Source organism: Mastigoproctus giganteus, chromosome 11 (genome assembly GCF_048544385.1).
Source record: "Mastigoproctus giganteus isolate SK-2022 chromosome 11, ASM4854438v1, whole genome shotgun sequence".
Taxonomy (NCBI): Eukaryota; Metazoa; Arthropoda; class Arachnida; order Uropygi; family Thelyphonidae; genus Mastigoproctus; species Mastigoproctus giganteus.
In genome coordinates this window covers 158,970,206-159,114,384 of record NC_143585.1, presented here as the reverse complement: position 1 = coordinate 159,114,384, position 144,179 = coordinate 158,970,206, and the positions used below count along the sequence as shown (strand labels likewise).

The 144,179-nt window shown below is 38.8% G+C and overlaps 1 protein-coding gene across 2 annotated transcripts; it reads right to left on the bottom strand.

The window, feature by feature from the left end:
* Positions 1–57,147: 57,147 nt before the first annotated feature.
* Positions 57,148–143,564, bottom strand: LOC150078536 (pseudouridylate synthase TRUB1-like). Of its 2 annotated transcripts, none has more exons than XM_090384817.1 (7): positions 143,184–143,564; positions 131,447–131,527; positions 115,015–115,070; positions 97,108–97,189; positions 84,062–84,274; positions 73,259–73,324; positions 57,148–57,341 (listed from the first exon to the last, which is right to left on the bottom strand). In XM_090384817.1, exons 1-7 carry the CDS (start codon positions 143,293–143,295, stop codon positions 57,148–57,150), a joined length of 804 nt encoding a protein of 267 aa, XP_090240943.1. In that variant the 5' UTR covers positions 143,296–143,564. The 2 variants fall into 2 exon arrangements, with proteins under 2 accessions (XP_090240943.1, XP_090240944.1); XM_090384818.1 differs by having other exon boundaries at positions 143,190–143,564.
* Between the last annotated feature and the right edge of the window lie 615 nt (positions 143,565–144,179).

The following is a 144,179-nucleotide window of genomic DNA, read 5'->3' as shown; positions in this document are numbered from 1 at the left end:
GATTTGGAAGTCAGTGGTGATGATGTCAACGAGCTGCCAGTCATTCTTAAGTATAGTGTGTGGCAGCATGCGAATGAGCTCCGATTAAAGTTACTAATTTGTCCGGTTATACTGTTTTGATTTTCGAGAAAGATGTTCTAAAGAATTCCTCTGGTGATGATCTGTCCGGTAATGATGCCAAATCGCCTGCATCTTCCTCAGGTAATGTTTTATTATATATTATTTCTTGACTGATTGTATCAATACGATACAGTACTTCCATTGCCCGACTGTAGAACAAAAGCAGTTGGCTATTGACAACCAGTGTTCGACGACTGTGAGTGCTTCCACCTCTTGGTATCTAGGTCATTGCCTCCGGCTGTTTTTTAAAGACTTCGCCTGAAATAAACTAGGGAGCTGTGCTACCACAAACACCTTGCCTAATCCCTTTATAGCAATTGGCAAAAAGTGTTCTGCTTCGCCTTCGTTTTCCGCCCTGGTAGGGTAACTACTAAAATTATTATTGTCGCTTTCCGTCATACTGCAATGCCGTCCAGGAACACCAAAAATCAACTAAAGACGACTACTGTCGTTTGCAGCCGCTGCAACAAAGAAGTCAGTGAAGCGGTCTCGTGAAAATTATGTTTCGCCTTGCTTTGCGAATCATGTTCGGGCCTAAAATCCCTACATAAATTAAATGTCCCGCGTCGCAAGAATTTCACGTGCGTTCCTTGCAAGAACAACCAGCCGAAAAAATTTAGGTCCTGCAAGCAGTTTACCAGTTGCACAGATAATCAACTCGGTGAAGCGATCGCAGTTCCATTAGCAGATGTTAATGATACATCACCCACTTCCAGCACCTCAGCTGCTGATACATTTTATCCAACTGACTGTTTCCCAGATATAAGGGCCGGATCCGTGGAACGGCTTATTTCCCATTGTGATATCACTAACGCCGCAACCTGTTCGGTTGACCCTGATGATGAAGACTCTAGCTTCTCTAACTTAACAGATGCAAAGGATAAGTCCCACCATCGCAGTGTCGCCACTGTAGCAACTCAAACAGAAGACTTCGCCAATATCCCGCATGCACAGCCAACAATGCATGCAGATCCCCAAAGAAGGAACTCCCCACCTTCTATCACGTTTACTAATGTGTCTACACAAACTGATTTTTCACTTGCTGAATCTTTGTTTCCTAGCCACTCCACGTGCCTCTTCAAGAACCGTAAATCACTTGAAATTATTATAACATCAATACTTGAAGATATCAAACATCGTATGCTCTGCACTACTAATAACTACGTATCCTCCATAGCTGATAACTTTTCTCAAGATCCAAGTTTGTGTAGATGTAATGATGGTGGTCTAGCTATTAAATGCGCTACGACTCAGACCTGCGCTGCTAATCAGGCTCACAATAACTTATCCTACAGCATTAATGTACTGAATTCAGGCCAAACACTAAATTGCCCCGAGATCCAGATAGCCGAAGAACTTCCTTGCCAGGAAAACCAGACCAGAAACCCTGCCAATCCTACGGAAGAATCAGCTAATCCAGATAAACCACTTAGTGTTCCACTCCACAAATTACAGAAGCCATCTACTACATTGCAATAGAAACCCAATCCTGAAACTATCGTCGAGCCTTACTCGTTCTCCAGCCGAGTGTATCAACCTACAATGCCGAAGAAACCTGAAATCCACAATTGCGGCCCGCCACTGCGCTAACATTACAACCATCCTGGGCGGAAGTTGTAGCTGCACCTCCTCCTACACTTGTGGCCCAGAGTTACTGCAGTAAGCCTCGCCACCCTGAAGAGGGTAAAATGGGAACCCCAAATGTACTAAAGAGAAGGCGATCATTTAAAATGGGCACCTCGGCCACCTCCAGGCTGCAGGCGATGAATCCGCCAACTAACTGTCCGTCTTCGACGAAGTCTATTCGTTTCCCGATTGGCCCCAAATACAACTCCAGATGATATCGAGTCATACATAATGCATGAGCTGCACTTTACTGTGTCCGTCACACTTCTTAAGAAAACACCCCTGCATACATCGTTCAAAGTTGAGTGCGATGCACAGAATTTCAGCTCCATATCAGCGACTGCTCTCTGGCCGTCTGGATCACTACTCAGGCCATACTATGAACCTAAATCCAATATCACCCCACGTCTAGCCATGGCTAATGTGCCATCCCACCAAGACTACTCCCAAGCGTGACGCCATGATAGACATTCCTATTCTCAGAAGCCCCAAAACAGGGTCACACGATGATGAGCCCTATACATACCTTGATGACAAAACCTCTGATCAATCTCTGCAATACCACACCTGCAATGAAATCCACCCTCAGCTGATACCAACTATTCTAACCAACCGTGCTAAAAAGCCAACAAAGAAAATAAATCCTGTCCTCAAATCAGCACTCCTGAAGGTCTCGTGTCACCTTACACTCAAGATTTTTTTATCAAAATGTTCGTAGTATTCGGAATAAGCTCGAGACACTTGAGCAGATGCTCCTGAACCAAATGGCTGATGTCATCTGCATGTCTGAAACCTGGCTGGAACCACAACAAGAATCAATTGCCTCCGCCCAAGCTGCTGGTTACAAATCTTTCTTCACCTCCCGATCTCATACTTGTGGTGGGGGGGGGGGCGTTGCTGTTATCATAAATGCCAGTAGACTTGAGTTCGTACATGTAGTCTCCAGCAAATCCAATCTATTCGAAGCATTGATAGTAACGGTCAAGATCAACTCCTGCTTATTAGATCTCGGTGCAATATATATACCCCCAACCCCCGATGCTCAGACAATCAATGATATTGCATCCTGGCTAATAAATACGCTCCACACATCTGCTATCCACCTCATCTGTGGAGATTTTAACTTACCACCAAATCTCCAACATCTTCATGAGTCACTTATGGCTAAGATTGCACCTAGTGGCTGCAGGATCATAAATGAAGACTCAACTAGAGGTCTTCATCGTCTGGTTCCTGTAGCGTCGACATTAAACCCAAAACTCACTTTGAATCCGATCATGAACCCATCGTAGTCCTATTGCAGCTCCCAACGCCCAACTTTAATGTCTCCCACTACGTCAAAAGGAAGATCATCATCTCTCCCACCTTCCTACAACCGAACAGATGCCTTTATGCAACAAGATTAATTCCCTGGAAAGTTCTCGAATCAGGAGATCCGGAACTGGCTCTAGACATATTAACTAGATGGTTGCACCTGTTACCATGTTCTCAGCAGCTAAAAAGGTCAGTATCTCCGCTAGAACTAATGCTTGGTGGTCTTCGGAGCTAAATTACAGTTTCAAGTGCAAACAGTCCCTCCATAAACAATGGAAACAGTCTGGTACAGCATATGACCGAATTCAGTACTCCAAAGCTAGAGCACTGTTTAACAGACTGAAATCGGAAGCCATTAAAGAATATACTGACAAGACGTTATCCAAAGGCAAAGTGCCATATACCCGTAACTCTGAACCAGGTTCCAATTTCAATCCAGTTGAATGGATCAACTATGTAGCCAGATTCCAAGACAACATCACACAACCATATGATTACCAACCAGACTCCATTTCTAGTCCAGAATGATGAGCTGTTTTCCATTCAAATCGATCGACAGCAGCTCCGTCAAGCCATCAACTCGCTGCGTCCGTCATGCACCGCTGGCGTCGATAAAGTCCCGCATTTCATCGTAAAGTGCCTCAGTCCATATATCCTTGATCCTCTGCTCTACTTGTTCAACTCCATCCTCTCTCATAGAGTGTTTCCTGCATCCTGGAGCAAATACGCTCTCGCCCCACTACCTAAAGTTCAACTACCAAGCCAGCCGAAGCACTATAGACCGATATGCACTGCATGCACGCTCCTAAAGTTACTGTAAAAAGTCCTTCTTCCGCATATAACACGCCATCTTCTTCCACAATCATCAAAACAACTCCATTATGTTCTCCCTAATAGATCAACTGTCTCCAACTTTCTGGCAGTCCAAACGGAAATTCTAAATGCATTTGAGGCCAGATCAGAAATGGCGGTTGTTTATGCCGATATCGAAGCTGCTTTTGATAGCCTCAACATCTCAGCCCTTCTGAATCTCCTAACCAATTTCTTTCGGATCAAAGGTGACGTTTTCGCTTTTCTGCACTCGCTCCTCTGGAATAGAACAGTGTGCCTCACTCATCGCAACCTCTGCTATATCCGATCCATCCATGCTGGTGTGCCGCAAGGTGGCGTTTTATCGGGGTTACTTTTTACCGCCCTCCTTATTCCGTTTGTGTGTAACAGAGATGATGTTATTACCTACGCCGACAATATAAAGTTCCTAACCGAAATACCACCATCAGCCGACAGGGGAGTGATCACATCCGAAATCTGTAATAAGATCTCAGCTTTCTCTAGCCATCTCAACCATTTCGGTCTTAAACTGAACCCCCAAAAATCCGTTATTATGGTTTTTTTTCTCTGAAGATGTGTCCCACATCCATACAACTCTCACTGCAGGGTGCAGCTATTCCAAGTGTAACTAAACACAAAGATCTCGGTGTAACCTTCGACCCAAACCTTAGGTTCAACTGTCACATCGAATGTGTTCTACGCAAGATCAGCCGAATGCGCTGGATTGCCCGTCAACATCTTCTTCATAACACAGACGCAAGAACCACAATCAGATACCTGGAAACCGTTGTGTATCCTACCTTTCTGTATGCCTCTGAAATATGGGCATCCGCAGTACCTTCTCTCATGAAGCCCATCTTCGCCAGTGAATACTGGATATTGAAGTGGGCAACCCACAAACATCGACTCCCCCCCCCTCAGCAGAGGACCACCAGCATGGCCGACCAACTCCAAATCCCGCGGCTGCCTCAAATAATCCGCATGAGGAGAACTGTGACCACAGTCAAAATGCTGGTTGGAAAAATCAACTCCCCTGACTTCTTGGATATATGCCAGTGGCATGTTCCACTTGCTTCCTTACGAGCCACCCCTCTTCTTCAGCTACAACGGAACAGGCTGAAGATCAGTGACAGATTCCTACCTGGCCAAGTACTTCTTACAGTACAAGCCCTGCTAATGATCGGAGTTGACCTCTAGAAATTCGCTTCTGATCGCAATTACAGGCGCTCGTTGGCCAAACTTGTTCCCCTTTTGTTTGGCCCCTGATGTCGACTCATACCGATACCTCCACCTGCTATCTGCCATGAGGCGCAGAACGGCACGTTCCAGGCAAATCGACGAACTGTTTCACAAGAAAATGCAATACCGAACATCAATTTAGCACTGTAAAATATTCTGACTTGTGTGAATATCCTGAAATACCGGCATGTGCTTTTTACATATGAACGTGAACTTACCTTGGTGTACTGTCTGCCTCACAACTATGTACATACTCATATCTATTGAATGGCTAATGCTACGTTTTTAATTGTTATGTTATCTTTTATACTGTACATATTTTTATATTACCCTATATCATTGTCAAGCCCCTGGCCTCCTGGCTGTGGCGGGCACATTATTGTATCTGTATCTTTACTGTACAATAAAGATTTTCTTCTTCTGTTGGATTCACATAGTCAGGAGCTGACAATGAATGAGCTCAGTGAAATGCGTGAGCAAAACGTCACTGAAGTATCCGACACTTCAGACCCAGTTCCACCAGAAAGCACACGACAATTGCAAGCTTGACAGAAGGTCTCAGCTCAATTGAAAAGGGCTTAAAAATTTTAGAAAACATAGACTCCAACGAAGAACGCGTTATAGCTACAAAGCAAGGAATACAAAAATTATTAGCTTGCTACGAAGAAATTCTGCGTGAAAAAAAGAAGGCGCTGTGTCGACAGACGAATTTGTTAGATTTTATGAAGCCATCGACATCGAAATAACTTTTTTACGTAAGTCATTTGTTTTTTAATACATATTTTGTATTAATATGTATAAAGAACTGCAATTTTATTAATATTTTTCTTCTAAACTAGTGTTTTTTTAGTCCTTGGTCCAAATTAAACAAAATTTATAAGTATTTATATGCAAAGTTTACCCCGATTTACGCGAATTCGACTTAAGCGATTTTCATCGAACCCACATATTGCGTAACTTTGGGGTATTACCTGAGGAAGATGCAGGCGATTTGGCATCATTACCGGACAGATCATCACCAGCGGAATTCTTTAGAACATCTTTCTCGAAAATCAAAACAGTAAGTTCAAGCTGTATAATTAAAATAGTTCCTTACGCAGAATGCGATGATTGCAAATACAAAAGTGTTTGTATATATGTAATAAAAATGTATGTAAATAAAAAATAATAACAAAAAAAATATACATTTTTATCAGATTTCTGTTCTGAACATGCAGCAAGTGCTGCTTGGCAATCCACCGTTTCCTATTGAATTTGGCACGGAGCTCATCTATATGAAGATGGAATTTTAGTTTTCGGTCAAAGATCACACCCAGATCTCTTTGCTTTTCAACGCGGGGGGATCAAAACTCCTTCAATCGTCGACTGAATTATTGTTGGTGTGGGTTTCAGTGAGAAGACCACGATGACCGATTTTACAGGGTTTATTTGCAAGTTAAATCTCGTGAGGTACTGCTGTATTGCTGATAAGGTCTTGTTGATGGTTGCTGTAGTGTCTATTGTTTCGTCGGTCCACCGTCTTCCCTCTCACCCTTGTTAGAGATGTCTTTACAATACTAAATGTGAGTCATTTCACAACAGAAACATTTTACATAATGAAAACCGAACCCACCAACTTAGATTAAAGGAACTGACTCAATCGGTAATATATTTTAGGACACGACACCACCAGATCCACCCTGGACAAATGACTTTTTCAAATATCTGTGCAATATATGATGTTTTCAACCTTGGGGAAAGAACACCCTGTATAATATCATGGAGAATATGTTACAAAAAAGTACGAAAAAGTGTCACTGAAAGTTTTAAATGATCCAATTTTAGTTTTTTTGGCAATTAGAAATTTTAATTCCGAATATTCTTCTGATATTTTAGAAATAACGTCACTTTCGTTATTTGCAATAAATCGTCAATATTTTTTTGCAAGGCTTTGGAAAACATTAAGTTTCCCAAAGCCAAAATGATTGCTTTCATTTGTGATAATCACAGTGTTGCCAATTTAGCGGTTTCCACTAGATTTAGCGAATTGCTTCAGGTTTGGCGGATTAAAATATGTAATAACGAATAGCAGTTTTTTTAGCTAAATGAGTTTAAATGTAAAAATTTTAAATATGTTTAGCATTGTATATATTTTGCCAATGTAACATTTAAATTAAGAAATATTTATTTAACGATATAAATATTTCATATTTGAAATGTTTTATTTCTGTACATCGTAAACATAGTAGGGATATCTTATTTAATAGTTTTTTTTTTATAAAGCCGATTTATAAATCGGTTTTATATTATTCAGAGATCCCCTAAAGGGAACCACAATTTCAATACGTAGTTACACTCGCGGTCAAAAGATATGACCGTTGGTTCATAGCTTGAATAAATCTTAACATGTGGAAGAAATTCTAATGAATTAGCCCCACCTTTTTTTGAACCCGCGAAGGAATGCCATTGCATCATTTTTTTTCGTCGTACTTGAATCATCTGGAAAAACAAAATTATAGCGATGAATAACCTCATCATGGGTATAAATAATGTCTATGCAGGCCATCCATCCTGATGATTATTGTACCTGACAATATTCTCTTTCTTATAATTGATAACAGAGTTGTTCTATCTCTATTTTCTATCGGAACTAAAAAAACATCGTTTTGTAATTGTTTCGAATGCACCAAAAATCCATTGTGTTCCTCTTAGTCGTCCTCTATTATTTATTAGCAATACGGTGCAAGGAATCCTAAGGCTGCACCAGCCGAAAAAAAAAAAATTCTGAATTATTGAGAGAGAGAAGTAGAAGGGAATCACCAAGAAAGAGAAGCTCTTCGTTTTACGGCAAGGTTTCTTACAACCCCATCTAAACATCAGTTTTACATTTACTTTTTGTTACCGCATTTCAAATTTGCAAACTTCACCAAAACCTGTACTTTGTAAAATGTGATTTTTCGCCAACCAAGAAATCAAGTGATAAATTAATATTGCCACCGCATAAATTCATCAACTCCATTAAACGGTTATTTTTCACTTCTTCCTCAGAAGTTTGATATGCAATTTGGAGGTTTTTATCTGGACATAATGTAGGGTCTTAAAAATTTTTATGGCACCCATTAATAGTAATAAATATGTAATAGTATATGTATAAAGCATATGTAATAAATTGAATAATAAATAAATAGGATTTAACCCAAATGAAAATTTAAAAAGTTGGCGGGTTAAGTGTTAAAAATAGCGGAATTTGAGCATGCGGCTAGCGGGAAGTACCACAGTTGGTGTGCTCAATGGAAGAATGCGGCTAGCGGGAAGTACCACTTAAAACTTAAAAAGTGCAATCAACAGCCTCCCAAATAAAGCAACAATTGGGCCAGATAATTTCCCACTATTTATGATCAAAATCTGTAGCTGTTACATCATCGATGTACTACTACACATATTCCAGAGAATTTTGATGGAGGAGAACTTCCCGAAGCTGTGGAAAAGCTATTTTGTAAAACCTATCCCCAAAATAAAAAACCCAAAATCTGCAAAAGACTTCAGACCAATCGCTATCGGATGCTCATTGCAAAAAATCTTTGAAAAAACAATCCTGCACACCATCATCGAGCATTGCTTTAAGCACAGGCCAGAATACCTGCACTCAGTACTTCCGCAGAGATCGACCATCACCAACCTCATGGGGACACTGCTAAGGATCCAGCAAGCACTAAACAGTAAGCAGCAGGTGGACGTAGTCTATTTAGATGTGGCATCCGCGTATGATAACATATCCATCCCAGCTCTCATAGTCATTCTGCGGGACTACTTCCACATTACAGGAAATGCCCTCCATTTATTAAAGAGCACTCTTTGGCGCAGACAAATTGCGGTGACAAACGAAAACATGTGCGCAACGTATGAGGTTGATAAAGGTGTCCCGCAAGGCGGAGTATTGTCTGCCACACTTTTTGCCATAGCCCTCGAACCCTTCTTAGCCCAGAACAAGAAGCACTTCATCACATACACCGATGATATAAAATTTTTTACCTCAGGAGATCAGAAATCAGCTGAATACCACAACCAAGTGGCTAATACTAAAATAAAAGAACTTCAAGAGTATCTAGATTGTATCGGGCTGCAGTTGAACGAAAAAAAGACGGCACAAATGACTTTCACAAATAAAATAAAGCCAAACAAAATGGCAATATTTGTGAACGGCATCCTCGTCCAAAAGGCACAGTCACACATTGATCTTGGTCTCAAGTGGGACGAAGGCCTGACCTTCCGCCCGCACTTCGCATACATCCGTAACAAAACATACGCGGCGCTTTGGGCAACCAGGCAGGAGCTCACCGGTATTAGAGACCCCGGTCTGATGAAGCAATACATCAACAGATGTGTTACTCCTATTCCCCTATACGCGGCACAAATCTGGTCTTCAGCTCCCGAATGCAGTATCAAAGCCTTTCTCGGACTCGAATACTGGCTCTTGAGATGGCTGAACAGAATTTCAGCTAAACCTTTTACCATCTCAAGAGCTATACTATACTCCAATTTAGAGGTCACACCCTGGAGACAAACAATAACGTCAAGGAACATAATGACCCTCGCTCAGCTTTTAACGGGACGACTGGACGCACCGAAAGCCCGAGAGTGGATAAAAATACCCGGCGAAAAACCAAGAAGAGTTGCAGAAAAGAAACCACAACTGAAATCGGCATTTACGCAGTTAGATAGCCTCGGAAGATTCTTTCCAGCAAACACCATCCAGCTATTCAACAACCTAAATATCAATCCTGAAAAGCTCTGCAATTGCAAATCCTACAGAAAGGAAGTTCTCAGAAACTCTTACTTGCAAATACAGATGTAATTAAGGATACAGTTCCAGCACCTTGTTCGGCCAGACACAAGCCACTGGGATTTAGGAAACCCGACCTCATCAAGAAATAGATGTCAGGATTGACCTACCTACACAACTCTAATCCCACAGAAGAAGACGACTGCTGGAAATTTGAACTTTCAATTTTTTTTTTTTTTTTTTTTTTTACTGTATCGCAGTCATTCCTGTGGTTACAAATGCTGTACGTTGTTTGGCTGTAAATATTTGTGTTTGTGTAAATACGGTGAAACTATCACTTGTGTCTGTTTAAGCAAAAGGTATGCTTCAATTGTCATGGTATTAAGTTCTTACCAGTTTACGGTAGTAAGTAATTAATAACTGAAATATTCTATATTCCAGATAATTATAAATCACATATTATGTGTTTCATGTATTTCATAACTGTAACATAGATGTATGTTTTGTAACATAGTTGTATATGTATGTTCACCCTCTAGCCTGTGGCTGTAACCGGGTGTTCTCATAAGAGAAATAAATTGATGATAATAATAATAATAATAATAATAATAATGTGTGCTGGTCGCATTGGTCAAGTAATTTTACTGTTTCGTAGACGTAGCCATTAGCCTAAGGCAGCCATTACTTAAGAAAATGCGGAACAAGCTAAACGAATTCTGCGAATGCGAGAAATTTTCCGGGGCTCACCACCATGCGGGACCAACTATCGAAATCCGGGACTGTCCCGCCTAATCCGTGACGATTGGCTGCTTTACTAAACTGGCTACGGCTGACATCTACTAAACATTTACGCCGATGAACCCTGCCGGATGAGACGCCATTTACGCCGATGAAAAGTGCGAGCGTGCTTTTGTAGTCAACTCTTCAACTGTGCTGCGCATGTTCACCACGTGACACATCGCTATATTTAGTTATCGCTATATTTATTTATAATAAATTTATAATAAGATTTAGTTATCGCTATATTTATTTATAATAAATATAGCGATAATTAAATTCGCATGACTTAGGTATGCGCGTGCGCATATTCATTTAAGTATGTGCCTGAGAATGTCTAATTTAATCTCATTCCAATTACGAGGCCTCCCGTATACGCGCGTGCGCATACTCATTTAGGTATACGCGCGCGCAGATTCATCCTGAAGGATCAATTTTTGAAACCTTGGGATGCGATATTTGCCCGGAAGACTGCGAGCACTCTGAAGGGGGTTTCGCTAGAAAGAGGAGCAATCATAGCCCGGATGAAAGGCAGGAAGAGAACCGTAAAGAATATGTCTCGCGTACGGAATTAAAGGATATCCTTGCACACTGCATCAGCCCCTTTTCGATGCAGGCTGTGGAATACGCTGAAAACCTCGCGAGCAATTTCATCCCTGTACATAAAATGCTACAGGAACTGCAGGAAGAGAATTTTCTTCTCAAAGAACAAAACAGTAAAATATTGCACACCCTTAAACGACTGGAGGAAAAGCTAGGATGCTTTGAATCCGTCCTCGTTGCACAAGGTGGCTCAACGGCTCCCGTAACCGACGAAACTTGCTATGCGAGGCAGAGCTACCCAAAGAAAAGTAGAAGTGATATGCATGGATTGTACAGGAGGACAGAAAGCATTGAAAATCACAAACAGAAGACAAGAAAAGAATTGAATTCGGGGGAAAACATATCAGAAAGAATTGCAAAACTACAAGACAGCCAAATAATATGTGAATCTCAAGCCCAGCCGCGAACTGTCTCTTTGCAGCAGGACCTCGCAAGCAATAGCACCAAACCCAGTGAAACTTTAGGGGCAGCACAAGGAAATGGCTCCACACATTCCACTAGGAAAAGTCGAAACCAAAATAAAGAAGCCTCAGAAATATTAGGACAACAGGAATCAACTGAAATGATTGGAGCATGCATGTATTCCAAGAGTACGAACTCCAGAGTTACATCTTCCCCCTCAAATCATGTTCCTGCAAACCCACTCACTTATGCGCACATCACTATGCTACCTAAAAAGCATAACACTTTTGAGGGTAGAAAAACCCGCCCATCCCAAAATTTCATGCCTACTCTCGCCGAGGACAGCCGACGACGTAATCCAGTTCACAGAGAAAGTATTAACGTGTCTTCCTGTAACACACCTGAAACAAACAAACGGTTTTCTGAAATGTACAACATTACTTCCGTTGCAACCAGAGAGCAAATTTTTGTATCAAGGCTGGGACCCACAACACAGCCCAGAAACATTAAAGCCATGTGTGAGGGCGAACATGGGATAACTGCGGAAGTAAAGCAGGTGAAAACACGACACCCAGCTTACTCCTCCTTTAAAATCTCTTGTCCACCAGATAAAGCAACTCGCCTACAAGACGTATGCGCCTGGCCAGTAGGTACCTTAGTCAAGCCCTACAGAGACAGATGGGCCAGACCACTGGTTAAAAATGATGCAAGGAATCGGGCTCAATAGCAATCAAGAAAACTACCCCCAGCTGGGAATGCAGAACATCACATCCACCTGTTTGTACAAAACGTGAGGAGCATCTCAAATAAGCTCCACACCCTACAAACGATGATGATGTACGAGGACCTGGATTTCATTTGCCTAATCGAAACCTGGTTGGGAAATGGAAAACAGTTAGATCGGCTAACTGCGGCAGCAAACTGCAAATGTGTGGGAACCGGAAGAACAGATAGGCGAGGAGGGGGAGTTATAATTTGCTATCAAAATAAATACCAGCCTATAAGAGAACGAAAAACCAATTCAAATAATTTTGAAGGGATTTGCGTTACCTTTTCAAAAGAGCACGTGAAAATACAGTTATGCATCATATACCTCCCACCTGAGCACACAAAGGAGACAAGAAACGAACTCTACGCTTGGCTTGCTGCAAATCTAAAGCCATCAGTCGACACAATAATAGCGGGAGATTTTAATTTGCCTTTTCCGAAACACAGGGAGGCCAAGAAAGAGCTGGATGCGACTTTGGGGGCATTGCACTTAACGCAGCTTCCGACACCAGTGACAAGGGGAATGCAGCAACTTGACCTGTTGTATCATAGTTCCTTAGACATAAGGCTAACGCAAAACTGCATAAAATTTAAGTCGGACCACAATCCCATTGAAATAGAAGCAGCACTGAAGATACAAAAATACATGCAGGGTAACCACACGAACTGGGAAAAGCAAAGGAAGTATCTTTTCTCCGTGAAGTATATTAATGCAGAGGTCATTCTCAGTCACCTGACTAGTTACAACTGGAATGACCTGCAAGAAAAGCCAGTAGACGAAGCTTTAGAAATGATCACTAAAAAGCTATACCAAACAGCATTGGAAGGAGCAGCAAAAGAAATCAAAATATCTGAGAGAACAAAAGAATGGTTTAACCCACAACTGAAAGCAAGTTTCCTCAGGAAGCAAAAACTGTATAGAAAATGGCAAAGAACGGGTCATCCTGCCGATCATATTCGTTATAAGAAAGAAAGAGCACATTTCATCAAAGCAAAACGACAGGCACACTGCAGTGTTGTTCATAATAAACTAAAAAGAGCAAAAAGAATTACTAGCAATAGAAATAGCACAGAGAATATGACCGAATGCATTTTCAAGGAATGGGCTAATAACACTTTTAGTAACCTGCATGGACTCAATCAAATTGAGAACACTGATAATGGTAACAAAATTTTTGAATTCCTGAAAGATTTAAACAAGCGAAACCATTCGGCAATAGAGGAACCAACAAGACCTCCTTTGAGTGAAATACAAATCACCAAAGAGAGCGTAATGAAAGCAATCAACGATCTGCCCAATAAGGCCACTGTTGGACCAGACAAATTTCCAATGTTCATCCTTAAGATAAGTAGCCCATTTATAATAGATCTATTACTGCACATCTATCAGGAAATCATTAGGTCAGGAGCTTTCCCGCAAGCCTGGAAAAATTACATTGTAACCCCAATACCAAAGATTAAACACCCAAAATTGGCTAAGGATTACAGACCAATTTCTGTCAGTTGCACCCTACAGAAGGTATTCGAAAAAGCACTGCTTCCCACCATCAATCAACACTGCTTCAGCCATAGACCACCACATTTGCACTCAGTTATTTCCGGTAGATCAACAATAACAAACTTACTGGAAACCCTTTTTCGCGTGCAGAAAGCACTAAATGAGAAAAAGCAAATCGATATTATTTTTTTGGATATCTCCGCAGCCTACGACAACGTCTCAATTCCAGCGCTCATTGCGATTTTAAAGAATTATTTTAATGTAAGAGGAAATTTGTTAACTATAATAACCAGCCTGCTAGAACATAGAAAACTTATTGTTAAGCACCAAAAGCTACAATCTTGCTTTACCATCTCGCAAGGAGTGCCTCAAGGGGGAGTTCTTTCGGCTACTCTCTTCGCGGCCGCCCTGGAGCCGTTTCTTGCACGGTACTACAATTTTATAACATATGCTGACGATGTAAAATTCTTCATCACTTCCAAAGACCATGAATCAGCAGAAGGTATTTGTCAGATGGCAAATAGCACAATCAGAGAATTTGAGAGCTACCTGGATTGCATCGGGCTCCGTATTAATGCGCAGAAGTCTGCCCAAATGACCATAACTTGCAAGCAGAATAAAAATGACATCTCGATCTCTGTGAACGGTTCTAATGTGGTAAAAGTGCACTCTCACCTGGACCTGGGTCTTAAGTGGGATGACAGACTCACCTTTGCTCAACACTTCGCCCATATGAAGACAAAAATATTCGCCGCTTTATGGGCTACCAGACAGGAACTGGTAGGAATTAGGGATCGTCAGCTAGCGACCAAGTACATTTTAATGTGTGTGTCCTGCCAATTGCAATGTATGCCTCGCAAATCTGGTCTTCAGCTCCAGATTCACATTATAAGTCCGTCCTTGGGATCGAGTACTGGTTCTTGCGATGGCTTAACAGAGTTGCTGGCCACCCTTTTACTATCTCAAGGGCCATTCTCTACTCAAACCTTAACATCACACCCTGGATGCAGCGGACAATTAACAGGAACATACACACTCTCGCACAAATGCTCACAGGCAGAGTGGATGCTCCAGTCCTGGATAATATTCTAGTCAAACCGCGTGCCACTGCTAGACGTTGCGGAGAAGTAAATAATCCACTGCGCTCAGTCGTGAACAATCTTAGTAACCTGCAAAGATTCTTCCCATCAAATGCAGCGAAAATATTTAACTCACTACACATAGATGCCGAAAAACTGTGTGAGGATGCAGCATACCGGAAAGAGATCTTCCACGATTCGTACAGACTTACCAAAATATGAATCGGCTGCAAAGTACCAAAGAATTTAGAGTAAAAGAGAAACTTTCTGCTTTCAGAACAATAATAATTTGTTGACTGTAAAAATATACCTTCTGTAACAGTTATGTTAATATGTAATTTATAGATGGAATTATTAGTGAATTGTAAATATATCAGTTGTATAATGTATGTACAGAATCATCAATGTGTAAATACTGTATATATTAAACATAAAATGTGTATATAATATTTCGGGACGAGACTACGTGTTCAGTATATGTAACCCACTGCACGTAGTATCTCGTACCCTGATATGTACTTAGTACCCACCTGGCACTTTGCCGTCCCGGGGTGGTTTCCTTATAGAAATAAACGGATAATAATAATAAAAAATAAATTTGCGGGCGCGCAGGCTCATTTACGTATGCGCGTGCGCAGGTTCATTTCGTATGCGCGTGCGCATGTCTATTTAGGGATGCGCATGCACATACTAATTTAGGTATGCGCGTGCGCAGGTTCATTTACGTATGCGCGTGCGCATGCCGAATTACGTATGCGCGTGCGCATAATCATTTAGGTATGCACATGCGCAGGTTCATTTACGTATGCGCGTGCGCATGCCTAATTACGTATGCGCATACTAATTTAGGTATGCGCGTGCGCAGGTCCATTTAGATATGCGCGTGCGCAGGTTCATTTACGTATGCGCGTGCCTATTTACGTATGCGCGTGCGCAGGTTCATTTGCGGGCTCAAGACTGCATGAATCTGCCAGGAATAAATAAATCTTTATTTGTCCTACCAAAATTAAAATATAGGTTTACATTGGTAAGACAGAAAATGACAGAAAATGTGAATAAAATACTCATTTACGTATGAGATGACTCATACGCGTATGCGTTATCATGTCATCATCTCATAGCCCATGGAGACAGCTCTATGACAGTATATGGAGTTGACTAACCATGACAATATTCAAGGCCTTAAAAAAAAAGTTAAACATATAATGATAATAATCATGAAAATGCAAGTTATCATTATCATTATGTATTATTATTATATACATTATATCATTTCACAGGTGATTGCGGTAGTTCAAGATTGCGGTAGCCTTGAGCATTGCGGTTTGAGCAAGTTATCATTATCATTATTAGCTGCACCAGGCAAAAAAAAAATTCCGAGTAACCCTGAGAGAGAGAGAGAGAAAAAAGGAAATCACCAAGAAAGAGAAGAATATTAATATTCAGCTCAGTACACTGGGTGTGCCAAGTGCACTGAGCTGGATACCCACCAGATGTATACCACTGGGGTTGCTAATGGGATTCTGCCTCTTGCCCAGATTAATTGTCTGATGGGAAATAAATTAAAATTGAGGAAAGACAGTTATAGAATAGATGTGCATTTAGTCAGCATGTAGATTTTTGGAACAAACTTCCATCTGTTGTTGTAGAAGTTGACAGCTTAATTAAATTCAAGGCAGAACTACGCAAACATTTGGAGAGGATGGATGGGTGAAATGGTCCAGCTGAGCCTTAAATTTGTTTAGGCTATCAACTTCCACAACACATGGAAGTCTGTTCCACCAATCAACTACCCACTGGCTAAAGGAAAATTTCTGCAAGTCCATTCAACAACTGTCTTTCCTCAATGGTTTGAGGAAAGACAGTTGTTGAATCTATGTCCGTTCAGGTTCTTAATCTGAGCAAGAGGAAGAATCCCATCAGCATGCACAAACCTATCCAAGGCCTAATAGATCTCAATCAGATCACCTCGCATGTGCCTATTCTCCAGTCACTGAAATTTACAGAACTTAGGAAAGTTTTTGGATAACAGCACCCCTTTATTCCCCTCACCAATCTTGTTGCCCTTCTTTGTACTCATTCTAGCAACTCTACATAGTTCCTAAAATGAGGCCTCCAGACCTGTACACAGTCTGAGTTGTACTAGGTTGCCTTGTATAACCTTGTACAACCGAATAATCATCTCCCTGTCCCTGCTAGCAGAATTCCTATATATCATTCACAAGACTCCACGACCTGCCCTGGCTCAGCGAACTTCATATCTGACTGCACAATTACCCCCAGATCTTTTCACTTTCCACTTCCCTGCGTGTAATACCACACAGTTGGTACATCTCTCTTGGGTCATATGCTTTTGCATTTATCAATATTAAACTTCAGTTGCCACTTCTCATCCCATTTGCCCAACTTATCTAGATCCAGTTGGAGTAACATCCTGTCTTTACGGTAGTAAAGATATCCCAACTTACCCTTAATGCCATACCTCTCCAATTTGTATAGAAGCCTTCCATGTGCAACAGTATCAAAAGCTTTTCCGAAATCCAAGAAAATTGTGAAATCCAAGAAAATTGAATGCCAAAATTGTTTTTGGCATTCAGTTCCTTTGTGACCACCACATCAAAGTATCCAATCAATCTGGTCAGACAAGACCTCCCTTTAACAAACCCATGCTGTGTCTTAACTATTACTGCCATCTTGTCTGGATGATTCTGCAATCACTTTAACCAGTGATTCCATTATTTTCCCCAGAACACAATTTAAACTAACACAGAAACTAATTGATGATAAATTAGACACAGTCCTAACTCAACTACTTGTGCATTTAACGGAAAAATCGGACGAAATATTCCGATACTCGAAAACCCACAGGCTTGCCCAGCTGGCACCTCAAAAGTTGCAAGAGGGAAACCGATGGAGAACCCGCACATTAAATCACAACAGACGACTACCCTCAAAGGTAGGGCAGAGTTGCAAGATGCTGAGCCCTGCAAAGAGCAGTCACCCCCTCAAACCTTTGATAATTCAAAAAACCAATCCTCCAATAAAAGGTATGCACAGGTCGGAAAACGGTCCAGCGACCGCTATCCCCAGCTCTACTTCTTCTGAAAACCAAGATCGCAATAAAAAGAAATCAACTCCTCCATCAGAGCCAAACATGAATCAGAAACCTTCTTTTGCTCAGGTTGTTTCTCTGCCGACAAAATCGGCCCCTCAAAATTCCACTAAAAAGGACCCCCCTCACCTAAATGCCCATCGGCAACAACATGCCATACGGACAAATGGCGATCCTACTGATCATCCTCCAACATCCCAGCCATCTGATTATCACCCTTGTCTTGCAGAAAGATACAGCATCACCTCAGTTCAAACAAGAGGAAAGCTATTTGTTTCGCGGATTGAACCCAGTATCAACACCGAGCGTCATTAAAGAAATGTGCGTAGAGGGGATGAGTATTGACGTAGAAGTACGACAAGTACAAACAAGACATCCAGCATATTCCTCCTTCACTATCTCATGCCCTATCAATTGCGAAGCACGATTACTAGACAAAACTATTTGGCCCACTGGCACCCTGGTTAAACGCTTCAGAGAACGTGCTTCGAGGCCCTCAACTAGGGTAGCGCAGTAGCAATTAAGGAATTCCTCATCAGACTGGAAAGAAAATATGCGAGTCTCTCTTTACCTTCAAAATGTGCGCAGCATAGCCAATAAACTTCACACTTTGCAGAACCTTCTATTAAGCAAGGAATATGAATTCATCTGCCTGACAGAAACCTGGATTCAAAATAATAGACAGCTAGATGCTCTGGCTGACAATTTCAGTTTTAAATGCGTTACAAGAGCAAGAGAAAACAAAAGGGGAGGAGGAGTAATGATACTCTATAAGAATAATTTCTCTGTAATTAAAAACCAAGAGTCACTAACTCGGAAAATTTTGAAGCCGTCTCAGCAACCTTCAAAGAAGGTACAAATTTGTATCGTATACCTTCCACCCAACCATGACAGCGAAGCCAGAAATGAACTCCTTACTTGGCTTATCGCAAACTTGAACCCAAATGTAGAATCTATCGTGATGGGAGATTTGAACATGCCTCTTCCTAAGCACAAAGATGCAAAGAGCGAATTGGATGATACTATGGAAACCCTCTCACCAGGTCAAGGCACACAGCGCCTTGACCTGGTGTACTATAATGCTCTAGACATCACATTAACTGACAGTACGACTCGCTTCGCTTCTGATCACACCCCTCTCTCAATCCAAGCCAACCTGAGAAGTCAAGCTTGCAGACAAAAAGAGAACTGGAGGTGGGAAAACAACGCTGATGTTATCTTCTCAACCAAGTACATAAAACCAGACGTAATTTTGAAACGGCTCGTGAATTTCAACTGGCAAAATCTCTTCCAACTCCCCGTAGACGATGCCTTAGAAGCACTTTCGGATACACTTCACTTTATAGCTCTTGAGGGGGCATCAAAACACATTAAAATTTCCGATCGAGCAAATTCCTGGTTAAGTCCACAAGTAAAATATGCTTTCAGGAACAAGCAAAAATTCTTCAGAAAATGGAAAAAAACTGAACACCCACCTGATTATATTCGATATAAAGAAGCTAGAGCGCGGTTCATTCGATTGAAACGTCAAGCTCACTTTGACATGGTGCAATCACATTTAAAGAAAGGAGCCAGGATATATAACAAGAAAAGGCGTACGAATATAATGCCCGTGGACATCTTCTCAGAATGGACCCAAGCCACCTTTGGAACTCCTCTGGCAGAAAACCAAGTTGAAAGTGAAGTCAACACAGAGAAAATTCGTGAAGCAATTAGCAAACTGAAGACAGAAGTCTATGCTGAACTGTCTCAAATCAGTATCGCTAGAGATGACATTAAAGCTGCTGTGAATAGTCTCAGGAATAAAGCCACAACTGGGCCTGATAAATTCCCGCTCTTCGTGATTAAGATCAGCAGTGCATACATCATAGATCTGCTCCTTCACATTTTCCACAAAATTTTAAGCGAAAACCACTTTCCGAAGATATGGAATACGTACTTCGTTAAACCTGTTCCCAAAAATAACAATCTTAAATCCGCCAAAGACTACAGGCCTATTGCAATTGGATGTTTGTTTCAAAAAATATTTGAGAAATCCATTTTAAATACCATCAACCATCACTGCTTCGGGCATAGACCGGAGTATCTTCATTCAGTGATCCCACAAAGATCTACTACCACCAATCTCATATTTCGAATCCAACACGCCCTTAACTTCAGACAGCAATTAGATATTGTCTTCTAAGACGTTGCATCCGCTTTCGACAGTACATCCCTCTCGGCTATTACTATCATGTTGGAGGAATACTGGGCACGTATTAGCTATAATAACGAGTTCTTTGAGGGAGAGACACATCACTGCCATAAATGGAATTTACAAAGAGACCTTCCAAGTCAACAGGGAAGTCCCACATGGTGCTGTCCTCTCTGCTACTCTCTTTGCAACAGCACTGCATCCTTCCTGACCCAAAATCAAAAACAATTTGTCGTATATGCAGACGACTTGAAATTTTTCGTCACCTCGAATGATCAAAACACATCCTTACAACGCAACAACGAAGCAAACTCCAAAATCGCCGAGTTGCAAGAATATCTTAATTGCATGGGGCTCCGACTAAATGAACACAAGACAGCACAAATGGTTTTCACCAACAAGGTAATAAAGAACCACATATCAATACGCGTAAATAGCAGCGTGGTCAAAAAAGTCAGGACACATATTGATCTTGGTCTGAAATGGGACGAAAACCTAAACTTCACACCCCATTTCGGACATGTAAAGAAGAAAACTTACGCAGCGCTATGGACCTCCAGACAAGAACTGGTAGGTATGAGGAACCCTGACCTTGTTAAACAATATATTTTAAGATGCGTCATCCCCATCCCTCTCTACGCATCTCAGATTTGGTCTTCTGCCCCAGATGCTACCATCAAGGCTTTCCTGGGTTTAGAGTACTGGATACTGAGATGGTTAAACAGGATCACTACGCAGCCATTTACAATCTCAAGAACCATTTTATATGCCAACTTGGATGTCATGCCTTGGTCTCACATAATTGTCACCAAGAACATTCTCACGCTTGCAAAACTGCTGACCGGGAGACTCGACTCGCCGAAAACTGACTACCTGCTGACTCGGCCCCGAATGACGCAAAGGTGGGCGAATAGAACACCATCTCCTCCAATCAGTAGCGCGCTCACGTAGCTGGAAAGCCTTCGGCGATTTTTTCCTTTGAACACCATTAAGATGTTCAACGATCTTCAAGCAGACCCAGAAAATCTTTGCATAGTGAAGAGGTACAGGACTGAAATGTTTCAAAATGCATTATTCCACCTATAAATGTTGAGTGATGCCCACAGATGAAAACAAAAGAGAATGCAGGAAATGAAGAATGAACTCGTCGGGACTGTTTTTGCTCCGCACTGCTGCTCCTGTTATGTTTATATTGGACGTCTTGTCTTTCTTTTATCTCGCTGTAAATAGTGCTGTAGATGTGAACATTCTCTAATTCCTTGTAAAATTGCAAATTATGCTTATGCTCTCTTTCTATCTGCCTGTCATGTAAAATAAGGTAATGATACGCATAATATAATTAATTAGACAATGTATAATTTAGAAAATATATAATTTGTATAATTTATAAAGACGATGATTTGTATAAATTATAAATGGATAATTATGTATATAACTTATATTTGTATATATGAATGTTCACCCCCCTGGTTAACAGCTGTAAGCGGGTGTCTCTTAGGAGAAAATAAAGATAATAATAATCAACTTTTTAGTAGAAACATAGCTCACTCAGGATGTTAAGGACAGTGAATTGGTCCCAGCGGGCTTTGTTCTTATTCGTAGGGATAGATTGGATAAGAGAGGTGTGCTCATGGTCGTTTGCCAAAAAGAGATTCCTATCTGAAAAACCAAAGTCTTGGTTAACTTAATTGAAGGTATTTTTCTCCAACTAGGCAGTGGCTCTTATACCTGCTATGTTATGCTTCTCTACCTTCCACCACCTGTAGACAACTCTCTTATGATGGAATTTGAGAACACTATCGACCAAATTCTTGATCAACATCTGAGAATAGACCATTTAATTGTTTTATTTTAGGAGACTTTAATATACCACATGCCTACGATGCCAATCCAACTGTTTGGACACTGAAATCTACCTTTAGGTAGATTTCAGAAAATTTTCATCTCTTTAAATATGAATCAGATCTGTGAATTTCCAACTAGAAATGAAAACTACTTGGATTTAGTTTTCACCAACTTTCCTTTGGTGGTCTTTCAGCCAACTAATCTTTTCAAATCAGATCACATTTCCGTGGCTTTTTCCATCAAAAAGGGATCAGTTAAAGATACGGATTTAGAACGAAAACGGAAGCGCAATTTCAATCAAGTGAAATGACCTGATATGAGTTATGCATTTAAAAACTGTAATTGGGAATTACTATTAAGAATCAATGATCCTCAAGAAGCACGGGACTGCTTTTACCAAATCATTAACGAAATTACAAACAACCTTGTTCCATGCTATAATGCTCCTGATCCCAATTACCCACACTAGTTCTCTAAGCAACTAAAATCCCTACTGGCAAAAAAACGAAAAATGCATAGCATTAGTTTAAGATAAATAAGGAAATATGTCTTTACAATAAATATTCTTCCTTAAGAAGACAGGATAAGATGGCATTAAAACATGATTTCAACAAATACTTGGGCTTTGTCGAAAGAAGAGTCTTTGAGGCAAAAGATATGAAGCCTATCAGTGTTTTTTTTTTGTAAGAAAAAAGGTGCCGGAACTCACATCTTGTTAATCTTTTATTAAAAAAATTATATATTCAGTTCTTAACATAAATTTAATTTATTGTATTTAAGGCAAATGTTCATAGTAAATGTCAAAGTTTTGTCCAATTCTCATCCGACAAATCTTCTCGACTCTTTGCTGTTAGTTGGAAGTTAGTATCTATGGCCGAATGTCGTCCTCTGAGTAACCAGAGATCGACGTACTTTGAAGGATCGGAAAGTCTGAGAGGTGGTCCGACAAGTTTGATGAACAAAAGTGCTGAAATTGTCTTAGTCTTCAACGAAGCTCTTGTTGGGGTGGCAATTAGATTCATCTGCGAAAACCCGCGTTCACATTCACTTGAAGAAATAGGAATGGTATTCCGAGTCCGTATCAAATGCAACAGTTTTTGTGGATATGACTTTTCGAGAATATATTCACGGAATCCACGAATCATTTCTCTTTCATTTAGTTGCAGTCTGATTGACAAGTTTCTAATTTTCACTTCTCTAAATGTCAGTTGAGTATTAACATCTTCAGACCAATGTTTTTGATCAAGTACGCGAGACCAATACGCCAACTCATCGTCTTTGCTATCAAGCAATCTTTTTTCGACTGACTTTCAATTTTGTATAAAATGTACTTGGGTCAATGGGAGGATCCTTTCTTTAATCAGTAAAACTCCAAGAAAGCGAAGATCACGTAGAGCAGCAACAGCGCATTTATAATAGGGCCCAAAGTTCTGTCTTCTTTCTTCAAAAACTTGTACCAGTATTTTTATTTTCTTATTTGCCTTGTACGGGTCCATGTTGCGGTCCTGTAGGTCCAAACTTAATTCTTGGAGAGCGTCACACATCAATCCTAGGTCCAATAAAAATTCTGTAGATGCGATTTTTCCTTTCAAGCCATCATAAGTGCATTTATCATTTTTATCTCTTGTAGGATCATGCATTGCTTCTTCAAAATGATACACAAGGGATTCAAAATTATTCCACACAGCCAAAACTGTACGCAAATTAGATGACACCCATCGGGTACTTAAAATTCTTCCAATTTTCAGCAGCTCAGCTCCCAGTAATTTTGCACATAAATGCAACTTTCCACTATTCTTTACCGAAGCATGGTATATGACGTAAAGTTTATCAATAAATGATTTGAATCTATTTATTCCTGAAGTTTCCTTGACAGCAGTATCACCTACTGATAATTCTAGTCTGTGATTAGCACAATGCTAAACTATAATAGAAGATAAACGTTCTGACAGCAATTTTTTTAGTCCACTTTTACACCTTAACATCACAGCAGCGCCGTTGCACGCCAGAGAAACTAAATATTTTTTAAAATAATCTTCTGTCTTCCCTTAAGAGTGAAGACATTGGAGTAAGGAATCAAATACTCCTTCTGCCGTTACTTTTTCAAGTTCTACCAAGTCCAAAAACAAATTTATCGGTGAATTCATTCTAACACCTTCGCTACAGCATCGAACATATACTGTGAGGGTAGTTTTTTTTGCTTATTGTGGTTGATTCATCAATTATCAATGAAATTTTATTATTGGATTGAACAATTTCTTTAACCACAGTTTTCCTCATTTCTTGACTTGTACGATTAACAATGTTAATACACGCATTTGTAGAATGAAGAATACGACCCATTTCAACTCCGTGCAGTTCTTGCAGATCAATTTCAGTTTCAAAATGATTTTTCTTTGCTACTTTATATGCAGTTCGAAAAATTTTTGCAGTTATTATTTTTTCGTGAGATAATGACGTTAAAAAAACATTCTGAACGGTAATTTTTTCGCTTTCAGCAATTATTTTTAATGCCGCTTTATGTGCAGCAGATTGTCTGTGATCAAAAATCTTTTTTTCAAAGTGAGCTCAACTGTTGCTTCCTATCTTTGCCAGAATAGGTTATCTCATTGTTGGTCCATTCTTTGGAAAGTTTCATTCCCATTTTCGTTTCAACTTCAAGAGTTACAACTTTTCTACAAGGCGTACAACCAAGTTTCATTTTTCAAACACAGAGCCATTCATTTTTCAAGCAAAAATCATTTTTTTTTTTTATCATAGGTCCAGCAGTCCGGCCAGTCATTTGTAGTTTGGCTTTGCTTCTCAAGATCAGATTGAGAAATATCAACAGGCGTCGTTATTTTCGTGTGTTCTGTCGTTGTGTCTGTGAATATTCTGGCCTTTTTATTAGCAGGACCGGTGGTTGAGAAGTAATCAGAATTTTTTTTTATTTTTAAATTTGGGCTCACACTTTTACACTAAAAATTAAAAAAAAGATTTTCAATTCACCAACGATTTTTTTTTTAAAATAAAGAAATTATTTTCCTTTCGCACGTAGTCAATCACTGTATACCCACCCACACAGGTCAGTTGTGTAACAGTCGCCGCCCGCAGTAAGCACTCAGTGCGCGACCACACGACCAATCACAAGCCGAGCAGTGGCATCACAACCAGGGCGGACGAAGTACGCATGCATCGGACTCGACACAGAAGCAGCCCGCATGCACCGTTTCAATGATTTTGCCGCCGACCTGCTATGCTCGACAGGGCGATTCAAGTCCACGTGGACCAAACATCAAATTTTCAAAAGTTACTTTTAAAACTTGGAAAATCCGTCGAAAAAAGGTGCCGGAATGCCGTTCCGGTGCGTTCTATGACAAAAAAAGCACTGAAGCCTATATCCAGCTATTTCAAGGCAAAAAATCAAAATGCGGCTGTAAGCATGCTAGGTATTCCCAATGATTTGTCATCTTTGTCTGAGGCACACTACCTTGCTAGAAGCTTTGAAGAAATTTACAAAACAGATACAGCAGATGACGAGATGGAAGGTAACGAAAATTTTCCTTTCAACTATATTGATACAGTAACAGTATTTGAAATCAACGAAGCAGAATTGTTCAGCACAATCCACAGTATGAAAAAGGACCTCACACGAGGCCCGGACGGTAATCCCTACTGTTTTATGGAGAAAATGTGGAACCACACTTGTAAAGCCTTCACTTCATAAAATTGTTCTTTGAGAGTGGAATTTATCCAGCTCAACTGAAAAAGGCCTTTGTTCCCCCCCCTCTTTACAAAAAAAGGAGACCCCATCCTCACCCAATAACTACAGACCAGTTTGTCAATTAAATACACTCTCAAAGATAATTGAATCCATTGTAATGAACAGCTATTTAACTTTATGAAACTTAATTTATCAGATTATTCTCACGGATTTATCAAGGGTCATTCCACCTGCACAGATTCGTTTCTCTCGAATATATCCCAGACGCTTGACGAAAGAAAACAAGTCGACTCCATCTTCCTTGACTTAAGCAAAGCCTTCGACATCAGAGACTAATTAATAAACTGGATCATTATTAGTGGTCTCAGAGGACAGGCACTAAACTGGATTGAAAACTACTTGGAAGGTTAAATGTCCGTGATATTTAAAGGTAAAATCTCATATCCTTTCAAGCCTGAAATTGGTGTCCCACATGGTTCATCCTTAGGCCCGCTATTATTTCTTATCTACATCAACGACCTGCCAAGCACTTGGAGACTACCAAATCAAAATCAACATATTTGGAAACGACATAAAAATTTATAAAGCAATTCGCAATACCAGTGACTGCATCATCCTAAACGAAGCTCTTCATCGAGTTATTCAGTGGCTGAAGGAGAACAAAATGGTAGTCAATGAAAACAAGTGTGAGCTGATGAGCTTTGCTAATACACACAAGAAAAACAAACTTAATTTTTCTTATTGTATCAACAACAAGGCAATCAAAAAAGTCAGTACAGCCAAAAATTTAGGTATCTTTATTAAAGAATCATTTTCCTTTGATGTCCATATTTCTAACATTGTGAAGGCAGCTAGGAAAAAACTAGGTTTCCTGAAAAGAATTAATCGAGACTTCAATCAGTTGGCACTTTTCATCTTTCTTTACATAATATATGTTAGGCCAGCCATAGAATTTGCCTCACAGGTCTGGTCCCCACATGTTGCTTACCAAAAATTAGAAATTGAAAATATTCAAAAAAGAGCAATACAGTACGTCTGCTTTAAAAGTCGTGTTGAATACAATGAGAAATCCTACCAAGAGTGGCGTGTATTCTTGGGACTCGAAACGCTGGAAGAAAGAAGATAAAGCAGACTTACTCCTTTTTAACCAACTGTTAAATGGTACTATAAACTGCCCTCATCTGGTCTCACAAATAAACTGCAAGATCAACCAATAAAGCAAATGTGGAAATATTTGACACCCCTGGACACTTCAAGAGGCAACTGAAATTGCTGACCTCATCCGTTACCTGAACCTTAAAATTGACTCTTCTTGCAAGTTCTAAGACTCTGATTGTGTGTGAAGAAATACCAGTGCTCTACCTTATTTATTTATTTAATTTTATTTTTATCTGTAGATTTCAATTACTATTATTTTTATGTACATTTACTTTTCGCTTTACTTTGGAAGTGTATACTCCAAGCTTCTGCTTTGAAGCTGTGTAATAGCTTTATAGTTGCCCCCTCAGGCACGTTTGATTGCCGTTAACAACAACAATAATAATAATAATCAATATTTAACAGTCAGGGGCTTCGCTCGGAGCACGTCCACTCAGAGCGTGTGACCACTCCAGCCCATTTAAGTTTGCGCGTGAGCATGTGCATTTCAGTATCATTTATTATGAATCATAAGTTTATCAAGTGGAAATCTGGTGTATACCAATGGAAATAGTGAAGGAGCGAAGGTGGAGTTGGCTTTCTGGTCCATAAAGACAAAAAATGACATTTTGGAATTCAAAAGTACATCACCAAGGGTGTCAAGACTAATACTCATTTCTAAGAGGTAAAAGCTAAAGATTATAATGATTTATGCACCAACATCGAGCCATGATGATGAAGAGGTTGAAGAAATGTACACCGAAACATGGGCGTCCACAGAGGGGGGCGGGCAAATGGGGAACTTGCCCCTCCCTCGGATCGAGTAAAATTCTACAAATTATAATCGTAAAGGTGATTGAGATATGTAACCTTACACCCTCGACCATGGGACGCTTTGTCTGCCTTAAAATTTTATTACCGGTTAGCCGGTTTCGGCACTCGGAGGGGATACCATAGAACACGTGTTTCATCTTTTGCAGCAATAAAACACGTGTTCCTGTTTTTGGTTCATCGACTGATATTCCCCAAACTTTTACCAGATGTTTCGGAACATTGCGACTATTTCCCTTCTATTAATTCGGCAATAACTATTGGTATGATATTACCTGTTACGACTTGTCCTGTGCAAAGGAAGAAACTAGAAGAGGAAGCAGTAAAGAAAAAATTTATTGAAATTGTCATCAAGAGGTTTGCAAGCGATAGACGGAGAATTCAATTCTTATACGATACGTGATTATTGAAATTATCTATCTATATATATATATATATATATATATATATATATATATATATATATATATATATATATATATATTATTGTTTCGTTTATATTGTAAATTTATATACATTATGTATGTGTTTTTGTTTTGATGCAATACTGTATTCTATAATCTACTTATTTAATGAAATAATTAAATAAATTTACTGATGTAATTATTTGTCTCCAAGCTTTGCCCCCACCTGGAAAATTTTATGTGGACGCCCATCAGTAAGATGTGCAGAAAACCCACTACACTACCATTATGGGGGACTTCAATGCTAAGGTTGGAAAAAGACAAATTTTGGAATTGGTGAAAGACTTGTGGAATTTGCAGAATCGCGAGGATTATCAGTAATGAACACTTTTTTTTCAAGAAAAGTGTGAACAGTAAGTGGACATGGAATGAATTAACAACTAATGAAATCGACTTCATCCTCACTAACAGAAGATGTATCGTGAATGATGTTACCGTCCTGAACAAGATAGTGATCACAGAATGATAAGATGCACACTTGATATAGATATAAGAAAAGAAAGAAAAAAAGCTGAGTCGAGTAAATAATACGAAGGTCTTTGAGATAACAGGAAGAGGAGAAAAAGCAGTATGTACTGGAACTTAAAGAACAAGTTTCAGCTTCTGCAGACTGCTCAGGAACAAGAAACTCCTCTGACCGTTTGGTCGTCCCGGAGTATAAACAGAAAATTTATTTATTTATTTTATATCGATGAGGAATATTACAACTTTCTGAAAGTGATAAAGTCCAAGAAACGGAATTCCTCAGTTTATGCCGACGGAATTCCTCAAGTTTATGCTGAAATGCCTCAGTACATTTGTTGTTGATCCTATCCTGTCGTTATTTAACAAGATCCTTAATCAAATATGTTTTCCTCCTATGTGGCATGTCTATCTAGTAAGACCACTGCCAAAAACACGCTCTGCTTCTTAGCCCAGTCACTTCCGTCCAATTACCTCTGCCTATTAAAGCTCTTTGAGAAATCTCTTCTGAGAACATTAACCATCCAAATTATGCCACAACAGCTACCGCAGTTCCACTATGCTACCCGATCAAGATTCACCGGTACAAATCTAGTCACCACCACTACCAAGATTCTCGAGGAATTTTAGCACCGTTCGGAAATCACCGTTACGTATATCGACGTCCAGGCAGCATTTGATTCAATATCCGTTTGAGCGTTGGCAAGGCTACTACGTGAGTATTACCTAATTGGTGGAGACGTGCTCTGGTTTATTCAGACAATGCTTGAGAACAGCACCATTATTGTTCGCGATGGCAATCTGCGCTACACCAGGACTATTACACCTGGAGTCCCACAAGGCGGGGTTCTGTCCGGAATCTTGTTCTCAGCCGTTCTCGTGCCATTCGTGACAGGCAGAACTGATATCATCCCCTTTCCCGATGACATAAAACTGTTTACTCCCAATCAGCCCTGGAGACACTGCTGAATACATCAATACCTTAATCCTTCAGAAAATCCGGAACCTTCAGGCCTTTCTCTCCGGTTTCGGTCTTCAAATCAATCCAGAGAAGTCAAAACAGTTGATTTTGTCTCTCAAACGGAGCCCAACAATAGTGCAACTCATTTTAAGAGGATCACCGATTTCTGCCGTAAGTACAAATCTGTGCGTTATTTTTGATCAAAAGCTCTCCTTTCTACCTCACATAAACCACTTGCAAATAAAGTTCTGTCGACTCCAGTGGATGATTAAACAACAACTTATGCACGTCCATTACCAGGCTGTTGGGTGCAGATATATTAAGACGTGTTTATTCGGTCATATTCTAGGGCGCCGACGTCTGGACTTCAAATGCTACGACCCATCTTAGACGGATTTTCGCGGGGGAATTCTGGCTACTGACGTGGGCCATATGGAAATTTCGGCTTCCCCCAGCACCAAGGGCCACCCAGATGGCGGCAGCTTTCAACATCAGACGTCTTCCTGGATAGCATTCAGGAAATATAGTCACATACTGAAGAGCAATATCCCAGTTTGTCTGAAACGTAAAATGATGAACCAATGTATACTCACAACAATGACTTATGGAAGTGAAACTTGGGCACTCACCAAAAGAATGGAAGAGAAGCTGAGAACTACACAGCGAAGAATGGAACGAATTATATTGGGAATCAGACTGTGAGATAAGAAGAGAAACAAGTGGATTAGGCAGCGAACTTAAGTAAAGGACATGCTAATCAAAACTAAAGAACTAAAATGGGCTTGGGCAGGACACATATCTCGAAGACATGATGACAGATGGACTAAGAAAATAACAGAATGGTACTAAAGAGGAGCTAGAAGAAAACCTGGAAAACAACGGTGGAGATGAACAGATGAAATTCATGAGTTTGTGGGTAGTAAATGGATGGCCATTGTACAAAACAGAAGGAAATTGAAAGCTGCTGGAAAGGTCTTCATCCTGTAGTGGATTGAAAATAGCTGATGTTGATGATGATGAATAGTTTTTTTGAAGCTGTGTAATAGCTTTGAAGCTGCACCCTCAGGCGCATTTGTTTGCTGTTTTATAGCTGTTAATAATAATAGTAATCATTATTTAACAGTCACGGGACTGAGCACGCCCACTCACAGCGTGTGACTACTCCGGTATATTTACATATGCGCTTGAGCAAGTGCATTTACGCATGTGCATGTAAGTATGCGCGTGTGCAATTAAATATTCTTGATAATAATAATAATAATCAATATTTAACAGTGAGCATCAACATTTAACTCTGAGCTTGTCCACTCAGAGTGTGTGACCATTCACGTCGGGCACATCCAGCTTATTTACGTATGCGCATGTTAATTAACGTATGCGCGTGCACATATCCATTTACGTATGAGCGTGCGCATGTTCATTTTCTTATACGCATGCACGCGCGCATGCTCAATTACGTATTGGCGTGCGTATGCGCATTTCGGTGTGTGTGCCGCTAGTTGGGGGAGATGACAACAGTGTTATTATCGTGCTCCGTATTTTTTTGGTGTTTTCAGTTTAATTATGAGTCTCGAGTCATCAGTCAGCCATATTTAGTATTAATCGAAAGTTCCGAAGTGCCTCTATCTAAATATTCCAACGAAGGAAGATATACACAGTCAGGTCAATTATGATCATTGTTTTTGGCCTCATGCATGAACTTTGCTATATGATGTGGTACAGCCATAGATAAGTTTTCTTGTCGGCGGAAAGTTCAACTACAGTACTCAGCTTTCCCCATCCATAATTCTCCCTCAAGGTCACTCCTTATATTAAGGGCACCAATTTAACCTAACTGGGTGTGGAGTGTATAGTCTTCCCACTATCGCATCTTTCAATGTAACATAAGTGAAATATCTGGCCAACGCTCGAGAATTAAGTGAAACATAAGTAACGCTTCTACGGTCTCAATCCTTATAAATACGGAAAAGAAACCATCTGATATGGCGGAACAAGTGCGCAGCATATGTAAATGCTCGCGATGTGGCGGCGTCATTGGGAGCTGCTGTTCCCAAGTTGACATCGTGCGCTTAAATCAAAGCAGACGAAAGAAGTTCCTCTGCTCGAAATTTATCTGAAGAGAACCGGCAGCTTCGTGTACAGAACAATGACACGAAACCAGAAATAGGTCTCCTAGCCAATCAAGCGCATCAACTAGCAACCTTATTTATGCCCAATGAAAACAGTATACCCAAAACGCCGCACTCAATGTGGCTCAGGGAAATTCGGAAAACAAGCCACAAGAAGTAGAATTGATACGTGATTCCAACCTTCAAAGGAATTATATTCCCCAAATTATGTGTAATGCAATGCCTTGTGGGAATTTTGCTTTCTTTTCTTTACTTGGCTTGACAATTGTGGGGGTTTTGTTTTTGCTTTGCTGATTTACTTTGCCAATATTATAGAGGAAAAGAGGGACTGCGTTGTTCGGAAAGAAGTTCTTCAGACAGCACAGGTTGGATAGTGTAGGATGGAACGGTAAGTAGGGATTGTCATTACTGCGTCCAACACGTGGAGTAGCGATAACTCCGTGAAGACTGGAGGACGTCGATCACACCAATTAGCATCTGAGACAGAAGAATATTCCTGGATGCAATGTGAACTCTCCAGGGAGTGATATTTAAGTTGGTATATAAAACAGCCCTGGAGATGGTGAATGCGTTGCCCGTGACTCTGTACATCCATCGCATTACCCAGTAAAGTGAAGTGTAAAGTGTGTTTAGGGTCAAGCGGCACCAGGGTTTCCCCCATCTCCGCGTAGTTTACATTGTGGGTGAACCAGTTGACTGGAAAAGCCAGAGATTTAAAAGTGTATGGACTTTGTATGTATTTGATGCCTTGTACCGTTGTTCATCTGGTCATTTAGCCGCCAGACCCCTACTGAGGCTCGACGTTGTCCCACTTTAGCCCCGTGGAGGCAGACCAAGTACTCACTAGTATATAGTTCACTCTGGCAGGTCCTGCCACCTAATTTCCTAAGATTTCAGTGGCTAGGACCTTAAAAAAAAAAAATAAAAATAAAAAAAATAATAAATAAATCGCGTACGCATCGCGGGGAGCGCTAGAAGTCCAAAATGTTGGGCAAAATTAATTTAGATTGGTGATTTTAGGTAGTGTGGGGCGTGTTCACATTGCTATCATTACCCAGTACTCGACTGCCAGGAATCTGTTTATGTACGAGGTCGGTGCAGAAGACCAGATTGGTGATGCATATAGTGCGATTGGTTGTAGGCACCGCTGGACGTATCTGCCAACTACATCGACGTGGAGTAACCCCATCAGCTCTTGTCGAATTGCCCACATCGCCGAAAAAGTCTTAGCTTTTCATGGTCGAAAAATGGCTTTGAAAAGTGTGGCCCTCGTCCCAAGTCAAGCCGAGGTCGGTGTGAGACTTCACTTTCCTTATCTGCACTCCGTTGTGATAGACTGTGATGTCATTTTTTATTCTCCTTTTTGTAAATGTGATTTGGGCTGATTTAGATATGTTTAGCTCCAGACCTATCTGCAGTAGATAAGTTACAAGGCTACTGATCAGGACGGCGGCTCGCTGATTTATCACGTGGGTTTGTTCAGGGTCATTTGATTTTATATATAATTTGAGGTCATCTGCATATGATGAGAAATCAGTGTACCTTGCGAGGAAAGGTTCAAGGGCCGCGGCGAACCATAAACCGGACAGGACACCTCCATGCGGTACTCCGCGCGTTATAACACGCTCCTGTTTGAAGGATTTATGGCTGATGAGTTGTCTTGGCGTAAGGATGAGGTTGATGGCTTTTAACAGGCTTCCTGTAATGCCAAAGTATTTTTCCAGAATGCAGATGAGAGCGGGAATTGAGAGCTTATCATAAGCAGATGAAATATCAAGGAAGATGACGTCCAGCTGAGATTTACTGTTGAGAGCAGTTTGAATTTTAAACAGGGTGTCTAGTAAGTTTGTATATGTAGATCTTTTGGGGATCACGGTGTGCAGATGTTTGGGTCTATGAGAGAAGCATTGGTCGATCAGTGCTGATAAGATAGTTTTCTCAAACACTTTTAATAGAGTGCAGCCCACCGAGATCGGTCTGAAGTCCTTAGGTTCCTTAGGGTTTCTTCTTTTGGGTAAGCGTTGTTATATTGTAAACTCTACTGACTTGGTTGTCATGCCGGAGTATAAATAGAAAATTTAATTTAATTTAATTTTTAAAAATAAAAAATAATAATTAAAAAAAATAATAAAAAAATAATATAAAAAAACGCAGATTTTTTTTTTTTTTTTTTAAAGAACGTAACAGCTAACAATACTAGGTTAATGGGATGGGAAAAGAAAACCCGCCTCAGCAGTCCTGGCATGTGGGCTAGCAGCAGCAAAAAACAACGAAACTGTTTACCTGCAGGATGGAAGACGACAAACTCAGGATGACCCAATGTTAATTTTTCGACTCTTACGGTAATTAAAAAGATGTTAAAGTAAAAACATGAACAATTTATAAATATTTCCAAGTTTCACTTTTCTTTAACTCAGGATGACACGACGTAACAAGCGAACATAACCAGCAAGCGAATGCGACTACAAAACGATACGAATTTGCATTTACCGCTTCAATGACTGCGTGTCACGTGACGACCGCCTGAAACGAAGAGGGGGGGGACGCAGTCAACCGGTCAATCACCGCTTTCCCCCGCTTCTCGTTGCCATTTTGAAGGATGTACCGCTCTCTGGACTATAACCAGGTTTTCATTTACTTTCCACGTTGTGATAGAAGTGAAAATGCACACAATTAGAACTACTGCTTAGGTTGTACAAGTTGGAAAGTGAGAATAATTATGCTTAAAATTATTCAGCAGAGAAAGGCTATACTAGTTTATTATTCTGTCTAAAATTTGTTCTCATCTATTGACATAAGCATTTTCCTAAGAGAGGCTAAAGGGAAATCCATTCAAGTTGCCTATTATGCAGAAGAGCGGTGTAAGTTGAAAGATTATTTCGTCTATTCCTACAAGTAGGATTCAGGCACTCGAGGAAGGTACTCTGAACATATACTACGAATTACCCAAAGTCTTAATGCTGTTCTTATGGCTATTGCTTCTCGAACATTACTGTTCAAAGGTAGCGCACACGACAAAAAAAAAAAAAAAAAAAAAAAAAAGAAAGAAAAAAAAACGGAAGGCCCTTCATTGCTAAGCTCAGAAAAATGGTGTTAACCAGTGTTTATTACAGTCGCTCAAAAATCACTGAGAAGAATTAAAATGGACTAACTGTTAAAACGCTAGACTGCCATCTCTATCGTAATCCTCTAATATTTCAGCTTAAACCTGATGAGGAAAATAAAAATTGCACGGTTATTATGGAAACTGCGGGGCTGGGAGCAGAGTGTAGAGCGTGTTTAGTGCCAAATGCACCAGGGGATTTTCCGCAACTCCTCATAATATATATTGTGGGTGTGAAACAGAACACTGTCAATGCCAGAGGTTTAAAGATGTACTGTATATGGATTATGTACATGTGTAGGTGTCATGTACGGTGCTCCTCAGGCACCTCCGTAGCCAGGTGGGTAGGAGCAGCAGTGCGTAGCACACGCTTCTTGATTAGACCGGGATTCGAGCCCGTCACCACCAAATACGGAGGATGCGGAAAGGTCAGGGAATGACCACCGCATATCTCGGAGCAATATGGCTTTAGTTACTAATGATCTTAAAAACAAAATAACAAACAAACCGTGCTCCTCTGGTCATTTAGCCGCTGGGCCCCTAGAGTGTAGAGTGTGTTTAGTATTAAACGGCACCAGGGATTTCCCCCATCTCCGCGTAGTATACATTGTGCGTGTGTGAAACAGAACACTGTCAATGCCAGAGGTTTAAAAGTGTATGGATTTTGTACATGTGTAGTGTCGTGTACCGTTGTTCCTCTGGTCATTTAGCCGCTGGGCTCCTAATGGGACCCAACGTTGTCCACACTCCGCCTCGTGGAGGCAGACCAGGTACACCACTATTATAGTTATTTACTCTGGCAGATCCTGCCACCTAATTTCCTGAGATTTCAGTGGCTAGGATCTAAAAATAATAATAATAAAAAAAAATAAAAAAAAAAATTAAAAAAAAAAAAAACCGTTATAGATAGGGGTCAGCCAAAAAGGAGTACTATTTATACGAATTTATGTTAAGTTTTTGGATGTAGGGCTCAAGCAATTTAGAGATGATTCGGACATTAGTCATTATAAGTTAGAGAGAGGGATGGGGAGACTGAAGGCTGGGGGGAAAAGACAGAGATAAGGAGTCCATAGAGAAGATGACCCCCAAATCAGTGGAGCAGGGCCATGCCCCACCAGAGGGAAAAGAAGGGCGGCGAGGGGGGGAGGCCAGGATGCACCTCTCCCCTCCTGCCGGGGAGTGGAGGCAAAGGACCACGCAAGGGAGCGTGGCTAGGAAGGTCTAGTGGCAGCATCTGAGCTGTGCTGGTGGTTGTGTCACTCCTGGGACAAATCAAGGAAGTTGTGTGGCACTATTCCTGCGGAGATTTACGGTTGAGGTAAAGTTCGTTGCCTGTTAAAAAGGTCTTGGACAAACTTGGAAAAGGCGCGGTAGTGTTGCTCGTGTTCCAGAAGATGGTCTTCTTGATCCTACGGAAGGTAATGAATCTATGTAATGAGAATGCGTCGAAGGTCTTCGTAAAGCGGGCAGTGGTACATAAGGTGGTCCCAGGTTTCCTGGGATCCACAGTTACACAGAGGGTTGTCTGTTATATGGAAATAAGTCAGTTTTGCACGAATGGAACCGTGTGAGAAGGAAGGTGGTTTGTAGGCCCAACGTTGGGACCCAACGTTGCCCACACTCCACCTCGTGGAGGCAGACCAGGTACATCAGTATTATGGTTATTTACTCTGGAAGGTCCTGCCACCTAATTTTCTGAGATTTCAGTGGCAAAGACCTAAAAAAAAAAAAAAAAAACGGTATAGAAAGGAGTCAGCCAAAAGGAGTACTAGTTATGCGATTTGAGGTTAAGTTTTTGTGTGCAGGGATCAAATAATTTAGAGATGATTCGGACGCTAGTTGTAAGTTAGAGAGGGGGAGACTGAATGCTGGTGGGGGGGGGAAGAGAGCAATGAAAATCCACAACTCTTTTTTTTTTTTTTTTTTATTAATACTTTTAGATCACCAAAGAGTAGAGCATTGTGTGCCGTTCTACGTCGCAAATGATGGACCTAATTGTTTCGTGAACACAACTGACAGAAACGTATATGGGAATTTAATACACGAGCTTATTACGCCTGCTGGACAGTGATGATAACAAATATTTTCGTGATCGTCTCATGCATCAGAATTTGTGGATCCCGAAATTAACGTCGCCTGATTATTTGTAGTTCTTGTTAAAATTGAAGTATAAAAATAATCCCACATATTGGAGGGAGGGTCTACGATACATGTACTCAAGAAGGAGGAGATACAAGAAGGCACTCATTACAGTTATTATAAATACTTGATTGCATAATCTGAGAATAAAAGAATTCATAAATTTTAATTACTTGCTTTGGTGAATTTTGAAACAACCTACATTAACCTTGAATGAATTAAAATGGACTTACCTGTTGTCATAGTCCCAGAGAGCAAAATAAGCAGGCAACGACTTCCTTCGGGAACTTCAGATTTGCATTCGTGTGCCATATTCTCAGCAACAGTTACGTTGCACATTCAAACTGGGGAGTCACACCCCGAAAAAATTCACTAAATAATTCTACATATTTCACTAGACTATAGTTTCTGTGTACGCATTGCACTAGAAAAATCCACTAAACAATTGCAAAGTTCCGAAGTAACATATTCTTCGTCACAATCTTACAAATCTTCGTCACAAATTTTACAAAAATACAGCGACCACTATAATATCACAATAAACCGTTCAAACGAAACACAGACTTCTCTGCAAGCTACGAGAACACTGCAGACTCAAATCTAAAACGCATGTGCGCACTGGTCAATAAATAATCGTATTTTAAACCGCTACTCAGCCGACAAAAAAAAAAAAAAATGTACATATACGTTCTTTACCTCCAAGCTATCGATTTGAAGCAGATTTTTTAAACGAATTTCACAATTTCAACCACATTGACAAATGCAATTAAAAAATGCAAGCCGCCGTTTAAAAATGAACTACTTCACCGCTATTCACTTACTACCAAGTATTCTGTGGTGTGTAACTCAGAATAGTTACGATGAAAGACACCTTAAGAAACAATTCCCCTCTGAATTTTCACATTCGTTAGAAAAAAAAAAAAAAAAAAATTGTAAACCCGCAATGCTTAGTCGTGGATGTTTCTAAGATATAAAGTCACGTAACACATAAAGCACGAAAACCGCGTTCTTCAGTCAAGCACTGTCAGATAGCCTGCTGCTTTCGGAACAAGTAACTCCTTCAAAACCCTATGCAATTCGCACTAAGCACCATTTGAAGAATGATTGATAAAGTTATACCCCGAAGTAGCCAAAGGGAGGGCTCGCGATATTATTATTATTTTTTTTTATTTATTAAAGAAAGGTCCCAGTCGGCTTTCCTGGCAACCCCACTACCTATTGCAATACTGTACAGGTAATTTCCAACAAAAAATAACGTATCACTAGCTGGTTACCATTCCTGGCACATAGAGACAGCCACGGATCGTTTGTCAGCATACTGATTGACATCATAAATAGCATAATAATCCCAATGTAGAAGATACATCGATGAAACAGTTATTTCGCACTAAAGCTAATCAAGAGTCTGCTGGTCTTGATTAAGTAGTGGCCCGTTATACCTTCATGGCACTCAAGCAAAATGGGATTTTGTGGGGTCCCATCTCATGTCACAATAAATTCATGGGCACAAAGCAATGTGGAATTTGGGAGACCCATGTAAAGAAAAAACTAATGAAGAACGTTTTCAATTTCATTTTATTGTGACAACAAAACAAATAAATTATATGACATAAGAACTAAATATAAAATTTCATCAAAATCGGTAAAACCGTTTTTTTAAAAAAACGTAATTTTAAAATTAATCTTCAAGTGAAATTTATTGACCTTGGCAGGTAGAAAGTTCATTTTCCGATAAAAATCACTTAAAAATGAGTAAAAAACAGTAATGAGTTTTTGAAATAGTGATTTTGGGCCCCCCTCTGATCAGGGCTCTAGGCAGATGTCTTTTTTGCCTATAGGCTAACGCGCCACTGAGGAAGAAATATTTAGCTCTTTCATTTCACCACAGAAAGTCGACTTTGCTCTACACACATAAAATCATAATCAGGATAAGTCAAGGACTTCGAAACTACAACATATGAAGTTGATAGGAAGCAAAAGCCCAAACGTCAACTTCCAAACACAGCGTCTGTTAAACTGCAATATGGGTACTGAATTGACATCGAAAACTAACAGCGCCCTCTCAAAAATATAAAATGAGAAATTTCAGTACTTAAATATAAAATAAACATACAGTATTCCAAATAGTGTAAGGTTTTTTAAGGACATTAGCGACTAGTTCCATATTGCTCCGTATTGTGTAGCACAGGTGGTAGGAACGCCGTCCTCCCCACACTGGGTGGAAAACACCTGAATTCGAATCCTGTCGATGACAGCAGGAATTTTTGTGGGTCTTTTTCACAACGTGGCTGAGTTAGTCTGTCTCAAGCGAGGGTAGCATGATTTTTTTCCCCAGAAACTCGAGTTTTTCATCCAGAAAAACAGGCAAATCGACCTCAGAACACACGCAATTTACAGATAATATTCACAGAGCAGCACGGCCTTATTTATTGCTCCTAAAACCCGACAACAGCTCCGTATACACTGTTTGTAAATTGTTTGTGCTCTGTGATCGATTTTCTGTTTGTTGGACGAAAAACCGAGTTTCTCCGAGAAAAAGCCATACTGAAAAAACAACGCAATTAAAATGGAAGTGTACATGTCACATATCATGATGACAGATGAAGCAAACAAATTTTGGAATGGCTCTAAATGTCCAAGAAAAGAACTAAAGATGACGGCTGGATCGATAAAATTGTGAAATTTGCTGATGTGTAATGGCAACAGTAAGCACAATACTGCAGTTGCTGGAAATGTGCTGATGAGGCCTTCATCCTGCAGTGGATTGAAAATGACTGAAGTTGATGATATGTAGGTTTTGTGTTGCTTTTAACGGGTATTAATGCGTCAAATCATTGTGATAAATTCTAGCCATCTTAATGTTACTCTCTCTCTTACTACACCTTCCAAACTGAACATTTAAAGCCTGTGGCATAAATGGACTCAATTTGATAATTTGCTGGCATGCTGTTCATTTCCGGAAATTTGCTTGCTTTCTTGCATCACCTGTCACTAACATTAATCCATTTTGAAACAAAGTATAACTAAATTGAATATTTTTTTCTTGGTTGTTTTTTTTTTATTTTTTTTTATTTTCAATATTGACTTCACAGATCATAGTATCAATACTTTTGTTGTTTACCTTTTTTGATTTTTTTTATGTCTTGGTAGGTATGGATTTATTCATTCAGGTGATTTGTTCATTCACCGATGAGCCAATACATTATGACCAGCGAGTCGTTATGCAAATCGAAACAACTGCAAGTGAACTGCGGCGTGTGCATGGGTAGGGACATTGTATAAAAAACACCTGGTACTGAGCTCTGTTAATCGGTGGTACTCTTGTTCTTCAGATGGGAAAGGCAGCGGACTTAAGCGAGTTTGACAAAGGCCAAATTGCAGTGGCCAGACGACTGGGTCAGAGCATATCCGAAACGGCACAGCTGGTGGGATGCTCACTGTCAGCCATGGTTAGTACACTATTTCTAAAGGTTACAACAACAAAATCTTTACTTAAGGTACTCTTTACTGATGAGAGTAGATTCAGTCTCAGCAGCGATTCTGGACGTCAGCTAATCTGGCACACGGCATCACCCTGAAAACATCACTGAAAGGGATCGATATGTATGGTGGTCGAGGTGTTCTCTGGGGAGGCGTTATTTGGATAGACGTACACAACTCTAGATACTGGAAGGTGGTACTGTAACCGGTGCAAGCTACTGTACTGAGGTAATCCCTCAGTACAGTAGCATGCACTGTTCGTCTGTTCTGAGGTTGTTGGCCATGAATTCGTGTTTATGGAAGACAATGCCACACCCCATCGTACTGCAGCTGTTGATATGCTTTTGGAAAGTGAATCGGCCTGCCCGTTTCCTTCAATCTAAATCCCATTGAACACATATGGGATGCTCTGGGGAGATGCCTAGCAGAATGTCCACACCCACCAGAAAATTTTCACCAGCTCAAGATGGTGCTGACAGAGGAATAGAGGACGCTACCGCAAGAACTTATCAACAACAACATTGTTCTAAGTATGGACAGGCGGTGCAAAGCCTGCATCGACATTAGGGATGGCCATATTTCCTACTGAGGACCACCCTTTGTTCCATCTTTGGCAGTGATGCATGTGTATCATGGCAGCCAGTTATGTTGCCATTTTTGAATAAAGTCCCTCTGTACCGTTTTGTTTCCCTTGTTGTGTCAATTTTGTTTCCTTCATCATTTTTATACCTCACGAGGTTCCTTTGGTATGCTTTTCCCATAAACAGGCCACTCCTATGAGAAGCTACAGGTGAAAACCTGACAGGTCCTTAAATTTTGCACGTGTACCTACCGAAAGTGGTCCGAGGGAAAACCCGTGAACCACTAGCAAGGTGTTGGACAACCACGGTTCATTGATTCTCTAGGCAGAGGCGGATTTAACGGCGGGCGCGCGCCCTGGGCCCCGACTTCTGAAGGGCCCCTCAAAACCCCAACTTTACACTTTTTTCTAATGACACCAAGTTTGGTTTCATATGTGCAATTTTAATTAGTACAAGTTTTCAATCGGCGGTAAAACCTGATAGTATGTTTATATTCGCTTATTTTCATTATTTCATTACTACCCTGCATACTATTGCACATACTACGCTGCATAAGCCCCGCGCGGCTGCGCTACCGCTCATCAGAGGAATAGAATCGTATTTGCTCCTTTGTACTTAAAAGGTTCTCCTGCAGTGCAGACTTATGATATACGCAAATACGCGTATATCGTATATTCTTGAAATTATATTAAGATAAAATTAATTCCTGTTGTTATATCAGCGCCTGGATTTTCGTAGTTTATGAATAATTTTTGAATTTTAATTCATCATTAATTTATTGCACTATAACGAAAAATCTCTTCTCTAGTATTCTAATCATTCAGTCTATTAAATTTTATATTTTTCTTTTCATTGATAGGCAATGGTAGCTAGAAAAATGAAACGACATCTATCAGGGGCTGAAAAAAGACGCGAATATAATATAATACATATATTATATTCAAATTTTATTGGAAATAAAACATGAATGGTACATAATATTTTTTTATTTATTTAAAAAAATGGTTAACATGTATTTTTATTTTCCCTATCTCTCTTTTTTTTAAGGGGCCCAATATTTTCTTCTGCACCGGGTGCCTCAACCAACCTTAATCCTCTTCTGGCTCTAGGTGAGTGAAGGCTCTCCCAGATGGTACGTGGCAAGGCTGAGAAGGGCGACTGTGTCACAACTCACTGATAATTTGAATGCTGGTGATAGGAGTAATGTGACACAACACACAGTACATTGAACCCTTCTGAAAATAGGGATTCTGCAATTCTGCCCAGGCATGATAGGAGGGATTAAATGCGGATAGCCTTATGAATTAACTCAACAATTGAAGGACTCTGCAAGGCTTTTGAGGACAAATTTCTATCAGCACGGCCCGCACTTGTATGTAGAAGGAATCTGTTTTGTAGAGACGGGATACATTTAAACAAAGGTGGCTGGAAATTAGTAACAGTTTTTGCCAGTATCATTGAGGATACCTTAAAGGTTCAGGGAAATTGCTGGTTTGGGGGGGGGGACAAGGTAATATAGACACACGATTACCTGATAGTACTGGTCAAATTAACGCTTGCACATACCTCACGAGTTCTTGTTACTACAATAGAACATAGTAGCAAGATGTTCTGAGAGAAGTAACATTTCAAATGAGTGGGCAAGTGATACCAGGGAAGTGAGTTAAATAACTTTAAGGGGTGTGTCACGGTAGTTAACTATACAAGAACACTAAGTCTTATTGTTTGTACAGTAAGGTCAGAAGTGTCATCAATAAAATGAGTGAATTCGAACTGCTCGTTAGGACAAGTAACGCTGACATAATAGAGCTTACGGAAACGTGGTGCCACCTGGAGATAGGGGATGATGAGTTTCAGTTCAGTGTGTATAATGTACTTAGGAAGGATAGGGGAAGGTTCTACCTTAGAAGGGCTGCTGGGGTCATGCTTATCAGAAGCAGCGTGGGTGCTACGAATGGCTTCCCAAATTCAGACGCTTCGCAAGCTAATATAGAATCTGTAGGGTGTGAGATAGTTGGAAGCAAAGGTATAATGAGAGTTGGTATAATCTACTGGGCAGGTGATTGTAAAGTTTATGATAAGTCTCTCTACATGCAAATGGAATGGGCAAGTAAGCGTGAATGTCTTATTACGGGCGATTTCAATTTGCCTCAAATTGATTGGAGCAAATGGGAGGGGAAACTTCATATGGGTACAAGTTTTAAATCAACTAGATTGCTATTTGAATCAACATATCAGGTAAAGTACTAGGGAAAACAATACTCTAGATCTCATAATCACCCGTGAACCAGATAACATAATAGGGCTGACAGTACAGGAACCAGTAGCAGGAAGTGAACACGGAGTTCTACGGTGAATGATGAAGAGAGATGTAGCAGTAGTTAAAGGCAAAGGAATGGGTTGACTTCAGGAAAGGAAATTATGATGGCTTAAAGTACTACATGGCCTCTATTAACTGGGTAGATATCTGACAGAGGGCAAATACAATTGAACTATGGGTTTTTTTTTTTTTTTTATGAAAATTCCAAACACGAGAGGTATTAGAACCTATAGTACTTATTACGGTTGGAGGTTAAGAGGACAAAAGAAGATATTTGTTAACATTAGACTTGAACTTCTGTAGACTGTAATTTTCAAGAAATACTTTTTAGTATTAAATCAGCTCACACCAACCATAAGAATAAGCATTTACTGTAACTAGAATATTTATTTACATATTAAAATAAAATAAATATTTACAAAAAACTGCTATTATATTAAATATACATGTAAAAACATTAAAACTGTGATAAAATCCTTGAGATAAAATACACTAAAATAAACCGGATTAAAAGCGATAAAAACGATAAAAATCTCTGGAGCTTTCGGAAGCTTGCGCTCCCTTCCTCAGCAGTAACAAAACTTCCTGCAGCACGTCCATATATAACAGGCTCACGGTACCTATACACGTGGTGCAGTCGGCGCATGGTCTGAACTGGAAGCGGAAATAGCTCGGGAACGTGTTAAGCAAAACCGTTCATCCGTACTTAGGATAATAGTTTCAAACAGAGGATGCATACGCATACCTCTGTCCCTATTCATAATATTGTGGTCGGATGAACAGATTCGTAGACTCTCGAGCCATTTACGGTTCCAGAACCCATGCGCTCGATCCATGATAACCGCATCCTCTGGGGAAATTTGATGCTGCTTCTCCCAAAAATGTTCGGCCACAGCAGATTTATTGTAATCAGCGGTTTTTATGGCATTTGCATGCTCCCCCAGACGATCCTTGAGCCGTCGTTTTGTCTCGCCCACATAACATTCCCCACAATCCGGGCATTCTATCCTGTATACTACTTCACTACTCAGGTCCTTTGCTATTGGGTCTTTTACCTGAGACAACACAGTGTGCAACCTCCGCCCGGGAAGCTGCACACATCGTGTTTTATAGCCCCGCAAAATTCTAGCGAGATGCTCAGTAACGCCCGGATAGTAAGGAATGTATGCGGTAGCGACAGGAACAAACGGTTCCTGACGGTTAGACTCTATTCCTCTACTAAATCTGTCTATGATCCTCTGGGGGTATCCGCATTTTCTAAGGTCTGCTGTGACCCGTCTAATTTCACATTCTTTGTCCTCAGAGGTGGTGCAGTGTGACCCTGCTCTATCTAGTAGAGCTTTCACTACACTATTCTTATGCTGCCCAGCTTGTGCTGAACTATAATGGGTGTACTGGCCTCTGCACATAGGTTTTTTAAACACAGAAGTTTTTAGCCTAGCGCCTACCCTAGAGACCAGTACATCCAAGAAAGGAAGGGTACCTCCTGTTTCCACCTCTGAGGTGAATTGTATAAATTGGGAGAAGCTATTAAGCCAATGGAGTGCATCATCCTCTCTCCCCTTCTGGACCACGGTAAAGGTATCATCAACATACCTTTTCCATTTCTTTATGGGAAACTGACATCCACTAAAAACCCTCTCCTCTAACTCCTCCATGGCCAGATTGGCCACGATGGCGCTAATAGGAGATCCCATGGCTGTACCGTGAACCTGTTTGTACATAACACCTTGGTACACCATAGTGGTGCTGGCCAGACAAAGTTCCACACCCGAACAAATATCCTCTACGTTTAAAAGCGATCTACTACCCAAAGAGACATCATTACTCAAAGATCTTCTAACACAATATATTCCATGTTTAATTGGAATGCATGTGAATAGTGACACCACATCAAAAGAAATCATGCTCTCGTTTTCATTTACAGTCAAATCTTTCACAAAATTCACAAATTCTTTACTGTCTTTTATGACATAGTTGGACTGGCCCACTATAGGCGAAATCAATTTAGCCAAATACCCTGACAAAGCATATGTGGGGCTTCCTATAAATGATACAATAGGTCTGAGTGGGACTTCTGTCTTATGAGTTTTTGGAAGTCCATAAAACCTCGGGAGTTGACATCCAGTAGCATGTAAGAACCAAAAGGTCTCCCTGGAAATCTTCTCTGCCTTTAACCAATCCTGTACCAGTTTATTAACTCGCCGCTCTAGGCCAACCAACGGGTTTCTCTGAGTAACTTTATACGTATTATTGTTCTGTAAAAGGTCCATTGCTTTTTTGTGATAGTCTTCTTTGTTTAGGACAACCGTCGATCTGCCCTTGTCCGCAGGTAAAACCACAATTCCATCGTCTCTTCTCAGTTCATTCAAGGCCTTTCTTTGACTAAAGTTAAGATTCGGAGATACTTTCTTTACCTGGCTCAAAATAACGGCAGATTTAACCCGGATCTCATTAGCTAGGGCCTCCGGTAGCTTGCTGATGGCCCGTTCAATACCCATTGCTATCTCCGCAATGGGAGGTTTGGGAGGTACAAGCGTAAACTTAGGACCTAAATTTAAAACTCCCTCTTGCTCTTCCGTAAGTTGCCTATTACTCAAGTTGTAAACAAAATTAGTACTTCTATCTGTACGTTGTACTGTACCTTCTCCCAACAACCTATTAAACTTCATAATCTGCCTCTGTCTATAGGTGTCTGCTATCCTAATAACTTTATCCAAAACTAATCTTCTAACGAGAGCCAAATGTCTAGAAGATACACTACTACTAATAACATCCAAGTACATACCTATATGCCTCCTAGTATCTCTTAACTCCTCATGTAACTTACGGATCCAAATATTCATGATCTTCTTTTGATAACACAAAGTAACCCACTTTAGTCGGTCATCCTGAAATGGTGTTTTGACTCTAAAGCCATATGGTATAAGTCCATGCGTTTTGCATCGATGCGCAAACCTTAGATGCTGCTTCTGTCTGGCCTCTTTTATACAATACTTTTGATATTGTCGGACGTGTTGCACTACAAATTGGCCATAGCTGCTAACAATATCCTGAAAAAGGCCTCTGAGGTTGGGAAAATTCATATTTTAGTATTAAATCAGCTCACACCAACCATAAGAATAAGCATTTACTGTAACTAGAATATTTATTTACATATTAAAATAAAATAAATATTTACAAAAAACTGCTATTATATTAAATATACATGTAAAAACATTAAAACTGTGATAAAATCCTTGAGATAAAATACACTAAAATAAACCGGATTAAAAGCGATAAAAACGATAAAAATCTCTGGAGCTTTCGGAAGCTTGCGCTCCCTTCCTCAGCAGTAACAAAACTTCCTGCAGCACGTCCATATATAACAGGCTCACGGTACCTATACACGTGGTGCAGTCGGCGCATGGTCTGAACTGGAAGCGGAAATAGCTCGGGAACGTGTTAAGCAAAACCGTTCATCCGTACTTAGGATAATAGTTTCAAACAGAGGATGCATACGCATACCTCTGTCCCTATTCATAATATTGTGGTCGGATGAACAGATTCGTAGACTCTCGAGCCATTTACGGTTCCAGAACCCATGCGCTCGATCCATGATAACCGCATCCTCTGGGGAAATTTGATGCTGCTTCTCCCAAAAATGTTCGGCCACAGCAGATTTATTGTAATCAGCGGTTTTTATAGCATTTGCATGCTCCCCCAGACGATCCTTGAGCCGTCGTTTTGTCTCGCCCAGCATCTAAGGTTTGCGCATCGATGCAAAACGCATGGACTTATACCATATGGCTTTAGAGTCAAAACACCATTTCAGGATGACCGACTAAAGTGGGTTACTTTGTGTTATCAAAAGAAGATCATGAATATTTGGATCCGTAAGTTACATGAGGAGTTAAGAGATACTAGGAGGCATATAGGTATGTACTTGGATGTTATTAGTAGTAGTGTATCTTCTAGACATTTGGCTCTCGTTAGAAGATTAGTTTTGGATAAAGTTATTAGGATAGCAGACACCTATAGACAGAGGCAGATTATGAAGTTTAATAGGTTGTTGGGAGAAGGTACAGTACAACGTACAGATAGAAGTACTAATTTTGTTTACAACTTGAGTAATAGGCAACTTACGGAAGAGCAAGAGGGAGTTTTAAATTTAGGTCCTAAGTTTACGCTTGTACCTCCCAAACCTCCCATTGCGGAGATAGCAATGGGTATTGAACGGGCCATCAGCAAGCTACCGGAGGCCCTAGCTAATGAGATCCGGGTTAAATCTGCCGTTATTTTGAGCCAGGTAAAGAAAGTATCTCCGAATCTTAACTTTAGTCAAAGAAAGGCCTTGAATGAACTGAGAAGAGACGATGGAATTGTGGTTTTACCTGCGGACAAGGGCAGATCGACGGTTGTCCTAAACAAAGAAGACTATCACAAAAAAGCAATGGACCTTTTACAGAACAATAATACGTATAAAGTTACTCAGAGAAACCCGTTGGTTGGCCTAGAGCGGCGAGTTAATAAACTGGTACAGGATTGGTTAAAGGCAGAGAAGATTTCCAGGGAGACCTTTTGGTTCTTACATGCTACTGGATGTCAACTCCCGAGGTTTTATGGACTTCCAAAAACTCATAAGACAGAAGTCCCACTCAGACCTATTGTATCATTTATAGGAAGCCCCACATATGCTTTGTCAGGGTATTTGGCTAAATTGATTTCGCCTATAGTGGGCCAGTCCAACTATGTCATAAAAGACAGTAAAGAATTTGTGAATTTTGTGAAAGATTTGACTGTAAATGAAAACGAGAGCATGATTTCTTTTGATGTGGTGTCACTATTCCCATGCATTCCAATTAAACATGGAATATATTGTGTTAGAAGATCTTTGAGTAATGATGTCTCTTTGGGTAGTAGATCGCTTTTAAACGTAGAGGATATTTGTTCGGGTGTGGAACTTTGTCTGGCCAGCACCACTATGGTGTACCAAGGTGTTATGTACAAACAGGTTCACGGTACAGCCATGGGATCTCCTATTAGCGCCATCGTGGCCAATCTGGCCATGGAGGAGTTAGAGGAGAGGGTTTTTAGTGGATGTCAGTTTCCCATAAAGAAATGGAAAAGGTATGTTGATGATACCTTTACCGCGGTCCAGAAGGGGAGAGAGGATGATGCACTCCATTGGCTTAATAGCTTCTCCCAATTTATACAATTCACCTCAGAGGTGGAAACAGGAGGTACCCTTCCTTTCTTGGATGTACTGGTCTCTAGGGTAGGCGCTAGGCTAAAAACTTCTGTGTTTAAAAAACCTATGTGCAGAGGCCAGTACACCCATTATAGTTCAGCACAAGCTGGGCAGCATAAGAATAGTGTAGTGAAAGCTCTACTAGATAGAGCAGGGTCACACTGCACCACCTCTGAGGACAAAGAATGTGAAATTAGACGGGTCACAGCAGACCTTAGAAAATGCGGATACCCCCAGAGGATCATAGACAGATTTAGTAGAGGAATAGAGTCTAACCGTCAGGAACCGTTTGTTCCTGTCGCTACCGCATACATTCCTTACTATCCGGGCGTTACTGAGCATCTCGCTAGAATTTTGCGGGGCTATAAAACACGATGTGTGCAGCTTCCCGGGCGGAGGTTGCACACTGTGTTGTCTCAGGTAAAAGACCCAATAGCAAAGGACCTGAGTAGTGAAGTAGTATACAGGATAGAATGCCCGGATTGTGGGGAATGTTATGTGGGCGAGACAAAACGACGGCTCAAGGATCGTCTGGGGGAGCATGCAAATGCTATAAAAACCGCTGATTACAATAAATCTGCTGTGGCCGAACATTTTTGGGAGAAGCAGCATCAAATTTCCCCAGAGGATGCGGTTATCATGGATCGAGCGCATGGGTTCTGGAACCGTAAATGGCTCGAGAGTCTACGAATCTGTTCATCCGACCACAATATTATGAATAGGGACAGAGGTATGCGTATGCATCCTCTGTTTGAAACTATTATCCTAAGTACGGATGAACGGTTTTGCTTAACACGTTCCCGAGCTATTTCCGCTTCCAGTTCAGACCATGCGCCGACTGCACCACGTGTATAGGTACCGTGAGCCTGTTATATATGGACGTGCTGCAGGAAGTTTTGTTACTGCTGAGGAAGGGAGCGCAAGCTTCCGAAAGCTCCAGAGATTTTTATCGTTTTTATCGCTTTTAATCCGGTTTATTTTAGTGTATTTTATCTCAAGGATTTTATCACAGTTTTAATGTTTTTACATGTATATTTAATATAATAGCAGTTTTTTGTAAATATTTATTTTATTTTAATATGTAAATAAATATTCTAGTTACAGTAAATGCTTATTCTTATGGTTGGTGTGAGCTGATTTAATACTAAAATATGAATTTTCCCAACCTCAGAGGCCTTTTTCAGGATATTGTTAGCAGCTATGGCCAATTTGTAGTGCAACACGTCCGACAATATCAAAAGTATTGTATAAAAGAGGCCAGACAGAAGCAGCATCTAAGGTTTGCGCATCGATGCAAAACGCATGGACTTATACCATATGGCTTTAGAGTCAAAACACCATTTCAGGATGACCGACTAAAGTGGGTTACTTTGTGTTATCAAAAGAAGATCATGAATATTTGGATCCGTAAGTTACATGAGGAGTTAAGAGATACTAGGAGGCATATAGGTATGTACTTGGATGTTATTAGTAGTAGTGTATCTTCTAGACATTTGGCTCTCGTTAGAAGATTAGTTTTGGATAAAGTTATTAGGATAGCAGACACCTATAGACAGAGGCAGATTATGAAGTTTAATAGGTTGCTGGGAGAAGGTACAGTACAACGTACAGATAGAAGTACTAATTTTGTTTACAACTTGAGTAATAGGCAACTTACGGAAGAGCAAGAGGGAGTTTTAAATTTAGGTCCTAAGTTTACGCTTGTACCTCCCAAACCTCCCATTGCGGAGATAGCAATGGGTATTGAACGGGCCATCAGCAAGCTACCGGAGGCCCTAGCTAATGAGATCCGGGTTAAATCTGCCGTTATTTTGAGCCAGGTAAAGAAAGTATCTCCGAATCTTAACTTTAGTCAAAGAAAGGCCTTGAATGAACTGAGAAGAGACGATGGAATTGTGGTTTTACCTGCGGACAAGGGCAGATCGACGGTTGTCCTAAACAAAGAAGACTATCACAAAAAAGCAATGGACCTTTTACAGAACAATAATACGTATAAAGTTACTCAGAGAAACCCGTTGGTTGGCCTAGAGCGGCGAGTTAATAAACTGGTACAGGATTGGTTAAAGGCAGAGAAGATTTCCAGGGAGACCTTTTGGTTCTTACATGCTACTGGATGTCAACTCCCGAGGTTTTATGGACTTCCAAAAACTCATAAGACAGAAGTCCCACTCAGACCTATTGTATCATTTATAGGAAGCCCCACATATGCTTTGTCAGGGTATTTGGCTAAATTGATTTCGCCTATAGTGGGCCAGTCCAACTATGTCATAAAAGACAGTAAAGAATTTGTGAATTTTGTGAAAGATTTGACTGTAAATGAAAACGAGAGCATGATTTCTTTTGATGTGGTGTCACTATTCACATGCATTCCAATTAAACATGGAATATATTGTGTTAGAAGATCTTTGAGTAATGATGTCTCTTTGGGTAGTAGATCGCTTTTAAACGTAGAGGATATTTGTTCGGGTGTGGAACTTTGTCTGGCCAGCACCACTATGGTGTACCAAGGTGTTATGTACAAACAGGTTCACGGTACAGCCATGGGATCTCCTATTAGCGCCATCGTGGCCAATCTGGCCATGGAGGAGTTAGAGGAGAGGGTTTTTAGTGGATGTCAGTTTCCCATAAAGAAATGGAAAAGGTATGTTGATGATACCTTTACCGTGGTCCAGAAGGGGAGAGAGGATGATGCACTCCATTGGCTTAATAGCTTCTCCCAATTTATACAATTTACCTCAGAGGTGGAAACAGGAGGTACCCTTCCTTTCTTGGATGTACTGGTCTCTAGGGTAGGCGCTAGGCTAAAAACTTCTGTGTTTAAAAAACCTATGTGCAGAGGCCAGTACACCCATTATAGTTCAGCACAAGCTGGGCAGCATAAGAAGTGTAGTGAAAGCTCTACTAGATAGAGCAGGGTCACACTGCACCACCTCTGAGGACAAAGAATGTGAAATTAGACGGGTCACAGCAGACCTTAGAAAATGCGGATACCCCCAGAGGATCATAGACAGATTTAGTAGAGGAATAGAGTCTAACCGTCAGGAACCGTTTGTTCCTGTCGCTACCGCATACATTCCTTACTATCCGGGCGTTACTGAGCATCTCGCTAGAATTTTGCGGGGCTATAAAACACGATGTGTGCAGCTTCCCGGGCGGAGGTTGCACACTGTGTTGTCTCAGGTAAAAGACCCAATAGCAAAGGACCTGAGTAGTGGAGTAGTATACAGGATAGAATGCCCGGATTGTGGGGAATGTTATGTGGGCGAGACAAAACGACGGCTCAAGGATTGTCTGGGGGAGCATGCAAATGCTATAAAAACCGCTGATTACAATAAATCTGCTGTGGCCGAACATTTTTGGGAGAAGCAGCATCAAATTTCCCCAGAGGATGCGGTTATCATGGATCGAGCGCATGGGTTCTGGAACCGTAAATGGCTCGAGAGTCTACGAATCTGTTCATCCGACCACAATATTATGAATAGGGACAGAGGTATGCGTATGCATCCTCTGTTTGAAACTATTATCCTAAGTACGGATGAACGGTTTTGCTTAACACGTTCCCGAGCTATTTCCGCTTCCAGTTCAGACCATGCGCCGACTGCACCACGTGTATAGGTACCGTGAGCCTGTTATATATGGACGTGCTGCAGGAAGTTTTGTTACTGCTGAGGAAGGGAGCGCAAGCTTCCGAAAGCTCCAGAGATTTTTATCGTTTTTATCGCTTTTAATCCGGTTTATTTTAGTGTATTTTATCTCAAGGATTTTATCACAGTTTTAATGTTTTTACATGTATATTTAATATAATAGCAGTTTTTTGTATATATTTATTTTATTTTAATATGTAAATAAATATTCTAGTTACAGTAAATGCTTATTCTTATGGTTGGTGTGAGCTGATTTAATACTAAAATATGAATTTTCCCAACCTCAGAGGCCTTTTTCAGGATATTCAAGAAATACGTATGAAGTTTGTTCCAGAAAATGGCAATTGAATGAATAAACGAGGAAGGTGAAAAGTTGGTTATGTGAGTGTGAAGTTGGACAGTAATAATAGTAATCGTAAGCAACCATATGAGCTTATGCAGCATCAGCCAAAAATAAATAAAAAAATAAAAATAAATAAAATAAAAAAATTCACACAACCATTCCATCTAAACGTTTGTCCAGTTCTTCCTTAAATTTATTTAACCTATCAACTTCCATGACAGTTGAAAGTTTGTTCCAGCAATTAACCACCCACTGCTAAAGGCAAATTTCCACACATCTATTCTACAGCTGTCTTTCCTCAAATTGAATTTATGCCTCCTTAGGTTCGTAATCTGAACAAGTGGAAGAATCCCAACAGAATTCAGCGTGCTCCACCCATTCAAGGCCTTACACACCTCACATGTGTCTAGTCTCCAGCCGCTTCATTTGCAGAACTTAAGCCTCTCTTGGTAAGAGATCCCTCCATTCCCCTCACCAATCTTGTTGCCCTTCTCTATACATGCTCAAGCAAATCTACATCCTTCCTACAATGAGGCCTCTAGATCTGTAAGCAGTACTGAAGGCATGGCCTGACCATTGCCTTATACAGAGGGACAATCACCTTTTCCCTGCTAGCAAAATTCCTGTGTATCATTGACAAAACCCCATGACTTGCTCTGGCAGCCTGTCTGCATTGTTCAGAAAACTTCATATCTGACTGCACAATTACTCCCATGTCCTTTCTATTTTCTACCACCTTAAGTGTAGTACCACACAGTACGTTTCTCTGGGGTTATTTCTACGCATATATACAGTACTTTTCATTTATCAATGTTAAACTTCAGTTGCTACTTCTCAGCCCATCTTCCCAAATTTTGTAGATCCTGTTGCAGTAGCATACCGCCATTACTGTCATTAACAACCCTGCCAACCTTTGTATCATCTGCAAACTTCGACACTAAGCCTGATATCCCTTCGTCAATATCACTGATAAATATACAAACCAGTGGACCAACACTGAACCCTGTGGGACTCCACTAATATTAATCCACGAAGAGCAGCACCCATTGATTACCACCTTCTGTCTTCTCCCACTCAACCATCCTTTTATAAATTGTAGCAACTTACCCTTAATACCATTCTGCTCCAATTGGTAGAATGGTCTTCCATGCGCAAGTGTCAAAAGCTTTCCTGATATCCAAGTATATAATATCAAAAATTATTTTTTGCATCCAGTTCCTCTGTAACTACATCATAATATCCTATCAAATTTTCCAAAAAGACTTTCCCTTAACAAACCCATGCTATGTCTGAAATATTGCTGCAGTCTTGTCTAGATGATCCTGCAATGCATCTTTAACCAGCGACTCCATTATTTTACCCGGAATAGATGTTAAAATAACTGGACTAATTATTCGTGTCACAATTCGATCCCTCTTTGTGAATTGGGGATACATTTGCACGTCTCCAGTCCGTGGGAACCTCTCTTCAGTTTAAGAATAATCTTATAATTATGGCTAAGAATTTGCTTACTTACTTTGCCACCTCCTTTAATATAACTGGATAGATTCCATCTACCCCAGATGCATTTCTTATGTGTAACTTCAACAATTTCTCCTCCACTTTGTTCTCAGTTATTAGAAAACAATTAAGCACCCTGCTATAATTTGATAACCTTCTGGCATTTTCAAAACTTAACTCATGTGAGAATGTAGATGCAAAATACTCATTCAGTTTGTTTGCTATCTGAGCAGGATCATTAACAGTTGAATCATCTATATCAAGTGGGCCAATCTGATTTATCCCCTTCCTTTTAGAGTTTATGTGAGTAAAGAAATCCTTGCTGTTTTTCTTAGCAGCCAACATGCAGCAAATGGATGTTGGCTGGTGGCGTCACGCGGTCGGACTGTTTTGAAAGAGAGAACGGGAATTATAGAAGCCAATTCAGAAAAACAGTGCTCATGGAAGTATCTGTAGAAAAGGCATGCAGCAGAAACAGTACGTCTATGAGACATCGAGCGGAGAGATGAGTCATTAATTAATCTAACTGCCCTCTTCTGAATGGAATCAAGAAGCCTGAGAGAGGTTTTGGAGGCAAATGTGGGAACAATATTCACTCCCCAAATGTGGGAACAATATTCACTGGTAGGGCAGACTTGTGATTTGTACAGAGTGAACAGCTGTTTGGAAGAAAAGTAACACTGACAGCGAAAGAGAAAACCAAGTTTTTTAGATACAGAGGAAGCAATATTTGTAATGTGCATGTGCGAAGAGAGATTAGAAGTCAGGGTAATCAAGAAAAGAGATATATCAACTTGCCTAGAAATCATAGTGTCACCAAAGATAAGCATTGGAGCAGAAGAATCCTTTTGCAATATATAAAACAAGACTGAGTTTTAGGATTGAAATCAACTAAGTTGTCTTTGCCCCACTGGAGAATTACCTAAAGATTGGCATTTAAGGAATGGTAGCAGATTTTCGAGAAGTTGAAGCTGATTGAGCAAGGTTTCTCTAAATGGAAAGTAGAATGCAATGTGCTATCATCAGCAAAACTAAGGATAGGATTTCCAGTCAATGGAAGAAGGTCGTTAATATACAAGAGGAAAAGAGTGGGGGGTTTGGCAGAGTGCAAGTGGAAATGGACATCGTTGAGGAAATGGTATACCTTTAAAAAATTAATCACAGAAGTCTGGAATGCTTATATACCATTAAAAAAAAATACTCCACGAGTATTCCAAGTTGGATGAATAATGAAGTTTCCAGATTATTTGAGCAGGAAAAGACGGCATGAAAAAGTTACAGAGCAATAAAAAGTACAGAAGCATATAACAGCTAGAAATTGATCTGTAATAGTGCCACAGAAGAGGTTAGGTTGGCAAAGGCAGATTATGAGAAATCGCTGGTGAAGAGGGGAGGGGGATAAGGAATTCTTCGCATATATAAATTCAAAGAAGAGAAGAACAAACCAGATTAAACTCTTATGTAACGGACTTGGAATGGTATTAGATACCCCAGCTGAAGTCAACAGTTACTTTGTATCGATATTTACAGAATAAAAACCCTTTTTTGTCAATGTGAAATTCTGGGAGTGGAGTTGAAATAATGTAATTAATGACATTGTAATTTCATGTTTATTTAATAAAAAAACTTTCGAGCCTACAGCCCAGTAAGGCTCCTGAGGTTGATGGCATATCCATATAATCTTAAAGGAGGTGGCAAATGAGTGCATTGAGGCTAATTATGCAAGCATCACTGGACTTGGGAGTGATTCCTTTGGATTGGAAAAGTGCCAATGTGTCTCCAATACATAAGGGCGGTTCTAAGATTGAAGTGGGAAATTACTGGCCGGTTAGTCTAACTTCTGTAGTAGAGAAAAATCATGGAGACAATGATCAAAGTTGGAATTCAGAATCATTTAGATATAAATGGAATTCTGAAGGATATTCAGCATGGTTTTTCGAAGGGAAAATCATATTTAACTAATCTGGTTAGCTATTTTGACAGGGTCACTGAAGAGTTGGACTTTGGGAATAATTTAGACATTGTTTATTTGGATTTCAGCAAAGCATTTGACTCAGTTCCCACATGAGGGTTACTTTATGAGCTGGAACAGGCTGGAATCACAGGGAAAATCCTTAGATAGATAGCACGGTGGCTTCAGGGCAGGAGGCAGAGGATTGTGATAAATGGTTATTCCTCAGATTTTAAGGCTCTGTGAGGCATAAGCAAAATGAATGAGGATGAAATTTTCATGGTTATAAATGATTCTAGAACTAGCGGCCATAATTTCAAGTTACGGGGGAGAGATGTTTAGACTGGATTGCAGGAAGTTTTATTTTAGCCAGCGAGTTATAAATGACTGGAATAAGTTACCTACATGGGTGGTAGAGGCTGACAGTTTGGGGAAATTCAAAGGTCGGCTGGATATGGGAAAAGGGAAACACTCAGGTTGTCCATTTCCTTTTCTGTTATTAATTATTATTTTTTAAAAATTTTCTTCTTAGTATTGCTATTCATTTTTTTTGTTATTTTATTATCATTATTTATTTTTTTATTATTATTATTATTATTTTTTTTTTTTGCTGGTGCAGCATAAGCCATAGGTTTCCTTGCACCATGTGGCCATTGCTAATACTAATACTAATATAACATACTGTTAGATCACTGAGAAAGGAGATGAAGTCTGGTGGTTGAAAGTATGTTAAGGAAGTTAAGGCTGTCATATAAGTCACAAAGGTAGACCTACTACACATTAGGCCTTGAATTAAAAGGCCATTTATGCAATTACCTATGTGTCCAAATACTTTTAATTAATATATTCTATAAAGAATGAAAAATGGATATTGTATTTGACAGAAAAAAATTATATGCAATCACAGCAAATCAAGAAAAGTTTCCAACTAGAATGTGTTTAGTATCTTTTGCTCTTCTGTGGATGACTTAAACATTTAATATATAATGAAACCACTGATTATTTTAAAAATTCATCTTTTTTCATTTTTAGTAATTCTCTGTTAATATGTTCAGTACATTTGAGCTCTGACTTAAGAATGGCTTCTTTTATAACTGGCCAAGACCACATATACTTTGGGATAGCATCATCAAGGGTGAATGGTCCATGCTGTATCCGTTCCAATGTAATAATTCGGGTGGTAGTAGAGAGAGCTAGATAAAATAAAGTGAATACAAACATCAATCAAAAATATATAATTTATTATTTATAATTCAATAAATAAATTAATAATAAATTTATTAAATAAACAAAAATATCTATAGAAAAGGCATGCAGCAGAGGGTATATATTTGTACGAGACACAGTGGAGAGTTTGCTGAAAGTTTGTATGCTTGTTTAACAGTACAAGGGCTATTATAACTAAGATGTGCCTATTCAGAGATCACTTCAGGCCAGTTCATGTACAAAGCATTATGAAATTTATGATATAAATGAATATGATTTAAATAATTAAAGTAGCTCAGTAAGGTTTGCATCATTTCCTATTAAATGTTTCAGTGTCACCTGCTCCTGTAACTTTGTTAGAGACTGCAGAGCTACTGTAATGGAAGAATGTCTGTGATAGGCCTTGGTGACTGACAAAGCATAAAGAAAAAATACAACTGCATATTCTAGTGGAAAATGGGAAATGGCCTCAGGAAATAATTTGAAAGCTGTTCTGTAAGAGTTTTAAATTATATGCTTTGTACCCTTATGCAAAAGAGTTTTTTCCTAATCAAATAAAATTCATACGCTTTATTATACAGTGGATTCTGGTTATTTTTGGGCCACCGTTTAATAGGGGCTGCCGTTTATTTGGGGAAAATCTTAAAAAACAGAACCCAATACAGCCAGGGTTTAATTTGCTTAATTGGGACAACATGCTGTTTAATCGGGGGAGGAGATCGCAGCACTGGATATTACCCTACAACTGTCTCCAACCGAACCATGTGGTACGGTCGGATTTCTGGAGATCACAACCATAAAACAATAAAAACAATTAGCAGTCACATGTTTACTGGGCTTTTCTGTTAGTGCAATCTATCACAAACGGATAGAAAACTTGATCTTATTGAATTTGCGATGATACCGACAGCTGGAATTGTGTGGGTTATTATGATGAAATGCGTTTACACATTTCACCATAATAACCCACTTCCATGAAATTTTCAATCATATAAAAAACTTAATTTTCAGAATCTTCTCTTCCTTCCTATTTTTAAAGCTTCGTAATTTGTTAGTTGGTTCTCACTTGCACATATCGTGTTACTTGCAATTTGTGTGTGCCGTGTTCTTTGTTATTGATTGCTTATCATTTTACTGTTTTAAATTTTAACCCCACCCACAAATGTCAGTGAACAGAAATGTCAACTAGCTAGTATGTACATATTACAGTACGTATTAATTATTCCGATTATCACATATATTCTTCCGATTTTCACGTATCATTTAATTTTTTAATTGGTAAGGTAATAAAGGGTAAATCTGTGGTGAATATATCTTTACTTTTATAGCCTGTGGATAATATTCCTCCTATTTTTGCTAATTAGAATCGCTGTTTAATAGAATTAAAATTCAATTCACAAATGCGATCACAACGACCAGTGCTTACTACACATCGTATAGTGAACGGTACTTTACTATGGTGAGTCCATCGTAATGTGATTTGATTGTACAATGAACCAATTGTAAAGCAGGGGTTCCATTGTATTTTTAACTATTTACGTGAAACTTTGGATAATTGGGGCAGCCGCTTAATTGGGCCAAAATGCACTAGTCCTGATGTGTCCCAAATAACCAGAATCGACTGTATTTGGTTTCTATCATGGGTATCATGATAGAATGCTCTGCTTCCACTGAAAACCAAGGCCAAGTATTAAGGCCTTACTTTATATTCAACTTTTTATCGAACAATTGCTAGTAGAGATAAGGTCTCATAATCCCATTATATAAGGCTATTGTTATACCACACTTGAAATACTGTGTTCAAGAATGGAGACTGCAGCTAAAGAAAGACATTGTGTTGAAGAGTCCAAAGACGGGTAATTTGCCTGGTGAGATCGGCAAAAGGGGATCCATATAAGGAAAGACTTCGAATATGTGGGTTGCAGAGCTTGGAAACTAGGCACCTTAGAGGAAACTTGATTGAGGTGTTTAAGGCTCTGAGAGGCATAAACAAAATGAGTGAGGATGAAATTTTCATGGTTATATATAATTCAGGGAGCAATAATTTCAAGTTATGGGGGAGATGTTTAGGCTGCATTGAAAGAGGTTTTATTTTAGCCAGCAAGTTATATATTACTGGAATAAGTTACCTACATGGGTGGTAGAGGCTGACAGTTTGGGGAAATTCAAAGGTCAGCTGGATAATTACCTATTAGAGGAGAGAAATTCATAGGTTGTCTATTTCCTTTTCTCTTATTAATTATTATTATTCTTTTTTTTTGCTGGTGCAGCAAAGCCATAGGCTTCCTTGCATGTGGCCATTGCTAATACTAATACTTGGAGACGAATACCATTATCCATGGTTCTTCTTAATAAATCTTTTTAAATTTTATTGTATCACATTGAGAATGTAAGTCTGCATTAAAAAAAATAAGAATGTAAGGTGGATTTGCCTTTTTAGGTAATACTATACAGAAATATTAGCAAGAATTTCGAAAGATATTAGCAATTAAACAGAATCATGAATAATGGTCTCAAAGTAGAGCAAAGCCTTAATACTGATACTCAGCTTCGGTCTTTGATGGAGCAGAATCATCCCCAAGATTAAAACTGAACATAATAAAGTATACAAAATTTATTTGATTTCCATCACAAGTATTGAAGTATGCCATACATTCCATATAATATTTGTAATTTTTTGGTTTTTCTCCTACATTCTGCACTGAGAGAAGTTAAGCCACTGGTTTAGAATCAAACTGTCAGCTTCTCAACAAAGTCAAAAAGTCAAACTATTTTTTACACGAAACAGAAATGCTAAACAGATAATAAAATATTTTCCCCTCTACTTCCAGTTAATTAAGTCAGCCTCATAAAGAAGTTTATGAGGCTGACTACAATCTAATATGGACTCTATATATTTAGCAGACTACAGTTCTGAGGGTGATGTAATGATTCTATTAATTTTCTCCTTTTACGTGTTTAAGAGGATCCCTAAAATGGATGGTGGTCATTAAAATCACGAAATAAACAGCAGATTATGTCCTCCAGACATGCTCTACCTCCACACTTGATCATTTTATGCAAAAGACTTTAAAGTCACTCACTGATCCATAGAACTTGTTTCCACATTCTGTGGTCCAAGAATATGGCTACCCATCACCATAAATGATGTCTGGAATATACTAGTAAGATGCCATGAAAACCTACAATATGCAATTTCTTAAGGACCATTTATGCATTTATTATTGTTGGATATCTGTAGTTCCAATGTAATGTTTACCATGCTTGGTTTGCTTTCACTACTTTCTTAGGAAATGGTGATTACCATCTGTCAGTTTTTTTGGCATAGTAATCATTTGTGCATACTTATTTATACTTGTTCTTATATATTTTCATTACAGCAGCTACAGCTGAATTTGCAAAGTTCAGGATGCAGCTGTTGACAAACTGCTGATGGTAATTACCAATTCCTGTTTCTGCTTTGCACAGATCTCATCTACACTGTGTGCTAAATTAGGAAGAGTATCTGAATGCTTTTGGTAATTAGCATAGATAATACTGATTTCTTTTAGTGTACTTATTTATTGCTTTTTTTTTTTGAATTTGTGATTTCATTTAAGGAAGTTAGAATCCATTTCATATTTATCATAAAAGGAGATAACGACAATTAAGGTGCTACATTGCCTCTATCAATTGGAGAGATAGCTCAAAGTGTGAATACATTAAAATTATGGTAAAAAAAGCAAACGTTATGGTCAAGAAGACTTTGAAGCATATATACCATTGAAAATAAATAGCACAAGAAGGATGGATTCTGAGATGAATGAATAATGTACTACTAACCAGTTTAACAGAACAGAACCGAAAAAACTGTCGTGGAAAAGTTACAGAGCAATACAAAGTATCAAACCTTTTAACAGCTACAAACTGATCTGTAACAATATTACAGAAAAGGTTAAGGTTTGGCTAGCAAAGAATGGATGCGGGAAAGCTATAGATAACTTTGAATTGATACTTACAGAAGACCCTTCATGGTGAGGAGAAACTGCACAAGTGAAGCTGGAAAGCATGAAATTGGTGATACTGAAAGTTCATATTATTTATTACAAAAACTTTCAAGACTAAAAGTGAGTAAACCTCCTGGAGCTGATAGCATGTATACAGTAATTCTAAGGACAGCAGCAAGAGAGTGCATCGAACCCACTGAGGTTAATTATGAGGAGGGAAACACATATGCAGTCATACCTTTTAACGAACTTCCATATAGCGAAATTTTCTATGTAACAAACTTTTTTGATTTCCACCCTTGTTAATACATTGAAAATAGTTTCTGTATAACGAAGAAAATTTCCATATAACAAACTGATTTTGAGAGACCTGGGTATGCATTGTTCCCACCTCTGGCCTTTAGGCAATAAAGCACAAATTAAGAGCTAAAAGGATTAAACATTAATCCCTTTAGCTTTCAATAGTTAAAGGCTTTAAAATTCCACAAATTATGAGCTAAAACATTTTACAATTTAATGGTGCCTGTAAAACCCTGCAGGAGGAAACTAGCCAATCACGGTGCAGGATAGAAAAAGATGGAAGTTTGGAAGAAGCCTTTGCCCAGCAGTGGGTCAGCAATTGCTAAAAAGAAGTAAAACCTATACAACTTATATGCTACTATGCCGAGAAGTCCCATTGGTCAGCTGTCAACTGTAAGCTTGTAAGCTGTCAGTTGTGAGCTTGGCAAAGATTAAGGCAGATTCCCGATGCAGGCATTGGCTCTGGTCAACCTATTTTCTACCATAAGCATCCTATTAGAGAATTAGGAAAGAGTGATTTCCCTTTATCTTAGAAATTATAAATCAGAGAGTCTTATAATGGAGGGTTTTAATTTCTCAGATATTGACTGGAAATTGTGGGTTGGTCACTCACACACTAGCAAGGCTTTTGTGGATTTATTGGATGATTGTTTTCTACATCAGCATGTTCGGGAGGCAACTAGAGGGAGTAATACTCTTGATCTGATTATCAGTAGTGATTCTTCATCCATTAAGAATCTGCAAATAAAGGAACCACTAGTTGGCAGTGATCACAGTCTTCTGAAGTGGGATTTACTCAAAGAGGTAACTACCATCAGGGGTAAAGGGAAGGGTTTTTGCTTTCATAAAGGTGGCTACGGTGGTCTGAGACACTGAGACAGTATTTAAATTCTATATGGTGGGACCAACTGATGATGTTACCAAAATTATCTTGGAAGCTACCAACTAAGAAATATTGTTCAAGATTTAGGCCTAAATGGATGTCAGATGAATTAATGAAACATATGGCAGAGAATAAAAATGCATGGGATACATATAAATTAATGGATGACATGGAAGCCTATGATAGATATAAGCTGGTCTGTAACCAAGTCACAAAGGAGATTAGGCAGGCAAAGGCAGATTATGAGAAATATTTGGCAAAAGATACAAAGAAAAACAGCAAAGAGTTCTTTACCTATGTAAATTCTAGAAGGAAAGGGATGAATCAGATTGGTCCACTGGATATTGATAGTTCAACTGTTGATGATCCTGCTGAATTAAACTTTGGCAGTGAGCTAGATGATTTTGTAATAACTGAGAGGAAAGTGGAGGAGAAATTGTTGAAGATAAACATAAAAAAGGCACCCGGGGTGGATAGGATCTATCCAGTTATATTAAAGTGGAACGTTACGGTCACGTGCAGTGGCGGTGCAAGAATTTGCTCATGTTAAATCTTTCAGTTTTTATGCTTAAGTATGAGTAACCCAACAACACCTTATACTCTTGGATTGCCAGAAGGGGGCCCTCTCCAATTGTGATGTCCTTTTTCATTTCGCTCTTTCAGGTAAAGCATCTTTTTACATTATTAATATCGCATATTGCTTGCCTTTGGCTCGTTGCATATAGTTCTTGAACAACCACTGTTAAGATAATTCTCGTACAAGGCCAAGGATGGCCCAGGGCATCAGAAAGAGCTTCTGTAAATAACACAATAATCAGCATCTGTTGATATTTACAACCCACCCCCCAACAGAGCTAACTAAGAGTGAGCATTGTGTTTCCTTCTCCCCCATAGTGACAATGGCTGAAGTTATCAGCGTGCCTATTGAAAAAATTTGTAGCGTATGTCTAAAAGTTGAGATTCTTACAATTAAATGTATTATTTGTGACCAGTTTTTTGGAGGCTGCTGCACCTTCCTGAATATTAAAAAGCTTAGCAAAGCAAAGAAACAAAATTTTATTTGACTTTCGTGTGCAAAACAACAAGACAGTTCGAAAGAATCAACTGATCTGATAAATGCGGTTGAAGACATTCAAACTACAGAGCAAATTTTGTCTGAAGTAACGGAAACATCCCTCTCTTTCTGCAAGGCTGCAGACCAAAACAACGCCTCCATACTTGAAGACTCAATTCTAGATATTCTTGGATGTGATGCTTGCCCAGAAAATTGCGGGCATGGAATACTAACGTCTCACACAAGGCAGCAAGCTGAAACATCACCTCTAGTTACAGTTGCTAAAAATAAGCTTACAAAGATGCTCAGCGAGTCCATGGAATCTATCTTACAGCAGTTTAGTGCTGAGATCTCTGCAAACTTCTCCGACAAATTACTTTCCATCTATAAACTCATATCCGCCCTGCAAGAAGAAAACAACCAGCTTAAAGAGCAAAATCTCAAAATCCTACACAGTGTAAAGTGACTGGTGGAGAAGATGGATAGCCTGGAAAATCACACCCGCATGAAGAATAAGGCTACAGGCCCCCCTTCTTCCCCTCAGTCATCCAGTGATCAACCAGGTGTAAATATTAGCAAAGCAGCTGATTGCTCTCGGCATCGTGAGGTCAACTACACTCCCCCCACACATAACAAAGCCAGTTGTCAGTCCAGCGGTTTGGCAAGTGCCACTCGGAATATACAAGAAGATGGAGCAAACTGCCACAGCTCGGCTGCCTCAGAGGCTCCATCCCTCTCACGTCCCATCATCATATCCTCCTCAACCTGCTTTCAGTTCAATCACTGCTGAACAAATCATCAGCGAAAACTTAAAAGAAAAAAACAGGACAGGAGAAGTATCCTACAGACTGCACGACCCCAGTTCCAATAGTATTACGCATTTGCCTTTGCCAGAAACAAGTGGCAACACCACGAATGGGACCCACACTACTGGTAATAATGTCTGGCAGTGCACAACACCTTGCTTTTCTATTGGCAAGAGTTGCAGTACTGATGTTCGTAGCACATCCAACCGAGATTTGAATAGGCTGGCCAAATATAATATTACAGCTGTTCCTACACAAGAGAAGATTTTTATCACCAGATTAGGCCCTGCAATGCAGCCCAGTAACATTAAAGATGTGTGTAAAACTGAGTTTGGATTAACAGTGGAAGTTAAACAATTAAAGACGAGGCATCCTGTTTACGCCTCATTTGTTGTCACGTGCCCAATGGAACAGTCCTCGTTGCTACTGAATTTTCAGAACTGGCCAGCAAGTTCACTGGTCAAACCATACAGGGATAGATGGATAAGATCAAATAGCCCTTCTGAAACGTCACAGTAGCAACCAAATCCTCCCCATTCTCTGAGACAGGGGACTGGCAGCCTGCGGTGTTTATTCCAGAATGTTCGAAGCATTTCCAACAAGCTTCCCGCGCTACAAACCTGCATGATGATGGCTGACTTTGACTACATTTGCCTTGTGGAAATGTGGTTATGCAATAACAGACAACTTAACAATCTCACTAATCCGCTTGGATACAAATGTATTGGTACTGGAAGAACTGATAAACAGGGAACCATGATCCATGAAAAACAGGAACCATGATCCTGTACAAAGATGAATATCAGTCTTCAAAGGAACACCTCTCCAAATCAGATAATTTAAGCCACCTGTGCTACCTTTTTCAATGGGAAAATAAAATTACAAATCTGCCTTATATATCTGCCTCCTGAGCACACCAGAGATTCAAGAAATGAACTCCTTGCATGGCTTACCATTAACCTCAATCCAGCTGTAGATACGATTCTTTTAGGAGATATTGACATGCCAATTCCAAAACATACCGACGCAAAAAGAAATCTTGACTCTATTCTTGCACAACTAAATCTGAAACAGCTGGTTACTCCAGCAACTAGAGCGAATCAGCGGTTAGATGTTGTCTATTACAATACACTCAGCATTAGATTAGCAGATAACTTGTTTCGCTTTAAGTCAGACCACAATCCCATAGCTGTAGAGACCACACTTAATGTTGCTGGAACCAATCAGATAGACGGCGGAAATTTTTACGGCATGCACAGAATGACCTTTTCTTTAAAATACATCAAGCCAAACATCATTCTCAAAGAACATTGAGAATACAAATGGCAAGAACTAAGCACGAAGCCGGCAGAGGAAGCTCTCCAGCTACTGGCCCTAAAGCTCACAAAAATTGCCTATGAAGGAGCATCGAAGGTCATAAGGATAACCGGGAAATCCAAAAACTGGTTTAATCCATAGTTAAAATATGTCTTTCGTAAAAAGCAAAGACTTTACAGGAAGTGGCTAAAGACAGGACATCCTAATGACCGCATTCTGTACAAAAACGAGAGTGCTCACTTTATAAAGCTGAAAAGACAAGCACATTACGCAGATGTACTATCAGAGCTCAAACAAGGAAAAAGGATCATTCGGTATAACAGAAAAAAGGGTCTCATGACTGCTGAGGTATTTACCGAATGGTCCAAGAAGGCATTTGGACAATCTCCTGTGCCCAACCAATTAGCAACAGAAGAAAACAGGAAGAGAATAACTGATCTCCTTCACCGAATCGTAGAAAAAGAAGAATCTGTTTCAAACATACTAAAAAAGACACCTGTAACAACCATCACAATTACCAAAGAAAACCTCATGAAAGCCATAAATGAACTTCCTAATAAAGCAACTGTTGGTCCTGATAACTTCCCTCTTTTCATAGCAAAAATCAGCAGCCCTTACATTATTGAGGTGTTGCATCACACTTTCAATAAAATCATTCAAAAAAAGTACTCTCCCTGTATATGGAACAGCTACATAGTCAGGCCCGTTCCCAAAATAAAGAAACCAAAAAATGCCAAAGCCTATAGACCCATAGCCATAAGTTGCACCATCTTGAAAATTTTTGAGAAGACCCTTCTCTCAGCCCTCACCCAACACTGCTTCGGGCATCGTCCTCTGCACCTATACTCTGTCTTATCTGGAAGATCAACCGTCATAAATCTCCTTGAGATCCTTTTCCGGATGCAGAAAGCTCTGAACAATAAGGAACAGCTCGATATTATCTTCCTAGACATATCCGCAGCTTTTGACAATATCTCGATAATGGCTTTGGAACAAATTTTATCTTTCTACTTCAAAATACAAGGCAATCTCCTGAAGATTTTATGTAGCATTCTAAAGGAAAGATGCCTCATAATCTATAATGACGATTTTATTGCCCATTATTTCATTTCGCAGGGAGGCTTTCTCTCCTCACTGTTATCTGCTGCAGCTCTGGAACCATTTTTTGCATCCCATAAAGACAACTTTATTACGTATGCTGATGACCTGAAATTCTTCGTCAAATCTAAAGATCTACAACAAATTAAGCAATCAAATCAATGAGCCAATAACACAATAAATGAACTGGAGCACTATCTCGATTGTATTGGAGTACGTATAAACCCAAGCAAATCTGCCCAGATGACAATTACAAAGAAAAAGAGCAGGAACAATATATCTATGCTGGTAAGCGGATGCGAAGTTCCAAAGTTTAAATCACACGCAGACCTTGGCCTAAAATGGGATGAGGGACTAACATTCTCCGAGCACTTTGATTACATCAAAGCTAAAACATATGCAGTGCTCTGGGCTGCCAAACAGGAATTAATTGGCATTAGAAACCCAGATCTTGTCAAAAAGTATATCTTGAAATGTATACTTCCCATCCAACTGTATGCATCACAGATTTCGTCCTCTGCCCCACCTAGCAACCTGAAAGCATTCCCTTAGTATTGAATACTGGCTCTTGAGATGGCTGAACAGAATCTCGAATCACCCATTTACTATCTCTACAGCCACCCTACTTTTCGATCTGAGCATTCCTCCCTGGAAACAGACAATCAACACAAGAAACGTTTTCACATTAGCCCAACTGCTAACAGAAAGATTAAACGCTCCCAGTATTGACGGCTTGTTTCACTCTCGTCGAGAAGCCACCAGAATTGCTGAAACAAGACATCCTTTTCAAAGCAAATTAAAAAATCTGGACAGTCTAAGTCGCTTTTTAGCAAACACAATTTAATGGAGGCACTGGCTAAAGAAGCACTGCAGGATCATCTAGACAAGACTCCAGTTATAGCTCTTCAATGAACTAAGAATTGAACCGGAAAAGATCTGTAACAAAAAAGCCTACAGATTGCAAGTCTTTGCCGACTCCTATCATCTCCTTTAACTAGTGCACAGCCACTCGGCTCAAAAAACTATATATTCTCGGTATTCTAAATGCCAACCTAAGATGATGTCAAATATTAAATATTCTATGTTCAAAGATGGCAAAAATGTAAATATTCTATGATGTTCAAAGATGCCAAAAATGTAAATATTCTATGATGTTTAAAGATGGCAAAAATGTAAATATTCTATTATAAAATCATAATTACTCATGTATTCCAAAATTCTGTATTCAACCTTTCAGGGTGAACGTCCCACGAACTTTCTAACCTTTTGCTCATGGGTCCGTTTCACACCTCAGAATGTAACTTTCACCCTTCTAGCCAATGGCTGTCCCAGGGGTGTTTCTTTAACAGAGAAATAAATTGATAATAATAATAATAAAGGAGGCAGCAAAGGAAATAAGCAAACCCTTAGCCATAATTATGAGCGCTTCTTTGGACTCGGGAGGTACCCATGGACTGGAGATGTGCAAATGTGACCCCAATTCACAAAGGTGGATCAAAGAACAACACAAGTAATTATAGACCTGTTAGTTTAACTTCTGTTGCAGGAAAATTAATGGAGGCACTGGCTAAAGAAGCACTGTAGGATCATCTAGACAAGACTTCGGTTATAGCACGGACACAGCATAGTTTTGTTAAGGGAAAGTCCTGCCTGATCAATTTGATTGGATACTATGATGTAGACTATGGCCCCTAAAAATAATAAGTAAAAATAATTTTATAATAAAATTTTTGTAGACTATTCCAAATTTTTATTAAGTTTTCATCCGACACCCTGTGCCGACTTCTGTTTCTCTGTTTATCTGTTTCATCCGACACCCTGTGCCGACTTCTGTTTCTCTGTTTTTATCTGTTTCCTCCCCAGTCTTCAATCTCCCCCCTCTCTCTCACTAAATCGACCGAGTACACCCCTTAACAATGCCGCCAAATTATAACCAACGTCTAAATTCTACCGGTTTTTTGTGTCGACTTCTTTGTGTGTGTCGGTTGCTGAATGACGTTTCCGAAGCAACCACGAATCGACATATTTTGCTGGATCGAAGCTGGTCAGCGGTCCATTGTTGTTTTCTGTATTTATAAATGATATTGATGATGGTATATCAGGCTTAATGTCCAAGTTTGCAGACGATACGAAGGTTAGCAGGGTTGTTAATGACAGTACACTGCTGCAACACGATCTAGAAAAGTTGAGCAGATGGGCTGAGAGGTGGCAAATGAAGTTTAACATTGACAAATGTAAAGTACTACATATGGGAAGTAGTAATCCCAGAGTAATGTATCAACTCTGTGGTACCACACTGACAGTGGTAGAGAATGAAAAGGACCCTGGGGGTAATTGTGTAGGCAGATATTGAAGTTTTCAATAATATATAGCAATTTTTCTAGCAGGGATAAGGAGGTGATTATCCTCTTGTATAAGGCAATGGTCAGGCCACACCTTGAGTACTGGAGGCCTCATTTTAAGAAGGATGTAGAGCTGTTGGAACGAGTACAGAGAAGAGCAACAAGATTAGTGAATGGAACAAAGGATTGCTCTTACGAAGAAAGGCTTAAGTTTTGCAAATTACAGTGTCTGGAGACACTGTAATTTGCAAGCACAGTCAGATCACCTGCGAGGTGATCTGACTGTGTATAAAGCCTTGAATGGTTTGAGCATGCTCACTGCTGATGGGATTCTTCCTCTTGCTCAGAATAATCACTTGAGAGGTCATAAATTCAAATTGCCATCTATTCAAATTGGATAGATGTGTGGAAGTTTGCCTTTAGCCAGAGGGTAGTTGGTTGGTGGAACGAACAGACTTCCATTCTTTGTTGTGGAAGTCGATAGTCTAAATAAATTTAAGGCTGACCTGGACAGGTATTTGGAATGAACGGAGGGATGAAATGGGATCAGGTTTTTTTTTTTTTTTGGCTGATGCTGCATGAGCTTGCTTTCTTGCATCATATGCCTCTACTGATGCTAGTGCTAAATTCATCTGTTGTTTCAAAGAAATGAGTCATCCACAACTTTCACTAAATTTCAGCTATCTCTGTTTACATGGTAACTACAAGTGGTCCCTAATTTCAGCTTTGTTTTAACTGCTGTGCAAGTAACCTTATAGTGTCTAAGAAGAAATCCTTGAGTGTAGTGTGAAAAAGTGGAAGTGCTTAATAGTGTAGATCGCAGCATTAAAAAAAAAGAAATCGCTTTAAAATTTGATATCCCTGCCAATAGTGTGTCAACCATTCTGAAAAACACTGTTCGATTCTCAAACTGTTTGAGGAAACGTGACCCATTTGGAAGTGTGTGAAATTATGCCTTTGGAAAGATGTAAATGAAGCAGTTTTTAAGTGAATGAAGTTGATTCGAGACCAAAACGTGCCAATATCAATGCTATTAATAAAAAAAAAGGCTATGGGGTAAGCATCTTTTCTGGAGCACAAAACATTCCAAGCCAGTTCTGGTTGGCTGGACAAATTTAAAGAGCGTCATGGCTTGCTCAAAAAAGTTATTTCTGATGAAAGTGGAGTTGCAAACAAAGAAGACTATACCCATTGGAAAGAAACAGTCTTGAAAAAAATTATGGAGGACTACGAGTTCAAAGACACATTCAACGTGTCTATTTTTTAAATGAAACATGTCTATTTTTTAAATGTTTACCAAACAAGACACCGATTTTTAAAAGCGATAAATGTTTGGGCGGTAAAAATAGTAAGGAGAGAATTACATTCTTGGTTGCAAATATGGCTGGTAATGAAAAACTGAAAGCTTTTAGTAATAGGCAAAAGTAAATAACCACAATGTTTCAAAGGAGTAAAGTCATTAGAGTTGGATTACAACTACAACAAAAAACCTTGAACGACAAGCAAAATTTTTGAGCAATGGATTTTAAATTTCGATAGAAAGATGAAAGAAAACAGAAAAATCGACTTGACTGTCGACAACTGCCCTGCCCACCTTTACTCAGTAATTTCGAAACTTACAAGTGTAAAGCTTGTTTTCTTCCTTCTGAATAATTCATCTTAACTGCAGCCAATGGACCAAGGCATTATCAAGAATTTGAAAATGCACTACCAAAGGTGCATACTGAAAAAAATTATAGAGATTAGAAACTAACCAACCTACAGATTTTGTTATAGATTTGTGGATGTGCATAGCAGAGTTGACGAAAGTGTGGAGTCAAGATGTGATGGAAACAAAAATTAAGAATTGTTTCACATAAGCAGGTTTTGCTAAAACGCTAATTAACAGAGATGAGAGGGATGAACTACTAAAAGACATCGAGCAATCGTGGGAAGAGTTCCAAGCGAGGTTTGATCAGTGGAGAAATTATTCTTGACGAATTTTTAGGAGTTGATAACGATGTCACAGTAGCTGAAAATCTGAATGACTCCTAACGTTTTGGAGCATATTTAAAGAACTAGTGACAATATCGATGATGAATTGGATGAAAATGAGAGCAACATTAAACCTTCCAAACAAATATTGGCAGCATTTGAAAATTTGCATTGAGGCCTTCGGTGGAAAGAAAATGTAACAGAAAATATATCTGAGTGTTTAAAGTTTAAACAAATATGAACATTTTTATGAACATCATACAGTAGAATCCAGTGTACAACAAAAAATAACCAAATATTTTATGACATAATTCTTAAAAGTGTACTAATAAATAGTGGGCATTATGTATGTATGTATGTAGTCATTTCTTAATATGTTTGCATTAATAAATTGTTTTAAAATGTTAGAAAATTTATTCTTTCCCATCTTTTATTATATTTCTGAATTTATGGTATTTTTCATTGTTGAAAAGGTCATATTTTGTTTATAATGAAATTTCTGTTTAACGAATTTTTTCAATGGAACAATCGATTTCAATATATAGAGGTCTGACTGTATATGGTTTTGTAAAGGGAAAATCATGTTTAACGAAATGCAATTTTCCTCTTACAAAAAAGCTAGTTAGAGGTATTTTGACAGAGCTGCTCATGGGATAGACACTGAAAACAATTTCAGCATTGATTAGACAGATTTCAGAAAAGCACTTGATTTATTTCTACATGACAGGTTATTGCATAAGCTGGAACATGTTGGAATCACAGAAAAAATCCTTATATGGACTGCAAAATGGCCCCAGGGCAGAAGGCAGATGGTTTCGTTAACAATTATTCTTCAGAATGGCTAATGTAAGAAGTGGAGTTCTCCAAGGATTGGTACTGGGGAAGCTCATGTTTTTTTATATTTTCTTAAATGACATTGAAAAAGGGATAGAGGATATGATATCAAAATTTGGAAATAACAAGTTCAATAGAGTAATTAATGATCACCCCCAAGCACAGAGAATTCAGAAATGATCAGAGAAGTGGCAACTATCTTTTAATGCAGCAAAATGCAAGGAATGGCAATCCAAATATGACTTTCACACTTGGAGGGGTTGAATTAAAAACAGTAGAGGAAGAAAGAGATTTGAGAATACATATGTACACATGAAGCATTTTAGACACTCATATCAAACTTTCAACTTTTGTAGTTGATGACATGTTTGATGACATCAAACATGTCATCTCCAGTTTCAATGAGTTTATTACATTTTTATTTTATTCCTTTGTTAAAGCCGACTTACCCATTCCGTGACGTTCTCTGAGCAGTGTAGATAGCCAGCGAGGAGGACCCATACTGTCATATTAGTGATTAAATAGAAAGGTCGCAACACCACTGTATAAGACAACTGTCACACTATGTTGGAATAATGTGTCCCAATATGGAGACCGCAACTGAAAAAGATGCAAAGCATCTTGAAAGGTTCCAAAATGCCTGGTGATGTTAGCAAAAGGGGTGTCCATGTGAAGAAAGACAACATTTGTGGGTTGCAGAGCTTAGAAACTAGACACCTTAGAGGAGATTTGATTGAGGTGTATAAGGCTTGAAGAGGTGAAAGTGCAAGGGTGAAATTTTCACTATTATAAATAATTCCAAAACTAGAGGCCATAAATTCAAATTACTTGATTGTTGCAGAATGTTTTATTTTAACAAGTGTGTTGTTAATTATTGAACTAAGTTGCCTCCATGGGTGGCAACTTTGAATTTATCCAGGCTATCAGCCTTAAGGCTGATAGCCTGGGTAAATTCAAAGCTCAGCAGGATGGCTACTAATGAGAGGAGGAAGTCAAGTAAGTGATTTATTATTATATATATTTTTTTGGCAAGTGCAGCAAAAGCTCAGAGTTTCCTTGCACCACACAGCTAGTGCTAACAGTAACACAGTATAAATCAGAATAAGCCATAATGTTTTAATCAAAATTAATTTAATTAGCATTATTTTTATTTATTTATGTTACTTTTTTTTTTTTTTTTTTTTTTTTGGCTGATGCTGCATAAGCTTGCTTTCTTGCATCAAATGCCTCTACTAATGCTAATGCTAATGCTAATGCTAAAAATCTGATTTTAGCTTAAATTTCTCTCAAAAGGTGTATTAAATATTTACCTGATCCCAAACTGTTTATAAAGAGTTTAATGAACTTAGTTTCATAACCTCCTGAACAGGAAAAATCTGGAAAAGGAAAAATAAAAAAAAGCATATAAAATGGAACTTTCACCAAAAAATCTTGACTTATTTAAAATAAGTCTGATGCTTAAAGTAAAGTTCAAAAAATCTAAAAGAATTTTATATTTAATTGCTGTATATATTAGCATATAAGTTAACCACTGAATCACTAAAAAACTGCCTAAAATTTTAAGATTGACTCATATGTTGAATATAAAAACTTACGCTTGATTTAAAGGCACATATATATATATATATATATATATATATATATAATTTTATACAAATATACACTGTTGCTCACCTTTTAAAATTTTACATAAATATAAACTGTTGCTCACCTTTTAAACATGGACAAAATTCCATGAACTGTTAAAACAGTTCATGGAACTTTGTCAAGAGTTGTGTTGTTGGGGTTTGCTTTTGGAAATTGTCAATTTGTAATAGTTAACTTGCTTCCATACCAATGCATTGTTTACAGAGCACTACAATACTAAACAAACAATGAGGAATGTATCAGCTACATCAAAGCCTACATGTACACATGAAGCATTTTAGACTCACTCATATCAAACTTTTAACTTTTGTAGACATGTCATCTCCAGTTTCAATGAGTTCATTACATTTTTATTTTATTCCTTTGTTAAAACTGACTTACCCATTCCATATGTTATTATTATCTCTTTATTTACGTAAGCCTCTCTACTGGAGTATTATTGCCCTTACTTTATTGCAGGGATTCTTAACCTTCTTAGTTCCACGGACCCCTTTGCCAGTCAGGTGAATGCCACGGACTTCTCAGAATAATGTTTTTAAATGCATAAAATAAAATTACAAAAAAAAAAAGTTTAATGAAATAGTTACCAAAATTTAAAAAAAAAACATTATACAGTAATATATGTGTTTCTTTCTTAACACATTGAATAATAATACAATACATTTAAATTATAGGAAAGTTGAAGTTAAATTTTATTTTTAAGGACATATCAGTGTGAAGACTGTTGTTTATCTTGAATAAGAACATTAAACTGTGGTGTGGTATTTGACAAGGCAACACACATGTCATGTTGGACATCTTTAAAAGTTCTGTAATGTTTCCAAGTGTTCGCAGATATCTCTTTTCAAAAAAATTGAGAGAGAAGTTTGCATTTCAACTACATCTTGGTAAAGCACTTCCTGCAACAGTGGAAAGTTTGCAAGAATGTCGGTCTCTACTCTCTTCTTCCATATTGATAACTTAGCCAAGAAAGCTTGTAATATTTCAGTTGCATCCATAATGGTGACCTCAAGACCTTGAATGGAAAGATTTATCTCATTCATATGGTGAAAAATATCTGCCAGGTAAGCCAACCCATGGATAAAATCCTTCCTTTCAAAATGTTCCAAGAGTGGGTTTTCTCTTTCTTCCAGAAAAAGTGAAACTTCTGCCCTTAGTTCAAACAAGCGCTTCAAGACTTGTCCTCTTGAAAGCCAGCGCACTTCTGTGTGGTAGAGAAGCACTTCATATTCTGCTCACATTTCTTGACAAAATCTTTTAAAAATACGATGATTCAGAGAACTACTTTTGCTAAAGTTGATAACTTTTATGGCTGTTGACAATACTTCTTTCAGGGTTGTTGGAAGAGTCTTTGTTGCCAGTGCATGTCTGTGTAAAGAGCAATAAGTGACGACAACTTGAAGAGCTTCTTTTTTTCACTAAAGTAGCAAAACCAGATGTATTAACAAGCATAGCAGGAGCTCCATCAGTGCACAGACAATGAAATTTTCCTTTCCATTCAAAGTTTCGTTTGTAAAAAAACTTTTTACCATTTCGAAAACGTCAACGGACTTTGTAGTTTCCGAAAGAGACTCACAAAATAAGAATTCTTTTTTGATGGCATCAGCATGCACATAGCGAACAAAAACAAGGAGCTGGCTACATTGAGAAATGTCTGTAGTTTAATTCAATTGCATACTGAAGGGGAATGGCGAGAAGGCTGCCATTTTCTCGATGACCTCGATGGCAACCTAATTTCTCAGGAAATTAGGTGGCAGGACCTGCCAGAGTGAACTATATACTAGTGAGTACCCGGTCTGCCTCCACGGGGTGAAAGTGGGACAACGTCGGGCTTCAGTAGAGGTCTGGCGGCTAAATGACCAGTTGAACAACGGTACAAGGCATCACACATATACAAAGTCCATACACTTTTAAATCTCTGGCTTTTCCAGTTAACTAGTTCACCCACAATGTAAACTACGGGAGATGGGGGGAACCCCTGGTGCCGCTTGACCCTAAACACACTTTACACTTTACTTTCTCAATGACCTGCTTCAAAATATTAAAAGACATATCAACTATTCTAGAATGTATTACATCATTTGACAAGGGAACAGCTTCCAGTTTTTTTCTCTGTTCCAGTCCACAGACCAGTTCGACCATTTCCAGTGCACATGGCTTTACTAAAGTCTCTCCAATAGTGAGGTGCTTCTTTTGCTTGGCAATCCGGTAAGCAACTTTATAGGATGCTTCAAGAAAAGGTTTTCGTGAAATGGCAAATACAAGTTTTGGAAGTGTCCCTGCTTTTTCGAATTGAGATTTTTTCACACGAAAAAAACCAGCATCTTTAGATGCATTTTCAGCATGGACAGACTTGAGATAGTCTTTCAGTTTTACTGACTTCATACTTCCGTTCGCAAGAATTTTTCCGCACAAAAATCATTGCGGTATTTGAGTCCCGTCAAGTTCATTAATGCGAGTGAAACCAAATAATACATAGTTTTCATCATACTTCCTTTTCTTCAACATTTCAACTTAAATTTGGTCTGTAACAAATGTTAAATAATTAATGCAATATTAGCAACTAAGAAAGACATATACGAAGACTGTATGCATCGACAGACATGCAGTGGGCATGCATACATACCTGTAGCACTGCAGGAGCCTCCACCGTTGGACCGGTATACACGCACGTTGCAGCGAAAAGGTTAAATTACACACTTCAACTGTTATCTAAACCGTAGGACATGTTTGAACATACATGGTTTACCCTCGTAGCCAGTGTGTCTATTCGTGTTAAAAGTGGCCTACTAGGCACTGATTTGCCGATTGTTTGCCAACTACATGTAGAATGTATTACATCATTTGGCAAGGGAACAGTTTCCAGTTTTTTTTCTCTGTTTAGTCTGTCCACAGCAGGACTGCAATCAAGTGCGATCTAGCGGCAGGTATAATAACTGCCGTAATTTCAAAGTAACGATGAGCGTAAGTGATTTTTCGAGATATGCAATAACTATAATATGATATGAAAATATCTATTATTTCTATTGGTGACTACAGAGACAGCTAATACAACTGTAATTTATTACATACATTCATAAGTGAAGGAAATTAACGAACTTAATTTAATTGATTTTTTTCCCATCCAAGCTCACGGACCCCTCGGGGGTCCGTGAGCTTCGAAAAAGCAGGGACACTTCCAAAACTTGGATTTGCCATTTCACGAAAACCTTTTCTTGAAGCATCCTATAAAGTTGCTTACCGGATAGGCAAGCAAAAGAAGCACCTCACTATTGGAGAGACTTTAGTAAAGCCATGTGCATTGGAAATGGTCGAACTGGTCTGTGGACTGGAACAGAGAAAAAAAAACTGGAAGCTGTTCCCTTGTCAAATGATGTAATACATTCTAGAATAGTTGATATGTCTTTTAATATTTTAATATTTGTCATCGGAATAGTTTTCTCTTGATAGGCATCGAATAACATAGCTAATGTAATTTTTAAATTTTTAGCTCTGTTAGCGACGGAAATAGACAGGGGGAAAAGAAAATTACATTTTCTGTCTGGTGAAGCCATTTTTAATTTTAAAATTATATTTTAAACATACTCGTTGAGCTCTTTCCAATGGTGTAGCTATAGGTTGTCAACAACATTTTTATGCCCCCACATTTTAACCCCCCTCTTTTTCTCAGACAAATTTTGGTCAACAATGATCAATATGGCGTTATGTTGGCCCACTTGATGTGTAAACCCATGCAAAATTTCTAGTCAATAGGTTGAGTGGTTCCAGAGATACAATGCTGTGACAGATGGATGGACAGAAAGACAACCGAGTGACATTTTAAGAGTCCTTCGTTAGACTATGGCCCCTAAAAATAATAAGTAAAAATAAATAACATAAGTAAAAATAATTTTATAATAAAATTTTTGTAGACTATTCCAAATTTTTATTAAGTTTTCATCTGACACCCTGTGCCGACTTCTTTGTGTGTGTCAGTTGCTGAATGACGTTTCCGAAGCAACCACGAATCGACATATTTTGCTGGATCGAAGCGGGTCAGCGGTCCATTGTTGTTTTCTGTATTTATAAATGATATTGATGATGGTATATCAGGCTTAATGTCCAAGTTTGCAGACGATACGAAGGTTAGCAGGGTTGTTAATGACAGTACACTGCTGCAACACAATCTAGAAAAGTTGAGCAGATGGGCTGAGAGGTGGCAAATGAAGTTTAACATTGACAAATGTAAAGTACTACATATGGGAAGTGGTAATCCCAGAGTAACGTATCAACTCTGTGGTACCACACTGACAGTGGTAGAGAATGAAAAGGACCCTGGGGGTAATTGTGTAGGCAGATATTGAAGTTTTCTGAGCAGTGCAGACGGTCTGCAAGAGTAGCTCATAGTGTCTTGTCAATGATATACAGGAATTTTTCTAGCAGGGATAAGGAGGTGATTATCCCCTTGTATAAGGCAATGGTCAGGCCACACCTTGAGTACTGGAGGCCTCATTTTAAGAAGGATGTAGAGCTGTTGGAACGAGTACAGAGAAGGGCAACAAGATTAGTGAATGGAACAAAGGATTGCTCTTATGAAGAAAAGCTTAAGTTTTGCAAATTACAGTGTCTGGAGACTAGGCACTAGCGAGGTGATCTGATTGAGGTGTATAAAGCCTTGAATGGTTTGAGCATGCTCAATGCTGATGGAATTCTTCCTCTTGCTCAGAATAATTGCGTGAGAGGGCATAAATTCGAAAGACTGTTGTAGGATAGATGTGTGGAAGTTTGCCTTTAGCCAGCGGGTGGTTGATTGCTGGAACAAACTTCCATCTGTCGTTGTAGAAGTTGTAGAAGCTTAAATAGATTCAAGGCAGAACTTGAGAAACATTTGAAGCGAGTGGGTGGGTAAAATAAGGGTTTTTTTTTTTTTGGCTGATGCTATATAGGCTTGCTTTCTTGCATCATGTGCCTTTGCTAATGCTACTACTAAATATACACACCTACTGATCCTTTCCCTATTTAGAAGTTTCCCCTGTTAATAATGTGTTCCACCCTTACATCAATTCCAGACATTTGACTTAACATATGCCTTTTCACTTATTTTTAATGTGCTCTTTAACCACCAATAATTATTTGCTAACTGCACATGCAGAACATACTGGTTGTGGTTCACAGCAATATAATTCGTCACATTTCAAATAAAGTTTGACTTCATTTAATATTTTTTTACAACAGTAATGTATCTCAACTTTATGCAATTTCAAATTTTGCACTGAATATTTCCCCCGCCATCCTATAATACTGTATTGCACAGTCAGGTTCTAGGGAAAATGCAAACGTACCATACATTTTATTTTTATTTTAATTTAGATAAACAGTTTTTGTAGATATACGTAATACTTAATAACCGTTATTTCGTTCGAATCTTGCAGCCATTGTTTTTGTATATAGTGGTAGGGAATTCAAGTTTTTAATTGAAGTAGTTAGGTAGTTCTAACGTATAATTTATAGAGTATTATACTTCACTGTTTCTATTAGATAGTGTAGTATTGACATTTAATTAATTTAATTTATTAATTTTATTAATTTAAAGTATCATGACTGAAACTAGAGCAGCAAAGCAACGGGCTCAAAGTGGCAGGAGTGCTGTGATTCTGGGGAGAACTGAGGGGGGGCGATTCTCCAATGCATCACAGCCTAAAAAAATGTGCAACTTGTGAAATGTTTGCTGAATTCTCTGGAACGGAACATGACATTGCTATGGGGGATGTCATTGTGTGTGCGCGATGTAAGGAAATCAGGTGACAACTCAGCATTGTTATGGGGCCTATATGAGAGTTTGAAGGACAGGGAGGATGCCCTCGAAAGATCTAAATTGAGGGGAACATCAGGCTCTCAGCTGCCCACATCAACGCCAGAGCTTGCACTTGGTCATCACGCAACGCAGCGGCAACCCCCAAGACAGAATGTGCTGGTCCATCAGGAAGTAGTAGTTGTTGGAGACTCTATTGTCAGGGAAACGGGAAACATGCTTTGTAAAAAGGATAGGTGGAAGAGGACCAGGGTATGTCTGCCAGGGGTAAAGGTTGATGACGTTGAAGAGCGGATATCATCTTTTAAGGGCACAAAAGGTGATATAGTTGTACACGTTGGCACTAATGACATTAGGAGTAGGAGACCGGCAGAATTACTTAACAAGTACAGGTCACTGTTGAACAAAAGCCGAGAATTAGGGTTGAATTTGAAAGTGTCTGCAATTCGGCCCTGGAAAGAATGTGCAAGAATCAAGGGGTAGAATTTTTTTCAGCCTGGACGGTACTTGTTAACAGTAGAGACTGCTTCTATAGGGATGGGATACACTTAAATAGAAAGGGTGCAAGAATATTTGCTGATGCTATCGAGGCAGTGTTAGGTGGGTCGGAAAACTGCTAGATTGGGGGGATACAAGGACTAGTTTAACAGTAGCCGTAGGCAGAGGTGAAGGTGATTTTTGCACAACTTCTATTAGAATAAGTAGCGACCTGGAGCGTGGGGTGTTGGGGGTTTCAGGGACGGATGGCAGTCATCCTGAAATAGGTGGGTATATGGGATGTGTTAGGGTAACTAAGAATAGGAGTAGGAGCATGTATACCAATGCTAGAAGTATAGTAAATAAATTTGATGAATTTGAAGTGTTGGTCAAGACATCAAAGGCAGATATTGTTGGGATAACAGAGACGTGGCGTCACAAAGATATAAGAAATGCTGAACTGGAATTTGGGGAGTACAATGTGTACAGAAAGGACAGACAGGATAGAAAGGCAAGCTATGCTGTGTTATGCTGTTAATTAAGAAAAACATAAAATCAAAAGAAGTGCATCCAGCTGATATAGATGAACAGTGCACTGTTGAGTCAGTTTGGTGTGACATAAGCACTGTGAAAGCAAAAATAAGAGTAGGAGTGTGTTATAGGCCTAATGACTCGAATGAGTACAATGAACAATTGTACAGAGAAATATAGTGGGCCAGTAAATCGGAATGTCTTATAATGGGTGATTTTAACTTCCCAGATATTGACTGGAACTTGTGGGTTGGTCACTCACACACTAGTCAGACTTTTGTGGATTTATTGGATGATTGTTTTCTGCAGCAGCATGTTCGAGAGGCAACCAGAGAAAGTAATACTCTTGATCTGGTTATCAGCAGTGATCATTCGTGTATTAAGAATTTGCAGATAAAGGAACCACTAGGTGGCAGTGATCACAGTGTTCTGATGTGGGATTTACTTAAAGATTTAATTACCATCAGGGGTACAGGAAAGGGTTTTTGCTTCCGTAAAGGTGAGTACAGTGGTCTATGACAGTTTTTAAATTCTGTACAGTGGAATAAACTGACGATGTTACCAACAGTAAATTCTAAGTGGGAAGCATTCAAGGAATTAATTGTGGAAGCTACTAAAAGTTTCATACCTATTAAGAAATATTGTTCAAGGTTTAGGCCTAAATGGTTATCTAATGAACTAATGAGACTCATAATAGAGAAGAAAAATGCATGGGATGCATATAAATTATCAAGTGACTCAGAAGTGTATGGCAGATATAAGCTAATCTGTAATCATGTGACAAAGGAGGTTAGGCAGGCGAAGGCAGATTACGAGAAATCCTTGGCAAAAGATGTTAAGAAAAACAGCAAGGATTTCTTTACTTATATAAACTCTAAAAGGAAGGGGATGAATCTGATTGGTCCACTTGACATCGATGGTTCGACTGTTGATGATCCTGCTCAGATAGCAAACAAACTGAATGAGTATTTTACATCTACATTCACACATGAGGAGTTATTAAGGTTTGAAAATGGCAGAAGTTTATCAAATTGTAGCAGGATACTTAATGATTTTGTAATAACTGAAAGCAAAGTGGAGGAGAAATTGTTGAAGTTAAACATAAGAAAAGCACCTGGGGTGGATGGGATCTATCCAGTTATATTAAAGGAGGCGGCAAAGCAACTAAGCAAACCCTTAGCCATAATTATGAGAGCGTCCTTGGACCCAGGGGAGGTTCCCACGGACTGGAGATGTGCAAATGTATCCTCAATTCACAAGGGGGGATCGAGGGGTGACACGAGTAATTACAGACCAGTTAGTTTAACTTCTGTACCGGGTAAAATAATGGAGTCACTGGTTAAAGATGCATTGCAGGATCATCTAGACATGACTGCAGCAATAATTCAGACACAGCATGGGTTTGTTAAGGGAAAGTCTTATCTGACAAATTTGATAGGATATTATGATGTAGTTACAAAGGAACTGGATGCAAAAAATAATTTTGATATCATATATTTGGATTATAGGAAAGCTTTTGACACTGTTGCGTATGGAAGACTATTGGAGAAATTGGAGCAGAATGGTATTAAGTGTAAGTTGCTACAATGAATAAAAGGATGGTTAAATGGGAGAAGACAGAGGGTGGTAATCAATGGGTGCTGCTCTTCTTGGACTAATGTTATTAGTGGAGTCCCACAGGGTTCGGTGTTAGGTCCGCTGTTGTTTTGTATATTTATCAATGATATTGGTGAAGGTATATCAGGCTTAATGTCGAAGTTTGCAGATGATACAAAGGTTGGCAGGGTTGTTAATGTCAGTAATAGCAGTGTTTTACTGCAACAGGATTTAGATAATTTTGTTCAGATGGGCTAAGAAGTGGCAACTGAAGTTTAACCTTGACAAATGCAAAGTACTGCATATGGGTAGAAGTAACCCCAGAGAAATGTACCAACTGTGTGGTACTATACTTATGGTGGTAGAAAATGAAAAAGACCTGGGAGTAATTGTGCAGTCAGATATGAAGTTTTCTGAGCAATGCAGACAGGCTGCCAGGGCAGGTCATGGGGTTTTGTCAATGATATATGGGAATTTTCTAGCAGGGAAAAGGAGGTGATTATCCCTCTGCATAAGGCAATGGTCAGGCCACGCCTTGAGTACTGCGTACAGGTCTGGAGGCCTCATTTTAGGAAGGATGTAGATTTACTTGAGTGTGTACAGAGAAGGGCAACAAGATTGGTGAGGGGAATGAATTGATCCTCTTACCAAGAGAGGCTTAAGTTCTGCAAATTGCAGTGGCTGGAGACTAGGCACCTGTGCGGTGATCTGATTGAGGTATATAAGGCCTTGAATGGGTTGAGCACGCTGAATTCTGATGGGATCCTTCCACTTGTTCAGATTACGAACCTAAGGGGACATAAATTCAAATTAAGAAAAGACAGATGTAGAATAGATGTGCGGAAATTTGCCTTTAGCCAGCGGGTGGTTAATTGCTGGAACAAACTTCTGTCTGTCGTTGTGGAAGTTGATTGGTTGAATAAATTTAAGGAGGAACTGGACAGGCATTTGGAGGGAATGGTGTGATTTTTTTTTTTTTTTGGCTGATGCTGCATAAGCTCATACACTTGCTTTTTAGCATCACATACCACTGCTACTACTACTACTACATCACTTGGCTGTTCAATTAAAAAAATACAATGTTAACATTGTTCAACATATGTTCGCTAAGAGAGGCCAGCAAGCATCAAAGTATCTTGGCAGCATTTCAAATTTTTAAATGTATATTGAATTCACCTATTTAGGTGGTGCTATACAATTTAAAAAGAAATTAGGAAATTAGGCTGAAACCATGGATAATGGTATTTGTCTCTAAGTTGGACATAAGACCAATCTTTAATGCACAGTTCTTGGTGTCAATCTTTGGAGAGGGCAAAATGATCCCATGATAATATCTAAATACAGTAATGCAAACCAACTTTGATTTAAACTTCTGTATCGAAATATCTCCCTGCAACCTTATAATAAAGTTATGCTTTTATATGTAACAATTAATTTATAGCAATAGCTTAATTTTCCAGTACTTGTAGCGAGATGGGTGAAATTAGATTTTTTTTGGCTGCTGCTATATAAGCTTGCTTTCTTGCATCATGTGCCTTTACTAATGCTAATACTCACCTCTTATAGATATATAGTAATTTTATAGATGACAACGGGAAAAATGTAGTGCACTTCTTCCCCTGGGCATTGTCTTAATTTTTTAATGTAGTTAAACTTTCACTTTTATCTTTCGTAATGAACTGCAAGTTATAAATACTGATTAAGAGGTGAGTACTGGACAATTAAGCTATTGCTATAAATTAATTGTAAGAAAATAGACAATACTTTAAGTTCTAACTATAAAAATCTTCAAGCTTTTATTTGTGTAAACTTTGTTCAATCTTTGATGACAAGACAGAGCCCAAGAAACATTACATTTTAACTTCAATTTTTCAGTTTTGCCATTTCTTTTATCAGTACTCTTTCATAATGCTCTCAAAATATTAGTATGCAGGTTTCCAAAGTAAGTTTAACTCTATCAAGTATATCAGAAAACTTTAAGAAACATTTTCTAAACTTGTGGCACTGCCTTAAAATCAATATATATATATTATTGAATTTGTAATGTGTATTGCTAGAAGAATAGACTTACTTAAAAAAACATATGGAGGCCTGTAGTCATCACAACTTATTTCATGGCAAAAGACATATGATGCATCAGGAATCACACTGTCAGGTATCATTTCAGCAAGCCACTTGTAGTTGCATCTAATGAGGTCTTTCCTTGAAGGGCATCTGTTTAAAATTATAACTATATCCTTCCACCTTTGTAGTTCCTGTTTGAGTGATAATTCATTTATCTGATCTGCAATAAAATATATGTTGTACAAAAACAGAGAGAGCGAGAGAGGTGAACTTATACAGGATTGTTAAAATTAAAGTATCCCTATATAGAGGACTCTGGAGCGAGTTCTAAGACTCGTACTGAAGAGAAATTTGGACAACAGGTACAATAAAGAACGCGCTTGCCACTTATTGGAAAGAAAAAAAAAGAAATTAGTTACAAAATTTGTCACTGTATGGTGCATAACTATAATAATCGTAAGTTATTGCCATAGTGCCACTACTCAGCTCTACTGTACTTATAAAAGCAAAGCAGTCTCTCCAAAATCATACAGTAGATGTTTGCCTGCACTACAGCAACAATGCCAACAACGTTGCAGGAAAAGGCTTCTCCTTATTAGTGAAGCAGTACTATCAGAACAGCAACAATGCAGCTGTGGCTATCAGAGATTTCCAGTGTCGGAAGCGCATAAGGCATGGACCTATGACTGTTTGTGCTGTCCACAAAATGACTGTGAAATTTGAAGCAACAGGACATCTTGGTGTTCAACCAGGTAGAGGTCAAAAACAAGTGGACTCCTCTCGTGTTGAAGATGTGGCTATGGCTGTTGCGGATTTATAAAGTCAATGTCTATGTGGTAGCATGAGTGTACCAGTTGTTAGCATTAGCAGAGGCATATGATGCAAGAAAGCAAGCTTATGCAGCATCGGCCAAAAAAAAAAAAAAAAAAAAAAACCACACTCCCACTTCACCCCTCCGTTCGTTCCAAATACCTGTCCAGCTCAGTCTTAAATTTATTTAGGCTATCAACTTCCACAACAAAAGATAGAAGTCTGTTCCACCAACCAACTACCCTCTGGCTAAAGGCAAACTTCCGCACATCTATCCTACATCTGTCTTTCTTCAATTTGAATTTATGCCCTCTCAGGTGATTATTCTGAGCAAGAGGAAGAATCCCATCAGCAGTGAGCATGCTCAAACCATTCAAGGTTTCATACACCTCAATCAGATCACCTCACAGGTGCCTAGTCTCCAGAAACTGTAATTTGCCTTTCTTCGTAAGAGTAATCCTTTGTTCTATTCACTAATCTTGTTGCCCTTCTCTGTACTCATTCCAACAGCTCTACATCCTTCTTAATATGAGGCCGCCAGACCTGTATACAGTTCTTAAGGTGAGGCCTGACCATTGCCTTATACATGCTAGAAAAATTCCTGTATATCATTGACAAGACACCATGAGCTACTCTTGCAGAGTGTCTGCACTGCTCAGAAAACTTCATATCTGCCTGCACAATTACCCCAGGTCGTATTCATTCTCTACCATTATCGGTGTAGTACCATGATAGGTTACTCTGGGGGTTACTGCTTCCATATGTAGTACTTTACATTTGTCATTGTTAAACTTCAGTTGACACCTCTCAGTCCATCTGCTCAACTTTTCTAGATCCTGTTACAGCAGCATACTGTCATCAGTGTCCTTAAAAACCCCGCCAACCTTCGTATCGTCTGCAAACTTGGACATTAATCCTGATATAGCATCATCAATATAATTTATAAATACAGAAAACAACAATGGACCCAACAGTGAACCCCGAGGGACTCCACTAATAAAATTAGTCCACGAAGAGCAGTGTCCACTGATTACTACTCTGTCTTCTCCCACTCAACCATCCCTTTATACGTAGCAGCAATTTGTCCCCAATGCCACACTGCTCGAATTTGTGCAGCAGCCTTCCATGTGCAACAGTATCAAAAGCCTTTCTAAGATCCAAATATATAATATCAAAGTTATTCCCTGCATCCAGTTCCTTTGTGACCACATCATAGTATCCAATCAAATTGGTCAGACAAGACTTTCCCTTAACAAACCCATGCTGTGTCCGAGCTATAACTGAAGTCTTGTCTAGATGATCCTGCAGTGCTTCTTTAACCAGTGTCTCCATTAATTTTCCTGTAAAAGACGTTAAACTAACAGGTCTATAATTACTTGTGTCACCCTTTGATCCTACTTTGTGAATTGGGGTCACATTTGCACAACTCCACTCCATGGGTACCTCCTCTGAGTCTAAGGAAGCTCTCATAATTATGGCTAAGGTTTGCTTACTTCCTTTGCTGCCTCCTTTAATATAACTGGATAGATCCCATCCACCCTGGGTGATTTTTTTATTTTTATCTTCACCAATTTCTCCTCCACTTTCCTCTCAGTTATTACAAAATCATCTAGCTCACTGCTAGAATTTAATTCACCTCTGGCATTCCCCTCCCTGAATAACTCAGGAGTTCACATCTGGTGAGTATGGGCTTCCCTTCTACTTCTGACTCTTGTTCTCTCTCTCTCTGGATAACTCAATTTTTTTTTTTTTTTTTTGGCCGGTGCGGCATAAGTCTCAGGCTTCCTTGCACCATACAGCTAATAATAATAAAATAACTCCTCATGTGTGAAAGTAGATGCAAAATACTCATTTACTTTGTTAGCCACCTGAGCAGGATCATAAACGGTTGAACCATCAATATCCAGTGGACCAATCTGATTCATCCCTTTCCTTCTAGAGTTTACATAGGTAAAGAACTTTTTGCTGTTTTTCTTTGAATCCTTTGCCAAAGATTTCTCAAAATCTGCCTTTGCCTGCCTAATCTCCTTTGTGACTTGGTTACAGACCAGCTTATATCTATCACAGGCTTCCATGTCACCCATTAATTTATATGTATCCCATGCATTTTTCTTCTCTGCCACATGTCTCATTAGTTCATCTGACATCCATTTAGGCCTAAACACTGAACAATATTTCTTGTTTGCTATGTAAAGCCTAGTAGCATCCAAGTGAATTCTTTGAATGCCCCCCCATTTTGAATTTGCTGTTGGTAACATCATCAGTTGGTCCCACTGTATAGAATTTAAATACTGTCTCAGACCACCGTAGTGCCTTTATGAAAGCAAAAACCCTTCCCTTTACCCCTGATGGTAGTTACCTCTTTGAGTAAATCCCACTTCAGCACACTGTGATCACTGCCACGTAGTGGTTCCTTTATCTGCAGATTCTTAATGGATGAAGAATCACTACTGATAATCAGATCAAGAGTATTACCCCCTCTAGTTGCCTCCCAAACATGCTTATGTAGAAAACAATCATCCAATAAATCCACAAAAGCCTTGCTAGTGTGTGTGTGTGACCAACTCACAAATTCCAGGCAATATCCAGGAAATTAAAATTCCCCATTAAGACTCTGATTTATTGGCCCACGCTATTTCCCTATACAGTTTCTTATTACACTCATCAGAGTCATTAGGCCTATAACACACTCATACTCTCAATTTTGATCTCCCAGTGCTTATGTCACACCAAACTGACTTGACACTGCACTGTCCAGCGATGTTGACTGGCTGCACTTCCTTGGATTTTATGTATTTCTTAACTAATAGCATAACCCCTCCTCCCTTCCTATCCTTCCTGTATACATTGTACTCCCCAAATTCCAGGTCTGCATTCCTTATATCTGTGTGACACCACATCTTTGATATCCCAACAATATCTGCCTTTGATGTTTTGAGCAACACCTCAAATTCATCAAATTTATTTACCAAACTCCTAGCATCGGTGTATATGCAAATATACATGCACCTGTTCCTATTCTTAGCTACCCTAACACAACACGTATGTTTACTTGTACTGCAATGACTCCCAGCAGTTTTTCATGAAGTGGACATGCCATATTCCACTATAAGGCTAGTAATGCATCAGGTGTTGCGGTACTATCCTTACAAGATGCACAGCATAACACCTCCTCCCTTTCTATCCTGTCTATCCTTTCTGTACACATTGTACTCCCCAAATTCCAGATCAGCATTCCTTATATCTGTGTGATATAAGGAATGCTACAGCAGCTAAAACATGGTGATGCAGAAATTCGTTTCATATATGAGCACTTCAGTTTCTGGCGTGAATGACAGTGGATATCACTTGGCCATGGAACGTCTTTGGTGTGATGAAGCCTACTTCTTCTTAAATGGACAAATGAATACGCACAACTGTAGCATTTGGGCAACAGAAAATGCCCCCGAGTTATCCCAGAGGTCCTGTTGTATTCTCCAGAAGTGACAGTGTAGTGTGGATTTATGGCCACATTCATGATTGGGCCATATTTTTTTTGAACAGGTAACACTGACTGGTCCCCGCACCTGTTCCGTCACTTGACAGCGATATTATGAAATGTTGGCATGTTGGCAAATTTTGCCATACCAGAGCTGCAACGATGTGGGTGCCTTCAGGATACCATATTCATGCAAGATGGTGCACCACCCAACATCCACCGTGGTGTCCAAAGATTGCTAATGCAACACTGTACAGACGAACAGGTCATCAGCTGCTGTTTCTAGACATCTTGGCCACCCCAATCACCAGACCTCACCCCATGCGACTTCTGGTTGTGGAGTTTTTTGAAGAACCTGGTGTATCGGGAAGGATCTCAAACTCTGGCAGATATGAAGAACAACATTAGACGTCATGTGCTGGCTATTCCAGTTGACATGTTACGTTCTGCTGTAGAAAATGCTGTTCTTTGAATGGAAACTGTTGTTGTCCCCTCCAAAATGGAGGAGACACTGAACAACTGCAGTGCTGTTCAAGTGATTTGTATTGCCATAGTGCCATATAGTGACAAATTTGTAACTCTTTTTTTTTTTTTTTTTTCCCAATAAATGGCGAGCGCATTCTTTATTGTACCTGTTATCCAAATTTCTCTTCAGTATGAACCTTAGAACTTGCTGCAGAGCCCTCTACATAGGAATACTTTAATTTTAACAACCTGTATTTTGTATAAAATAGAATGACAAGAATAAAAAAAAATTACAAGTGTTTAATAGCAATTTTTTAGCATGATACAAGGAACAAATATAAATCTAAAACAGAAATAAGTAACTGTGATACTTATCATTACAGATTTTGGCACTGGGTGTAAGTAATACCACATGTTAAAATACAGGTAGTTTTTAATACTTCTCAGTGATTTTTTCTTTTTTTGGTCAATGCAACAATGATCAATAATTAGTGAGGAGTGTGGGCAATGTTTGGGTCTCATTAGGGACCCAGCAGCTAAATGACCACAGGAACAATGGTACACAGCACTACACATATACAAAATACATGCAGCTTTAAACCTCTGGCATTGTGTTCTGTTTCACACCCACAATGTATTCTACACAGAGATGGGAGGGAACCCCAGGTGCTGTTTGACACTAAACACACACTCTACTGTAGAGTGTAGACTGATCAATAATTAAGAGGATTAGAGTGATGTTTCTTGGTTTTTGGAAAGGCCAGAGTAATACAGTCATCGAGAACTGAGATAGACATTCTCATTGAATATTTGTTACAGAAGGTTAGTAATAAATGTAAGGCAGTATCATCTAAGTGTTTCAACATTATATAATATATACATAAAGACCTGCTGCACATTTACTCTACTGATTTTCTTTGTAACTTGCTCTATTTATTGATTCTCATAATTCAGATATTGTAGGAGATTAGTTATAAAGGAAAGACCTTAGTGTTAAAAATCACTTTATTTTTTTCTTGTAATAGAAAAAAGATAAAGTAACTTTTAGCACTAAGCTAGCTTTCAATTTTCAATTTTTTTTAAATCTGTTTAAAATTTTTTGTAAGTCTTGATCACATTTAGTTGTAGCTGATATTTGGTAACCAGCTTCTCCAAGAGCATTTGCAATATAATAAATAAATATCTATTTATCTGTAAATGAACAAATTTACAGTACATTCAGCCATACATATTCTGGACAGCAAAGGCCAGAAGCTCTTAGCTACCTCAGTTTCCAGAACTAAAGACAGAGGGTTGTTCAGTTTTAACTCTAAATAGTTTGTTTCTTTTGGAACGCTTCACAAAGCTGGGAATTCCACCACTGTTTGAAAATTTTGAGGTTGCATTGTTTGCAATATAAGCAAGCTATGACAAAAGAAGGGAAATGGCACGGTCAATGGGACAGAGTTGAGAAGATGCCAAGGAAAGATTTCAAAAGTTCAAGAGCAAAATTAACATTAAGAATTTTAGGGGAAATACCTACCTAGTTACGATTACTTCCTTATTACAAAAGAGAAAAGATGATTGAATTTTTGTTATCTTAAACCTGAAGATATTAATAATTTCAGGAGAAGACGGAGTTAAAAGTCATGGTACCATACTCAGCAGTATTAGTAAAAATGAGGGCTAGAATTTGGTCACATGTAGGAAAACCAACAATATGGACCATCCTTAAGATATGTAGTACTAGTAGTAGTAGTGGCATGCAATGCAAGAAAGCAAGTGTATGAGCTTATGCAGCATCAGCCAAAAAAAAAAAAAAAAAAAAAAATCACACCATTCCATCCAAATGCCTGTCCAGTTCCTCCTTAAATTTATTTAACCTATCAACTTCCACGACAGATGGAAGTTTGTTCCATCAATTTACCACCCGCTGGCTAAAGGCAAATTTCCGCACATCTATTCCACATCTATCTTTTCTTAATTTGAATTTATGCCCCCTTAGGTTCGAAATCTGAACAAGTGGAAGGATCCCATCAAAATTCAGCGTGCTCAACCCATTCAAGGCCTAATACACCTCAATCAGATCACTGCGCAGGCGCCTAGTCTCCAGCCACTGCAATTTGCAGAACTTAAGCCTCTCTTCATAAGAGGATCCCATCCCTTCATTCCGCTCACCAATCTTGTTGCCCTTCTCTATAAACGCTCAAGCAAATCTACATCCTTCCTAAAATGAGGCCTCCAGACCTGTATGCAGTATTCAAGGCGTGGCCTGACCATTGCCTTATACAGAGGGACAATCACCTCCTTTTCCCTGCTAGCAAAATTCCTATATATCATTGACAAAACCCCATGACCTGCCCTGGCAAGCTGTCTGCATTGCTCAGAAAACTTCATATCTGACTGCACAATTACTCCCAGGTCTTTTTCATTTTCTACCACCTTAAGTGTAGTACCACACAGTTGGTACGTTTCTTTGGAAGTAACCCCTACCCATATGCAGCACTTACTTTGCATTTGTCAAGGTTAAACTTCAGTTGCCACTTCTTAGCCCATCTACCCAAATTATCTAGATCCTGTTGCAGTAGCACACTGCCATTACTGTCATTAACAACCCTGACAACCTTTGTATCATCTGCAAACTTCGACACTAAGCCTGACACACCATCAATATCATTGATAAACATACAAAACAGCAGAGGACCCAACACCGAACCATGTGGGACTCCACTAATAACATTAGTTCACGAAGAGCAGCACCCATTAATTACCACCCTCTGTCTTCTGCCACTCAACCATCCTTTTATCCATTGTAGCACCTTACCCTTAATACCATTCTGCTCCAATTTGACAATAGTCTTCCATGCGCAACAGTGTCAAAAGCTTTCCTGAAATTCAAATACAGTGAAACTTCTCCTAACGGACACTTCTCATTAACGGACATCTCTCTACAACGGACATTTTCAAATTCCCCAACTCACCTGTATTGGTTTTAATGTGTTTTCAGCTTCTGTCTAGCGGACATTCCCTGTAACGGACGCGGACAGGCAATCTGCACTGTTTCGTTTAGATTAGCACTTAATTTGATCTCCCCATAACGGACTGCGGGAGAGCTCAGGGCCCTTTTTCTAGGAACTTTTCTTCCACGTATTGCCTCAATCGTGTGTTTATTTTCTATTTCCGATTCTCTGAATTTTATCAAGGTTTACGTCGCGGTTCTAAACCCTTTTTCAAGAATTTTAAGGCACGTGTAAAACTTCTGATGAATTCGGTGTGCAGGGGGGGAATTTTGTCAGCGTTTCGTCTTTTGAGTTTCAGTTTTCAGTTCTGTTCAGTGTTGTGTGACGTGCACAATGTCTTCTCGTAAACATTTAACTTTAAAAGATAAAGTCAAACTCATTAATGCGTATGATTGGCAAAAAAATAGTGTTCGCAATCTCGCTGCAAAATTCAAAATCGGGAAGACGCAGGTAAGCGACATCCTAAAGAAAAAAAATGAACTGCTCAAATAATTTTTGCAACACGGAAATGATGAGGTTCAAAAATCATTCCCAAAAACTGTTGGACTTCAAATTGACAATGTTACGTATGAGTGGTTTTGTCACGAACGTGCTAAAAAAATTCCCATTAATGGGCCTATTATTAGAGAAAAGGCTTTGGAGGTTGCAAAATCTATGGGAGTAAATGAGTTCAAAGCTTCTGTGGGATGGCTAGGCAAGTTCAAAACTCGGCATAAAATTTCTTGGAAAACCGTAAGTGGTGAAGGTGGATCTGTTGATACTGGGGTTGTAACAGAGTGGACCGTCAAATTGGAAGATTTATGTTGTGATTTTGAAGCTAAGGATATTTTTACTTTTTTTTAATTTTTTTTTTATGAAAACCCCAAACACGAAAGGTATCAAAACCTATAGTACTTAGTACCGTGCATGGGTTGACGGAGAAGTATTGGGGGGGGGGATGCCAGAAACTTTGCTCTAGAGACTAAACATGGGTTTCACCACTTCAAGCCTCCAATAAGCAAAGTGGTGGTATTTCACCGGTTGATGAAAGTCATCTACCATTTACAACTGTGACGAAACAGGGTTGTTTTTTAAAGCTCTTTCTGAAAAAACAATGAGTCTAAAAAACGAAAAGTGCTAGGGCGGAAAAATTTCTAAGGAGCACTTGACTGTACTATTGTGTACAAATATGCTGGGAGACTTTGAATAACCTCTTGTTATAGGAAAACCACAAAATCCTCGTTGTTTCAAGGGCATAAAGTTGAATCTTTTGAATGTTGACTGGAAGTCTAATAAAAAAGCGTGGATGACACGAGATATCATGAGCGAATGGATAAGTCACTTTAACCAAAAAATGATTCGTCAAAACAGAAAAATTATTCTTTTTATGGATAATGCTGCATCTCACCCACACATTGAATTGTCCAACATTCAAATCGTTTTTCTGCCACCAAACACATCTGCTGAGTGTCAGCCCTTGGATCAAGGGATAATAAAAAATTTTAAACTTCACTACAGAAAACGTGTTTTAAGACATCTCATTGCAAACATGAACGATGTAACATGTGCGAGTGACCTTGCAAATAAAATCAGCATCCTAGATGCGATTCAATGGATTTCCTCTTCAGTAAAAGCAAATTAGAAAACAAACTGTCGTGAACTGTTTTGTAAAGTCTGGCTTCTCAAACGCAAAAATTGAAGTTGTGAACAGCAATGTGGAGCACCAAGAAGAACAAGAACTTCAACATCTATTGATAATGTACGACATTTCAGCTACAAGTGACCCTGGCTACAAAGATATAGACTCGAACCTCACTACAGAAGATGGCGCTATAGATATCAACGACATTATCATCGATATTTTTCAAGAAGTTCCTCATGAGGATGAAGAAATAGAAGGAGGTCATTCTGTCGAAGAACATATTAACGACGAACCACCGATGAAAATAGAAGAAGCGCTCATACAAATCAATCGTTTAAAAATGTTTTTCGCCGCTGAAGAAGATACTGAAGGACTTTTGATGGTTTCTTCACTCCAAACAAATGTCGAGAACAAAATTATCAGCCGGAAGAAGGTGCAGAAGAAAATAAGTGATTACTGTATGTATTTTTCTTAAGATAAAGTCATAATATGCATAGCACAACTGTATGTATATTATTTACAAAAATATTGTTCGAAATCTGTATATATTTTAATTTAATTTTACTTTAAACGTTTAACGATTTTTCTTTCTTTTTTTTTTTTTCTCCCTCAGACTTCTTGTTAGCGGACACTTCTCTCTAACGGACACATTTTCCTTCCCCATGGCTGTCCGTTAAAAGGAAGTTTCACTGTATATGATATCAAAATTATATTTTGCATCCAGTTCCTTTGTAACTGCATAATATCCTATCAAATTTGTCAGACAAGACTTTCCCTTAACAAACCCATGCTGTGGCTGAATTATTGCTGCAATCTTGTCTAGATGATCCTGCAATGCATCTTTAACCAGTGACTCCATTATTTTACCCGGAACAGAAGTTAAACTAACTGGTCTGTAATTACTCATGTCACTCTTCGATCCCCCTTTGTGAATTGCGGATACATTTGCACATCTCCAGTCCGTGGGGACCTACCCTGAGTACAAGGATGCTCTCATAATTATGGCTAAGGGTTTGCTTAGTTGCTTTGCAGTCTCCTTTAATATAACTGGATAGATCCCATCCACCCCAGGTGCCTTTCTTATGTTTAACTTCAACAATTTCTCCTCCACTTTGCTCTCAGTTATTACAAAATCATTAAGCACCCTGCTACAATTTGATAACCTTCTGCCATTTTCAAACCTTAATAACTCCTCATGTGTGAATGTAGATGCAAAATACTCATTCAGTTTGTTTGCTATCTGAGCAGGATCATCAACAGTCGAACCATCAATATCAAGTGGACCAATCAGATTCATCCCCTTCCTTTTAGAGTTTATATAAGTAAAGAAATCCTTGCTGTTTTTCTTAGCATCTTTTTCCAAAGATTTCTTGTAATCTGCCTTCGCCTACCTAACCTCCTTTGTAACCTGATTACAGAATAGCTTATACCTGCCTTAGACTTCTGAGTCGCTTGATAATTTATATGCATCCCATGCATTTTTCTTCTCTGTCATGAGTCTCATTAGTTCATTTGATAACCATTTAGGCCTAAACCTTGAACAATATTTCTTAATAGGTATGAAACTTTTAGTAGCATACACGGTTAATTCCTTGAATGCTTCTCACTTAGAATTTACTGTTGGCAACATCGTCAGTTGATCCCACTGTACAGAATTTAAAAGCTGTCTGCGACCACTGTACGGAAGCAAAAATCCTTTCCTTTACCCCTGATGGTAATTATATCTTTAAGTAAATCCCACATCAGTACATTGTGATCACTGTCACCTAGTGTTCAATAAAGGTTCCTTTATTTGCAAATTCTTAATACACGAATGATCACTGCTGATAACCAGATCAAGAGTATTAGCCTTTCTGGTTGCCTCTCAAACATGCTGCTGCAGAAAACAATCATCCAATAAATTCACAAAATCTTACTAGTGTGTGAGTGACCAACCGACAAGTTCCAGTCAATATCTGGGAAGTTAAAATCCCCCATTATAAGACATTCTGAATTACTAGCCCACTGTATTTCTCTGTACAATTGTTCACTGTACTCATTCGAGTCATTAGTCCTATAACACACTCCTACTCTTATTTTTGCTTTCACAGTGCTTATGTCACACCAAACTGACTCAACAGTGCACTGTTCATCAGTATCAACTGGATGCACTTCTTCTGATTTTATGTTTTTCTTAATTAACAGCTTAACATCTCCTCGCTTCCTATCCTGTCTATCCTTTCTATACACATTGTACTCCCCAAATTCCACTTCTGCATTCCTTATATCTGTGTGATACCACGTCTCTGCTATCCCAACAATATATCCGCCTTTGATGTCTTGACCAACACTTCAAATTCATCAAATTTATTTACTATACTTCTAGCATTGGTATACATGTACCTATCCTTATTATTAGTTACCCTAACACATCCCATATACTCAGCTGTTTCACGATGACTGCCATCAGTCCCTGAAACCCCAAGCACCCCTCGCTCCAGGTCGCTACTTATTCTAATAGAAGTTGGGCAAGAATCTTAGTGCATGTCTTAGTGATGATCCAAATGTTAGCTCTCCTAGCTCTAAAGAGAAGGAATGGGGAGGTTAAAGTCCCCAAAAATAACTGTTGATATATTTAAGTTAGTATTAAGATTAATCCAAGAGAGAAACAGTACATACAATTTCTCAACAGTGGTGGGGGGGGGAAATAAACATTAATTATACATCCAGCATAGATAGCCAAACAAAGGTACCCAATCATGGCTCAAATTTATCAGATTGGGATTTAACATGTTTTATTATTTTAAACAGCAAGGCCAAGACCTCCCCCTTTTAGTCTTGTGACAGTTTTAACACTGAGAATATCCTACAGTACAAGGTACTAAACAATCTCCAGTTGTTTCATTAAGCCAAACCAATAGTTAAATAGATAAAGTCATATTTCGGAGTAAGGAGTATTTCCTCAAATTCACCTGTTTGTTTTTCAAATATCGGATATTCTGACCAAAAAAAACTGCATTTGAGGTTTTAATAAATTTTAATAATTTTAATAAACAACACAATAAATTGGAACTAAGTCTGGAGGAGTTTGTTTCATCAGAGCAGGTTTCCAATAGTGCCGATTAACATTTTGATTGGAACAGATAACAGGAATGAACACCTGATCAGTAAATATAACTTTTAAAATTTCCAGAGATAACTTATAAATGTCTTTTTTTATGATTCCTTCATCTCCTTGTACCTGCACGACACCCTCTGTAATTAATGGGTAGTAATTTTTCTATTTTTCTGAATAATCCCACTCTAATTCCACCTCTTTCTTCCATATCATTTTGAAGCTGTGTATTACTGGGTCAACACCGATTTACAGTTCAGTGCCAAAGTAAGCAAACCAACTTCTTTTCTCCTTCATTTATCCTTTGTACTGATGGCCAATCTACTTCTTTTTTTGTACTCTACTTTGTACTCTGGCCAATCTACTTCTCAAATATTCCTAAAAATTAGAAGCTACACAAATTCAAATAGTTGTCCCAATCTTCACAGCCATTCAGTTGTTATTTGCAGTTTTTTTTTTCTTCAGTGCTTTCGTTTCCTGTTAGCATAAATAAATTATTACTTTGAGGGATGAATTTTTCCACTATATTATATAAACTGACATTTGAAGCAAAATTTTTCATTTAAACGAAATGAATAAATCTTACTATGAATAGGCCTTGATTTCTCGTCTTCATCTGAATTTAAAATATCACGGCATTTTCCCAATTCAATTTGTACTCTATATTTCTGAAATGAAATCATTGAATAAAAATGACATTCTGAAGAGCTGAAAACAATAATAAGAATCAGAATCATTATCTAATTTTTAACTGTTGCCAGAAAATGTAATAAAAATGATTATAAACACTGATCACATAAATGAACTCTTCACACTATTCTACACATAAAGAAACAGAAAGATGCTCCAGCAAGATAAAGTAAAATGCATTATTATTTCACTTGGGGTTTGCACAGACAGTCACCCCACCACCATTCTTTTTTTTTTATCTGACATCACCAGAAAACAATTCTGTATATTTAATAGTAACATGTGGGTTGGTCACTCGCAGATTAGCAAGACCTTTGTGGATTTATCGGATGATTGTTTTCTACATCAGCATGTTCAAGAGGCAACCAGAGGGAGTAATACTCTTGATCTGAATATCAACAGTGATTATTCATGCGTTAAATATCTGAAGATAAAGGAATCACTCGGTGCCAGTGATCAAGTGTACTGATGTGGGATTTACCCAAAAATGTCACTACCATTGGGGGGAAAAGGGAAGGGTTTTTGCTTTCATAAAGGTGACTACAGTGGTCTCACACAGTTTTTAAATTCTATACAGTGGGACCAATTGATGATGTTACCACATCAAATTGTAAATGGGAAGCATTCAAGGAATTAACCTTGGAAGCTACTATGCTTTTCATACCAACCAAGAAATACTGTTCAAGGTTTAGGCCTAAATGGATGTCAGATGAACTAATGAGACTCATGGCAGAGAAGAAAAATGAATGGGATGCATATAAATTGTCAAGTAATACAAAAGTCTAGAATATATGTATAAACTAGTTTGTAATCAAGTCATAAAGGAGGTTAGGCAAACTAAGGCAGATTACGAGAAATCCATGGCAAAGAATATAAAGAAAACAAGGGGATGAATCAGATTGGTCCACTTTATATTGATAGTTTGACTGTTCAAGTTCGTGCTCAGGTAGCTGACAAACTGAATGAGTATTATGCATCTACATTTACACAAGAGGAGATATTCAGGAAGGGGAATGCCAGAGGCTTTTCAAAGTCTGGCAGGGAGCAAAATGATTTTGTAATAACTGAGAGCAAAGTGGAAGAGAAATTGTTGAAGTTGAACATAAGAAAAGCATCTGAGGTGAATGGGATTTATCTAGTTATATTAAAAGAGGCAGCAAAAGAAGTAAGCAAACCCTTAGCAATAATTATGAAAGCATCCTTGGATTTAGGGGAAGTCCCCACGGACTGGAGATCAAACGTATCAGCAATTCACAAAAGGGGATAAAAGGGTGCCATGAGTAATTACAGACCTGTTAGTTTTACTTCTGTTCAGGGAAAATAATGAAATCACTGGTTAAAGAAGCATTGCAGGATCATCAAGACAAAACTGCAGCTATGGTTCAGACAGGGCATTGGTTTGTTAAGGGGAACTGAAACCAATTTGATTGGATACTACGATGTGGTCACAAAGGAACTGAATGCAAAAAATAATTCTGATATCACATACTTGGATTTCAGGAAAGCTGTTGCACATGGAAGACTTGTGCAAAGAGGTGGAATTGGGAAATGGCAGAGTGGTAATAAATGAACACTGCTCTACGTGAACTAATGTTATTAGCGAAGTCCCCCAGGGTTTGGTGTTGTGCCATCATCATTGTTTTCTATAGTTATTGTGATATTGATGAAGGTATATCAGGCTAAATGTCCAAGTTTACAGATGATTCGAAGGTTGCCAGGGTTGTTAATGACAGTGCATTACTGCAACAGGATCTAGAAAACTTGGGCAGTTGGGCTGAGAGGTGACAACTGAAGTTTAACATTGAAAAATGCAAAGTATTACATATGGGTAGCAGTAATCCCAGAGTAATGTACCAACTGTGCAGTACTATACTCGGTAGTGGAGAATGAAAAACAGATGGGGGAAATTGTGCAGTCAGATATGAAGTTTATGAGCAGTGCAGACAGACAAACAGAGCAGCTCATGGAGTCTTGTCAATGATATACAGGAATTCTGATAGCAGGGATAAGGCAATTCGCACATTCACTTTGAATACTGCATACAGGTCTGGAGGCATCATTTTAGAAAGGATGTAGAGCTGTTGGAATGGGTAAAGAGAAGGGCAATTAGATCAGCAAAGGGAACGAAGGGTTGCTCTTACCAAGGAAGGCTTAAGTGCTGCAAACTGCAGTGTCTGGAGACTAGGAACCAGCGAGGTGATCTGATTGAGGTGTATAAAGCCTTGAATGGCTTGTGCAAGCTCAATGCTGATGGGATCCTTCCTCTTGCTTAGATTATGCCCTTGAGGAGGCATAAATTCAAATTGAGGAAAGACAGTTTCAGTATAGATGTGTGGAAATTTTCAGTGATTGCTGGAACAAACTTTCATCTGTTGTTGTGGAAGGTGATAGTTTAAATAAATTTAAGGAAGAACTGGATAGCATTTGGAGTGAATGGATGGGTGAAATGGGAAGGGGTTTTTTTTTTTTTTTTTTTTTTGACTGATGATGTATAAGCTTGCTTTCTTGCATCACATGCCTCTACTAATGTTCACTCTCTGTAGTGACTCAAAATACCTCAAGGTAATTTTTTTTCCACTATATCTTCATTGAAAATTTGAGACACTGTCGTATAGAATGAAAATGTATTACAAAGGTGGCAATATATATTCATTTTATTTATTTACTTATTTCTTTTTTTTAGTGGTAATTCTGAACAAAAGAGGTTAACAAACACATGGTCTTATAATTATTATAAAGTAGAGAATCAAGAAAAAAAGCAGAGAAAAATATTAACATTAGACCTGAATTTCTTGCAACTGTAATTTTTAGTGATTCCTAACCATGTAATCAGTCCTTCTGGCTTACTGGTAACCCAAAACAAATTCCAGCTATTGAGAGCTATAATATCTACTCTGTCTACATAGCTGAAATTTGCAACAATTGTCATCAAATATGTTTTCTTTGATTTCCCAATTTAAAATTTCAGAAATCTCTATTATTATTATTATATTAGTTATTATTATTGCAAATAGAAAATATGTACAATCAAGTATGAAATGGTAATAAGCCTTTTTAATTATTCTACTAACAGAAATTCAAGGAAATTCATCTACTGAAAGAAGGTAAACTGGAAAAATAGTTGTGAAATTATTAACACCACATTGTACATCAGATTGAATAAGAAGTTTTTGCTATACTGTAATCATTTTCTGGCAACATTGGTAGAGCACCTTTTCTGGATGTATATTTGATCTTCCAACAAAATTTCAAGAACAATTTCTGTTGCTAGCTGTATTATAAACCTCTAAAAATTGGTATCTGACAAACCCCATGTTGATTTTATAATGTGCACAAGAGGGAAAAAAAAATAAAAAACATATTGTTTTGATATTGTTACAAAACATTCCAATATTTTTTTGATATGTAATTGCAAAATTTCAAGGAAAAATTCTTTATTAGTTACCATACAAGTCATAAAATTCATGATAAAGTGTAAAATGCTGCTTGGACTGTTAAAAAGTCACAATTTTTTTGTTCTGAGCTGCAGGAAATGATATATTTTACAGAAAAATTAACACCCTCTCTCTCTCTCTCTCTCTCTCTCTCTCTCTCTCTCTCTCTCTCTCTCTCTCAACTGTAATGTGAGAAAAGGTTGCTGTTTCACACAATGAATTCTGTCCAAGATAGATGCACTGTTTATTGCCTTATTTAGAATCCTCTAAGCTACACTGTCTACAAATGATCTCCTTAGGGAATATTGGCATGTACCATCTACAGAAGCAGAAAACATTCTCCAATACACATTACTCTAATGAATTATTTTCAGTACAATAAAGGGTAGCTACTATCTGATTTTATCACAAGGAATTCATTGGAAAAGTGAGAACATTTGATGAGTCAAAAATGACCACGGTCATTTGGATTTGAAATGCAGCTTCCATTAGATAAATTGCTTTGGACTGTTTTAGCATATGAAAATGTGCAATGAAGGATGAAAGCATTATTTTTTTCCCTTTTTCAAAATTAAATACTGTATATTGTGAACAGACTTTTTTTCCTTTTTTTTTGAATAATAGGATCACAAGTTGGTTTCAGAGTTACATATCTGTGTTTACAAACCTCCTTTACATAACTAAAATGTTATTGTGTGAAGAGTACATTAACAATCTGAACCACTTTTAAGTAATAGAGGATATCTTCAAGTTTTTACTCACCAACTGTACACACCGAAGTAGATGGCATCTGACATCATAATGTCAAACTGTAATCATGACACAGCTGGTCTTTTGCACAATGAGTTGTCACAAACTGTATGGACATTTCTTCTTTTTCTATGAAGAGGCTACCACAACAAGTATCATGTATCTAGACATATTACAGAATTTCCTTATATCCCAACTGTAGAAGACAGCGACAGCAAAACAATTTTCCAACAAGACAGAGCTCCACAACATTACCACAAAGAAGTACACAAATACCTTAACACAGTGTTTCCTAGAAAGTGAACTGGAAGCAGAAGACCAATTCTGTATTTTCCACGATCCTGTGGGCTGACTCCTTGACATTTAACTCTCCGGGGTTTAGGCATATGATCCACTGGTGCAAGAAACCATTAGCATTAGCATGAATAGAGGAAAATGATGCAAGAAAGCAAACTTATATAGCATCAGCCAAAAAAAATAAATAAAATAAAACCCTTCCCATTTCACCCATCCATTCACTCCACTTCAAGGCAGAATTAGACTCTTTGTCTATTTCTGCCTTGAATTTATTTAAGATGCCAACTTCCACAATGATAGATGGAAGTTTGTTCCAGCAATCAACCACCAGCTGCCTAAAAGCAAATTTCTGCACATTTACTCTACAACTGTTTTTCCTCAATTTGGATTATGTCCTCTCAGGCAATTAATTTGGGCAAGAAGATGAATCCCATCAGCAACGAGCTTGCTCAAACCATTCAAGGCCTTATACATCTCAATGAGATCACTTCGCAGGTGCCTGGTCTCCAGAAACTATAATTTGCAGAACTTAAGCCTTTTTTCACAAGAGCAATCATTCGTTCCATTCACCAATCTCACTGCCATTCTCTGTACTCATTCCAGCAGCTCTACATCCTTTCTAAAATGAGGCCGCCAGACCTGTATACAGTACTCAAGGTGTGGCCTGACAATTGCCTTATACAAGGGGATAATCACCTCTTTATATTTGCTTGAAAAATTCCTGTATATCATTGACAAGACACCATGGGCTACTCTTGCAGAATGTCTGCAATGTTCAGAAAACTTCATATCTGACTGCACAATTACCCCCAGGTCATTTTTATTCTTCACTACTCTGAGTGTAGTATCACACAGTTGATACTACACTCCAGAGTTGCTACTCTGGAGTTACTGCTACCCGTATGCAGTACTTTACATTTGTCAATGTTAACTTTCAATTGCCACCTCTCAGCCCATTTGCTCATTTTTTCTAGATCCTGTTGCAGTAGTGTACTCTCATTAGTGTTATTAACAACCCTGCCAACCTTTTTATCATCTGCAAACTTGGACTTTAATCTTGATATACCTTTATCAATATTATTAATAAATACAGAAAACAACAATGGGCCCAACACTAAACCCTGGGGGTCTTCACTAATAATATTAGTCCACAAAGAGCAGTGTCCACTGATTACCACTCTGTCTTCTCCCACTCAACCATCCCTTTATCCATAGCAGCAATTTGTTCTTAATGTCATGCCATACTGCTCCAATTGATACAATAGTCTTCCATGTGCAACAGTATCAAAAGTTTTCCTAAAATCCAAGTATAACCCCAAGTATGACCACAGGGTTTAACATCTGGTGAGTATGTGCTTGGAACATCCAGGGCCCTTAGCTGGATATCATCATTCTTCTGTTTCTTGGTGATTCCCTTCTACTTCTGACTCTTGTCCTCTTGCTCGCTCACTCGCTTGCTCTCTCTCTCTCTCTCAGGGTAATTCTAAATTTTTTTTTTGGCTGGTGCAGCACAAGCCTCAGGCTTCCTTGCACCATATAGCTAATGGTAATAATAATTAGCATTAGCATTAGCATTAGTAGAGGCATATGATGCAAGAAAGCAAGCTTATTCAGCATCAGCCAAAAAAAAAAAAAAAAAAAAACACACACACCACTCCCATTTCACCCCTCCGTTCGTTCGAAATACCTGTCCAGTTGTTTAAATTTGTTTAGGCTATCAACTTCAACAACAAGTGATGGAAGTCGGTTCCACCAACCAACCACCCGCTGGCCAAAGGCAAATTTCCGCACATTTATCCGACATCCGTCCTTCCTCAATTTGAATTTATGCCCTCTGAGCTGATTATTCTGAGCAAGATGAAGAATCCCATTGGCATTGAGCATGCTCAAACCATTCAAAGCCTTATACACCTCTATCAGATCACCTCTCCGGTGCCTAGTCTCCAGACTCTGTAATTTGCAAAACTTAAGCCTTTCTTCGTAAGAGCAACCCTTTGTTCCATTCACTAATCTTGTTGCCCTTCTCTGTACCCGTTCCAGCAGCTCCACATCCTTCCTGAAATGAGGCCTCAAGACCTGTATACAGTACTCAAGATGTGGCCTAACCATTGCCTTATACAAGGGAATAATCACCTCCTTATCCCTGCTAGAAAAATTCCTCTTTATCATTGACAAGACACCATGAGCTACTCTTGCAGCTCGTCTGCACTGCTCAGAGAACATCATATCTGCCTGCACAATTATCCCCAGGTCCTTTTCATTCTCCACCACTGTCAGTGTAGTACCACAGAGTTGATACGTTGCTCTGGGGTTACTGTTTCCCATATGTAGTACTTTACATTTGTCAATGTTAAACTTCATTTGCCACCTCTCAGCCCATCTGTTCAACCTTTCCAGATCCTGTTGCAGCAGCATAGCGTCAGTAGTGTCCTTAACAACCCTGCCAACCTTTGTATCATCTGCAAACTTGGATATTAAACTTGATATCCCATCATCAATATCATTCATAAACACTGAAAACAACAACGGACCCAACACTGAACCCTGAGGAACTCCACTAATAACATTAGTCCACGTTGAGCAGTGTCCATTGATTACCACTCTCTGTCTTCTGCCACTCAACCATCCCCTTATCCATAGCAGCAATTTGCCTCCAATGCCACACTGCTCCAATTTGTGCAGCAGTCTTCCATGTGCAACAGTATCAAAAGCCTTTCTAAGATCCAAATATATAATATCAAAGTTATTCCCTGCATCCAGTTCTTTTGTGACTACATCATAGTATCCAATCAAATTGGTCAGGCAAGACCTGCCCTTAACAAAACCATGCTGTGTCTGAGCTATAACTGAAGTCTTGTCTAGATGATCCTGCAGTGCTTCTTTAACCAGTGCCTCCATTAATTTACCTGGAACAGAAGTTAAACTAACAGGTCTATAATTACTTGTGTCAGCCTTTGATCCTCCTTTGTGAATTGGGGTTACATTTGCACATCTCCAGTCTATGGGTACCTCCCCTGAGTCCAAAGAAGCTCTCATAATTATGGCTAGGGGCTTGCTTACTTCCTTTGCTGCCTCCTTTAATATAACTGGATAGATCCCATCCACCCCAGGTGCCTTTTTTATGTTTATCCTCAACAATCTCTCCTCCACTTTCCTCTCAGTTATTACAAAATCATCCAGCTCACTGCCAATGTTTACTTTACCTACATCATTCTCCTTCCTGAATAACTCCTCATGCGTGAATGTAGATGCAAAATACTCGTTTAAATTGTTAGCCACCTGAGCAGGATCCTCAACTGTTGAACCATCAATATCCAGTGGACCAATCTGATTCATCCCTTTCCTTCTTGAGTTTAAATATGTAAAGAACTCTTTTCTGTTTTTCTTTGCATCCTTTGCCAAGGAATAATAATACGATATCAAAATTATTTTTTGCATCTAGTTCCTTTGTGACAATATCATAGTATCCAATCAAATTGGTTCGACAAGACTTCTCCTTAACAAACCCATGCTGTGTCTGAACTATAACTGCAGTCTTATTGTTGTGGTAGTGTTTTCTGGTGCAAGGACAACTAAATCATACTGCGCCTCCCAAATCAATTGAATTTACATATAAGAACTGCTTATGTAGCAGTTAGAAATGGTCATACATTTGAATTTGTTTTAAATAGAAAAAGAATTCAGAGAGATTTGCTTCTTTACCTATGATGCTATTGTGAGACAGAGGTTGTTGTAGACCTGAAATAAAACTAAAAGCCATTTGTCGGGCATTGTTGAACAATGCTACATTCAAGGAGTATATGTTTACTGTAAGTGGTTGTTAGCGGTGTGCACACTGAGGAGAATCATTTCCTGTAAGCAGATATAGATGTGTGAGGTGAGTGTCACCTATTTGGATTCTGGCTAAGAATACTTCTTCTTTTCTATTTTTACAAAGGCTAGATGTCCATAATTGTGGTTCACGTTTTATTGTTTTATTTGAAATAGCTTTTTATTTGTTTGCATTTTCCACAGAAGTGTCCATTGTTTCATGCATGTTCTCCATATACTGTGTCTATAATCAGGATATGGGACTAAATCATTTGTTGAGGCTATGTTGGAAGGATGCTTTGCAGCATAATCTGCACATTCATTTTCTGGAATGCTCATGAAGTTGCATCAACTTATGCCTTATGAGTTTTAATAAAGGACTGTTAGGTGAGGAAGTGCCTTTCAAAGCTAAAATAGCACTTTGTGAATCAATATATATTATGCTTTTATTTATTGACAGGAGCGAGATGTTTTTCAGAGCGAGCTTAATGGCATGGAGCTCAGCAGTATAACTGCTGCATTCGGCTGGAAGTGAAAATGAGACAGTTGAATTAGGGAATACAGCAGCTGCAAACACTTGATTGTCAGACTCTTGGTAAATTGAAGGTACTTTTGTGTATGAGCAAAATGTAGTTGTTGGATGTTAATCATTGCTATGGAAGCTCTACCCCCATTGCTCATTGTATTCATCAGAAGAAAGTGAAGTTGCCGCATTACTTGAGCAGAAAAAGGTGGCATGGAAAGGTTACAGAACAATAAAAAGTACTGAAGCCTATAACAGCTACAAGGTGATGTGTAATAGAGCCACAGAAAAGGTTCGACAGGCAAAGGCAGTTTATGAGAAATCACTAGCAAACAGAGCAAAGAGGGGGGATAAAGAATTCTTCACATATATAAATGCCAAGAAGAGCAGGACAAACCAGATCGGACCTTTACGTAAGGGAAAGGGGATAGTAATAAATACACCAGCTGCCGTTGCAGATGAACTCAACAGTTATTTTGCATCGATATTTACAAATGAAAAGCCTTTTGTGGCAAAGGGAAATTGTGGGAGCGAAGTTAAAAAATATGTAATTAATGACATTGAAATTTCGCAAGATTATTTAATGAAAAAACTTTCGAGCCTACAGACCAGTAAAGCTCCTGGAGTTGATGGAATATACCCTATAATCTTAAGAGAGGCGGCAAGCGAGTGCATTGAACCATTGAGGCTAATTATGCGAGCATCATTAGACTCTGGGGAGATTCCCTTGGATTGGAAAAGTGCAAATGTATCTCCCATACATAAGGGTGGCTCTAAAAGTGAAGTTGGAAATTATCGACCTGTCAGTCTGACTTCAGTAGTAGGGAAAATCATGGAGGCAATGATCAAGGGTGGAATTCAGGATCATTTGGATCGAATTGAAATTCTCAAGGATACTCAGCATGGTTTCGTAAAGGGAAAATCATGTTTAACAAATCTGGTTCGCTATTTCGAAAGGGTCACTCACGAGCTGGATTTAGGGAATAATTTCGACATTGTTTATTTAGATTTCAGCAAAGCTTTTGACTCAGTCCCACATGAGCGGTTGCTTTATAAGCTGGAACAGGTTGGAATCACTGGGAAAATCCTTAGATGGATAGAAGGATGGCTTCAGGGCAGGAGGCAGAGGGTTGTGATAAATGGCTATTCCTCAGATTGGGTTGAGGTAAGAAGTGGGGTTCCCCAAGGATCAGTATTAGGACCACTGTTGTTTTTAATTTTCATAAACGACATTGATGAAGGGATAGAGAGCGTGATGTCTAAATTTGCAGATGATGTTAAAATTGGAAGAGTAGTTAATGATCACTGTCAAGCTGAGCTTCTTCAGAGAGACCTAGATAGACTTCAGGAATGGTCAGAAAAATGGCAGCTGTGCTTTAATCCAACAAAGTGTAAGGTATTACACCTGGGAAACAGTAATCCCAAAAAAACTTATTCACTTGGTGGAGTTCAACTAAACCCAGTACTGGAGGAAAGGGACTTGGGTGTTACGATACGGTCAGACATGAAATTCTCTGAGCATTGTAAACAGGTTGCAAGGAAGGCCCATGGTGTCCTATCGATGATCTATCGAACTTTTGCAAGTAGAGATAGGGACGTGATAATCCCATTATATAAGGTTTATGTTAGACCACACTTGGAATACTGTGTTCAAGTATGGAGACCGCACCTGAAGAAAGACATCGAGCTTCTTGAAAGGGTGCAAAGAAGGGTAACTCGCCTGGTGAGATCGGCAAAAGGGCGTCCTTATGAAGAAAGACTTCGAATATGTGGGTTGCAGAGTTTGGAAACTAGACACCTTAGAGGAGATTTGATTGAGGTGTTTAAGGCTCTGAGAGGCATCAGTAAAATGAATGAGGACGAAATTTTCAAGATTATAAATGATGCTAGAACTAGGGGACATAAATTCAAGTTACGGGGGGAAATGTTTAGATTGGACTGCAGGAAGTTCTATTTTAGCCAGCGAGTTATAAATTACTGGAATAAGTTGCCTTCATGGGTGGTAGAGGCCGACAGTTTGGGGAAATTCAAAGGTCATCTGGATAGTACTTTCGGGTAAGGGAAGCGCATAGGATGATAGGTTTAATTTCCTTTTTATTTATTTTTTATTTTATTATTATTTTTTTATTTATTAATTATTATTATTTAGTTATTTATTTATTTTTTTTTTTTTTGTTTTTATCATTGTTTTGTTCGGATTTTTTATTTATTTTATTTTATTTATTTTTTTTTTTTTGGCTGGTGCAGCATAAGCCATAGGCTTTCTTGCACCATGCGGCCGTTACTAATACTAATACTAAAATACTAATACTAAGTGTGAAGGTAGTCCACAGGGGATCTGGATCTTTTGATTCTCTGAGGATATTATCAAAACTGAATGTTCCAGCTTTCTGTTAGATTCTGCAGTCTGATACCAGTAGGCTGAATTGTTCTGGGTTTATTTATTGCATAGTAGGTTTTCCACTGAGGTTCGTGAAGTAGTGGCCAAACAGGATGAGTAGGCAGGCTTTTAATTTTAGCTGAGTAGCTGAGTTCATCAGAAACATCTTTCTTCTGATGATAAAATTATTATATTCTGATGATAATATATGGAGGTTTGTGAGCCTCAACATAAAGACAGTGAACTGGTGATGTTTTGTATGCACCGAGGACTATCCTAAGAGAAGAGCGTTGGATGGACGCAAGATGGGCTAAGTTAAACGGTTGGTGTATTTGTTTTAAATTTTGGATATGCACTCTCCCAACCTCAGAGGCCTTTTTGAAGATATTGTCAGTGTTTATGGCCATACAGTTTTGCAACACATCCGGCAGAAGTGCAGCATAGGAGAGGTTAAGCAGCAACAACACCTAAGATTTGTGTATCGTTATAGGGAACATGGACTCATTCCGCATGGATTTAGGATTAAAGCACCGTTTAAGGATGTGCGAATAATGAGGATTATTGCGTGGTATCAGAAGAAGGTGTTGAACACTTGGATACAGAAATTGCATGATGACTTAAGATGCAATAGGAGATTGATTGGTGTATCTTTAGGTAACATTAGTAGTAGACTATCCCCTTTACATTTAGCATGTGTCAGGACGTTAGTTCATAATAGGGTTGGTAGGATTGCACATTTATATAAGATGAGGCACATTAGCAAATTCAATACATTATTGGAAGAACAGGCAAATATGTATAGGGTTAATAAATCTAATTTTATTCAGAATCTGAGTGGTAAACCCTTAACTACAGAGCAAGAGGGGGTATTGGCTTTAGGACCTAAGTTTGCCTTGTTGCCCCCTAAACCTCCGATCACTGAGAGAGCTATAGGTATCGAGAGGGCAATTCGTAAATTGCCAGAACCCATTGCTAATCGTATCCGGGTAAAGGCCTCAGCCATCCTATGTCAGGCCAGAAAGGCTACCTCTAATCTCACACGTAATCAACTGAAAGCGTTAAAGGAACTCAAGCAGGATGAAGACATTGTGGTTCTTCCGGCAGATAAGGGTAGATCCACAGTAGTATTAAACAGTGATGATTATCATAAAAAAAGCCCTAGATTTATTATAGGATGATAATAGATAATACATACAAGATCATCCGCAGAAATCCTCTAACCGGTTTAGAACAACATGTTAATAAGATTTTACAGCTCTGGTTAAAAACGGGTAAGATTTCTAAAGAAAAGTACTGGTCTATGCATGCAACGGGGTGTCAGCTGCCCAGGTTTTATGGGCTGCCGAACACACATAAAGTGGGGGTCCCGTTACGACCCATTGTTTCTTTTATTGGGAGCCCTACCTATGCTTTGTCAAAATTCCTGGCGCAGCTGATTTCTCCTATAGTGGGACGGTCCATGTTTGTTGTTAAAGACAGTGTGGATTTTGTGAACTTCGTTAAAAGTCAAAATGTAGGGGAGAATGAAATAATGGTGTCGCTAGATGTGGTGTCATTATTTACTTGTATACCCATAGCCCATGGGGTGGAATGTGTAAAGGTGGCACTACAAAGAGATGATACCCTAAGTACTAGATCGCACCTAAGTGTAGAGGATATATGCTGTGGCGTAGAATTATGTCTTTTGAGTACGACTTTGCTATATAAAGGAGTGATGTACAAACAGGTTCACGGCACAGCTATGGGTTCTCCTATTAGCGCCATTGTCGCAAACCTGGCAATGGAAGAGTTAGAGAATAGGGTTTTTACAAGTTTGGAGTTCCCTATGCGCAAGTGGAAGAGATACGTGGATGACACGTTCACTTTGGTACAAAAGGGGAGAGAAGAGGATGTAGTTAGTTTTCTCAATGATTTCTCTCCTTTTATACAGTTCACCTCAGAGGTAGAAGTGAATGGTTCTCTCCCATTCCTGGACGTAATGGTGAGTAGAGAAGGCTCCAGGCTTAGTACTACAGTGTTTAGGAAGCCTATGTGTAGGGGCCAGTACATCCATTATAGGTCAGCACAGACTGCGCAGCATAAAAACAGTGTGGCCAGGGCACTTTTGGGTAGGGTTAGGACACATTGTAGTACCTCTGAGGAGAGAGAGAGAGAAATTGGGCAAGTTAGGGCGGATCTTATGAAATGCGGTTACCCCCAGAGGGTCATTGATAAATATAATAGAGGCGTGGAGTCTAATCATGGAACACCGTCAGTTCCAGTCACCACAGTTTATATTCCCTACTATCCGGGCTTGTCAGATCGAATTTCAAGAATGCTACGTGACTTTCAGGCACGCTGTGTGCAACTTCCGGGCCGGAGGTTGCACACAGTGTTGTCACAGGTCAAAGATCCCATTCCCGGGGATTCCAGTAGTGGGGTCGTATATGAGATCAAATGCCCGGATTGTGGGGGAGACAGGATGGCGACTAAAAGACCGTCTGGGGGAGCACATGCGAGCTATACAGACCGCAGAGTTCAATAAGTCTGCCATTACTGAGCATTATTGGGAGAAACATCATCAGGTCTCCCCTGTGAATGCTGTCATCCTTGACCGGGCGCACAGGTTCTGGGACCGTAAGTGGCTGGAGAGTTTGTGAATAGGCTCGTCTGAGAACAATAGTATGAATAGGGACAGGGGTGTTCGATTTCACCCCTTGCTGGAAGCTGTGGAAAGCTGTGTCCTGGCAAAAGACGAGCGTTTTATATTTCAACGCTCCCGAGCCGCTTCTGGTTCTGGATCACATGGAAGAAATATTGAGCATGCGCCTGGTCAGCCACGTGTGCTGTGAGCCTGTTACTTAAGGATGTGTTGCTTAAACATCATTGTTGTTGAGAAAGGAGGCGGAAGCCTTCGAAAGCTTCAGTCAATGTTTTATCGCTTTTAATTTTATTGTATTTTAAATATTTTATTTTGTAAATCAGTTTTTTGCATATATTATTTTAAAGTGTAGTATCGTTTGGTACATTTTATTTTTAGTATTAAACCATTACAGTTAAACGGTTGGTGTATTTGTTTTAAATTTTGGATATGTACTCTCCCAATCTCAGAGGCCTTTTTGAAGAGTTACCAATAGCATTAGCATTAGTAGAGGCATTTGATGCAAGAAAGCAAGCTTATGCAGCATCAGCCAAAAAAAAAATAAAGTAAAATAAATAAATAAAAAATAACCACTTCCACTTCACCCCTCTGTTCGTTCGAAATACCTGTCCAGCTGAGCCTTAAACTTATTTAGGCTATCAACTTCCACGACAAGGGATGGAAGTCTGTTCCACCTACCAACCACCCGCTGGCTAAAGGCAAATTTCCGCACATCTATCCTACATCTGTCTTTCCTCAATTTGCATTTATGCCCTCTCAGGTGATTATTCTGAGCAAGAGGAAGAATCCCATCAGCATTGAGCATGCTCAAACTATTCAAGGCTTTGTACACCTCTATCAGATCACCTCGCTGGTGCCTAGTCTCCAGACACTGTAATTCACAAAAACTTAAGCCTTTCTTTGTAAGAGCACCCCTTTGTTCCATTCACTAATCTTGTTGCCCTTCTCTGTACTCGTTCCAGCAGCACTACATCCTTTTTGAAATGAGGCCTCCAGGCCTGTATACAGTACTCTAGGTTTGGCCTGACCATTGCCTATACAAGGGAATAATCACCTCCTTATCCCTGCTAGAAAAATTTCTATATATCATTGACAATACACCATGAGCTACTCTTGCAGCCCGTCTGCACTGCTCAGAGAACTTCATATCTGCCTGCACAACCACACCCAGGTCCTTTCATTCTCTACCACTGTCAGTGTAGTACCACAGAGTTGATACGTTGCTCTGGGGCTGCTGCTTCCCATATGTAGTACTTTACATTTGTCAATGTTAAACTTCATTTGCCACCTCTCAGCCCATCTGCTCAACCTTTCCAGATCCTGTTGCAGCAGCATAGTGTCAGTAGTGTCCTTGACAACCCTGCCAACCTTTGTATCGTCTGCAAACTTGGACATTAAGCTTGATATACCATCATCAATATCATTTATAAATACAGAAAACAATAAAGGAACCAATACTGAACCCTGAGGGACTCCACTAATAACATTAGTCCACGATGAGCAGTGTCCATTGATTACCACTCTCTGTCTTCTACCCCTCAACCACCCCTTTATCCATAGCAGCAATTTGCCTCCAATGCCACACTGCTCCAATTTGTGCAGCAGTCTTCCATGTGCAACAGTATCAAAAGCCTTTCTAAGATCCAAGTATATAATATCAAAGTTATTCCATGCATCCAGTTCTTTTGTGACTGCATCATAGTATCCAATCAAATTGGTCAGGCAAGACTTCCCCTTAACAAAACCATGCTGTGTCTGAGCTATAACTGAAGTCTTGTCTAGATGATCCTGCAGTGCTTCTTTAACCAGTGCCTCCATTAATTTTCCAAGAACAGAAGTTAAACTAGCAGGTCTATAATTACTTGTGTCCCCCTTTGATCCTCCTTTGTGAATTGGGGTTACATTTGCACATCTCCAGTCCATGGGTACTTCCCCTGAGTCCAAGGAAGCTCTCATAATTATGGCTAAGGGTTTGCTTACTTCCTTTGCTGCCTCCTTTAATATAACTGGATAGATCCCATCCACCCCAGGTGCCTTTCTTGTATTTATCTTCAACAATTTCTCCTCCACTTTACTCTCAGTTATTACATGATTCTCTAGCTTACTGCTAGAGTTGAATACACCTCTGGAATTCCCCTCGCTGAATAACTCCTCATGTGTGAATGTCGATGCAAAATATTCATTTAGTTTGTTAGCTACCTGAGCAGGGTCATCAACAGTTGACCCATCGATATCAAGTGGACCAATCTGATTCATCCCCTTCCTTCTACAGTTTACATAAGTAAAGAACTCTTTGCTGTTTTTCTTTGCATCCCTTGCCAAGGATCTCTCGTAATCTGCCTTCACCTGCCTAACCTCCTTTGTAACTTGGTTACAGATCAACTTGTATCTATCATAGGCTTCTGTGTCACGTGTTAATTTGTATGTATCCCATGCATTTTTCTTCTCTGCCATATGCCTCATTAGTTCATCTGACATCCATTTAGGCCTAAACCTTGAACTGAATAGGTTCAGTCCGGTGTACTAAACAGCGGCCGGCCTGTGAACACCGTTTTACAGTTGCACCCTCGAAAATATAAGGAAGATTTCATCTCGCCATGATGTTCATCATAACCTCAAGTCATCAGTCATACTGCATGATGGAAGAGAGGGAGTAGGGTTGATTGGAACTGAGCTCTGGCGACTAAACATGAGTTTCACCACTTCAAGCCTCCAATAAGCAAAGTGGTGGTATTGCACTGGTTGATGAGAGTCATCTACCACCTAGTATTGCCTGGTAACAGAGGGGCAGCATTCCTCCATGTGGTGTGGGTGCCACACCTCGACCTCTGCTTGCGTTGATTCACATGTGGGTGGTCACCCACAGTGTGCTTGTGCATGGGAGTTATACCCAGGATTACTAACAGTTCCACCATCGTGAAGGTGCAAGCAGAGGATTTGGCTGTCACAGACCGTCCGGATTTTGCCGAAATTGGGTCCACTTGACTTGAATGTCACTCAGTATCAGTTCCATCAGCGTTTTAGACTCCCAGGTAGCAAGTACAGCTTGTCTGGCATACCTGAGAGAATGTCTGGGACAACCTCAAGGACCAAATTGGGTGTTATTTTAAACATATACTAATTTTTCTGCTTCTTGGTACATGTTGTTCTAAATCTTTTTTTCATTTTTCCACAGGGAATAATCTCTAAAGCAGACAGTGTGTAGGCCATTCCAATTTGAGTACTTTTTTCCCTGCCCTGCTTGACAGCCTACACGAATGTGCTCACATAAATCGTAAGAGGAGAGTGCAAGTGACTAAACCTCTGCTGATATTCCTAGTGGGTCAAATTTTACATACTTGAAATAATACGTAGGGTTAAGAATGTACAGTTTTACTCGAGAGTTGATATATTCTGCTTTGATGGATATTGGAGATTTAGGGATATCAAATATTAGGATTGTGTTCCATGTTAAAACGAGCATTATTTCATTTAGTATATATGCACTTTACATGCACAATTCCCCTGGTCTTGTATATAATTCAGCTTTCAACTCTTCTTCTGGGAAGTTCGTGAGATCTCACTCAGCTATCATACTCCTAGAGGTATTTAGAGTAGCATGAGAAGAAACATTAATGGCTAAACCTCAAAAAGATATGATTGTTTCAGCCGTTCCAAATGATTCTGAACCATCAACTGAACCCTCTGGTAACTTGCTTGTTGAGATCTCACACCTCAACAAGCAAGTTACCAGATTTCAGATGCTTCAATATTTTGGGGTGGTGGTTTCCTATGAGGTTTCTAGGTATTTTTGAATTTGAAAAGGTAGGAGACCATCCAGTGCTGTAGTCAAAATTAGCAGAAGGTATACTCTGTGAATGTTATGTACGCAGAGAGAATATATACTGTGCTTACTATTAAAAATTCCAAAGGATATACAACATATGCACACACACACACACAAAAAAAAGACAAGAAGATATACTTACTTTCTTTTCATGCTTTAAAATATTCAGACATTTCACATTTGAACCCACACCACACACTGAAAATAAATCAATTAAAGTCAACTGGATATAATTAAGGCATTGCTTTGTATAATGTAAATGATACCTGCAGTTTTTAAAAAAAATTATAAACCTATTTGCACAAAACATAACAGAAGGCAAATAACTTTAGAACAACTTCAAATAAATGCCTCAATGACAAGTGCTAACTAACACTATGCTTAACTCTACCACCAAGATATTATAGTTTCACTACAAACCCCATGATCCTTAGAGACCCATTAAATGGGTTACTGGTTTTTTTTAAAATTGCCTTTGCCAAATAAAAATTATTATTATATACACATTGTAATTACAGACAGTTTATTCATATTTTTTGAACCTCATTTGCTTTGCTATGTGCATTCATCTCTTGTTTCAATAGATAAATGCTTTGCTAAGTGCATTCAGTTAGCAAGCAAGGTATTAACATCCTTTAACAGAGTGCAAACTGACTGCCACTAAGAACTGATTTTTGTTAATATGCAAACCCATTAATGTGAAATCCACTTTATTGTGTTCCTTTAATTATATTAATTATTTTCTTGTGTGCTGCAATTTCCATAATTCTATATATGTACTTGTTCAGGATGTAGAAAACTCTCTCTCTCTCTCTCTCTCTCTCTCTCTCTCTCTCTCTCTCTCATAGTGCCCTACCATTAATATCTAAACGTCTGCATATCTATAAATAACCTTCATGTAGAGAAAACTATTAATGTGTACAGACACCTTTAGCCTTTGTGACAGCCTCTAGTCTTTTTTATTATTATTAATAGCCATATGGTGCAAGGAAGCCTGAGGCTTATGCTGCACCAGGAAAAAAAATTCCCAAGTTACCCTGAGAGAGAGAGAGAGAGAGAGAGAGAGAGAGAGAGAGAGAGAGAGAGAGAGAGAGAGAGAGAGAGAGAGAGAGGGAGGGAGGGAGGGAGAGGGGGAGAGAGAGAGAGAGAGAGAGAGGGAGAGGGAGAGTCAAAAGTAGAAGGGAATCACCAAGAAAGAGAAGAATGATGATATCCAGCTCAGGACCCTGGGTGTGCCATGCCCATACTCACCAGATGTGAGCCCCCGGGTTTTGTGGAACACTCTTCACCAGTTTTTTTAGGCATGTTCGCATATACAGTGGCATTTACAGTTCACATTTTGTAGTGAAACGTATAAGATATTGTATGATAACAGTCATTCTGTTTGTCGCAAATAAAATAACGCTTTCATTGCATCAGACAATAATTGCAAGGTATTGCATCAGCCATTTCTATAAATACGCCGTTGGAAGGGTATACAGTGCATGAACTATACAAAGACGGCCTTTGAAATGTGGGCTGCATGCCTATCAACCAAAAAAGAAGCCTCTGTTGACCTGACAAATGAGGAAGAAGCGACTTTCATGGGCTAAAACACGTTTCATGGGAAAAAAAAGAGCAATGGGACACTGTCATCTTTTCTGACGAATCGAAATTCAACCTTCATGGCTTGGATGGGAAGCGATATGTCAGAAAACAAAAATCGGAGGTGTACCATGAAAAGGGGTGGGACAAATTAAGTTTATTAACGGAATGGTGAATGCAGAAACCTACACTGCTATCTTGGAGGAGTGCCTGAAACCTGTTATTAGGGATCACCAGACAGATGTCCAAAACTGAATTTTTCAACAGGACTCAGCACCTTGCCACACAGATAGCAAAATTGGTAAGTTTTATGCTATTTAGATTTAATGATTAGTTTGTCTTCTTGTCTCACAAGGCTTAAAACATACTGACATCAAAGTTTTCCCTCAATTTTCTCCCTTAAGGTGCAGTCATATACCTCAAAAATGCTGGCATTACAGTGTTGGACGGCCCGGCAACAGTCCAGATTTGAACCCTATTGAAAATTGCTGGTACCAATGTCGTCTAAAATTGCTCAGAAGAAGCCAACAAGTAAGATTCAGCTGCAGGAGAGCATTGTAAGGGTGTGATACCATGAAATTGGGAAACCGTATATCCAGAAGTTGATTAATTATATGCCAGATCGCTGCAAGGCTGTAGTTGCAGCTAGAGGAGGAACAACAAAATATTAAGGACTAATTTTGCTGATTTACAGTACATAATATAATTAGCATTAGCATTAGTAGAGGCATTTGAAGCAAGAAAGCAAGCTTATGCAGCATCAGCTAAAAAAAAAAAAAAAAAACCACTTCCACTTCACCCCTCTGTTCGTTCAAAATACCTGTCCAGCTGAGCCTTAAACTTATTTAGGCTATCAACTTCCACGACAGGGGATGGAAGTCTGTTCCACCAACCAACCACCCGCTGGCTAAAGGCAAATTTCCGCACGTCTATCCTACATCTGTCTTTCCTCAATTTGAATTTATGCCCTCTCAGGTGATTATTCTGAGCGAGAGGAAGAATCCCATCAGCATTGAGCATGCTCAAACCATTCAAGGCTTTATACACCTCTAACAGATCACCTCGCTGGTGCCTAGTCTCCAGACACTGTAATTTGCAAAACTTAAGCCTTTCTTCGTAAGAGCACCCCTTTGTTCCATTCACTAATCTTGTTGTCCTTCTCTGTACTCGTTCCAGCAGCTCTACATCCTTCTTGAAATGAGGCCTCCAGACCTGTATACAGTACTCTAGAGGTGGCCTGACCATTGCCTTATACAAGAGAATAATCACCTCCTTATCCCTGCTAGAAAAATTCCTATATATCATTGACAATACACCATGAGCTACTCTTGCAGCCCATCTGCACTGCTCAGAGAACTTCATATCTGCCTGCACAACCACACCCAGGTCCCTATCATTCTCTACCCCTGTCAGTGTAGTACCACAGAGTTGAGACATTGCTCTGGGGTTGCTGTTTCCCATGTGTAGTACTTTACATTTGTCAATGTTAAACTTCATTTGCCACCTCTCAGCACATCTGCTCAACCTTTCCAGATCCTGTTGCAGCAGCGTAGTGTCCTTGACAACCCTGCCTACCTTTGTATCATCTGCAAACTTCGACATTAAGCTCGATATACCATCATCAATATCATTTATGAATACAGAAAACAATAACGGACCCAACACTGAGCCCTGAAAGACTCCACTAATAACATTAGCCCACGACGAGCAGTGTCCATTGATTACCACTCTCTTCTCTCCCTCAGCCACCCCTTTATCCACAGCAGCAATTTGCCTCCAATGTCACACTGTTCCAATTTGTGCAGCAGTCTTCCATGTGCAACAGTATCAAAAGCCTTTCTAAGATCCAAGTATATAATATCAAAGTTATTCCCTGCATCCAGTTCCTTTGTGACTGCATCATAGTATCCAATCAAATTGTCGGGCAAGACTTCCCCTTAACAAAACCATGCTGTGTCCGAGCTATAACTGAAGTCTTGTCTAAATGATCCTGCAGTGCTTCTTTAACTAGTGCCTCCATTAATTTTCCTGGAACAGAAGTTAAACTCAGAGGTCTATAATTACTTGTGTCGCGCTTTGATCCTCCTTTGTGAATTGGAGTCACATTTGCACATCTCCAGTCTGTGGGTACCTCCCCTGAGTCCAAGGAAGCTCTCATAATTATGGGTAAGGGTTTGCTTACTTCCTCTGCTGCCTCCTTTAATATAACTGGATAGATCCCATCCACCCCGGGTGCCTTTCTTGTGTTTATCTTGAACAATTTCTCCTCCACTTTACTCTCAGTTATTACAAGATTCTCTAGCTTACTGCTAGAGTTGAATACACCTCTGGCTTTCCCCTTGCTAAATAACTCCTCATGTGTGAATGTCGATGCAAAATATTCATTTAGTTTGTTAGCTACCTGAGCAGGATCATCAACAGTTGACCCATTGATATCAAGTGGACCAATCTGATTCATCCCCTTCCTTCTAGAATTTACATAAGTAAAGAACTCTTTGCTGTTTTTCTTTGCATCCCTTGCCAAAGATTTCTCGTAATCTGCCTTCGCCTGCCTAATCTCCTTTGTAACTTGGTTACAGATCAACTTGTATCTATCATAGGCTTCTGTGTCATGTGTTAATTCGTATGTATCCCATGCATGTTTCTTCTCTGCCATATGCTTCATCAGTTCATCTGACATCCATTTAGGCCTAAACCTTGAACAATATTTCTTAGTTGGTATGTAAAGCCTAGTAGCTTCCAAGATAAGTTCTTTGAATGCTTCCCATTTTGCATTTGCTGTTGGTAACATCATTAGTTGGTCCCACTGTATAGAATTTAAATACTGTCTCTGTCCATCGTAGTCGCCTTTACGAAAGCAATAACCCTTCCCTTTACCCCTAATGGTAGTTACCTCTTTGAGTAAATCCCACTTCAGCACACTGTGATCACTGCCACCTAGTGGTTCATTTATCTGCAGATTCTTAATGCATGAAGAATCACTGCTGATAATGAAATCAAGAGTATTCCTCCCTCTAGTTGCCTCCCGAACATGCTGATGTAGAAAGCAATCATCCAATAAATCCACAAAAGCCTTGCTAGTGTGTGAGTGACCAGCCCCCAAATTCCAGTCAATATCTGGGAAATTAAAATCTCCCATTATAAGACTCTCTGATTTACTGGCCCACTCTATTTCCCTGTACAGTTTCTTATTGTACTCATCAGAGTCATTAGGCCTATAGCACACTCCTACTCTCAATTTTGATCTCCCAATGCTTATGTCACACCAAACTGACTCAACACTGCACTGTCCAGTGATGTCCACTGGCTTCACTTCCTTGGATTTTATGTATTTTTTAACTAATACCATAACCCCTCCTCCCTTCCTATCCAGTCTATACTTTCTGTAGACGTTGTACTCCTCAAATTCCAGTTCTGCATTCCTTATATCTGTTGACACCACGTCTCTGATATCCCAACAATATCTGCCTTTGATGTTTCGAGCAATACCTCAAATTCATCAAATTTATTTACTAAACTCCTAACATTGGTGTACACGCAAGTATACATGCACCTAATTCTATTCTTATCTACCCTAACACAACCCATGTGTTTACTTGTACCGCAATGACTTCCAGCAGTCTCTGAAATATCCTGCATCTTGTTTTTCAGGCTTCTGCTCATTCCAATAGAAGCAGTGCAAGAATCTCTTTCACCTCTGCCAGTGGCTACTGTTATTCTATTCGTCTTTGTCTCTCCCCAAGCTAGCAGTTTACCGACCCACCTAACACTGCCTCGATATCATCAGCAAATATTCTTGCACCCTTTCTATTTAAGTGTATCCCATCCCCGTAGAAGCAATCTCTCCTGTTAACAAGTACAGTCCAGGCTGAAAAAAAGTTTACCCCTTGAGCCTTGCACAATCTTTCCAGGGCCGAATTGATAGACAAGGCTCTCATCATATACTCCCTCCTATCGTGTCTGGGCAGAATTGCAGACACTTTCAAATTCAACCCTAATTCTCGGCTTTTGTTCAACAGTGACCTGTACTTGTTAAGCAATTCTGCCGGTCTCCTACTCTTGATATCATTAATGCCAACATGTACAACTATATCACCTTTTGTGCCCTTAAAAGATGATATCTGCTCTACAACGTCATCAACCTTTGCCCCTGGCAGACATACCCTGGTCCTGTTTCACCTATCCTTTTTACAAAGCATGTTCCCCGTTTCCCTGACAATAGAGTCACCAACAACTACTAGTTCCTTTGGGACCAGCACATTCTGCCTTGGGGGTTGCCGCTGTGTTGCGCGATGACCAAGTGCAAGCTCTGGCATTGATGTGGGCAGCTGAGAGCTTGATGGGGCCCCTCAATTTAGTTCCTTCGAGGGCATCCACCCTGTCCTTCAAGCTCTCATATAGGCCCATAAGAACGCTGAGTTGTTGCCTGATTTCGATACACTCCTTGCATCGCGCACACACAAAGACATCCCCCATGGCAATATCATGTCCCGTACCTGAATACTCCACAAACATCATGCAAGCTGTGCATTTTAGAAGGCTGTGATTCAGAAGGCAACTGCCCCCCCTCAGTTCTCCTCTGAGCCACAGCACTTCCATTAGCTTGAGCCTTTTGTTTTGCTGCTCTGGTCTGAGTCATGATTTCTTTTAAATTAAATAAAATTTCAATTTCAGTTTATAACCCTAACTTATCTCCCAACACAGTTATAATGGGATATATATTTTTTAGTGTCAAGTATTAATTATCTCTGAGTTCTTTTTATATATATTCCGTATCAGTTATGTATTAATTAATTATGTTACGTTTGTAATCTAAGTCAGTATATGTATTTAGTTAAAAGTACAATTTAAATGCCAACGAAGTTCAACAAGTTTAATAGATTTTACCGATCACCGAAAATATTATAACCTATACTATACTAAAGCTATCTAGGTTCGATATATAACGATTGTATGACAAAGACAAATCCGGGAAGTTACGAACGATAATCTATGGACACTTAAGTATTAATTAACTTTCAAATCTCGCTGTCTCAATTCAGAATAAACTAACGATCCTTACTAGGTCTATAAGCTACTTACAAAAAATAATTTGATGTAAAAAATATTCAATAAGCAGCTAAACTATGGCTAAAAAACTTCTCGTTCAGCGGAGTTGCGACTTTTAACATGTGGATACCCTTACCGATACTTTTATGCAATTGCAAGGCCGAGTAAAGAATAAATACACCAAATTAATCAGAAAATCACAAAATAATGCTATACTACTAAATTTAAATCAAAAGTTTTAGTAAAACAATAATTTCAAATCAATAAATAAGAAAAATCCACTTAGCGGCTTTGAACACGTCTGGCCCCTACTAGCCTCGTCAGCAGACAAGTTAACATAATAATTATGTTAACTTGCCATTTCAGTTTGTACATGTAAATGCAATAAAATGTACGTTTGGTTGTCATGATTGCCATTTGCATGATTTCTCATATTTCCATTAATTACACATTTTACCCTTTTGGAAAGATATTTATGGCAATTAGGTATATCAGGTGGAGTTTTAACAAATAAAAAAAACATTTAATTGAATAAAAAAAATTAATGCATGTGAAATGTAACATGCTGCATACATGAACTATCTTGTTATAACCGTCCTCCTATATTTTCAGTCTTCAAAGCAGCAATCAGTTCAGCTCAGTTTTTTGAGAAGTCTCTCCTCATACTCACCCAATGATCCAATTCATCCCACAGATTCTCTATAGGACTGCAGTCAGGATTCTTGGCTGGTCAGTCCAACTTTTCAATGTTCAAACTAGTCCATCAGAACACAAGTAATATAACATGGAACATTGATATCTGCCAAAACAATAAAAACAGCCTTAAACAATCACACTGCCTCCACCAACCTTCACTCTCAGGATGACAGTCTGGTAAGCTCATCAGACATGCCACACACAAGCACAGCCTGTCAGACCATGTACTGTGACTCACTGATCTGAAACACTGCTTCCCATTGGTCTATGGTGCAAAACTAGCTTGTGAATGGCTGCATGACAGTGGTAACCCATATCATGGAGCATTCTGCTACTGTACTATGTTGACATGTCCCAATCACTGAGGGCCGTGTACACTGCAGCAATGTTGACCCATGTTCCAAGTGGGCAATTCTATGCAGGGCTCTCCTGTCACATTCCGTCAACTTCAGAGGTTTTTCTCAGTCATTTGGGCTTCGGCACCAATCCACTTTCTATTTGCAGATCACACCAATCATAAACCCAGAGGACTTCAGTGCTATTGTAATGTCACATACAGACTGACTGCTTATGTAGAATATTATTACCATTCCGTGCTGGAAGTCTGTTAGCTCTGTCGATCACTGCATATTTCAGTCACAGTTGTATATTACTGTCTCCTTGAAGGCCTACGTGCATATTTATATTTGTGTCTGATATGTGGTGCTTGGGCAAGACACGACCAACTATCAATGGAAGGGTGTCTGAATAATAATGGTAGGGCAGTATGTATATAAAAGGGCATGTGTTGCTTTATTTTCATATTTAAAAGATTCAAGTATTTGAATTAGACCCAGTTAGTGACATAGATCTGATAACGAAGGAAGAATTGGAAAAGGTATTGAAGGCTACAAAAAATAGGAAAGCAGTAGGAATGGATGGTATAAATGCAGAACTGATCAAGTATGGAGGAAGTTTTTTAAAAGACAGGATATTAAATTTATTTAATAAATGTTGGGAACAATATAAAATACCAGAAGAATGGAAGATAGCAAAAATTATTTCAATATTTAAAAAAGGAAATAGAAATGATACAAAGAATTATAGAGGTTTGTTTGGTTTTTTTTTTAAGGAGCATTAGCAACTAAGGCCATAATGCACCAGGGATATGCAGTAGTCATTCCCTGACCTTTCTGCATCCTCCGTATTTGGTAGGCACGGGCTCCAACCCCGGTTGAATCAAGAAGCATGTGCTACGCACTGCTGCTCCTGCCCACCTGGCTACGGAGGTGCCGAATTATAGAGGGATTAGCATACTAAATACAGTATATAAAATGTATAGCAAAATAATAAATAATAGAATTAAAATTATCTCTGATGAAATATTAATAGAACAGGCAGGATTCGGAAAAGGAAGATCATGTACAGATAATATGTTTATATTAAAACAAATAATAGAAAAACAAAGAGTTTAATTTAGAAACACATTTAGCATTTATAGATTATGACAAAGCATTTGATCGAGTAAACAGACAAAAACTATGGGACATAGTAGTAGTGGCACCTGATGCAAGAAAGCAAGTGTAGGAGCTTATGCAGCATCAGCCAAAAAAAAAAAAAAAAAATCACACCATACCCTCCAATTGCCTGTCCAGTTCCTCCTTAAATTTATTTAACCTATCAACTTCCACAACGACAGATGGAAGTTTGTTCCAGCAATTAACCACCCGCTGGCTAAAGGCAAATTTCCGCACATCTATTCTACATCTATCCTTTCTTAATTTGAACTTATGTCGCCGTAGGTTCGTATTCTGAACAAGTGGGAGGATCCCATCAGAATTCAGCGTGCTCAACCCATTCAAGGCCTTATAGACCTCAATCAGATCACCGCGCAGGTGCCTAGTCTCCAGCCACTGCAATTTGCAGAACTTAAGCCTCTCTTCGTAAGAGGATCCCTTCATTCCCCTCACCAATCGTGTTGCTCTTCTCTGTACACGCTCAAGCAAATCTACATCCTTCCTAAAATGAGGCCTCCAGACCTGTACGCAGTACTCAAGGCGTGGCCTGACCATTGCCTTATACAGAGGGACAATCACCTCCTTTTCCCTGCTAGCAAAATTCCTATATATCAATGACAAAACCCCATGACCTGCCCTAGCAGCCTGTCTACATTGCTCAGAAAACTTCATATCTGACTGCACAATTACTCCCAGGTCTTTTTCATTTTCTACCACCTTAAGTGTAGTACCACACAGTTGGTACGTTTCTCTGGGGTTACTTCTACCCATATGCAGTACTTTGCATTTGTCAAGGTTAAACTTCAGTTGCCACTTCTTAGCCCATCTGCCCAAATTATCTAGATCCTGTTGCAGTAGCACACTGCCATTACTGTCATTAACAACCCTGCCAACCTTCGTGTCATCTGCAAACTTCGACATTAAGCCTGATATACCTTCATCAATATCATTGATAAATATACAAAACAACAGTGGACCCAACACCGAACCCTGTGGGACTCCACTAATAACATTAGTCCACGAAGAGCAGCACCCATTGATTACCACCCTCTGTCTTCTCCCACTTAACCATCCTTTTATCCATTGTAGCAACTTACCCTTAATACCATTCTGCTCCAATTTGTACAGTAGTCTTCCATGCGCAACAGTGTCAAAAGCTTTCCTGAAATCCAAGTATATGATATCAAAATTATTTTTTGCATCCAGTTCCTTTGTGACCACATCATAATAACCAATCAAATTTGTCAGACAAGACTTTCCCTTAACAAACCCATGCTGTGTCTGAATTATTGCTGCAGTCTTGTCTAGATGATCCTGCAATGCATCTTTAACCAGTGACTCCATTATTTTACCCGGAACAGAAGTTAAACTAACTGGTCTGTAATTATTCGTGTCACCCTTCGAACCTCCTTTGTGAATTGGGGATACATTTGCACATCTCCAGTCCGTGGGAACCTCCCCCGAGTCCAAGGATGCTCTCATAATTATGGCTAAGGGTTTGCTTAGTTGCTTTGCCGCCTCCTTTAAAATAACTGGATAGATCCCATCCGCCCCAGGTGCCTTTCTTATGTTTAACTTCAACAATTTCTCCTCCACTTTGCTCTCAGTTATTACAAAATCATTAAGCACACTGCTACAATTTGATAACCTTCTGCCATTTTCAAACCTTAATAACTCCTCATGTGTGAATGTAGATGCAAAATACTCATTCAGTTTGTTTGCTATCTGAGCAGGATCATCAACAGTCGAACCATCGATGTCAAGTGGACCAATCATATTCATCCCCTTTCTTTTAGAGTTTATATAAGTAAAGAAATCCTTGCTGTTTTTCTTAGCATCTTTTGCCAAAGATTTCTCGTAATCCGCCTTTGCCTGCCGAACCTCCTTTGTGACCTGATTACAGACTAGCTTATATCTGCTACAGGCTTCTGCGTCGCCTGATAATTTATATGCATCCCATGCATTTTTCTTCTGTCACGAGTCTCATTAGTTCATTTGATAACCATTTAGGCCTAAACCTTGAACAATATTTCTTCATCGGTATGAAAAGTCTAGTAGCTTCCACGATTAATTCCTTGAATGCTTCCCACTTAGAATTTACTGTTTGTAACATCGTCAGTCGATCCCACTGTACAGAATTTAAAAACTGTCTGAGACCACTGTACTCCCCTTTACGGAAGCAAAAACCCTTTCCTTTACCCCTGACGGTAGTTACCTCTTTGAGTAAATCCCACTTCAGCACACTGTGATCACTGCCACCTAGTGGTTCCTTTATCTGCAAATTCTTAATACACGAATGATCACTACTGATAACCAGATCAAGAGTATTACTCGAACATATTGAGTAATAAAGGATATCCAAAGCATCTTACAAAAATAATAGAGTTTATATCAAGGAACAAAAATAGTAATAGATACAGGTAATAAATTAACAGAAGAAAGTATAATAAATCAAGGTGTTAGACAGGGATGTAGCTTGTCACCAATGCTGTTTAACATATATATTGAGGATATGATACGTAAATGGAAAGAAGAAATTAATACATGTATATATTTAAATACATTTAAATACAAAGAATAGGATTAATACACTGTTATTTGCAGATGATCAAGTAATTATTCAAGATAGTGAAGATAATTTACAAAGAGCAGTATTTAAATTAACCCAAATAACAGAAAAATATAAAGTTAAAATATCAATGATGAAAACTAGAACAATGGCTTTTAAAGGAAAAAATAGTTATAGACAATAAAATATTAGAACAAGTAAAACATTTTAAATATCTAGGATGTGATATATGATAACATATGATGTCGAAGAAGATATGAACCAGAAACTGGCAAAATTTCAAAATATATGTGGAACAATAAAAAGAACTCTGGCTAAGAAAACAAGGAAAGAAACACAATTGAAATTTTACAAAGTAATGGCAATACCAACACTTCTTTATGGTTCTGAAACATGGATACCGAAACAAAGAGACATTAATAGAATACAAGCTGCAGAAATGAAATTTTTAAGATATGTTAAAGGATGTATAAAATTAGATAAAATGCCAAAAGTAAATATTAGAAAGGAATTAAAGATTTATTCAATTAATGAAAAAATTATAGAATATAGACAAAGATAGAAAGAATGGAAGATAAGAGATTCATTAAATTAGCTTATACATATAGAGAAAAAGGAAAAAGAGACAGAGGAAAACTAAAGAAAAGATGGGCAGAACTCTTCGAGATCGGAACAGGCAGATCGCCTAATCCATGAAGGAAGATAAGATAAGAAATATTTGAAACTTGAACATGTCACACTAAAATATAAATTACTAACGGTCAACTGGAAACAAAAAAGACACTGCTTTGTCTTAATTTTATAATTGTTAAAATAAAAAATATATATTTTTTAAATTTGATCTTTATTAGCTAAAATATTTTAACTTATGCTTCAAAATGTACACAGGAATCTCACCCCAACCACATTATCTCAAATCTCCAATTTGCCAATCGGAGATTTGAGATAATGTGGTTTTTATATGTATATATCAAAATTTTATAGGTCACATGATTTAAGAGTTAGATTAAGGGAGACAAAAATGAAAACTAAAATAATTACTTTATGTATAACAAACCAAATTAGGCTCAGATCACTCATGGACTATGAAAAACCAATGGCAGTCTGCCAGCTGATGACTCATTAATTTCTTAACTTAATTTCATAATTCTTTGAAATTAATGTTTGCCAGACAACAATGTAAATTTAACTTTTATTTTACCATTTATAGCAAACATTGCATTCATATTGTATAAATTGAATTTACTACTCTTTTCATATATTTTATTGGTATAATTATAATCATTGTTTTTTCCATTAACCCCCTTTTTTTATAGTACTTTTCAGGAACATATCCCTGTGGTTGACAAAAGATTCTGGTACATATGATGTAAATACAAGTATTGCAAGTAGGCATTGTGGTAGATAATTATATTGGAACCAAGAATCGGAAGAATATCCATTAATCACAAACCTCTGCCAGTAATCCCAATCTGTTCAAGCTTATAAAACTGCTAGCTTGGGGGGGGGCGGGGGCTAAACAGACTGATAGTTTAACAGTAGCCGCTGGCAGAGTTGAAATTGATTCTTGCACTGCTTCTATTGAGGCGCCTCCATAGCCAGGTTCAGGGAGGAGAATGCCAGAGGTGTATTAAACTCTGGCAGTAAGCGAGATAATCTTGTAATAACTGAGAGTACAGTGGAGGAGACATTGTTGAAGATAAACATAAGAAAGGCACCTGGGGGTGGTTGGAATCAATCCAGTTATATTAAAGGAGACAGCAAAGGAAGTAAGCAAACCCGTAACCATAATTATGGCAGCTTCCTTGGACTAAGGAAAGGTACCCATGGACTGGAAATGTGCAAATGGGACCCCAATCCACAAATGCGGATCAAAAGGAGACACAGATAATTACAGACCTGTTAGTTTAACTTCTGTTCCAGGGAAATTAATGGAGGCACTAGTTAAACAAGCATTGCAGGATCATCTAGACAAGACTTCAGTTATAGCTTAGACACAGCATGGGTTTGTTAAGGGGAAGTCATGTCGGACCAATTTGATTGGATACTAGGATGTAGTCACAAAGGAACTGGATGCAAAGAATAATTCTGATATCATGTATTTGGATCTTAGAAAGCCTTTTGATACTGTTGCACATGGAAAACTGCTGCACAAATTGGAGCAGTGTGGCATTGCAGGCAAATTGCTGCTAGGGATAAAGGGATGGTTGAACGGGAGAAGACAGAGAGTGGTAATCAATGAACACTGCTCTTCATGGATAAATGTTATTAGTGGAGTCCCTCAGTTCAGTGTTGGGTCCATTGTAGTTTTCTGTATTCATTAATGATATGGATGATATATATCAGGTTAATGTCCTAGCTTGCAGATGATATGAAGGTCGGCAAAGCTGTTAATGACACTAATGGCAGTACTCTGCTGCAACAGGATCTAGAAAAATTGAGCAGATGGGCTGAGAGGTGGGAACTGAAGTTTAACATTGACAACTGTAAAGTACTGCATATGGGAAGCAGTAACCCCAGAGTAATGTATCAACTGTGTGGTACTACACTGCCAGTGGTAGAGTGAAAAGGACCTGGGTGGGGGGGGGTAATTGTGCAGGCAGATATAGAGTTTCTGAGCAGTGCAGACAGTCTGCAAGAGTAGCTCATGGTGTCTTGTCAATGATATACGGGAATTTTTCTAGCAGGGATAAGGAGGTGATTAACCTCTTGCATAAAGCAGTGGTCATGCCACACCTCGAGTACTGTTGTATACAGGTCTGGAGCCCTCATTTTAAGAAGGATGTAGAGCTGTTGGAACGAGTACAGAGAAGGGCAACAAGATTAATGGATGGAATAAAGGGTTACTCTTATGAAGAGTGGCTTAAGTTTTCCAAATTACAGTGTCTAGAGACTAGGCACTTGCGAGGTGATCTGATCGAGGTGTATAAAGCCTTGAATGGTTTCAGTATGCTCAATGCAGATGGGATTCTTCCTCTTGCTCAGAATAATTGCCTGACAGGGCATAAATTCAAATTGAGGAAAGACAGTTGTAGGATAGATGTGCAGAAGTTTGCCTTTAGCGATCGGGTGGTTGATTTCTGGAACAAACTTCCATCTGTCGTTGTAGAAGTTGATTACTTAAATAGGTTCAAGGCAAATACTAGACAAACATTTGGAACGAGTGGATGGATAAATTAGTAGGGTGGGTGTGTGGTTTTTTTTTTTTTTTTTTTGGTTGATGCTGTATAAGCTTGCTTTCTTGCATCATGTGCCTTTGCTAATGCTAATAAAGTAACCCCTCATGAGGGACTGAGTCAAAGGCATTGCTAAAATCCAAATAAACTATGTCAAAACTGTTCCCTAAATCCAGCTCATGAGTAACTGCATCAAAATAGCCCACTAAAGTATGTAAGCATGATTTACCCTTAACAAAGACGTGTGTGTGTCCTTCAGAATGCCACATCAATCTAAATATCCCTGGATAGCACTGTTTATACGATTTTTCCAATGACTGAAATCAGACTAACTGGTATGTAGTTACAAATTTAACTCTCAGACTGCTTTTATGTATTGGTGATACACTGGCGCTTCTCCAATCCAAAGAAATCTTCCCTGAATCCAAAGATGCCCTCATAATTAACCTCAATGGTTCAATACACTCCCTTGCACTCTCCTTCAAAACTATAGGGTATATGCCATCAACTGCGGTAGCCTTACTTGCCTTTATGCTGAAAATGTTTTCTAATACACTATAATTACGACATCTATAATTATAAATCTAAAATCTATAAATATAAATCTATAATTATGACATCATTAATTTCATATACCTCAGTCTCACTCACACAGCCTCTTCTCAGCAAAGTATCTTTTATCAGTAAAGACCAATGCAAAGTACCTATTCAATTCATCCACAACATCAGCTGGGTTATCTAAGACTTTCCCACATCCAGTGCACAAGGGTACGATCTGATTAGCTTTCTTCTTTGTTGTATTCATATACATGAAGAATTCCTTGTCTCCATTCTTTGCTCTCTTAGCCAATGCTTTCTCATATGCAGCCTTGGCCTCTCTGATCTTATTTGTGGTACTATTACAATTCAACTTGTGCCTGTTGTAGGCTTCAGTACTTTTCATCATTTTGTAACTGTCCCATGCTATCTTTTTCTGCTCTATTTGACTAACCAGTTCCACAGTCATCCAAATTAACCATCCTCCTCCTGCAACATTTTTTTAAAGGTATGTATCCATTCATGGCTTCTGTGATTATTCTCTGATTTTTGTGCTTTATTTGACCAGCCAGCTCTGCATTCATCTATTTTGGCATGCTCCCCCCCCCACAGTATTTTCTTAATGGTATGTACGAGTTCTGTGATTTTTGCTATAAAGGCATTCCATAATTCAAGTGCCTTTGCCTTCACTCTGTAATCTGCCCAATTAATAAATGCCAAATAGTGCCTTAAGCTGTCAAAGTCCTCTCTTCTGAAATTAAAATCCATGTCTTTACTTTTAACTACTGCATTATCTTTCTTCATCTTCCAACTGACGACTGCTTGATTACTACCTGCCAATGTATTTTAAGCCCTGTGATGCTATCTAATTCGTGAGTTATGATCAGCTCAAGAATATTCTCACCCATAGTACTATTTCTGACATGTTGGTACAAATAATAATCATCTACTTTATTTAGAAAAAAAATTTCCCCAAGAAGAGGAAAATGGTACAGAGCTTTCTTTTTATTTATTGGCTTTATTTTTTTATCAGTTTTATATTAATTATTGGCACACTTTCAATTTCAAATGCATTTTTTCACATGCAGTTTTTCAAACTGGCATATATGAAGGCATAATGCTTCCTGTTGTCAGGAAAAGGGAGTTGCATTATTTAATGACCAAAATGTCTTAATGTTTTCATTTTGTATTTAATTATTCCTTTTGAGTAATTTTACTTCTTTAACAAATTGACCATGAAACCATCCTGACAAATGATACAGGTAATTTTTTTTTAAAGTCAGTTAATATATTCCTTGCAAACAATAAACATGTCTTGTCTCAACATGTGTTCTGTTAAATTTGCTAAAGTTTACTTGCTGGGGGCTGGTAACGAAAGGAAGGAGTCCTATAATAATGTGCATTTACTGAATCTATTAACATATTAACATTAGTTAAATCCTGATGACGAGTAACAATATGACTTACCTAAAACACCAACTGATGATGCATCCAAAATTCCACAACTTGCTACTTTAACACCAATATGATGTAATGGGACATCAATGTCTAAAAGAAAATAGAACATTCTATGTTAAAGAATATATTGTAAAATAGCAAACTCTTATACCAAATGATATTATTGCAATATTTACTGAATATTACAACAAAATTGAGACTACCACAATATGTACACATAACAATCTAGCTGGAGCACAAAAAAAAATCTAACAAAGAAGCATATATGCTGCCTTTACTTCACCAAGCAGTTTATAAGGAAAATAGTTTAAAAATTATTAATTCTGAAGTCATATTGCATAATATGATTAAAAAACCTCATACCCCCCCCCCCAAATTAGAGGGACTGTACAAGGTTTTTAGGAATAAATATTGAATGATGTGGCCTGTCCTCATAGGCAGAATGAATCTATTCTATACAAATGGAATATATTTGAACAGAAGGAAGTGTTTAATAAAGTTCATGGACAAGTGCTTGCAAAAGGAGAGGAGAGGGGGGGGAATAACAGGTACACATTTTTATAATCATATGGGTCAAAGTAACATGTGTACACATCTAAAACGTTCTTGAACAAGAATAAAAACTAAAGACTTCTACTATTAAAAAGATATGCTAATCACAAAAACGTTTTAAATTAACATAACGCTAGTGCTAGGAAACAAAATTAATATTTCAGGAATGTGTAAGATAAGACAGCAAACAACACATGAAGACTTAGTTGGGAATAAGATCAATAAAGCAAGTCTGAACTCCTAGTTAGGGTTATATATCTTATATATTTTTTATATATTAGTTGAGGCATATGATGCAAGAAAGCAAGCTTATACAGCATCAGCCAAAAAAAAAAAAAAACCACTTCCCAAATGTTTGCCTAGTTCAGCCTTAAATTCATTTAAGCTATCAACTTCCACAACAACAGATGGAGGTCTGTTCCAGCAATCAACTACCCGCTGGCCAAAAGGAAAACTTCCGCACATCTATTCTACAACTGTCTTTCCTCGATTTGAATCTATGCTCCCTCAGGTTCTTAATCTGAGCAAGCGGAATTATCCCGTCAGCATTGAGCCTGCTCAAACCATTCAAGGCCTTATACACCTTGATCAGATCACCTCGCAGGTGCCTAGTCTCCAGATGCTGCAATTTGCAGAACATAAGCCTTTCTTTGTAAGCACACCCCTTTGTTCCCAGTTTTTCCCAGTGTTTATGTCACGCCAAACTACAATTACAATTACTCCCCAAATTACAATTCTGCACTGCTTATATCTGTGTGACACCATGTCTCTGATATCCCAACAATATCTGCCTATGATGTTTTGATCAGCACTTCAAATTCATCAATTTTATTTACTATACTTCTAGCATTAGTGTATGTGCAAGTATACATGCACTTGTTCTTACTCTTAGTCACCCTAACACAACCCATGTATTTACTTGTTCCACGGTGACTCCCAGCACCTCTTGAAGTCCCCAGCAACTTACTCTCCAAGTTGGTGCTCATTACAATAGAAGCAGTGCAAGAATCACTTTCGCCTCTGCCTGAGGCTACCATTAATCTTTTAACACTGCCTTGATAGTATCTGTAAATAACCACCTAACACTGCCTTGATAGTATCAGTAAATATTCTTGCACCCTTTCTATTTAAGTGTATCCCATCCCTGTAGAAGCAGTCTCTCTGTTAGCAAGCATAGACCACGCTGAAAACAATTCTACCCTGTGAGCCTTGCACAATCTCTCCAGGGCCAAATTTATTGATAAGGCCCTTAAAAGATGAATCCCCAGGGGCTTACACCTGGTGAGTGGGCTTGGCACACCCAGGGTCCTGAGCTGGATATCATCATTCTTCTCTTTCTTGGTGATTTTCTTCTACTCCCTCCTATCGTGTCTGGGCAGAATTGCAGACACTTTCAAATTTAACCCTAACTCGTAACTTTTTTCCAGCATTGACCTGTACTTGTTAAGTAAATCTGCAAATCTCTTACTCTTAAGGTCATTAGTGCCAACATGTGCAACAATATCACCTTTTGTGCCCTTAAAAGATGAATCCCCAGGGGCTTACACCTGGTGAGTGTGGGCTTGGCACACCCAGGGTCCTGAGCTGGATATCATCATTCTTCTCTTTCTTGGTGATTTTCTTCTACTTTTCTCTTTCTCTCTCTCTCTCTCTCTCTCTCTCTCTCTCTCTCTCTCTCTCTCTCTCTCTCTCTCTCTCAGGGTAACGCGGGAATTTTTTTTTTTGGCTGGTGCAGCATAAGCCTCAGGCTTCCTTGCACAATATAGTTAATAATAATAATAAAAATATCTGCCCTACAATGGCATCAACTCTTGCCTCTGGCAGAAAAACCCTGGTCCTGTTCCACCTATCCTTTTTTCATAATATAATCCCCATCTACCTGACAATTACTAATGCTTACGTAATACCCGAGAGAGAGAGAAGTAAAAGGGAATCACCAAGAAAGAGAAGAATGATGATATCCAGGGTCCTGAGCTGGATATCATCATTCTTCTCTTTCTTGGTGATTCCCTTTTACTTCTCTCTCTCTTCAGGTAATTCAGAAATTTTTTTTTTTTTTTTTTGGCTGACGTAGCATAAGCCTCAGGCTTCCTTGCACTATATGGCTAATAATAATAATAATAATAATTGGGCTAATAAAAACTTAGTGTTTCACCCAGAAATAGAAAAGAGTGAACAGGTGAGGTGATGATGATGAAATGTACGCTATGGATCACAAGAATGTGAAGGGTATGAGAACCCTATATGCACTGAAAGAAAGGGAAAATGATGAGTATCTCTATGACACTGTATTTAGGAAGGGCATAGACGAAAGAAGGATTCATGTTTTTCTCAAAAGCAGTGTGTGCAAGACTAAAGAAAGCCTTCCCAGATTTGAAACTTAATTCCAGCATTGAATCTGTGTGCTATGAGTAAAGAAGCAGAGGCAGTCCCTGAATTTTCTAAGGGAGAAGGGCTAAAGTAGTGCTCTAGAGTATCATTAAGCTCGTAGCCGAGTGGTCAGGAAGAGACGTTCAGTAGCACACACTCCATGCATAGACTGGGATTCAAGCCCCTGACTGCTAAATGCGGTCGATCTGCCAACCTGCACTAGACCAGCATGGCAGATTATAGTAGTAGTAGTGGAATGTGATGCAAGAAAGCAATTGTATGAGCTTATGCATCATCAGCCAAAAAAAAAAAAAATATATACAAAATAATTCCCTCTAAATGTTTGTCTAGTTCCTCCTTAAATTTATTTAACCCATCAACTTCCACAACAATAGATGGAAGTTTGTTCCAGCAATTAACCACCCGCTGGCTAAAGGCAAATTTCCGCACATCTATTCTACGTACGTCTTTTCTTAATTTGAATTTATGTCCCCTTAGGTTCATAGTCTAAACAAGTGGAAGGATCCAATCAGAATTCAGCGTGATTAACCCATTCAAGGCCTTATACACCTCAATCGGATCACCTCGCAGGTGCCTAGTCTCCAGCCGTTGCAATTTGCAGAACTTAAACCTCTCTTGGTAAGAGGATCTCTTCATTCCCCTCAACAATCTTGTTGCCCTTCTCTGTACACGCTCAAGCAAATCTACATCCTTCCTAAAATGAGGCCTCCAGACCTGTATGCAGTACTCAAGGCGTGGCCTGACTATTGCCTTATACAGAGGGACAATCACCTTTTCCCTGCTAGCAAAATTCCTGTATATCATTGACAAAACCCCATGACCTGTCCTGGCAGCCTGTCTGCATCACTCAGAAAACTTCATATCTAACTGCACAATTCTCCCAAGTCTTTTTCATTTTCTACCCCTCTAAGTGTAGTACCATACAGTTGGTACGTTTCTCTGGGATTACTTCTACCCATATGCAGTACTTTTGCATTTGTCAATGTTAAACTTCAGTTGCCACTTCTCAGCCCATCTGCCCAAATTTTCTTGATCCTGTTGCAGTAGCACACTGTCATTAACAACCCTACCAACCTTTGTATCATCTGCAAACTTTGACACTAGGCCTGATATACCTTCATCAATATCATTGATAAATATACAAAACGATAGTGGATCCAACACCAAATGCTGATAACATTAGTCCACGAAGAGCAGCACCCATTGATTACCACCCTCTGTCTTCTCACATTCAACCATCCTTTTATCCATTGTAGCAACTTACCCTTAATACCATTCTGCTCCAATTTGTATAGTAGTCTTCCATGCAACAGTGTCAAAAGCTTTCCTGAAATCCAAGTATATGATATCAAAATTATTTTTTGCATCCAGTTCCTTTGTAACCACATCATAATACCCAATCAAATTTGTCAGACAAGACTTTCCCTTGACAAACCCATGCTGTGTCTGAATTACTGCTGCAGTCTTGTCTAGATGATCCTGCAATGCATCTTTAACTAGTGATTCCATTATTTTATCTGGAACAGAAGTTAAACTAACTGGTCTGTAATTACTCGTGTCACCCTTCGATCCCCCTTTGTGAATTGGGGTTACATTTGCACATCTCCAGTATGTGGGGACCTCCTCCTGAATCCAAGGATACTCTCATAATTATGGCTAAGAGTTTGCTTACTTCCTTTGCCACCTCCTTTAATATAACTGGATAGATCCCATCCACCCCAGGTGCCTTTCATATGTTTAACTTCAACAATTTCTCCTCCACTTTGTTCTCAGTTATTACAAAATCATTAAGCACTCTGCTACAATTTGCCTTCTGGCATTATGGTTCATTTCTCTCAATATGAATCATTGAGAAGGCTTCCATCCTGCAGTGAGTTGATAATGGCTGCAGTTTACCTTTTTTTTTTTTAACAGTAAAAGAAAAATCTATATTATTTTAGTATTAGCATTAAGAGACATATGACGCAAGAAGGCAAGCTTATATAGCATCAGCCAATTGTCTTCTCAACCTCCAATCCAAGCATGGTACTAAGTATTAGTACCGTGCTTTATCCTTAACTTGGCCTTAATGCCATGTTGCTCCGTATACAGCAGTCTTTCATGTGCAACAGTATCAAAAGCCTTCCTGAAATCGAAGTATATGATATCGAAATTATTTTTTCCATCCAGTTCCTTGATCATTGCATCATAATAACTTATCAGATTGATTAGACAAGACTGTCCCATAACAAATCCATGCTGTGACTGCAGTATAATTGCATTCCTGTCCAGATGGTCCTGCATTATTTCTTTAACCAATGAATCCATTATTTTACCTGGAACAGATAAGCTAACAGGTCTGTAATTACTCATGTCTCTTTTTGATCCCCCTTTTGAATTGGGGATACATTTGTACATCTCCAATACACAGGGACCTCCCCTGAATCCAAGGATGCTCTCATAATTATGGCTAAAAGTTTGCTTACCTCCTGTGCTGCCTCTCTTAATATGATTGGATAGATCACATCCACCCCAAGTGCCTTTTTTTATGTTCAGTTTCAACAATTCCTCTTCCACTTTATTTTCAGTTATCACAAAGCCACTTAGCTCCCCATTGGAGTTTGATAACTTGTGGCATTCTCTCCCCTAAAGAATTCCTCATGTGTGAATGCAGATTCAAAATACTTATTCCATTTGTCAGCAACTTGAGCAGGATCATCAACAGTTAACCCATTGACATCGAGTGGCCCAATGTGATTCAATACCTTCCTTCTGCTGATAATACTCAGGGGGCTCACATCTGGTGAGTATGGGCTTGGCACATTCATTGTCCTGAGCTGGATATCATCATTTTTCTCTTTCTTGGTGATTCTGTTCTACCCCTCTCTCTCTCTCTCTTATTTTTTTTTTTGGCTGGTGCAGTATAAACCTCAGGCTTCCTTACACCATATAGCTAATAATAATAATGATATAAGCTTAGAAGTCTTTACCAGAAACTTCTCATAATTTGCCTTAGCAAATTATGAGAAAATCTGAAATAGTTACAACACATAATAGTTGTCACATGTTTAAATGGAAATTTTGTTTCCATACACTGCTATGTTGTTAACTTAGACAAAACACATTATTTGCAGCATACATTTACTAATAGAGGCCACTCATCAGCAGCAGAAAATTAACATTTGGGATTTTCCCAAGCCTTAGTTCTGGAATTTCTGGTTTTCATAAATCACATCAACAAGGGAGTGAAGACATGATGGTGAAATGTGCAGAAGACTGGAATGTGTAGGCTGGAAGAGTGGTTAATGATCCGCACCATTCCTTAGATATGCTTCAAGGATGGTTGAAAAAGTAGCAACTATGTTTTAATACAGCAAAATCGGGGTCTTAAACTTGAGGAATAGCAACAGCAACCCAAAAATAACTTATACACTTAGTGAGGCTGGATCAAAAACAGTACAGGAAAAAGGCGATTTGGAAGTTATGATATGAGAGGACATGAAATTCTCTGGATGGGGTAGACAAGCAGCAAGGAATGCTCATGGTGTGGTAGCAATGATTTATGAAACATTTGCTTGTGGAAATCAAAGGTCATAGTCTCACTGTATAAGGCAATTGAAGGACCACACTTGGAATACTGTGTCCAAGTAAGGAGATTGCATCTGAAAAAGGACATCATGTTTCTTGAGTGGATCCAAAACATGCAATCCACTTGGTGAGAGAGAGATCTGCAAAAGGAAACCCATAAGAGGAAAGACTTTGAATATGTGGGCAACAGAACTTAGCAACCAGGCTCTTTACAGGGGAACTGAAGGAGGTCTATAAGGCTGAGATGGGATAGTAAAATGAATGAAGATGAAATTTTAAACCTTATGATTCTAGAACCAGAGGCCATAATTCAAATTATGGGATGGATTTAGATTTAGAGTGGATTGCGGGATGTCTTCCTTTAGCCATGGAGTTGTTAATTACTGGAATCATCATTCTTCTCTTTCTTGGTGATTCCTTTTGACTCTCTCTCTCTCTCAGGGTAACTCAGGAATTTTTTTTGGCTGGTGCAGCATAAGCTTCAGGCTTCCTTGCACCATATGGCTAATAATAATAATAAGTTACCTCCTTGGTTAGTTCAGGCTGACAGTTTGGAGAAATTCAAAGGTCAGCTAGATAGTTTAGCTTTGTGAGGAGGGAAACACATAGGTCATTTATTTTTTGTTTCCATTTTTTATATATTTTATTTTTCTTTAGGGTTTTTTTTTTTTTTTGGCTAGTGCAGTGAATGCCTGTGGCTTTCTTGCACTATATGGCTATGGCTAATACTAATACTCTCCTAATGTCAAGAAGTAAGTATTACAAAGAACACAACCTCAACAATAGGGTCTGCATGTTTTTATTAATACGACTGACCATCCTGTTAACAGTGAAGCCCTCTTTTCTTTTACCAATAGACCTAGAAGTGAGTGCCACATTTTTGATATCCGGAGTAGAGAGGGGTATAATTAATCAGTTTGGGAGTTCTGGCGGGGATACAACATTAAGAAGTCCATAGACAACACTTTGCCATCACTGGCTGATGTCACTTGGGCTACATGGAATACTGTGGCACAGTGCATTCGCAGCGCTCATGAACTTGCCAAGTGTCCCTGAAATTCAATTACAGATGTGGAATTTACATTTCAGATTGGCTTCAATGAAGTGGACATAAATAATTTGGTGGAGATGTTGGAACTACATATTTTGACCTATCATCACCATCAGCCATTTTCAATCCACTGCAGGATGAAGGCCTCTCCAGCAACTTTCCAGTTCCTTCTGTTTTGAGCACTGGCCATCCATTTACTACCCAAAAACTCATGAATTTCATCTATCCATCTCCACCTTTGTCTTCCAGGTTTTCTTCTAGCTCCTCTTGGGTACCATTTTGTTATTTTCTTAGTCCATCTGTCATCATGTCTTCGAGCTATGTGTCCTGCCCAAGACCATTTTAGTTCTTTAGTTTTGATAAGAATGTCCTTTACTTGAGTTTGCTGCCTAAACCATGTGTTTCTCTTCTTATCTAACAGTCTGATTCCCAATATAATTCGTTCCATTCTTCGCTGTGTAGTTCTCAGTTTCTCTTCCATTCTTTTGGTGAGTGCCCAAGTTTCACTTCCATAAGTCATGGTGGGGAGTATACATTGATTCATTATTTTACGTTTCAGACAAACTGGGATATTGCTCTTCAGTATGTGACTATATTTCCTGAATGCTATCCATCCAAAATTTATTCTTCTCTTGACTTCCAGCCATTTATCATTATTACAGCTAATAACTTGTCCCAGATAAATATATGACTCCACCTTTTCAATTACTGCTCCTTCAATCATTATTTCCCTTTCCGTGGCATACTTGTTCATCATTACTTTTGTTTTAGCCATATTCATTTTTAGTCCAAAATCCTTACTAACTGTGCATAACTGATTAAGATTTTCCTCTAATTCTTTGGGGTCGTGGCTTATGACCACAATGTCATCTGCAAATCATAAATGGTTTAGGTGGGTACTCTCCGTTCACATTGACTCCTTTCTGCGACCAGTCTAATCTTCTGAAAGCTTCCTCAAGGGCAGCAGTAAACAGCTTCGGAGATATTGTGTCTCCTTGTCAAACTCCTTTCTCGATTTTAAATTTGCTACTGTCTTTGTCTAGTCTAACCAAGGAGGTAGCACTCTCATATATTTTCTTCAAAATCATAATATATGGAGTATCTATGCCTTGTCTTTCCAGTGCCCGAAACATTGCCTTATGCTGTATGGAGTCAAATGCCTTTTCATAATCCACAAATGCCAGGCATAATGGTGTTTTATATTCATTTGCTTTCTCCATTAGCTGTGATATTACGTGAAGGTGATCCCTAGTTGAGAATCCTGTCCTAAAGCCAGCTTGCTCTTTCGGTTGATTCTCATCAAGTATTCTTTCTAATCTGTTAATTAGAACAACTTGTAGATGTGGGATAACAAGCTAATTGGTCTATAATTTCCAATTTCTGATTTATCTCCTTTCTTATGCAGCAAAACTATGATTGCATTATTCCACTGCTTAGGCATCACACCTTTTCTAATGCACTTTGTGAAGAGCCTTGCCAGTTTTTGTGTTATGTCTCTTCCTCCCAATTGTAACAACTCTACAGTAACTTCATCTTCCCCCAGGGCTTTCCAATTCTTCATTTTCTTCAATGCATGTTCTACCTCATCAGGAAGAATATCGGGTATGTTGTATGTGTTGCTACTTTGCAATCCATCTTCCCCACTGCTGGTATCATTCCCTCGCTCCTTGTATAATTCTCTATAGTAGTCTTCTGCTATTTGAATTATGCCTTCTCTGATGTTTATAAGTACACCATCGCTGTTTATAAGCACACCATTTTGACCTAATGAGGATCTAACTCAGTTTGAGAAACAAAGGCTAACAGAAAAGAGAAATTGGAGCCATTTTCTCAAGAAAGGGATGTCCATTCTCCTTGGAGTTGATCCAAACATGGAATGGAGCAACAAGGTTAGATGACAATTGCATGATTGCTCCAATGAGCTGTATCAAGAGAAGAAAAATTCTGTTCCAACTTCTGCCCTTGGCTTCTCATAATGTGAATAGTAGTAGTGGCATGTGATGCAAGAAAGCAAGTGAATAATTTAGTATGACTAATAAAAGACAAAAATAATAAATGTTTATGTATATAACACATATACTGTATATACATTGTTACTGCTTTCCTGTTTTAACAGTGATTTGTTCAGTTTCTGTTTTTAATGGGTAGTTAACAGAGTCTTAACCCAAAAATACTATGACTCATAAAATTATTGACACAGCAATGGTCTCATTAATTTAAACTTATATATTGGCATACCATAAAACTAAGCATGCATATATTCTCATCTTTTATTGTCTTATATGCAGTGGCATGATCATATTGTGTTAAAAACTGTTTTTTCTCTCCAGTTAGTGGCGTGTTGTTAATTTTACACAAAGTACTAATGGCAGAATTATTTATAATATTACCATAGTGTTGTTAAGTTAGAAATTTTAACACAGAACATTCAATTTTGTAACTTATTTTTATATAATTTAAATAATGTTTCTGAAAAAAAAAAAATCCAATAGTGGTGCTATTTCCTTCTGATAATATTTAACCTTCAGTCACTCGCACCATCAACTGTAACACAATTACTTAAAATAGTGTGGCATCTATTTAATCACATTTTCTTTTAATTATAAAAAATTAATTTTTAGCTTTTTTACTGAATTGAAAATGGTGAAAATTATGATTTACTAAACCAAATTAAAAAATATTGAACAAAAATAAATGAGAGAAACCAATAAAGAAAGTTTTTGTCTTTATTTTTTAAAAAAATTTCAAGGTCATCTGACCTCCAAACAAAACAGATGCAATGTGAATGTCCATATTTTTATCAGCTATTCATGTTTAGCTGGTGAAATAAAAGCATTATGGCACTGATTATAGATTAGATACCTGAACTGTGGATTTAATAAATCATGAGACACATGAACCCTGGATTTAGTAAGTCACATTGTCACTGTTGTCTCATAGATACCACGGAAGAATGGGAATTGCCTAAAAGAAGGATGGATGCTTTTGCTCACTTCGGTATCAGTTTGTTAAACATTGAACAAAACTTTAATGTCTCATAATTCGTTGTATATCAAAATGAAAACATAAAATACTATATAACCAGATAGAGAATAGTGGTGGAGAAAGGTATAAACAAAAGGATGTAATTTTATTTCTAAATAAAACAAAAATTTTAAACAGTGGCATCTGTCAGATGCCATTATAGCAAATGAAGGTTAAGAAAAACAAAAAATTTCTTCAAAAACATTGTCCATTTTATTCAAGGGATCACAAAGAGAAGCTCTAATCCACTTGCAAAATTCAATAATTTCATATGTAATGCAATGATAGAAGCACCAGATAACTGAGGACAGATTTGGTTCTAGAGTTAGCGGGGAGGCAGATAAGATTCGAGTTTGGTCCATACAGCCCTCCTTTCTGGGACTCAGGGTCCTTTTCAACTGTCCTTTGGACTATAAAAATTGCATACTGAGGGGTGTGAAAAGGTTTACTGTGAGAAAATTGCCTGTCGGGGTGTAATAACGTGACGTGAAATTCCTCCAAATAAGACACCTTTAATAGTCTCTATATATAAAATTATTTATTTTACAAATAGTATTTTTTTGACATAAACAAACTTCCCGAGCAGTAGTAATACGTTTTCATTTATCAATGATTTCCTGGGGTTAAATTAAGTTGGGGAGCACAAAAATTATCACTGAGCGCATTTCACTTTTATAACATAAAGGTATCATAAATAAATATTATGCAAAAACATATCAGATTTATGTCGCTTCAATATCCGACGTCCTGACGTAAATCGGACACACCATTCCAATATAGAGATGAATGTAAAGTAATAAATAAATTTTCTGCTTATACTCCGGGACGACCAAACGGTCAGAGGAGTTTACAAGATCCACAGAATACAAGAAACAGCACCGTATTCAACAGTCACGGGCTTGAACCCCGGTCACTCAAGGTCACTCATGCACCCACGCGCCTGACCACTAGGCTACGGCGGCCAACGTTTGAACTTTACCACTGAACATATATTACAAAGAATGTAATTTCAACGATCTGTTAATGAAATTTTTTTGACGAAATTCTCTCTCTCTCTCAATTTGTACGAAAGTCAGCGGACTTCCTCATATCAACCACATACAATTGTGATCATCTAATAACAGAAACAAAAAAGTTGGTTATTTCCAACGGTTACCTGACCATTACTTATATGGAGCCGTAAAAGTTTCAAAACATCCATTGCTGTCATTCCTTCGCTTTTGTATACAGCAAAAATACCTTTAATCGATTTGAAAATCTCACCACGTTTCATATTTTGATGCACTCTTACAGCACTTTCTCACGAAATTATTGACTCGTTGATGGATGCAAAACCAACCGAAGGGATACAGAAATCGATGTAAAAACAATCTGTGCTGTGCTGTGCTGTCCACAGAGCAGTAAGATACAGTGGGCACTCACCGGTGCAAAGAGTAGTAAGATACAGAGTGGACATTCCCATAGGCGATAACGTTAATTTCTTTTACATGGTAAAGCGCATAGAAAGTGGAGCCATCATTGTATGAAAATGGCAACACGCCGGAACACCGCAAACAGTTCCTGGAGAATTTTATACAGTTTTGTAGTTGTGATAGATACTATATCGATTCACTGATTATAAGCATGAGATACTCATAACTAATTTTTATTTCTAGACAAAAAAAGACGCTATGAAAGACGCAGAATTGGGAAATATAAGTAAATATTTATTGAATAGTGTCAGAGCGGTTATGATAACCGTGTTGAAACATTGTAGACGGTGACTTTTCTTCTTTCTGAGTTCGAATCGGTTTATTTTCGCCCCTGAGTTTTTCTTTCCCACCTCTTTTCCCCTTCTTATACTTTATATTTATTTCTTCAGTGTAATATGGTAATTTACTTGGTAATTCTTTGTAATAACTAAGAACAAAGTGAAGGAGAAATTTTTAAAGTTTCACATAAGAGAGCCGCTTGGCGTAGTAGTAGTGGCATGCGATGCAAGAAAGCAAGTGTATGAGCTTATGCAGCATCAGCCAAAAAAAAAAAAAAAAATCACACCATTCCCTCCGAATGCCCGTCCAGTTCCTCCTTAAATTTATTCAACCTATCAACTTCCACTACGACAGATGGAAGTTTGTTCCAGCAATTAACACCCGCTAGCTTTTAAAGGCAAATCTC

Coding starts and splice junctions, on each gene's coding strand:
- LOC150078536 (XM_090384817.1), bottom strand. CDS start 143,295: ATGAAACGTGGTGAGATTTTCAAATCGATTAAAGGTATTTTTGCTGTA. Junction 97,190..115,014: donor TTTTAAAGCATGAAAAGAAA/GTAAGTATATCT, acceptor ATTTCATTTCAG/AAATATAGAGTACAAATTGA. Junction 57,342..73,258: donor TATAAACAGTTTGGGATCAG/GTAAATATTTAA, acceptor TATTTTATCTAG/CTCTCTCTACTACCACCCGA.